Source organism: Crocodylus siamensis, chromosome 4 (genome assembly GCF_052110815.1).
Source record: "Crocodylus siamensis isolate JL-2025a chromosome 4, ASM5211081v1, whole genome shotgun sequence".
Taxonomy (NCBI): Eukaryota; Metazoa; Chordata; order Crocodylia; family Crocodylidae; genus Crocodylus; species Crocodylus siamensis.
Genome location: NC_143398.1, coordinates 81,387,021 through 81,531,199, shown reverse-complemented (window position 1 = coordinate 81,531,199; position 144,179 = coordinate 81,387,021). Strand labels below are relative to the sequence as shown.

The 144,179-nt window shown below is 41.8% G+C and overlaps 1 long non-coding RNA gene across 1 annotated transcript; it reads left to right on the top strand.

Moving 5' to 3' along the window:
* Window positions 1-23,488: 23,488 nt before the first annotated feature.
* On the top strand, window positions 23,489-143,417 carry LOC149865904 (uncharacterized). The gene is made up of 4 exons (XR_016441795.1): window positions 23,489-23,551; window positions 106,825-106,880; window positions 141,276-141,400; window positions 143,327-143,417. It is a non-coding gene; the product is annotated as an uncharacterized LOC149865904 (long non-coding RNA).
* Window positions 143,418-144,179: the final 762 nt, after the last annotated feature.

Below are 144,179 nucleotides of genomic sequence, written 5' to 3'. Positions count from 1 at the left end.
TGCTGCTTTTCTTCCCTTTAGGAGCTGCACGTGTCATCTGTTCCTTCTTAACACCTGTTCCTGTCTTAACACCTGGGAGCTACTTGATGGGAAACTAATGCTTTTAGGTTTCCATGTTCCTTCTTCTGAAATAAGCACTACATCTTTGTTGTGCAGATGTGGTAACTCCTGAGAACCCCTGTCAAGATCCAATCTCAAGGATCCATCATTTTTTTTTTTCTATTATGGCCAGTGAATGAACCCAAGCAGTTGGTTGCTCTGCTTTTTCTATTATGTCCATGTTAACTAACCTATCTAATTCCTTTTTCAGTTTCTCCTGTAGTACAACGAGAACATTTCTTGGAGCATGTATGGTTGGAATATTTGGTTCTCTTAATTGTATCTTGTACTCAGTTGACAGTCCCTATACCTTGAAACGCATCATAAAATTTTTCTTCTATGTTCTTGTTTTCTAGTCCCTCAGTGGCATCTAGTCTCTTAATCAAACCTGGAGTTTTACAACCCAATAATTGGCACTAGCTTTCCTGGGACTGCTACAAACTGAATTTTTACTATAATAGCCTTGTATCTAATGTGCAGTGCACAAACACCCTTGGTTGCAATCAGTTCCCATTAAATGCTCTAAAAAGTCTCACTTCCTTATTTTCATAGTATGCAGGTTTAGTTTTCAGTCTTTGAATAATGTATTCTTGTATTACATTGACCTCTGCCCCTGTATCTAATTTAAATTTCCATTGGTGTCCAGGCTGATTGTCCAGTCCTCAGAAGAATGAACTTCTTGCATTGTGCCATTGAGGTATTCTTCATTTTCCTCATTGCATAGAACATGCACCCTATTGTATTGTATTGGGCTATTTCTTGTGCAGTACATTGTGGGAGTGTTATCCCTGACTGAGATTAAGTACTCAGCAACCTGGAGCCTTCTTGGCCCAATCCATTCATCCCACTATTACTTGCCTGTAATTTGCTGCTGTGAGATCCAACTCTCGCCTTCCACATTTTGATTTTTTCTTGATGTTACTAGTTGGGAGGTGTTTGTTCTCTACTGCAGTTGGCTAAAGGCAACCTGCACAGGGATTTCTTCTGGGGCTCCAGCCTCCATTACACCCCATCCTAGTGCCATCCAGATGTTACACTGCCGATTACAACTATACTCTCTCATGAGCTGTATAACTTCTTTAATTTTCTTTCATTCTAGCTTCGATCTTTTTTTTCATTTCAATGACTTGGAAGAAAGCAGGTCACCTGGCTTCCTTTAAATAGTTCAAATAAAAAGGGAAGGGAAAAAAACCCTGTCTGGGACCTCTGTTCCTCTATTCCTCTATTCAGGGTGCTGATTCCCTTTCAGTCTCTCAATCTGTGCCTCTCACACCAGGTTGTCTTGCCCATGGCCAGATTATGGCCACAGCCTGTAGCTCTGGGCAATCCTGTTCTTTCTCAGGTTTTGCTGGGTTTTCTGCCACACTGGCATCCTGTGGACCTGCCCTCGGTTCAAAGAACATAAATATAGTCAAAGTAAATTAAAAGAGAAGAAAAACCCAGCTTCAGCTGGAACCTATCTGGGGTAGCTGCTTCTCTTGCATCATGCTCCCCTCTGGCAGAGCTCTCCCTACACTTGAGCCACTTCTCTCTGAGCACTGCAGCTCAGTGAAGCTGGCCAAGCTCTTCTTTCTGCCTGGAGCCTGCTCTGCTGCTTTTCCCGGCTCTTGCCTGTCATCTCAGGCCTCTGAGTGTACCTCTCTCTTGCTCCTTTCCACCTTGGCTCTCTTTCTTCATCTTTTGCTGCCTTTCCTTTTTTGGCAGCCTCCTTTTTCCCTGCGGGGAGCTTTTTCTCCCTGTTTTCTAGTTCTCTTGCCTATTTCTCTCTACCTGCATCCTCCTCCTTTCTGCAAACTCTTGCAAAGTGATTAAATCTTTTGCGTTTGTTGCAGTGCTTACCAATACAGGTCATTGCATGGGTTTGTGGTAACCCACACAGCATCTGCAGCTGACCATTGTTTCTTCACATAATTCTCTTTGGCCTCCACTTGCCTGCTTCATAGTGAGGTCCTCCTTTCTGTATTGTTTGTGTGTTGCCTTAGGTTTTTGCAGCCTTGTAATCCTGTGTAGGTAAATCTGTTCTACTTTTCCCTCCAGCTTCTACAGCCTGGCATTTGTTATCTCAGCCACTTGGCAAATTCTAACTGCGTTTTCCAAATTAAGCTCAGGATCATCTAGCAGTCTTTTCCTGAGGCTAGTATCCGTTATACCCAATACTATTTGGTCTCTGATTATGGACTTTTTTAGGTCTCCAAAGTTGCATATCTGGCTCAGCAGTCTGAGGTATTTGAAAACTCATCTATAGTCTTACATTCTGTCTACTGTGTCATGTGGAAAATATAACATTCAAAGGTTTCATTTTGTTTGGGTATACAGTATTCCTCAAGATTTTTTATTACTGTGCCATAGCTTTTCTGTTCTGATTTTGACAGCTGTAGGCTATTATGAAGAAACAGAGCTTCTAGGCCTGCTATATTTTAAAAAATATCTACCTTAAGTGGATTTTCCTTCTCTGTAGCTCCACTGGGCATCATATATATGGTGAAGCTCTGCTTGAATTTCTTCCAGTTTTCTGTTGCATTGCTAGACAGCTTTAGTGCCTGTGGAATTCTGAGATGCTCTTCTTTTATGTCTTTCTTTGCACTCCATTCCTGGTACCATGTGTTATTCTCAAAAGACCAAGGAGTTAAACTTATAACATGATAAAGATTTGTTTGTTTATTTAGAGAGTCTATTTAGCCTACTGATCTGCTGTTCCCTCCTGTAATTTCCAGTCAAATGTAACAACTTATATATTACACTCTCAAAGGTATCCAGAAAAGTGTATGGACCAAAACTAAAGACCTACATTTTTCTGCTATTTTAAATCTTGTCTGAATGTTAAGTTTAGGGATTGTTGGACTAGCAAAAGCTGCTTTACATATTCAGAAGAATGAGAAATAAAATCAGATTAAATTTAACTCACATTTCTCCTTAGTCTACAGCAATTTAACAATTATTTGCTTAGTAAATCATTATGTTCAACATCTTCAGCCACATCCCAAGCTGCATAGCATGCATTCCGGTACAGTTGCCCAAAGCAACACAGTGACTTCATGAATTTCCTAGAAACTATGACTGAACTGTGAGGAACAATTTTCCAAGGTCCCAAAAGTAGTAAACCTATGTAGTTGTTCATGGACAGTAGGTAGATTGTTTAGATGGCATCATTGAACACTTTGTCAGATGCTGCGCTGCACTGCACTGCACTATGAGGACCTTTCAAATTCAGATTTAAATAAGGAGTATGTGAGCATATTTTCACAAGCATCCCAAAGCAGCCACAAGAGGAGCATAATGGCTTCAGTTACCACAGTCTTTAAAAATGCTCGTATTTAGCAACCCATGTGGTAATAAGGCAAACATCAGTTTCTAACCTGTAATGCTGACTTAAAGCTATGACTTATTCAATTTATTATAAGAAGGAAAGAGAGTGAAGGAGAAACTCCACTGCTTGAAACTGTTGCTATTATTTTCTGTTAATATATTTACATTCAAGTAAGATATGTATAAGATTCAGTCATGTATTTTTTTTATATAGATAGTTAGATAATTGTATAATTCCTGTGCCTGCTGCTACTCAAGTGAATGTTGTACCTTTCTATCCTCTTTTTGTCTTATTTATTTCTCTTTAGCATATTCATTTTGTTCTTTTTAATGCTTGGGCAACCTGACTCCTTTGGTTTAATCTTGAACTAATTCTTTTGCACTGTTGCTAATCAATAAGATATAGATATAATCTACAGGTTCTAAGACAGATCTTTGCAAAACAGGGTTCCTATTGAGCCTTTTCTAGGTTTTACACTGTGATAGGACTTTCAGGTTATGGTCAGCAGAATATAAAACTCGGATATATCTTGCTAGTGAGACTTAGACCTTGTCTCAGGTGGTTTTAATATATCAATACTTGGTAAAATATGCTAACTGACCAGTTAAAATCGATTGTAGTCAACGCAGTTTACGGCAGTTTATGTTTTAATATAGAATCTTATGAAGTTAGGGTTGGAAGGGACCTCAGGAGGCCATCTAGTCCAACACCTTGCTCAAAGCAGGATCATCCCCAGCTAGGTCATCCCAGCCAGGGCTTTGTCTAGCCAGATTTTGAAACCATCTAAGGATGGAGTTTCTACCACCTCTCTGGGTAACCTGTTCCAGTGTTTTACTGCCCTTCTAGTGAGAAAATGCTTCCTAATATCTAACCTAAACTTCCCTTGCTGAAACTTGAGATCATTACTCCTTGTTCTGTCATCTGCCACCACTGAGAACAGGGCTAACGTCACCTTCTTTCAAACCCCACTACAGGTAGTTGAAAGCTGATGTTAAGTCCCCTCTTAGTTTCCTCTTCTCTAGACTAAATAAGACCAGTTCCCTCACTTTTTCCTCATAAGTCATTTCCCCCAGACCCCTCACCATTTTTGTTTTCCTCTGCTGGACTCTCCAATTTGTCCACAACCTTTCCATAGTGTGTGTGTGTGTTGGGGGGAGGGGGGAGGGCGCAACACTGGACACAGTACTCCAGATGTGGTCTCACCAGTGCTGAATAGAGGGGAAGAATTATTTCCCTTGACTTGCTGGCAGCACACCTACCAATCTAGCCCAGTATGCTGTTAGCCTTCTTGGCAACAAAGGCACACTGGTACTGGTTTTTTGCTGCCACATTAGAGGGATGAATGGTCTTATGAACTGTGATGATGATCCAGATGGAATTAAATAAAATTAATCATGAGTCCAAAAATTAATCACAATACCATTCATTGTCAACTTAGTTGACTTCTCAGTCCTCTTACAGTGTTCTGAAGAGATTGACTAACTTACAAGGAAATAGTACAATGAACACAGGAAAATAAGAAGAGAATGAATAGAATTATATATTCTTGCAGTTTCTTAGATGGTAGTGTCAGCAAAATATTTCTTCTCATTCTGTATTACAACACAAGCAAGCAGGATTTTTGACAAGCTGTCAACCTATAAGCTGATGGCCTCTTTATACATACTCTTCCTCTAGATGATGTTTCTTTATGTGGTCAGAAAAAGAAACTAAAATATACAAGTTAACGAAAAGCAATATGATTAAGAACTATTTAATTTTAGCCACTTGACTGAGGCAAGTGAGATCAGGAGATAATGTCAATGCCTTAAATTAATACTTTACTAATGGGGAAGAAAAAGAAGACCATGTAAAGGTTTTGATCTGTGCAGTATATGGGGACATGGGCACCACAAAATAAGAACAAGTACTAGTTTATGATCTCTTGTACTTGCTATCACAGCAGTTGTTAGCATTTGCTAAAAGGGAGCTAGTAGCTATGATATGTATTAGTTTTTTGCTTTGTGTTGGAAAAAAGCTGCTGGCAAACTTACAGCTCTGTCCGTTGTTCCTATAACCCATCTCTTCCCAATGTTGTATACTTGACAAACCCGAGAATACTATGTAGGAAAATGAAAAGCCATCATTCTTGTGAATCCTCAGTCATAGCCTGCGCTCATTACATTTTTAGAACACTAAACTAAAATTGTAATTTACCCTCAACTGTATTGTATAATTCTTTCAACTTTCTTGAAAGGAAATGTCACTTCCCAATTTAGTACTTTCAAACTAAATAAGATTACAAAGAAAATTATTTTCTACCTAGGAAATAACATTAATTTACTTGTCCTTTCTGGCACAGTTATCCAAGGTTTCAAAGAGGTAAAAGGATTTTCATTATAATAATAGAGGTTTAACTAGGCTGTCTGGAAGTGAGGTCAAGAAGTTTCTCTTGGAGAATAAGTGTTGGTGTTTCAGTAGAAAGGAGCAGGAACATAATTGAGGTTTCAAGGACTATGGGATCAGACCTAGGGCAGAGGCTTTCAGACAAGGAACAGCCCCTAGGTGGTTTGTGAAAAATTTACATCCACAGGGAGACAGGATTTTTCTTGAAAACACAGGATGCATTTGACAAAGGAATTCATGGATTTTTCTAAAATCAATAATGTATCTTTTTATTTCAGAACTTGTAAAATTTGCTAGTGCAAATCTTGCAATAACCAGGACTAAATGTATGGGCAGAAGGCAGGACGGTGTGTTATCTTAGGGCACTTTTACATGTGCTTGGGCAGGAGGGAGAGGGGGAGGCACTTTAATTGGAATGGCTCCGAGAGCTGCTCCAATTCAAGTGCCACTGTCTCTCGTGTATCAGCATCCCCGTGCGTCAAAATGGGGATGGGGGTACTAGAATTAAAGCTTGTTCAACTAGCTTTAGTTAGTGTCCCCCCTGCCACTTTGAAGTGTGGGGACACTGATACCTGAGATGTGGGAGGCTGCTGGACTATAGTAATTACCATGCCAGAAGAACTTTGAAACAGAAAGCAGTAATTTAAATAAAAAGTATAAAGGGGGGGGAGGAAAAAAAGGGCAGGCATTGCTGTAAAGGCAAAGGTGGTAAACAAAGCAGTAAAACAACAGGGACATATGGGTTACATCTCTCCAGCAACAGACTACCTAATTCCTATTCTCACCAAAGCACCAGGTATAAATGAAAAATAAAGCTTAGCTATATTTCATCTGCTTATGTTGACAATAGGCTAGCTGAGCAGAACCCTAACACACAGCCATTCCCATCAAATGTAAGAATTTTTTGAGTGTAAACTGTAGAGGAAATGCATGCATACACTTGTATTTAGATGCCTATATGTATGTCCTCCTGGACTTCCTTTACATGACTGTTTATGTCTGGTTTGAAGCTAAATGGATTTTTTTCCTGAGTAATAACTAGAGGATATGACCAGGTATCTATATATTTTCCAGTGCTTGTGCATGTGCGTGTGTGTGGGTAAATCAATGGAGATAATTCAAGAGAAATGTGGAAGAGCAAGTGACAATTAACTGTCGGTCCCTCTGCAAGAAAGCAAGCAAGCAGTTTCAACAACCTGCTGTTAGAATTATTACACAAACCTCCAGGTTATAAAATGAAGGTACAGCCATTCCACATTACTTTGTCAAGTCCTTTTGTGAGGCTGGAGTGTCGCTGAGCTAGACTGATAGCTCCGCTGGGAATCTTTTCAAAGCATAGTGTCCTGATACATGTATATTGCCAGTATTTTTGCAGATGTATGGGAAATTGCAGCACAGCAGCAGTGGCAAATTTATAGTTGAGATCAAGGGAATCTGAGTACCTCAGAGTGTTGAAGAAACACCTGGGTTTCATAGTAACCTGGCAGTTGGTACCTGAATAAGTTAGCTGTACTTCCTTCCAGAATTGAATGGTCTCCATAGTGTGCTTATGAGAGCATTAGTATAGTAAATACATGTAACTATATGCTTCAGCTCTGTTGCTGGTTGAAAAAGATTTAGGACACTTTGAAGCAAGCTTAGAATAAATTACGGGGTTTTGTTTTGATTTTGCTGTCTGCAGAACAAAAATCTATATAATGTCCCCCAATACATTTATATCACTTTACACATATAAACATTTCTGTGCCAAGTAGCCAATGACTAATGTGTAGAGTGCCAAGTGAAATAGAATTACTCCATGAAAAATTTGGTGAAGGATTATATGTAACAGAGGTACAGTACCTATTGAAGTGCAGGAGATTGTCTGTCACATGATTCTTTATAATGATCCAGCTTGCCTTGCACCTTTATTGTTGCATATTGTGAACAAACCCCTGGTGATATAATTGAGTAAGTAGTGCCTTCACTTTTCAACAGAACTTCAACTGAGTCAGGCCCTTACACATTGCACATAAGAAAAGGGAATTCCTTACATACTCTCTTGCTCTTATACACAACCATAAGGGCTGTATCATGAACTGATTGTTCAGCAGTCACAGAAATCCCTTGATTCAGATATTCACAGACAATGTGGCTCATGGCCTCATCCTATTCTTTGTTTGCACGTACAACTTTAGTATGTTATAACATTGTAACATTATAACTTGTACACCAAGGATAAAATGAAATGGCAATGTTTCTTACTGTATAGCTGCAATGGGAAGATAAGTGAGGGGTATTTAAAACTTGGTATTCTTTCTCTGTATCATAAAGTGAATACCATACCTCTTTTAACATGATGAGTTTTGCTCAGTATCTTTTACATGCAACAATAATCTTCACAGATTTCGTAAACATTAGGGCTAGAAGGGACCTCGCAAGATCATTGGGTCTAGCCCCCTGCCCAAGGGGCAGGGAGTCAGCGAGGGTCAAAGGATCCCAACAAGATAAACATCCAAATGTTTCTTCAAAGAGTCCAGAGTAGGTGCTTGCACCACCTCTGGGGGGAGTCTAATCCAGGCCTTGGGGGCTCAGACACTTAATCTTCATTAAGGGTGCCTATATATAAGCAGGGAGGCTGCTCCGACACACTGGAATTCCAGTGCCTCAGAGCAAACTGGATTAATTGAGTCTGCTGAAGTGTGGTAATTAGTGTGCTCTAGCAGTCTCTGGTTTTTCATGTATTGGCATCTCCACATTTCAAAATGGTGGTTGGGATGCTTTATCTAAAGCATCACTTCTCCCTCATTCCCAGAGCATGTATATAAGCACCCTTACATGTTCAAATCATCTCCTACCTAGTGGGCTACAAAATGTTAATGTGGTAGCAAACTCAGATAATGATAGAGCAAATATATGCTGGAGTCATACAAGTTGTCTTTGAAGAGACAACAGATGCATGTTTGAAAAAATAAGGGCATGTTGGCCCAAATATGACAGGTGTCTCTTACAGATAAATGAAAACTCATTTAGAACTGATCAGTATGTATTCAGTTTATGGAGAACTTCCAAAGGAAAAAGTGTTTTTTGAGTGATAGCCCATATACATATTCCATTGGTGGCAAATACATAGTTGCATGCTCAAAATGCTGCTTTCTTACCCTGAAAACCTGCAAAGATCAAAGAATTGTAAAATCAGTTGCTGCAGCTTCTAAATCCTACACCAAGGATTTACCTAGTAAAGCTCCTACTGAAGGAAAACCACAGAAATGACAAACCTAAGGAGAAATGGCATAGGTATCTTCTCTCTGTCCTCATAGGCTAGGTACAGAAATTCAAAAAGTCCAAGGTGGAATTAATTTAAGTTATGCAGTTTTCTTTTGTCAGTGTAGTTTAGATTGGTAGCGTACAGAACACACATTTGCCCTTTGGGAAGTGCAGATCTTACACTGGGTTCCACCATTTTTCAATCAGTTTACTTGTGCCAACCTTCTGTTCTGTTATGGGTCTAGACTGGTGTTTGATCATTTATACTGGTAAAAGTGTAATGTCTCTTCCTGGCCATAGAACCATAGGCTTAGAAGGACTTGCAGTCTTGTGAGCAGCCACTAAGGGCACATTCAGAGTGGCTGCACCATTATATTTTGGGGTTTGTTGGATGCAAGCAGAATTAGGAGGGAAGGGGTTGCTTGGGAGTGTCCCAGATGAGGGATCGCTAACACCAAGTAGAATGAAATAATTATTATATTATTGTGGGAGTACATCCCACAATGAGATTTATTTTTCTTGAAAAAGCATAATATTATTGTCTTGCACTGAGTAGATGATGTATGAAAATCTTCAGATCCTTTTCTGCTCTATTTCTACTTTCCCAGTTTCAATAGAAGCTTGTCCTAACGGGTGCTTGCAGTCCTCAGTTTAATGTCTCTCACAGATTTTTATAAGTATATTTTATCATCCAACTCACTAATGAACATATTGAAGAGGATGGGCCAAGGATAAACTCTTGTAGGATATACTTGAAATATGCATATGGAACCACTGATAACTGCACTTTGAGTGATTTTTTTTTTTCCAGTTAGCTGACTGGTTTCAACCACTGGAGGATGGTTACATTTAGATCATATTTCTTTAACTGCCTTATTAGGACTGTCATGTGGGATAGTCAAAAGTCAAGATGCATAATTTTTGCTGTTTTTGCTCTACACATTTGGGAGGCTACCTGTCAAAGAAAAAAATTAGACTGGTTTGTCAAGAACAGCTCATCAAACCGGGCAACGTTGGCTATTAATTTTATCACTTCTAAGTACCCGCAAATAATTTAATAACTTTCTGGAGAGAGAAATTAGGTTGACTAGTATATAGTCCTGTGCATTACAATCCTTATTCATTTTTAAAAATACATATATACTAAATCTGCGCCTTTTCACTCATCTGGGACCTTCCCTGCCCCACCTGAGGTCTCAAATATAATTTTAATGTTTCAGAAGTTGGGTAATTTCGTATGGTCTGTAGGGTGAATCTTATTGAGTCCTACCACTTTAAGTCAATGTATTCTAAATAGTCATTACCCTGTTTTAGCTATACTCTGGCTTGCACTCCTATATCCCTACATATTTTTTAAGCATCTTGTCATAATTTTCCCTTTTTGTGAAGATTGAAATAAAGAAAGTATCAAATATTTCAGTCTTCCCTGCACCATCCATTTTCTACTTAGTAATGGACCTGTGCTTCCCTTTTACATTGGTTTTTCTTTTACTTCTAATGCATTATAGAGCTTTTGTTTTTCACCTTTTTATATTCTCTGTTAAGTGAAGCTGATTTTTCTCCTTAGCCTTTCTGATGTTTATCCCTGTAACCTTGTTCTATTCATTTATGCCTATACCTAGTTATCAGCCTTTGCTTCCACTTTTGTCCTTGATGATTTGTCCTTGTTGATTGGCAGGTTCTTGAAGAGCTTCTCATGCAACCATGATGGTCTTTTGAGGATGCATCTATATATAATTTATGGTGCTGGCATACACCATGCTCTCTTTGTGCCCACTACCTCCCAAACCAAAAGTGATGTAGTTGCCCTAGTGAGGTGCTTCTGAGGCTAAAGGTATTGGCACTTGTGCAGTGCTACAGAAACTACACTGCCTTTGGCCCAGAAAGTAATATGACTGGACTGGTCATGGCGTTTCTGTACAGCACTACCTGGTGGTCTCATTAAGTAAAACTTCCGGCTTTTTTCCTTCACAGAAAGATAGTTTCTCACTGTGCACTTAATAAATTTTCCCAAAGTTTTCTGTCTCTTAGGTTCTCCTTCCAGAAGACCCTACTTACCAGTTCCTTGACTTTATTGAAGTCTGCTTTCCTGAAATTACATATTATAATTCCATGTTCCATATTCCGGTCCTCGTAAACGTTCATTTTATACTTTGATTTCAGGTTAACATTTTTTACCCAAATTACTTTCACCTCTGGATTTCCAATAAAAGTTGTCATTAGTACAGTCTGGGAAAATGATAGATTTGTGTGGGTCCTATCATATTGTTTTACTTACAGTCACGGTACTGTAACCATTAAGTCTCTATCCTCTGTGTACTTCTGGTAGGTACTCAAAAAAGCTTCCTGACTAGGCCATCTAAAGTAGACCACTTCTGTGATTATCACATCTGTTCTTTTTTTTTTCTTTTCATCTTCACCCAGAGACAGCAAACAAGGCTCTTTCCACTCATTTTGAACATCATAGACAAAATATATATTTTTGATATACCACACATCCCCTGCTTTTCTAAAACAGCTACACCCTATGCCAATGTGCCATGCTTGTGATTTGTCCCACTGAGGGGGAAGCTATGTCCTATCATTGATTACCTACTAAGTTGGAGTTATTTTAATTTTATTCCTATATTCCTAGCATTTGTTTCTATGTATGATGTGGTTGTCAAACATTATTGCTGTAGACATTTGGGAACAAAATTTTTGAAAATCAATGATAAAATATGTTCACAATTGAATTGCATATTCTTTTAGTTTGCTGGAAAAAGTGTACCTAACAGGAAAAAACCCAAATGATGGATTGTAAACATGCAGCACACAGCTGCTTAGGTTGAATAGACTTGTTTTGTGTTTGTTTATTGTACCTTTACCCTTATTTTCTGGCAGTTACCTGATTAACGGACATTTCCAACCCTTCCAAATTGCTCTTGAAAATGAATAGGTCATCAGTACACTGGCAGTCTGCACTATGTAAATTTAGGCCAAAAGGCTGATTTTTCTTAGATCCATATTGATTTTTTTGTATTTAATCCTGTGCAGGCATGATGTTTTTGCTTATACTTCCTTGTGCATATAAACAATCATTTACAGGCAAAAAAGTCACTTTTGTACAAATTCATTACTGTACAGGATATAAAAGTAGAAAATTCAGATGTGTCCTGGACTATGTTTTTTTTTTCCCCCTTCTCTTGGTTGGACTTTGCTATTGCTCATAGGTATGCAAACTAGGGAGAGGAAGGAAGGGGGCAAACCCCTCAAATTTCCTTACATCTTTGTGCAGCCGTAGAGTTCAAATGCCATCGCCATATTCTGTGGATTGTTCTTTCCATGCTGGGCACAGGAAACCCCAAAAAGGATACCCAAAAGGCAGTGAGGCAAAGAAGGATAGGAACCATATTCCTGTTCCTGTTATGCAGCAAAAGTAAGATGCATAGTAAGGAAGAAGGGGATATGATTCTTTTCAGAGCTGTATCAGTTCTTTTCAGGCACTGTATCACTGTATTATACACAATGCAGGGCAGGATCATAAGACACAATTAAGGCCAAAGGTATCTTTATTTGAGTTTACTCTTAGAAATCTGAGTGTTTAGATTCCAAGTACAATCTTAGCTGTGCCTTCAAGCTGTAAACACACATTTTACCTTTAATACAGGATGTTATTAATTTTCATATTTGTAGCTGAGATGCATAAAATTATTTTATTTACCCTCTGAACCTCAGTGGTTTTGTACAGTGCATATGCCACATGTTATGCTGCAGTGTAGAGCACCTCAGAGCTACAACTTAAACTGTGGTTGCCTATTAATAAATTTTAACCGATCTATTTGAGAAACCAAGTTTTCTGACATACCTGCCCCCAAATAAAACATACACCTTTTTTTGGAAGGCAGTATGTTGGGGGAAAAAAGATTTTTTTCCCCCCAGAATTGGAGATGAGTATGTTACATAGAGTAAGTCTTTGTAGAAACACAGAGTGTCCGGAAGTGTGGCATCATAGGAGACAGTGTGCCACACCAGGAAGTTTCTTGTGTCACACTTCCTGGCTGCTCTTTACTACTGTTTCCAAAAGGACTTGCTCTTCGGGTGCTTACACAAGTTACATTGTGCAATCTGGCCCCTGGAAGCACTCTACAGCTATGACATAACACACATTCATGGCTGCAAGTCACTGTTTAAATGACCAATTGCATGAAAAATTAACAAAGGTGCTGTAGAGCAGAGTGCCTAAGGGAACTTCTGTTCAGGTTCCCTTGAGCGTTAATTCTTCACATGTGCTTTTGCCTCCAAGGCTTTCAAAGAGAGGATAGTCTCCTTGCTGTGCAGTAGGGGAGGATGGAGGGCAAAGGATATGGAAAAGTATCCCTCCTGGGGTATCTGGAGGGGGCTTGTGAGTTGGTGGGGTTCCCTTCCCCCAACCCTCAGAGTGTCTTGGCAGTGGCAGCCTGCTGCTGCCAGCTGGGCTTTGTTGTGGCCAGAGCTGGGGTTGGGGGTGTAGGGTGGAATGGGAGCCCCCACATCTCATGAGCCTGGCCCAGCTCCTCCCCAATACCCCACCTGGAAGATGTGGGGGGAGGCTTTCTTCCCCAATTCTCCACCTCAGCCTCTTGATGGGCAGCACACAGGTGCTTGCTTGGCTTTGCTGCAGCTGGAGCTGGCAGGAGGGGTGGGGATAGGGAGAGATGCAGTTTGGTAGCCTCCTGGGAGGCTTCTGGAATTCTCCCTTCTGCTGGCCAGGGACAGTGAAGGCACTCTTGAGCCCCCTAACCCAAGAGGTGAACATCTGTTGGGTTCAATGGTGCTCTAACTCATGGCACTTTAAAGTGTGTAAAGTGCCATGAGCTAGAGTGGCTCCCCTGAACATCTGTAGACACCCTATGTCAAAGTTAGGCTTCAGATCTTTGCAAGACTGATACTTCTTGACTGTAGGTAGGTAATTTATATAATTTTCAGTATCACAAGCTTCACTAAGATACTGCCAGCAGCTCACTTGCTGCTTGGGCTACAATCTACAGTGCCCAGCCAATAGCTACGGTTGTGAGAGGGTTATCACAAGACTCCACTCCTTCAGTTTGTAGAGCTGACACAAGTGGAAGCCATTTTGGCAGCTGCATGGCATGTATGGTGTCTTCAGGAATTTCTTTTCTGGTGAAGAAAACAGTTTCCTTGTTTAAACCACATATCACAGTCTTTTGTGGGGGACGGCTAATTTCCTGGGGGTGGGGGTGGAATACTAACTGACTAACTAACTAATGAGAAAAAAAACCCTAACTAACTAAGATTATGATGAAAAAGGCTTTTGGGCCCCCATTCTCAGGCGTATTATGGGTGCTTTGCACCACTTGACTGATGCTTTATGTTTCCAAAGCTATTCTTTCAGTTGCATAGAATAGCCAGTACAGGATGTGGCTGGGAAAATTGAGGTATTCCCAGGACTTCCTTGTACTCATGTAATTCCTGGCTGCCATGTTGACAGGCTGGGGTTGGGACAAGATCTTGGAAAGCAGCTGGCCTGGCATTGTAAAAATACACATGTAACTGAAATACAAATTTAGAATCTTCTTCACTTGTACTGGTTTCTGCCCAGTAAAACCTCATGTAAGATAAATTTTAATGTTTGGGAGCTTTATCATAAGATTCATCTTCCCCAAATCTAGACAGATTTGAAAGAGGAACCATGTCTAAACTTAGTGACATGTCAGGTGAAAATGTTTTCAATGAAAATTAATTAATTTGGTGATTATTTTCCATCCTGAGACACAGATTGTGCCAAGATATTTTAATTTTTGACACTAATGGATGCAAAAGTCCTCTTTTAATTAAGATATCATCATTTCATACAAGAAGAGTGGAATTGAGTGGACCTGTCTGATACTAATTGAGGGTCCCATCAAACTGACAAACAGCATGTTATTAAATTAAAGGCAGTCAAAACGATCCGACATCTCTGAGAGTATAATAGGCAGGAACTGACATTGGTGACATAACACATTTTATTAATGAGCCTTTGCCTGGTCTGTTGGTAGTTATTCTGTCCCTGAAAATCCCCTCAGTAATGGAATTAGAATCTGTGTCAGTCAAACAAGATAAATCAAATCCATTCTATAATCCTGACTCAAACTATGCTGCATTTTATGGCATGTGCAGCCAAACCTACTTTCAGAAAATCCTTGAGGCATAATTTTATTACATGTAAGCTTACAATAATTACAATCTCTTATCTGTGAAAGCAAAAAATGAAGTTCAGTATTTTGTTCTTTCAGAAACATAATATTTTGAACTTTTACAGTAGTGATGGTCAAACCAATCCTTCAGAACAAAACACTTGCATAAAGCACAGCTCATATGCATGTCCAAACTTTGCATCTGATTTAGATCTTACTAATGAGCCAAACCAACTATATATCTAACTTCCTCAGACCTTGGGAGAATTTGGATGCATACGACTTGGTTTGTATCCTTAAGGAAGACGTTAGAAGGAAGGCATGTTGGGATTTGATGTGCAGTACCAACAGTTGTGCCTCCTGCCATGGCAGGAGGTGTGATTGTGGGATTGAGGACCAGATCCCATTAGATCATATTGCCAGCTGAGGGGGAGCCTGGGATAATGATTCTGGGCTCCCCCTGCACTGGCAGTCTTTCCCAGTGTTCCCAGTGGCTGGGAACACTGTCAGCTGGTGGAGCTCTGACCGGTGGGAACATGTGATGTAGCTAAGGGCTCTGATTACTGTTAGGGCTTCCAGTGCCAGGGGCACATTGGCATTGGGAGCTCCCTGTACTCCTTCAGCTGGGACTGCTGATCAGCTGACTTGTGCTCTTAGCCTCTGGCATTGTACTCCAGAGGCTGGGTGCAATGGCCGCATGTTCAATTAAAGGCACGATGGGAACCGGCAACAAAGCAACAGCAAAAGAAATACAGTGAGATTTAGTGTGAAAGTAGAATCACCTTGTTGAATGTAGATAAACACAGCAATATTACAGCTAGACCACTATCCTTGTCTACAAGAAGGATCTGTCCGTTAATATAAAAATGACTGATTCTATGCTTTGCATCACTGGATTGAGGAGAAATGTATCTTTCCTTCAAGAATTCAGTGGCCTTAGAGGTTGTTCCCAACTGTTGTCAAATCAGAACGGCTTGTTGTGAGGAATCAGCAATCCTCCTCCACCTTCACCACTACTATTCAGCATTCTGGGCCCTAATCTTAGATTTTTCTGTGACTGGCATAGCCAGTATTCAAAGCAGATGATGGTTTAGTTCTTGTCACAGGAGCCAATGAGGAAGCAGAGGCAGAAAAGAGCAAACCAGGAAGACTGTGGGGGTCGTTGATCTCTGCTTTCAATGTGGGAGAAGTAGTGGATGGTTTCTTTACCTCCAGCTCACCATTATTTAGTATTGTCTGCTGTAGGATATCTTGGCTAAAATCTTGTTGGGGTGAATGGCAAATAGTGGTGTTGTCTTGAAAATCTAATGGGAAATTGCTCTGTAGTTGGTACAATGTTTTTTGATGAAACCCCCACTAATATCAAAACATCTAAAACTTTTCTTCTAGGTTGTTCAATAGATATTGTCACAAAAATGCTTTAGATTATGTTTTTAGACCCTATTACCAGCTGGTACATTCTAGGTATGTAGTTGTCAGCACGATGACCTGAAGACAGAAAGCAATATTGATGTTCCAAATATCATTTTAATTTACAATTTTACATGCAAATATTTTTGCTCGAGAACACACCATAAGCTCAAGATAATGCTATTTATTTTTATAGTGCTGTTGCATGGACTGCTACATAGATTAATTCTGCATCTCAGTGTATGTTGGATTAGTATTACCTTGAAAATTCAATAGCAAGTGTCCTTTTGAAGCAATAAGTTGATGTATAGCTTGAAAATGTATTTCTGGTCTTAAGCTCAGTATGCCCACCTAATGACTATTTGTTACATGAGATTTTTTACCCTTGAAGATGAATAGAATGATATACTTGGAAAATATCACAAAGGGAAGTAAACTAATGATGTATGGATCCTGTCTCTCTGTATCTCATGAGCAAGTATTTTAAAAGTCCTAAGAATTTAATTTACAAAGCAAGCATAGACGCTGTTTCAGTAACAGGTCTTAGTTATCTCTCGGGCAATTTCATTCAAAGAATCACCATTATTATTGACAATATTGAAATAACATCAATATTTCAGGAGATGTATGAAATAAAAATTGTTACAAATGACCTTGCTAGAAATACCTGTGGTAGAGGTTGTCTACTATTTCCCATTATAAGTCCCTGTTTTCAGTTGCTTATAATGTTACCAACTTTTAAGCATTTGGGCTGAAATTGTACATGCCATGTAGTTGCCTCTAGCTACTCTTTATTATTATATTTCAGGAAAAAAATATTCAGAGAATCATAGGATCACAGAAAATTAGGTTTGGAAGGGACCTCACAAGGTCATCTAGTCCAATAACCTGCTCAAAGCAGGACCACCCCCAACTAGATCATTCCAGCCAGGGCTTTGTCAAACTGAGTCTCAAAAACCTCCAAGGATGCAATTCCACCGCCTCTCTAGGTAATCTGTTCCAGTCCTTCACCACTCTCCTAGTGAGAGAGTTTATCCTAATATTGAACCTCCTTTGCTGCAACTTAATTCCTTGTTCTGTTTTCAATGGTGACTGATTACAGTCCAGCTTCATCCTTTTTGGAACCACTCTTAGTAGTTAAAGGCTACTATCAAATCCCCCCTCAGTCTTCTTCTCTTCAGACTAAATAAGCCCTGTTGCCTCAGCCTCTCCTCTGAAGTCATGTGCCCCCTAACAATTTTTTTTTGTTGCCCTCTGCTAGACTCTCTCTAACTTGTCCATTTCCTTTCTAGAGTGGGGGGCCCAAAGCTAGGTAGAGTACTTGAGATGTGGCCGCAACAGTGTAGAATAGAGGGGAATAATTACATACCTTGATCTGCTGGCAATTCTTCTACCAATGCAGCCCAGTATGCTGCTAGCCTTCTTGGCAACAAGGGCACACTACTGAGTCCTATCCATCTTATTGTCCACTGTACCCCCCAGGTCCTTTTCTGCAGAGCTGTTGCTTAGCCAGTTGGTCCCAAGCCTGAAGCAGTGCATGGGATTCTTCTGTCTTAAGTGCAGGACTTGGCACTTGTCCTTGTTGAGTCTTGTGAGATTTCAATTTATGGAGGTCACTCTGAGTCCTAGCCCTCCCCTCTACTATAATCCCCAGCTTGGTGTCATCCATGAACTTGCTGAGGGTGCACTCCATCACATCTTCCATATCGTTAATGAAGATATTAAACAAAAGTGTCCCCAGGACTGACTTTTGAGGCACTTCATATGATACCAGCTGCCAACTAGATCCCAAGCCATTGATCGCTGTCTGTTGAGCCTGATGATCCAACCCACTTTTGATCCACCTTATAGTTCATTAATCAAACCCATACTTCCTCAGTTTGCTTGCAAGAATGCTTTTGCGAGACTGTATCAAAAGCCTTGCTAAAGTCCACTGTTTTCCCTCCATCCACAGAGCCAGTTATCTCATCATAGAAGGGAAATCAGGTTGGTCAGGCATCACTTGCCCTTGATGAATCCATGGTGACTGTTCCTGATCATTTTCTTCTCTAAGTGCTTAGAAAGAATTTCTTGAGTATCTTCTCCTTGATTTTTTTCTAAGGGATGAGGTGAGGCTGACTGGTTTGTCTTCCTTGGATCTTCTTTCTTCCCTTTCTTAAATATGGGCACTGTGTTTGTCCTTTTCTAATCATCCAGGACCTCTCCTGATTGCCGTGAATTTTCAGAGATGATGGCTAATATCTCTGCAATCACATCAGCCAACTCACTTAGCACCTTTTGGATGCATTGCATCTGGCCCCATGGACTTGTACATGTGCAGCTTTTTAAAATAGTCCCTAACCTGTTCTTTCACTGAGGGCTGCTCATCTTCTTCCTAAACTTTGCTGCCTGGTGCAGTAGTTGGGGAGCTGACCTTGCTTGTGAAGACTGAGGTGAAAAGGCATTGAGTACTTCAGCCTTTTCTTCCTCATCCGTCACTAGGTTCCTTCGTCCCTTTCAATAAGGGACTTGCACTTTCTGTGACCTTCCTCTTGTTGCTAACATATTTGTAGAAACGCTTCTTGTTACCCATCATGTCCCTTGCTAGCCGCAACTCCAGTTGTACTTTGGCCTTCTTGATTTCATCCTTGCATGTCTGAGCATGTTCTTATGCTCCTTGCTAGTCATCTGTCCAAGCTTCGAGTTCTTGTAAGCTTCCTTTTTATGTTTAAGCTCACCATTGAGTTCTCTGCTAAGCCAGTCTGGTCACCTGCCATGTTTACTATTCTTCCTGCACATTGGGATGGCTTGTTTCTGCTCCCTCAGTAATTTTTGTTTAAAATAGAACCAGCTCTCCTGGACTCTGCCCCTCAGACTGGCCTCCCAGGGGATCCTGCCCATTAGTTCCCTGAGTGAGTGAAAGTCAGTTTACTGAAGTCCAGGTCCATACTCTGCTGCTGTCCATTTTTCCTTTTGTTAGGATCCTGAACTCAATCATCTTGTGGTTGCTGCTGCCCAAGTTGCCATCCATTTCTACATTCCCCACTAATTCTTCAGTTTGTAAACAGCAGGTCAAGAAGAGCATGGCTCCTTGTTGGTCTGTCTAACACTTGCACCAGGAAGTTGTCTCCAGCAGTGTCCAAAAACTTCCAGGATTTCCTGTGCACTTCAGTCACCTTGAGTGGAAGGGCAATACAGAAGTCCACTGGGAGAACCAGAGCCTGTGATCTGGAAACTCCAGCTAGTTGTCTGAAGAAAGTCTCATCTACCTTATCCTTTTGGTCTAGTGATTGATAGCAGACACCCACCACGGCCTCACCTTTGTTGCTATCTCCCCTAACCTTAACCTAGACACTTTTTCAACAGGCCTATCTTCAGTTTCATACCGGAGCTCTGAGCAATCATACATCTTTTATATAAAATGAAACTCCTCCCCTGCCTGTCCTTCCTGAATAGTTTGTACCCATCCCTGACAGTACTCTAGTCATGCAAGCCATCCCACCAAGTCTCTGTTATTCCAATCCTGTTATAGTTCATTGACTGTGTGAGACTTTCAATTATTCCTCCTTGTTTCCCAGGCTCCATGTGTCCATGTAGAGGAACCTGAGGTAAGTATCTGATTGCCCTACTTTCTCAGGAAGAATGAGGAGGCCTCCCCTGTTGACCTCTCCTCCTTGTGCTTTCTCCAGGTCCCCTGCTTTCCTACTTACATCAGGACTTTGGTCTCCACCCCCAGGTAAACCTAGTTTAAAGCCCTCCTTACTAGGTTAGTGAGGGTGTCTGCATAGATGTTCTTCTCTCTCTCCATCAGGTAGAGCCCATTTCTTCATAGCAATCCTTCTTTTTGGAACAACATCCCATGATTGAAGAAGCTGAATCCTTGCTGGAGACACCACCTGTACAGCCATGCGTTGGTCTTCAAAATAAGTCAGCCACTGCCAGGGCCCTTCCCCTTGACTAGAAGGATCAAGGGAATACTACCTGTGCCCCCACCCCTTCCCCCTTACAGCCAGAACCCTGTAGTCACTCTTGATCTGCTCAGAGTCACATTATTCATTTTTCAGAATAAGATCAGAGGAAATATGTTGCTTTTACCCATATGAAAAGAAATTCTGGCAGCCACTTTGTGGAGATTCTACTGCTTTTATGTCTTGTAGAAGGGATGTTACATTTAGATTTAGGTTTTCTGTGTATCAGGGATGTGGCTTCTCCTGAGCCATTGGAAAAAATGACCAAACTGGCAAACAAACTCTGACAATTGAGGTTTGCATTTGTTCAGACCAGCCTCATTCAAGAGTTGAAATGGTCTTTTTCTGAAGATTCCCTCAATGCTAAGCATACTTTTTCAAAGGCTATGGAGACTAGGGAAGACTTTGCTTGTATTTTCTCCTCCCAGTATGAGGGTATGACAACAGGCACAGGAACTAAAACCAGAGGGACTCTCTCTGCTTTGAAAAAGAGTCATTCCAAGAACATTGTATTTATTTTCCACAATAATGTGCAAAAAATTAAAATCAAGATCAATAAGCCAAAGCACTTAATTATTCATAAAGCTACAAAAACAATTTCCATTATTGCTTTCAATTATAAGAATTTCTCTTTTAACTAAGTTTATAATATTATGTACTGATACAGATTATGTTAGCAGACTTCATGCATGGCAGAAAGACTTGTGAAGACAAATTATAGAAAATTAGAATAATTATTTTAAAAAAATTCAAGCAAAATCATAACCAATCGTATTTTTTCATTTATCTTTAAGCACAGATGTTATATATTCTCTACTTAGTTCAATGTTAGCATGTCAGGGTGTCAGTAAAAAAAAAAATCTTTTGGAATTATTCAGGTTAGAAAGATTTTTTAAAAATGAAATTCTCATTCACATACGTTCAACTTGAAAATCTTTTATAAAGTCATTTATAGTTACACGGTTAAATAAAAGGTAACAGTAATGGGGAAAAGAAATCAGCAATATCTACAGAGGTGTAGGCGCACATAAAATCATAGGGCTGGAAGGAACCTCAATGGGCATCTGGTCTAACCCCCATAGAGTTCAAAGAAGAGAACTTCTTTTAAAGGCTAAAATCTGAACTACTTCTTTTTTGTTGCTTTATAGCTGGGTACAATTTTCTGTCTCAGCTTGTGTTATACTGATCATTTTGCAAAGTCCTGTTAACAACAGTTCTTTAGATTTTTTTTTTCGTGTTAAAAACAAATCTACAATTTATTTATGCCACATTTTAATTGTTCTCTTAGATTCCCAAGGTGAAAGCACCTTGCAATCTAGTAACTGTGTTGTGGGTTTGATTTGGAGAGGTGGAAGTGTGCTGTTGCCTAGAGGTTTAATGTAGTTGCTAACAATCAAATTGTGGATTGGAAAAATAATTTTAAATTAATTATTAGATATTTGCAATTACCTATAATAAAAATTAGAAGGAAAATCTCACAAATCTAGTGGAAAATAAGGTAGCAAATGGAAAAAGAAAAGTTTTAACTTACATTTGGAAAACCTCTAAATGCAATCATGCTTGAAGAAGCATCTCATTTTAGTGACTTAATCTAAAAATAGCTTGGAGTAACCTTGCACTATTTGAGATGAGGTCAAGTTGACAATATTGGTTCCTTCCAGTTACTGAAGTGAGATCAACTTCCTTAGAAGATACCTCTAATCACCAAAATTATTGGACACTGAGGCTAGGGACAGACATTCAAAAAGCCTGAGCTTGAATTGATTCAATCTTTGCAGGTTAGTATAACCTGGCTAGGCTGAACTGGTTTGTAACTGTACAGATGTCCCAGAAAAGCAGAAACATGCCTTCAGTGGCTCAGGCTACAATCCAGGGGATGCTAGAGCAGCCCTTCCTTCCCTTCCATGGGGCTGAGCTGAGGGGGTCATTTCCATTGCTCCTATGTCAGCAAACTTCACGACCTGGAGGGAGACCTGTGGCCTAGATAATATGGCCCTGCATGCTAAATCATGCCTGCATGGGCTTAGGCTGGTACATGTGGTTGCTTTATGGCCAGATGTGGGTGTGCAGGGTTGGCCTGGCATGCAGCCAGAGGTCAGACCGTCACGCTGACCCCAAGTTGACCCCGTGTGGGATCTGGCTCCAGTGGCTGGAAATTGGAGCACCACTGCACTAGAGAAAGCTAACTGGGGAAATACGTAGGGTCGGAGTCTTGTAATTCTGATGATCCAACAAATATGAGAAAAGCAAGGGTTTTTTTTGCAGATAACTTTGTTTGGACCAACTGAAAGAGATATTGGATACAATTTGGGCACTGAGTGCTTTTTTACAGTTGCTTTAATAAAAGATATTACCTTGAAGAATCCTTTTTTCCTTGCATAATAAGATTGTTCTGTGGCATTACCCTTCTTCCCTTGGACTGCTCAGCACAATGGAAGGGAAACATAAATGGAGAGAGGTATAGGAAATATTTGGTGGCATAGGAGCAATCTGTATTTAGTGTGAACAATGAGGACAGCTGTCCCAAATAATTTAGGGTTTGGGGTTTTTTTAACCAAAAAAAATCATCAAAAAAGGCTTTTGTGTATAGTAAAGAGGTTGTTAGAGTGTGGGGTGCATTGTATGCTAATCAACTGTGAGTGCATGGAGGAGGAGGAGGAAGTAGGGATATATTTATAGTCACCACAAACACATAAAAACATTTTACAGCAGTAATTTTTGTTATGGGGACCACAAAACATTCACCATGCAGGGATACAAAAAGGGAGTAGAGATGAACAGGTAGGAGGAGTGGTCACAGCCATGACTCTGGCTATCTTCCTACTGACCTGAAAAACTCGCTGGATTTCCTGGAGGGAGTAGGTCACACCTGCACTCTAAGCACTCATTTTTATTTGCTTTTCTAGGTGACATGGATTTTTTTTTTTTGAATGAAGCTGATCATTTCTAAATGCACCAGGGAGCAAGGAAATCCAGCATTGTGTGATCTTCCACAGACTGTAAGTCATCCAGGTTTTATATGCTTCACGTAGAGAGGCATGGAAACAAAGAAAAACTGAGTGATTGATCAATCTCAAAGTTCTAGTGTAATAATGATCCACCTTAGACTAGATGTTTCCAGGCACTCTCTGCTTGGCTTCTGTTCTGAGACCTTTTATAGAGATCCTTTCTTATTTTCACTCTTTTCTTTATTTCTCTTTTTAATTTCCACCTCCTTTAAGTTCCCTAAGTATTTATCTCCATATCTGAAGTATGCATAATATGCAAGTAAATTATCATCTGGTCAATGCTTTACAATACAGAAACCAAGTCACAAAAGTTAGCCAGTCAATCTCATTTAAAATGCAATGTAACTGCTCAAGACTGTGTTACTTTCTGGTCTGTGTCATGCTGCTTCTTGATGCCAGAGTTCTGAGGAATACTTTCATGAAGATGGCTTTGTTTCTCCATGCATATTCAGTTGATTAAATTGTAGGTTGGTTTTACATTACGGAGTTTGATAATACATTTTTATTACATTTCCTTTACATCTGTTTGCAACTGAACCTCACTAATAGATCCGTACATTAACATCTGGTTATCTGAAAGTAATAACCACTTCCTCAGTATATGAAATAAATCATTTGATTGTGTGATATGTATTTAATGAGGATTGGAGTTTTTCAACTAAAATTACTAGCTTGAATGAATCCAGTCCTTAATGGTTGGGTTAACCATGTATTCAGAAGGGGATGAGAAAGGGAGTCCTTATTGTAGTGACATAATCCCAAGAAGAATCTCCAATGCCTTTTAAAAAAATTAAACAAAACATGAAATCAGAAGTAGTACATTCCTTGTAATCTGTTTTGGACCTTGGGAAAGAGTCATTTCTGAAGAAAGCATACTTGTTACTGCAGAGCTGCTTAGTCCTGCATTCATCATGATAACTTAAGACTGGAAGGGATATTTTGGGTCATTGAATCTACACTCCTACTTTCCTAGGCAAACTTATTGTATAATCACCTTCATAATTTGTCAAGTCCTATTGAAAAATTAGGTTGTTTACTTTTCCACATTACCATGTTGATAGGACTTCCTAAAACTCCTCTGATACTTTACAAACCTTACTGTATTTCCCAGTCTGCATCGATATGTGGAAGGTTTAATTATTCGTTCTTGTGCCAGCATGATTCCTTTAAGAGCTCTTTTGTCTCCCTAGTATTTGCCCCTTGGGGTTCAGAAGTGTAAATGTATGCCTGAGGGGTGTAGGTTGTAACATGGAAGATATTGAATTTAGCTGTTTGAAATGGAAACTTATACAACATGAAAAAGAAAGAAGCTAAACTCAACACTAACATTTATTTTCTAAGCCTAGCTAAGAATTTTTTTCTTCAACTATTTAAGTTGGTCTAATAAAAGATATCAGATTCACCCAAAGAACCTCGTCTGCCAATGGATGCTTAAGTTCTCTAGTGCCTCTGCTACGTGTTGCATAAATTATGCAATTAGTTGGTTAATTGCTCAATATATTTAGACCAGCCTCACATGCTAGGTCATTATCACATGATGAAAATAACTATCCAGCTATAAAAAGAGCCAACCAGCTACAAAGTTAGTGCTTGAAAATGTGTAACAACTCCATAGCTGGGTTTTTTTCTGCTTTAATTTGAACATGTGGCAGGGCCCTGGGAGGCACAGGGCACCATCAGGAGTTCCACTACTGGTGGCAGCAGTGAAGCCAGAAGCACAATTGCTACTGTTTTGCATGGGCAACTGGTGCCACCTTAGTCAGATGGGGCATGTGCCCCCCCCCACCGACCAGTTAGCAGCTGGGGGGGGGCGGTCCCCCACGGTCAGTCTCACAGACAGGGGGTCCCCACACAGCCTAAAACATTAACCTAAAACATTAACCTAAAACTGATCAAAACTATCCATCTGAATGAAAATATTATCAGTAAGCCTAGAGTCACCTTTAACTTGATTTGATCCAAGTAGTAAAAATATACCTAGTTATCGTGTAAGATTTATTTTAGGCAACTGGACTTTTATACTGACTTACATCTTCATGGTCTGAGACTTTATCTGAACTTATTGATTCCCTGTCCTCAGTTAATCCCCTCTAGGGGAAAAATCCCAACATTTTTTAAATTTAGACACTTTTGACTGTAGAATAGAAAGGTCCAAACAAAAATGTGTTGAGAGAAAATCATGTTTTCATAACTTGTTCTGCCATAGGCAGTTGCTAGCATTAAAAGTGCATGAAATATAATGTGTGGTAGGGTGATGCTGAGCAACTTTATCAGTGTAAAAGTTGAAGAGCTTTGTCTTTCAGGCCACTTGTTTTCTGAATGCTGTAAGCCTGTTCTTGGTGTGCTCTTGTATAGAGATTTGCCTACAGCATAAAGATTTTCTGTGTTTACACATGGCAACAGCTCAAATTTCATGTATTTGTTTTACAGAATCTATTGGCTATCTAACCATTTAAAAAAAAAATTCCTGTGCTAAAGATTGATTTGTCTGGGCAGATTGAAGGTAAAACAAATGGCAGTTTTGAAAAGATTGATTTGTGACTTTGATTCGTTTTGATCCTGAGAGGATTCAGGGGAGAAAGTAGAATAATATGGTGTTTATTTTCCCACAGCACTTTGCAGTGTGAAACTAGTGAATAAAGGTAAAAAAGTAGCAGATATTTCTCACTAAAATTAGTCTTCAGGAAATATACACCATTTACCTGTGGATCAGAAGCCAGCTGACTCGTAACATTAACGTTATGTGCTATAATGAAATAAGCGTCAGGAGGCTTCCTGAGTCTCTGCTGTTCAGGCTCTCTGATGCATTGGTTTTTAGAAATGAATGAAGATGTTATTGGCACCAGATTGGTCGTATCTCTACATAGGTGGTTGTGGAATAAAATTGCTACCGTGAAGAATATTGTGTATATTCATACTGACGATTATATGAAATGTTCGTGACTGTTGTTGCTGCTAGGAGTGGTAGCAGGTTTTACTACAGGAAAAGCTAAGAGCATAAAAGCATACATCTACCTCTCTGATCCCAAGTGAAAAATATCGAGATTAGTGTGTCCTTCAGAAAATGATTTGTTCACAGGGGTGGATGCACCCTGGGTGCAGCTGCACCACTCCTTTCCAACCCTGCCATTGGAGCAGCAGTCAAGAACTTAAGTCTCAAAAGGCCTTCTTATATCTTGCATTTAGAGCTACTCAAATGTTGAACCTTGTTAGTACTAGCTCAAGGTGATCACTCCTCTCCCTCCCCTTCCCTCCCTTGCCTGCTACTGCCAGTCCCTATGCTGTCCTAGGGCTGGGAGGAGCTTCTGCCCACTCTAGCTGGGCTGCAGGGGGACTATACTGTGTCTGGGTCTGTGGCAGCAGGCAGGCATGTTGCCCTTCTCTGCCTGCTCCCTATCTAGTCTGGGAGCAAATGCAGAGAGGCAGAATGTGCCCACCTGCCACTGATGTCACAAATCCAGATAAGCTCAGCTTCTGCCCAGCACAGCAGGAGTGAGACCAGGGTTCCCCTCATCCTGGTCTCACTCCAGTGCAGACACCAGCAGCAGCAGGCAAGGGAAGAAACAGAGAGGGGAGGGAAGGGGCAGGGACCTGCCTCTGAGCATGGAGTGGAAGGGAGGGAGGGAGTGCTTGGGACCAAAGTCCTCTGCTGCTGCTCTGGTAGCACCATCTAACTGCCCTGGCCAAGGGGAGCAAGGGAAGGAGACTGAGGGAATCAGGAGTGCAGCCATCCCTACAGCACCAGTGACTGTAAGCACACCGCTTTTATAAAACTCTGGATCTGTTTCTGGTTGTTGGACATACTCCATCCTGTCTTTCCAATCTATTCCATTTCCTGTAAATCAGATTTAAAGGGGCTAATCTCTTCTAAGTGCCTCGGTTTTATAAACAAAATTTAAGCTACGTTCATTTAGTAACTTTGTCTATGTCTTCACAGATAGTTATGCTTGAGTTTGAAGGCTACCTTAAGCCCATACCTACTAACTGTTTATATGCTAAACCCCTAAATTAAACCTCCCCATGACAGTTCTGTCATGCCCTAGAAGCTCTGACAGGGGGCCAAATGAAATTGGAGTAGTTGGCCTTTTTTAATGTGATCTAAAATCCCCCTTACCTTCCTAAATGTCTATATGTACCCTAAATAGGCCAAAGTGACTTCTGTGGCTTGGGTTCATTGAGGGTGACTTTTTAAGGTCACACCAAAAGAACAGTGCAAATATAACCTAAATGACTAGTTTAAGAAAAAGGGGGAACTGAGGAAGGATTAGTTTTAGAATCCAAGTGCTAATATATTAGTGCCCTTTTTACCCCCAAAATAATTTTTGTCATATAATACACGGTAGGTCACCAAGATATTGCAAAAAGCAAATCCCAAGTATGTTTCATATGACAGGTAATAAGCTGTGAAGTCTCGATTTGTCCAGTTTATGCTACTACTCACCTAAAACAGCAGTTCCATACACAATCTCTTCATCATAATTGGGAACTGTTGATGTAATATGTGTGGGTATGTGTGCATGGAATAGAGTAGATGAGGAGGGAAGAAACCAAGAGTGATAAAATTTACCCTTACATTTCAAAATCTCTCTCCATTTGAGATTGGTCACTCAAAACCAGTCAGTGCCATATAGGCTATTCCTCTGCAAATTACCATTCAGTTAGTAGAGTGTAGTTATATGACAGGATGTTCTGATAGCAGTGAATTGTCGTAAAGTCAGTGCAAGGGCCAGAGATGGATTTGGCAGATGCAATTTCTTTTTGGAGATGTATGATAATAAGAACATCCTGCACATTAATTGGTATGAGAAAAATGTAGCAACCAAGGGCTTAGTTTGACATAGTGACATGGACAAAAATATATCCTAGATATGTATGTATGTATATAGATAGCAAAAAGAAAATGCTTGCTAGGGATAATTCAGTGAGTAAACTTGCCGAGCAAGTCAAGGTGAATTTGTTTTAATCCTGTGCCTTATAGGTATGTCAGGATTAACGTATCAGAACTGATGAACAAGTCAAAGCTCCTTGACACAAATGTTAGTGATTTACATACTAGTAAAAGATTACTGCAACCTATAGCAATAAAATATGAAACTTGGGACTCTCTTCCCCTAGAATTCTAGAAATATAAGAAAAGAACTGTCCAAAATGAATTACAGTTGAGCCATCTTGCTGATCCTTTCTACTGGAAGGGCAGTACTTATTGCATCCAATACATACGTATTCTTTCAGTTTAAAGGAAACACAAAACTACATACTAATAGGAGAAACAGAGTGGGAACAAATGGCGTGCCCATTGTGCTTACATAGCAGAGTATATGAAAGATGTGAGAAGCTTTCACTATTAGAATATTGCCAATCAAAAGAGAAAAAGACAATCAAAGACACATCTACCTCACTCCTCTCAAATAAAAAAAATATCAAGATGAGTGTGTTCCAAAGACTTGGAAAAGACAATCAAATGAAACAGTAGTGCAGTGAAAGCAAAGAAATCTCATTTGCCTTGTACCTGAATCATGTCAGTGTGTGACAAGGATATAACTGTGTGACAAATCTTCAAAATTTGGCAGATGCTATTTTTTGTGTGCAGAGTTATACAAAGTTTATAGTAACAAATTTAAGTAGCTGTAAAAGTGTGTGTGTGTGTGTGTATTCCCCCTATATATAAAACAACCTTTCTGTTTTAAGGAGCCCTGTGATGGAGGGGTTAAGGTGCCTACATTTAAAAGTGTATTGAACAAAACAATGAGAAAATACTGTAGAGTATCACTGCAAAATTACATAACCTAATACACACATGCTCATGTGCACACGCACACACACATTCTTTAAGTGTTATGATTGTATTATGGGATATCTTGTAATCCCTTGGTAAACAAATGTTTTGTATGGAAACAGCTTCTTTTGTAAGCGTATGCCTCAGAATAAGAGAGCCTTCTTTTGCTAATGTACACCTTGGATGTTGAATATAATACTGTTTAGCAGCTTCTTCCTGATAATTCACAGAATGGCTATAATCACAGCTGGATTACAGAAAAATGCAAGTTGGTTTTTTTCAAGAAGGAGACCCAAGGGAAATGCTCAATTCAGTTAATTTTCTTTTTCTTTGTGAAGAGGACAAAGAAAAATATTATTAATAGAAAATGTGTTAGTTTTAATTCACCATGAAGGGAAGGGTTGAAAAAAATATCCTGACCAAAAAAAGTACCAAATTTTTTTAAATATGAAATTTAAAATGTATGAGATTGTTTCTTGAAGGTGCTTAGGGAAAATAGTTTTAGGTTGTGGATTTTTGCAAAGAAGCCTCAAACTATGTGAAGCTTTGTTGAGAATTAAAATATATATTTTAGTGCAACTACTAAAGTTTAAATTATGTTAGTTTAGAGTAGAGGAAATGTTAACTTAGGTGAAACTGCAGCCTTTTCCAGTGTAAATGCTTATAACCTTGCTGAACTTCAAACAATTAAAAACAGTCTTATAGAGGAAAATGTTGAAGAGTCAATACTGATGACACTTCAGGCCTCTACCTATAATAATGTCTTTGAGAAAGACAGACAGAAAATACCTGGTTTTATGAAAACTGTCTGTTTGTCATGTGGAGCATATTTGAAGCAGGCAAGTGGTTATTTTTTAAATTTTATTTTCCTAATTAATGTTCATTTTGTTTTCTTTGTTCTGCATATGCAGTATAACATTTAATTCAGCATTAGAATTTATTTAAAGTTGATTCCACCTCTGTTTTTTTAAATATTTGCTATCACACAGAGTTAGGGACTGACTAATGTATAATACCTTTAGCACAAAATTGCTGTAATAGCTCTTTCTTATTTTTACATTCTGAATCCAAATAATTGGGTTTTTCTAAAACAAAATATAACAATAGTAACATTGAAAGAAAAGAAATTATGCCTTCACTGCTATAATGTTCTCTCATGTTTTTCTAAAGCAGCTTTCACTTTACAGGCTTTTTTGGGGCCAAATTCTGTTTTCAATGGGTGTACCTACATGTGATATTACTGTGAAGCAATAAACTCAAGAGCTTATTGCTCTGGGGACACCATTTGCATGCGTGCCCAGGACCACAGCACATTAAGCCGGGTCAGAGCAGCCCCACCAGGGATCAGCCTGCCAGCCCAGGGCTACTTCCCCTGGCTCCATGTGCTGTGGAGGGGCTAGCTGGTGCACAAGGGTGCTTCAGTGTGGGGCTAGTACCCTTGTGCCCCAGCCAGGCAGGGAAGTGTCTGTGTGTGCTGCTGAAGAGTAAAATAGTACTTGTATTTACAAATATTATCCTGTATTTACAAGTACTGTCTTGCTGCAGAGTAAATTACTTTACTCCAACGTAATAGTGCACACATGTAAATGGGCAATATTTACTATGCAGCCAATCAGGCTACTGTGCAGTAAATGTCTCATGGAGTTGCATCCAGGGCCTAACAATATTCATCCCAAGATGCTGAAGGAACTGGCTGAAGGAGTCTTGGAGCCATTGAAAACACTATTTCCAAAATCGTGGGAGATAGATGAGGATTGGAAAATGGCTAATATAATGCACATCTTTAAAAAAAAGGAAAAAGGAGGTCTTGGGGAATTATAGGTCAGCTTGTCTTCAATACCTAAGAAACTACTAAAACAATTTATAAAATCTGTTTGTAAACACCGGAAAAAGGAAAGGTCGATCAATAGCAGCCAGTTTGGATTTGTTAAGAACAAATCATGCTGGACTAATTTGATTTCCTTTAGCAAAGTGTGCATTTGTTTGTATATTCATTTATATTACATGCAGCCTGTCCCAACAAAGTCTCAGTGGGTACATCTGCAGGTGTGCTTTACTGAAGAGTTGACTAATTAGCTCCACAGTACAGCATCACAGTCTACATATGCATCCGTACTAGGGCACAGTAAACTAATTAACTCTGCTATAGGACCGTACTGCCTGATACAAGTACTGTCCTTCAGTCAGAGTACTTATGTCCATTCAAATGCACATGTAGACCATGACTAGGGCTGCTGGGGCATGAGGGTGCTACAGTGCAGGGGCTGCCTCATGGCAGGCTCCACACTGTAGCACCCTTGTGCCCCTGCCAGCTCCTATGCTGCCTGACACTGCCACCTGGATCCTGGGGCTGACCCCCCCAGACCCTCTGGTCTGGGTCAGCTGATCTCAGGTACATGTGAAGATGCCCGAGCTCAAATTGCTACAGTCTTGGATGCATGTGAAAATGTACCTGGGAGAAGTTGACTCAGGCACAAACTGAGCTGGAGTTTATTCAGGTGCAATAATATCATATGGAGATGCACCCAGTGTGGCTCAAAATGAGGGAACAAAATAACATATAATATAGTAGAATAACAAGAGAACAAAACAACTTAAGGGAATGGGATGAAGAGAATGCAGGGGACATAGTATACTTGAACTTGAATAAATGTTTTGGAGAAATAGGTGTTAGATAAAGTTGCTACAGGGTGGTTACATAATTATATATGAATGATCACAAGCTAAGGGTACTTATAAATAGGACAACACTGGAATATCAGAAAGGTTCAAAAGGTGGCTGATCATTGTCTTTGAGATGTGGCTTGAGGAGAGTCGGATCTGGCACCACCACTGGCTCCACAAGTTCCATGGGATGTGGCAGGTCATGGAGTGGTCAGACCACAATGCCTATGCAGTGCTCCACACCCTCCTGCAGGGGAGAACCGTGCAGCTCCAGGCGGCAGTGTCCACATTCGGTGCCCCGGTGCCAAAGGAACCATAACTGATTTAATGAGCCATTCGCAGTTTCACTGTACCGGCCGTATGTACTTAGACATGCATGGCTTAATCTTTGAGACAAGCATATGCTACTGGCAGGATCAACCAGGTAGGTTGAGGGAGAGCGGGGCGAGGGGTAGCCTCATGGGCGGGTGCCCACTGGCCCCCGTGGCCACCGACTTTCCCGCCTGCAGCCCCCCGCCCCTCGGCGGCCCCGCAGGACCCCTTCCCCAGGGCCGGGGAAGGCGTGGGGACCGCGGCGCAGTGGCCACGGGGAAGGACAGCGGGGAAGGAAGGGCAGGTGGTGGCCAGGAGAAGTTAGTGGAGGCCCAGCATGACATGGTGCACTGGGTGGCAGCTGCCACTGAGGAAAATCAGCGTATTCTTGATGCAGCGCTGACCCTGGTGATGTCTGTCTTAATGCATCCAGGCCCTGGTCCCAGATGATATCTGGTCACCACCTGCAAGCCTACCTCAGGCCCTTCAGTGGCCATGGCAGCAGGTGTAGCCCCTGATCCAGATCCTGGCTCCCAGTGCCTGCCCCCTCAGCCCCCACTTCACCCACTGTTTGCCACTTATCTCAGATCTTTGTGGCCACTGAGTAGGAGATACCTGTGGAGGGGCCAGCTCCCCACACAGGCCCTGCTGGTCTTGGCCTCATGGAGGAGGAGGGGGAACAGGCTAAGCAGATTGTAGAGTGTCTGCCTTGACCCCTGGACTAGCCCTTGTCCCGCCAGCCTCACCATGGCATCCAGACCCTCTCTCCAGGCTCTGCATCATAGCTATCTTCTCCTTACTTTTCCCCCACAGCACTTATAAATAGACACAGTACTTGGTTTTATCAGGATGAGGGTGGTTTATTGATGATGCACGTTTGGGTTGGGGGGGTTGTTGGGAGGGACTGTGGGGGCCCTGGGTGACTGCCTAGATGCCCTACTGCAGGGGGTGAAGAAGGTAGTCTGTGGGCATCTCATGGACATGGTACCCTGGCTGTTGCTGCTGGGGGGGAAGGTGAGGAGCATCCATGGTGCAATAGGTATAGGCTCTCGGGCCAGCTTCCTGAAGGGCTGTGTCAACAGGCTGCAGATTGCTTAGGGCCAGATAAGTGTGGGGGCAGAAAAAGCACAGGTCAAACTTTTATGGAGTGAGGCTGGGACCCAGGCAGCTGCAGCCAGAGCCTGGGGCTTCTCCTGGCTGGTACAGAGGGGGCAGAGCAGGGCAGGAGCAGCTGTGGCCTAAACTGCTTCCTGGCTCAAATTGCTGCTGTCCTCAGTGCATATGTAGACACTATGCTGAGGAATTGTTTACTCTGGTGCAAATTGCTCCTGAGCTTATTTAGTCACATTGGTCATGTCCAGATGAGCACGGCTGTGCAGTATGTCGCACTGCAGCTGCGTCTGTGGCACCGCATACTGCATGTTCACCTGGTCTCTGCACTGTAAGGGAGCAGCATGAAAGGTTTTTTTTGGGTTTTTTTTTTTTTGACCCCTGGATATTCAGGGGTCAAAAAAACCCATGGAGAAAAACAACAAAGTAGTGTATGCATTGACAGTGTACACTGCCCAAAAGCAGAGCCTGGCCTGGAAGGCCCCCAAGACCCCACATAAGACTGCTGGGGCCAGCCCAGTGCCAGCCCCAGGGACAACTAGTCACAGCTCAAGGTGTGCTGTTGGTAGTTGTCCCTAGGGAACCAAATGTCTACACAATGTGTGGACACGCCTATTGACTGTATGTGTAGAGGCACCCATTTATACCAATACTCGTATTTTATTTTTTATTTCAGTGGTTTTACATATGACCAATTTAGGAATTATTTTCTGGCCTCAAAATTTAGGGGGGGAAATAAGTGGTTTCTCATAAAAAAATATTCACACAGCAGAAAGGATTGTTTTTGCTATTCCTTGAATTCTTTGAAAAATCCTTTAATCTGCTAGTCTCCTGCAGTCTCATTCAACTACAAAATGTGTTTCTTTTTTAAAAATTTTAATCACAGTCCTAATAATAAGCCTTAACCACAGCTGGGTACTTTCTGTATGAACAGTAATTTGGACATTCATGACTGGGAATCTTGCCCTCAAAAAGCCATGTTGGTGCACATAGATTGTCAAAAGGCTGGCTACAATCATGCCATCTGTTAGGCTAGCACATTGCCTGTTAATAGGCTGGTGAGACCTTTGCTCAAAGGCATAGGTGCCAGATAATAATAGACTTCCTGTAAATGGACAGTGAACAAGATAATCAAAGTGACATCTTTTAATCAGTAATGTCTTTCTCTGTGCCACTACAGATGCATTGACACCACAGGCCTCTTTTCCGTACATGACACCTGTTGAAAATGATATGCCAAAAATAAATATTTGAACACACATTGGTACTTCTGACTGCCAATAACACAGGTTGTATTGCAGCAGCTGGCTGAGAAACCAATGACCTGAAGACTATTTGGAGAGTTGAAATGCACAGGCAGTATGCAAGCAGAAAAAAGAAATGAACCACATAGTCCTGTCAGAAGTTATGCACTGGAAGTTGTGAACAGTCTTTAAAAAAATCCAGTATTCCCTTCTGGTAACTTAAAAGGTTTAAAATGCATTTTAACTTCAATTCAAGGCAAAGTAGAAGGAGAAAGAGTTACTTTGATATTCAAACACTCAAAGTTCAGGGACATAGCCTGTGTTTTTGGACTATTCAGAGTTTGCATCAGGGAGACAAAAAATAAACAAGTTCTGCCCTAAATGCACCAGATATTGGACCTAAATATTTAATAAAACAAAGAGCTATATTTGGCTAATTCAGGAATAGAAAAGAAAATTCATTCTTGGAAAAACTCAAATTTGACTCCCTTTTCTGTAATCTATGTTCATCTATCTACAGTTGGAAACCTACAACCATTCCAAATGCATTGCAGATACTTTCAGTTTTGTCCAAGGAGATATGAGCACCAATGTGGGATGCTTCCATTAACTAAATACCAAATTACGTGTTTTTAGGAACTTTGAAGATAAAGCCATTTTGATTGTTAAGAACATGTAGGATTTTTCTCTTCCCTCCTGTTGGCTGGACTGTAAGGTTTTTCTGAGAGTCGCATACAGTGAAAAATTATAAGCTAGTGGCCTTTGACAGAAGTAATATTTGTAGTGTTACAAAGTTGTAGTGCAACAAAATAAAGCCCTATTCAAGGGCACATGTGCATAAGACCTGGCTGGAAGACAGCAAAGTTGCCACAAAGGCATGCTCACTAGCCAGGAGCAGATAAAGGGTTGCTGCTCCATAACTCCCTCCTATCCCCAGGGGAGTCTGTTATTGAGACTGAAGGATGTTGCTCTGGCTACATTCTCATCCTGAACTGCCTAGAGGCCCTTTAAAGTCCCTGTCTGGCAGGTGGCTAGAGCCCAAAGGCAACATTAGATACCTGCTGCCTCTCAGCCCTTTAAACCTTCAAGCTGCCTCTGCATCTTTTAAATGTTTCATTTAGTGGTATTCTTTGGCAGTTCTGTAGCAACAAAGTTTGGCACCCAGGGCAAAGCTCTCAGTGTACAGATCTCACCCTGTGCACAGATTTGGGGGGCACATGGCCCCCCCATGCTTGCCCAGGAGTGCACACAGTGGTGGAAGCAGCCCTTCCCCTGTCCCCACTCCCCACAAATGAGCTGCTCTTGGCTCTGTCCTGTGCCCCACCCCGGCTGGGCAGTTCCTGTTGGTGTCCCTTCACTTTGGCACCCAGGGCAGTTGCCCCACTCACCCCTCCCTCGCTATGGCACTGTTCTTTGGTCCTGGGCTGCCTGGGAATCGGGGATTTAGAAGGGCTGGTAGACAGCCTGAGCAAACCACTCTCTTCCCCTCTCCCTCCCTCTTGGAGAGGGGAAGGAAGAGCGGGGAATTGTTCAATAATAGTGGAAAGGAATATCTGATCATGCACTGAATTTGTTTTGGAAAACCCTCCTGTGACAAAGTAGTTGGTGATTTAAACAGCGATTTTCTTTGTTGTGGATCTGGCATTTTTGGGTAGGATGGGCCATTTTTTTAAATGGGAGAAAAAGCCTGTGGCCATAGGCTTTTTATCGTGTTAAAATAGTCAACAAAGCATGACAAGATTTTTTGTCAGAGACAAGTAATATCATAGATGAAGTGTATTGGAAACAGTAAGAAATATTGTTAGGAGGCTGTTTTCTTCCAGGATCCAATTTGAATGACACAACATCATCACACTTAATATAGATACCTGTAGCTGTTTCAAAGAATATCAGCTCTGACTCCTAATCTAGCCTCAAGCATTATGGGAAGTTCAGATGTTTTATGAAAGATGCATGGTGCCTGAGTTGCCTACATTCTGCTCCATTGTACCCTTTTTAAGAAGTCCAGTCTTGCATTACAGATGGGGAACAGAATGAGGCTTGTTACATAGTCCACTTTCCTTTCTATTTGGCTGCTCAGCCTGCCTTCTACAGTGCTTTCTTTTGGACTTTTTAGTGGTGTGGATTATGTGACTTGAATAAAACTTGGAAAAGAATGGAAATAAAATATTTTTGGAAACATGTCTGAGAGTGAAAGAAGAATGGAAGTCCAGTTGAGGGTGGGCAGAAAGTAGAATTTCTTCCTGAAAGCTATTTGCTCCTGAGGGAAGAAAACAAGCTATCAGACTAGTTGTGAACATTTTAGCAGATAAAAAGCCTTAACTGTTTCAAATAATCTAGCTGGATTACAGAATCTTGTGAGGGTTTTTTTTTTTTCATTGTGAGTCATTACTATAAGATTGCCTGACAAGTCATTATCCATTTTTCCTTTTGCATGAAAGTCCTCAGGAAACTACGCTGTAGATTTAGGAATATAGGACTAGAAGGGAGTTCCTGGTTGGCTAAAAGCAATCTACTGCCATCATTGGTAACCACGTATTATGTTTGGTTTCATAAACTGATCAAGTGCCAACTTAATAGTAGTTGCAAATTTTGTCCCACTTGCTCCTGGTCGGACCAGAAGCTGTATGTAGTTGGGGGTGGTAATAGTTGACTGAAAAATAACAAATGAAGTATTTATATTTATAAAAACAGAAAAGTGATCCATGTAACTACAGATTTTTTAGCTTCCTAGCGGTGCAGTCTGCCCTCCCCCATCCAGCCCATGGCTGTCCCCATGGTGCTCCACATGGGGCTGAGACCTGCCTATTCCCACCCACGTATACTAATGGCATCTCCCTGGTCCTGCTCAGTGCATGCAGCTTCCTGGCAGGGCTGCTCCTGCTGTTGCAGGCACCCGGGTACTGCTCAGCTACTCCCGCCTCCAGTGGTTCATCTCCTTCTGCCTCTGCTGCACCAGTTCAGGTGCAGGGAAGCTGTAGCCAGGTGGTTCCTGCCAAGCATATGGGGTTCCATCTCCATCTTCCAGTAGCCTTCCACCCACTCTGCCCACCTGTGAAAAGCAGCTACTTGCAGGCAGATGAATGGGTAGCTGGGAGCTGGAGCCCTGCATGCTGGGGCAGCAGCCACCTGGCTGGAGCTTCAACGTGGCCTGGAGCAGTGCAGCAGGGGCAGGAGAAAGAGGAACTGCTGGAGGTGGGGGGAGCCAAGCAGTACTGAGGCAGCTGCAGCAGCTGAAGCAGCCCTGGGAAGCTGCATGCACTGGCCCTGGCTGGAGCAGTGCCATTGGCGGATGCGGGCAGGAGTGTGACATGGGCTGCCTCAGGTGGAAGCAAGTGGCATGCAGAGTGCTGTGGAGGCAGCCACAGGTCAGATGGGGGAGGACAGACTATACTTGCACTACACTGGGCAAGCTCTGCTGCATGCGCCCCTGGCCTCCCTTCCCCTACCCCCAGCCAGCTTCTGGGACCAAGCATGCAGGTAGCTGCCTCCCACACATGTGCACACACCCACCCCACACAAACACCCACCTCCCACTCTCCCACACCTCCCCACATGCAATATAAATGAGTAAGACTTTATTTTGATCTATTATGCAATTGCTTCTGTATACAGTACTCAAAAATATATATCAGGATAAAAATATTTTTAAAAATAAAATAAGTTATAGAAGATGTTTGACTTTTAGTATATGATTTGGTTTTTATCTATAATTTGTTAAAATGATATCTTCTGAAAGATTTTGTATATCATCCTTGAAAGCTCACCAAAACTAATTAAGTATCCCACCAGCCAAGGTAATTGCCCTTCACTGAGGTAGTGAGTATCCTTGTCACTTAACCTATGTTTTCAACTTTTTTTCAGAATTTTTCAGGATGGGCATTTTCTGGTATACATTTTCCCTTTCCCTTCCTTCCAGTTTCTGCCCATTTAGCTCTTTGAGCTTTGCTTCCATCTCAGATGTGGTAATTTCCACTTCTACATCCTCATTCTCATTAACCATCCTGGCATCACCCCTATGTTCAACATCCTTGTCCTTACTGAAAACCGAGGGACATGTTCATTTTTAGTTTTTGGGCTATATTTAGATTATCTTTAATCTCTATCCCATGCTCCCTGCACAGGAGGATCACTTCTTTCCTTGTGCTCTTTTTATTTGTACAGTTGAAGAACCATTTTCTATTTAATACCTTTGCAAGGTCAAACTCAGTTTGACTTTTGTCAATTCTCATTTTATCTCCCCTGCACTCTGACCTCTCAGATGTAGCTTTTTTGATCCATCTGTTTCTTAAAGAATATCACATCTTAAAGCATGTCAGATATACTAAAGTGAATTTATTTAATGAACCACTGTATCAGTATTAAATTTAAGAAAAGACACTATTGAATAGACTTAGAATGATATCAACACTGGTTGAGGAAACATATGTTGCATATTTTTTATTCCATCTCTAAGTTTCAGAGTTTCAGAGTTTCTAGGGTCGCAAGGAACCTGAGCAGATCATCTAGTCCAACCCCCCGCCGTGGCAGGAAATAATACTGGGGTCAAACGACCCCAGCAAGATGTTCATCCAACCTCCTCTTAAAAACCCCCAGGGTAGGAGTCAGCACCACTTCTCTTGGAAGTTGGTTCCAGATCCTAGCCACCCTGACCATGAAGTAGCGCTTTCTGATACCTAGCCTATACCTACCCTCTGCCAGCTTGTGACCGTTATTCCTGGTCACTCCTGGCAGTGCACGGGGGAATTGTGATTCCCCCAATGCCTGCTGATCCCCCCTGACTAATTTATAACAGGCCACTAGATCCCCCCTCAGCCTTCTCTTTTGGAGGCTGAACAGGTTCAGGTCCCATAGCCTCTCCTCATAGGGCCTGCCCTGCTGTCCCCTGATTATGTGAGTGGCCTCCTCTGGACCCTCTCGATGCTGTCCACATCCCTCTTGAAGTGTGGCGCCCAGAACTGGATGCAGTACTCTATGCGGCACTGGTCAGGCCACAGCTGGAGGGGGAGGGTCTCCTTTTTGGACCTGCTTGAGATGCATCTGTGGATGCATGCCAAGGTGCAGTTGGCCTTCCTAACTGCCTCCCCACGCTGCCAGCCCATGTTCATCTTGGAGCCAATGATGACCCCAAGATCCTTTTCTGCCTCCGTGCTGACAAGAGGGGAGTTCCCCAACCGGTAGGTATGGTGCCAGTTGTTCCTCCCCAGGTGCATCACTTTGCACTTGTCTGTGTTGAATCCCATCCTATACACATCCGCCCACCCTTGTAGCCTGTCTAGGTCTGATTGAAGTCTGATGCTTCCTTCTAGTGTGCCAACATCCCCCCACATCTTAGTGTCATCAGCAAATTTGGACAGGGTGCTTTTTACCTCCTCATCCAAATCACTGATGAAGCTGTTAAACAGTGCGGGCCCGAGGACCGAGCCCTGGGGAACCCCACTGCCCGCGTCCTTCCAGGTTGAGAAGGACCCATCCACTACCACCCTCTGGGTGCAGCCCTCCAGCCAGTTGGCGACCCAGTTGACTGTGTGGGTGTTGACACCACAGTCCCCCAGTTTCTTTATGAGAACAGGGTGAGAGACAGTGTCAAATGCCCTCCGGAAATCCAGGAAGACTATGTCCACTGCTACCCCTGCATCTAATGATCTGGTAATCTGACCATAGAAAGCCACCAGGTTGGTCTGACAGGACCTGCCACTGATGAACCCGTGTTGGTTGCCCCTAAGCATGCAGTCCCCTGTTATTCATCTAAATATAACAACAGGAATGTAATGATTCCTGCTGTGGTGTGAGGGAGACAGAGATGCATGTAATCATTTTGTGGGTTGGAATATGCTATAGTCTCCTCCAGAGACTGTCGAACCTTTATTAAAATCCCCCTAGTACAGCTTGTCTAGTTGGTGTGGAGGATTGGGACTGTGATCACTCCACATCTCCCTTTCTTTACAAAAAAACAAGATTAGATTACAACATACTGGGCACATCTACATGAGATGTTAAGTCACTGTAGCAATGAGCTACAGTGACATAGCTCATTCTTATGATGATATATCATTGGTGGTGTTAGGCTGACAGTATTTGATCTTGGGGAGCATTACATTTGCAGCTGAATAAAAAGGCTATAACCTGTGGCCCAGCAAACTGCTAACCACAAGGCAGAATAGTATGTTAAAAGTAACATTGCAAGATGCTTAGGCAATCATTTTCCTAATGATATAGTAGTGTTGTAAGATATATAACTCATTATGTAAAAGAAACAGTATGCAGACCATCGGCTATCATTAGGAAATAAAGCAGTTTTTGTTTATGACTGCTTATACTGCTACCCATTTGCTTATGCTAAGTAGCCATCCAAGCTGTGTCAACCATTTTCTGTAAAAAGCAGCAAGTGAGTCTGTGTAAGTCTGTGTGCTGTGAATGAGTTAAAGTCTTAGGAACGTGAAGATGGTACAAAATGGGACTGAAAAAGACTGGGATGTGAAAGATAACACATAACTGGTAACAGAATCTGAGACAAACATATGAGAAAAGGTGAATGGTGATTGGTAAAGAAGCCTCCAGAAGCTTTCAGGTTTTGGTCAAAGCCTGCCCAAATGACTGAAAGAAGTGGGGTCAAGGTCTTAGGCATGCTCTCATAGCAAAAAGACATGTAAATAAGTAAAATACATAGGTAATTCCATGCTAATGAAACAAACAGTAAACAGATGGAGCTTAAGATAGGGGATATGGGTGGAACAAAGGAGGGACAAAGGTGGGGTTAATGTTAATGAGCATAAACCAAGGTGTATAAATATGGAAAAAACTAATGATCATGGTAGTTCCCCGGTTTGTTGGAGCATTGCCTGAAGCTGTCTCCATTTTGAATAAAGCTGTTGACAAGCAATGTGTGCTGGGTATGTGTGATGGCATCAATCCGTTGTCTCCCTAGTCATTGGGCATCACATGGAGTCAGGGTCTAACAGGTGGGCGTAAACCATGATGCCGATGCTATGTCACCATAGTGATGAGCTATGTCACTGTAGCTTGCCACTATGGCAACATAGCATCTAAAAATACCTGTGTACCACCAGAACTGCATAGTAATGAATATACAGTTGGGGACACATGTAGATGCATCCATTACAAATTATTAACAACTAATGATATAGTTGATTAAATGATTAACAGCTAACTATAACCCTTAAAACTATTCTCACTGTGCTAACAGTGAAAAATGCAGGCTCAGGGGTGACCTAGTGGCTGCCTGTAAGTATATAAGGGATGTACATCAGGATCAGGGGGAACACCTGGTCACCAGAGCACCCCAAGGGATGACAAGGTCAAATGGTCACAAACTCCTCCAAGACCGTTTTAGGCTGGACATAAGGAAAAACTTTACTTTCCATGTCCCCAAGAACTTGAATAGACTCCCTCCAGAGGTGGTGCAAGCACATACTCTGGACTCTTTTAAGAAACATTTAGACACCTATCTTGCTGGCATCCTTTGACTCTAGCTGACTTCCTGCTCCTGGGGTAGAGGGCTGGGCTGGATGATCTTCTGAGGTCCCTTCCAGCCCCAATGTGAGTGAAATCTATGAAATCCATAAAACCTATGTAATACCTAAAACTATAAATGAATGTTTAAAGGTCAAGTCTTTACAGAGGTTTGCTTAGTTTTCCAGAACTTGTTATAATCTCTCTAAGGCTCCCAACTGAGCCTTCCTGCTGACTTCCTTGAAGAGAAGATTCATTTTCCTGCTCTGACCCAGACCCTTTCAGTAGCTGATCTTCTTTATGTTGAAGTGGAATATATTGAAGGTGAATCTCATTTCTCTGGAGAAAACCTTTTGGAACACCGCTTGGTAGGATCATGGGGTGTTTGCCACATTTTGAAGTCATACATATTTGGGAGCTTCTGAGACAAACTGTCTCATGGCAGCAGGCCTGCTAGTGGTTTTTCTCTCTGTCAAATACTGAAATCTCCTAGCTGCTGAAATTTTACTTCAGTATCTGATTTCTTAAATTTCTGTAGGTTGGGCCATCTAGGGTTAAGCTGTATGGATGCCATAGCTAATGACATTCTAAGTTGTCAGCCCAGAAGCAGTTAAGCCAGAGAGCGTCCTGATGCCAGTGGCATAGATCTATATGTCAGGAGTCCCAGATATGGATCTCTGTATTTTCATAGCAACTATTTCAGAATCTTACTGCTCTCTCACTTTCTCCACTGCTCTGAAGATAGTGAGGACTGCTAGTGTGATGCTGAAAATCAAAGTGCTCTGCAAACTATATAGGAGTAATTCAGAGTTAAACTGAGGTCCGCTGTTTGATATGAAGACCTCAAGAATGCCATGCCTTGCAAACATAGACTTCAGTTTTTGGATGGCCTGTGCTGATGAGATATATGTAAATAAAGCCAAGTCAATATATCTGGAAAAATAATTGGCTACAATAATATATGCAAGTCCTTTCCACAAAAATAAATCCATTGCTACCTGTTGCCAAAGTCAATTATCTTTGTAGAAGGCAATGGTTCTGAAGAGTCTTTTTTTTTTTTTAATTTGTTCCATTCCTCACAACCTTCTAAAATTTGAATTTGCTTGCTCCACTATATAGATTGTTGTGCTCTTGCCCTGCATCTGTTTATGCCTTCCTGGATCCTTCCTGGATCCTCAAAAGCATTTCTTCCCAAAGCACCTGAGGGATTGCAATGCATTTTTCTTTTAAGGAGAAGACCATCGGCTATGTCGAGGTCCATTTTGGTCCTACCAATATGGTTACATCTTTTGGAAGCTGAGTCCTGTGGCACCATTCATTTGAACAGAAATGAACTAGTTTCTGACAAGTGTCTTTGAGTAGTTTCCCTGGTAAATGTGCAGTAGTGAAAGAAAATTGCATTACTTATAATAAAAATCTCTGGATTCTGGGTGGAAGATAATCCACAGCTTTGGATCCCAGTAATTCCACAAAGAGGTTGTGATCTATTTCTGTTTTAAAATTCAGGCCAAGCAAGTAAGAGCTGAACTGTTCACAAGGCCAACGGACTACCAAGGCTTCTTTTTCTACTTGAGCATAGCATTGCTCAATATCTCTAAGATATCTCGATATAAATACAACAGGTCTCTGGTGTCTTTCTGTTTATGTTTGAATGAGTATTGGTCCTAAACCATATGAAGATGGTTTGGCAAAATATTTCCAAACTGGATAGCAATACCTAGCAATTGTCTTATGGCAGGAACATCTTGAGGTTCAGGTAAAGCACACAATGCCTTTGGTTTGTTTGGGTCAGGCTGAATTCCATTTTTGCTCATACATCCAACAAATTTGGTTTGTTCCTTATCAAATTTATGGGTCTAATTCAAAGTGAGGCCAGATTATTGGGAGTATCACAAAACAACATGTAGACATTTATTGTGTTCCTGCTTACTTTTGCCATATACTAACATGTTGTCTACATGACAAACAATGCTGGGCAGCCCCGTTTCAATCTGAGAAATTTGTTTTTCTGTCACAAAGCACCTTGGTGCTCTGCTTCCTATAAAGAGGGGAGGTGTGTAGCAGGGCACTGAGGTGCTTGCTACCTATGGAGCAGTAAGTAAAGAGCCCAGCTGCAGGTTGCCAGGCAGGCAGTTCCCTGCTAGTAGCTGTAGAGGAAGGAGCTTTGCCAGGCTGACCAAAGAGGAGAGGCTAGACTGCAGGTATAGCTGTGAGATGCGGGGAAGGATTAACCCCTGATGTGGTGGGATTAATATTATAGCCAAGTAGCTCGAATTTATGTTGTAGCCAAGAGGCTTGAGTTTCTGTTTGCTGTTTACAACTGGTGGTTTGGGTGATGCTGTAAGGGGTGGAGGAGGCCTCACTGGAGACCCATGGTAGCACAGAGACCCTGGCACCAGAGAGGGCGCAGCATTTTGGGTGCACTGACCCTAGTGCCAGAGAGGGTGCAGCATTTTGGGGTATACTGACCCCAGCCCCAGAGAAGGGCAGTGAAAAGTTGGAGGCCAGGTAGGGCCAAGGCCGCCTGAGCCCTGCAAGGGGGTTTGAGTTGGGGCCAGGCACAGCTATGGCCACCTCAGCCCACCTGAGACTGACAAGCCCCAGAGTCAAGGGGCCAGTGAGACAAGGGTGCCTATGGGGCGCACTTGCGAGAGACAAGGCGGCGTAAAGTTGGAGCACCTGTGGGGCACAGTTGTGAGACAAGGGCTGTGGAGGGCCTGAGTGCCAGAGAGAGGGCACAGAGAGCGAGACAGACTGAATGATGTCTGGTACATCAGCGAGGCTTGGGGCATGATACAAGGGTGGTTGGAGCCACGCATTTCTCATAAGGCTGGGGTACACGGAAACCCCATTATAAAAATAGAACATGTGACAGCAGGAGAAAACCGTATCAAAGAAGACGAAAGGCAGCCTTCCTATAATACTTAAGATCAAGATGTGGCGGCCGAGAATGAGGGTGCTTTCAGAAGAACTTGGCATGGTAGGGGGCACTAGGGGAGATCACCACCACCCCTAGGACCCCACTCCGTGACATTCAAAATGGTCTGATTCTGATGATATGCTAAAAGGAAGACAGATGAAACAATATCTCCCAAATGGAGTAATTACTGTAGTTAACAGTCTAGATTCTTTAGCAAGAGGGATTTGCCAAAACTCTGTTGTAGCATCTAATTTTGAGAATGCTTTACCCTTTGAGCCAAGGTCTGCTTGATATCAATAAGCATGTGTCTTTCTCTGAATGTGTTTTTGCTGAGCTGAGTAAGATCCACACACATGCAGATTTTTCCCCATTGTTTTTTATTACTACAACTATTCCTAATCATCAGTCTGTGGGTTCATGTAGTTGGGAAATATACCCCCATTGCTTCCATCCTTTTTAATTCTTCCTTAAATTTCTGTTGCAAAGGAATGGGGATGTGCAAAGCTGGAAGAGCAAATGGAGTTGGTGATGGTACCGATTTAATTTTATATTCCTTTAACAGCTTCCCCAACCCTGTGAAGACCTGAGCATTCATTTCTTGTCTGGTTTTCATTTTGCTATTAATTGAGTCCAGATTTTGTATTAGGTATATTCCTTGTATTGCTGGCAATCCCAGTAAGGGAACTGTTAACCCTTGTACCACATAAATAAGTTGTGATAATTTTTTTCTTTCTTCTCCATTTTCCCTATGAACTGGCAATACCCATTTAATGCAGTATTACTTGCTTCTCTGAGAATTTTGTATGACCTTTGCAGATCTCTGTCCCAGGATAGATTATGATCTTCTGCATAATCAGTGGCTGCCCAGTCTGGGTCCATGTCCCAGGTTTTTGAAAAAAAAGTCCCTACTCACCAGCTGCTGCCAGGTTGGGGGGAGGGCCATCCCTGTTGTCCCATGCCTCATGGGGGGGGGGCTCTACAACAATCTCTCCAACCTCCATCTACTCTTTCAGCACCCCCCATCATGGCCAGAAGCCCCGAGGTTGCTGCAGCAGCTTGTGAGTTTGCAGCTTTTTTTTTAATGGCTGGGAGCTGCGGCGGGCAGGCAGCCATGGCGGAGCTGGGAGATTGGGCAGGGTCAGGGGGCACTCAAGGAGGGCTGGGGGAGCAGGCAAGGGATGGGACCTGATGGGGGTCCTCTCATGGTTCCCTCCCCCACCCTCTCCAGCCTCCCCTCCCTGCCCCCTACTTACCAGCATGGCCCAGCTCCCTGCGGCAGTGAGTGGGGACTGCCCAAATCTCTGAAGTTCTCCTAATCTTTTCTAAATCAAATTGGAGAGCTTCAGATTAATTCTGACCTTTGAATTGGTCTCCTGATTTGATTTGGATTTGTAGATTTGGCTGCTGAATCTCCTCCAAAATGAATCGGCACCCAAAGCTTCACACAGCCCTAATCTCCAACATTCTCTGTTTCTTGCTGGACATTGTTGCCAGTGGTTCCTTGGGGTTTTGCCACATCTGCTACACCTTTCACTGTTTGAAGTTTCTTGATTGTTTTTGCCTCCTTTTTGCTCTATTTTTACATTTAATCTTAGAAATGAGGGTCCCTTCCCATCTTAGATCTTGTTTCTTTATTATAGCAGTGCTATCTAATGAAATTTTAGCTATATTATTAGCCTGTAAGTCTCACTGTTGTTCCTTTATTGTTTCTTCCATCTTAACTTTTGTTATAGCTTTTGATAGTTTGAGTTCTGGATCTAACTGCAATTGTCCTGATAAATTGGCATCTCTTATGCCTACAACAATCCAAACCAATCTTTCAGACCAATATAATGGCAGTGTTCAGCAAGAGTATGAACTGAGGTAATAAAAGATTCATCTGTTTACCCTGGTTCCTGATATCTCATATTAAATTTGGCCTTTTTTATATAAAATATTTCTTTTCCCTATGAAATGGGTGTCAAAAGCCTCTTTCACTTGTTTATAGTTTTTCTTTTCCTTTTCAGTAAGGGGAAAGGCATATAGAATGTCATCTACGGCCTCTTCTATGGCAAAAATTAGGGCATTTATGTATTATTTTTGTGGGTTATTTCTGAAAACCCTGAAAACAACTGGAAATGCTCACATCTTCAGACTCAGCAAAGCCATATAACTGCATTTCTACAGTGAAACTTCTCTATCAGAGCCATCTGTTTTATAGCCTCTATAGCTCCACTGGGCTTTCAGCATCTCTTCTTCCTGCTGTAGTGTACAGTCTCTCCCTCATTCTGTCTGCACTCTACAGGTTTGAGGCTCCTCTTTCTCTCTCTTTCTTCTTTTTCTTTTTTGTTTGGAGAGAGGGATCAGATGCACTTTTCACACTGTGGTGTGAAGGAGACAGAGACACATGCAGCCATATTGTGAGTTGTAGTCTGGCTCCCCTTTGTGACTGTTCAACCGTCATTATGGTCCTCCTAATAGAGCCTATCTAGAAGGTGTGAAGGACCAGGACTCTGATCATTCCACAACTATCACAATATAATATGCAACACTAATGAACCCATTAGAAATCTTTAGCATCTAATCACTAAGGCTCATTAAATCCAGGGCATTCTCCTATTTGCATAGTATATTACAGAAAAAATATTACAGTTGTGGGAAAATATTTTCCTACTACCTGTTTCAATAGAACGTAAGTATACAGAACACCAGGAGATTTGCATACTAAGTAACATAAACCCTCCTCTTGTTCAGAATTCTCTCTCTAAAATCATTCTGTCAGGAACAACTGATTATGCTAAGGGCTTAAAACATTCTTAGTACAAGTCCCTTGGTGGTATCTTTTATTTCTAGAGGACTGTTCTCTGGGATGAGAGTATAGGTAGACTGCATGATTTCTACTGCATTACTCTCAGTACTAACAGTAGACTTGAATTCACAGACAGCAAAAAGGCAGAGTGCGGAGTTAACTTCCCGCATCACCCTTGTACTACTGAACAGCATTGTACTACTGAGGTTTTATTCCTGGACCAAAGTAAGGTGATAAAAGGGAAAAGTTAATTTGCCAACATTTTTTTGAAAACTATGTATTTTAGTTGAATGCTCTTTTAATTTATCAGCAATATATTACTTTATTGTTCGTTCAGATTGTAAGAGTTTTCACCCGTTCCTTTCTCTTGATAATGTACTCTTCTTAACTCTCCCTCCACTAATCATGGGAGCCTGCCTAGGAATGCTCTCCTTAGTATTCCCTGCTGTAAAATCTGAAATCTGTAGACACTAACAAGATGGAAAGGAAGCCAAAGAGGTTCTTGTTTCAACTATAACTGGATAACAAATCAGAATTCTTAAAATAATCTTATTCATTGTAAGAGAAGAAAGGCTAGTACACTGATAATTATGCACCAGCCACAAAGGGGATCAGCCTGTTAAACATATCACTTTGCAATGTTTGCTGATATGAGTAAAATATTTGCTAAAATTGGACACAATGGCCAGGTCTGCATGAAACACTGACTGCAACATCATTACTGTGTTATTACTGTATTTAGTACTTGATTAAATAACTATGCAGTAACTGGCGTTACTGTAGTCAAGTCTAAGAATGGCTTTTTCATGATGCTATCAGCACAGTAGATCAAGACAACTGCAGAGTAGTGTCACATCACACTTCCTGCCATGTGACGCTACTGTGCAGTAGTCATGGACTACCATGCAGTCAGCATCTCAGGTAGATGCGGCTAGTCTCTACTGCTATTATATTTTATATATAAAGTCTTGACTCAACACTGACATATGTAATTGCAGCATTTCTCTAAAAGTTCTTACAGGACTATGATACTATGCCAGTACTTGATACACTTACATTTTTTTTAAACTGGATGTAGCACATCAGAATTAACAGTTCCATTGGAAATTAAATGCAGCTTGGCCAGATTTTGTACTACAAAGCTATTTCTTTTCTTGGGGTTTTTTGGACCAGTGATTAAAACTTTACAAAATGCTGAAAACGGCTTGATTCACTTGTTCAATGTCAAAAATATTTGTTAATATATTCTTACATGTTACATGTGAGAATATGACTCAGTTGGTAGCACTCAACCTTAAAACAAACAGGGAAATTAGAGTCTTGAAGATAGGATTTTTCAAGCATCAGTATTTTACTTTGTCATCCAAACACAGGAAATGAGTTAAAGATAAGTGATATGACACTTGAAGGCTAGCCAAGCAATTTTCAAGCTGCTTTACTTTCTTTCTGACACTCGGGTTAACACAAAGGAGTGAATAGAGCAAAGATATTACTGTTAATCAATTGATATGATACTAAAATTACTTGAAATGGTTTCAGTATAAGATGATGATCAATATACTGCTGGAGATTGCTGAGTACTTGCCAACAAGGCTCAGAACTCCTGATAAAATAGGTATGTGTACTATCCTCCACAGAGTAGGAAAATCTTGTTGAACAGTGTATCTTAATATTTCTAAGTGTCCTGGGGGCGGTCAGACAAAAGAGCCCTGACTCACACCCTGGAGACTCTGGGAGCAGGGGCCATGTATAAAACCACAAAACCCAAAAAAACTACTTACCTGCAACAGGACACTTGGCCTTGCAAGAAAGAAGAGGAGAGCCCATCTGGGTTATAAGCTGTGCTTCTATACAGCTGAGACCGGCCGGTGACATCACCGGCAATCACTGGCAGAAACAAAAAGGATCACCGTGGGAGGAGCAGAAAGAGAAGAGCCAGTGGGGGCTCTCTACGCCAGTGGCAGCTGGTGCCCGCATGGGAGAGCTGGATGGAGAGCAGGAGAGCTGGCAGAGGCTCTCTACACTGGTGGTGGCTGGTATTCCCATAGGGAAAGGGGATCCAGACAGGGAGCAGCAACAGAGCTGGCAGAGGCTCCTAGCATGAGTGGCATAGAACTCGATCCCAGAGGACTGCAGGATGTCAGAGGCAGGATGCTGCAGACAACGCTGAGGGAGGATGGCATCACAAGTTGCACTCAGCAACATGAAAGAAGCAAAGTTCAGTAGGAACCATACTAGACCCAGGGGAGACAATGGGTCATCTCCCCAAATGTTCCCAGGTACAAGAAGGGTTGGCAGGGACAGAGGCGAAGAAACTCTCCAGGAGGAGCAATGGTCAAACCCTGACCATAGGGCCAGTGAAACAACCCAATAGGCCATCTAGATCCGTATTTTGTTCCATTCGTTTTTTTTCTTTTCCCCCTTTTGGAGAGGATGTGGTGATGGAGCAAGCAGGTTGCATAAATTAAGTCTCTCAGCCTAGAAAGGTCCTCAGCACAGGGAAGTGAGCGTGGCAGAGGAATGACAGCATTGCAGCTTCCTTCCTTCCTTTTTGTTTTTTCATTTTGCGTATTCTCTCTCTTCATTTCCCCTGGCTTGAGGTGCCCTGAAGGGGGTAGAGACCTGGCTTGGGCAGCTAGTGAATCTGTGGGCCACCGTGGGAGTAAATCACTCAGGACATGAAATCCAAGGGAGATATTGAAGTCAAGGACACAGCTATACCAGAGGTACGGCTGCCTGAACACATAGTGTCCTGCCAAAGGTTGGCATAAGGCTGGGGTGTAGGGGAGGTGGAGCCCCACAGATGGCTGTGGAGTACCCACCACTCAGGGACCTCCAGCAGCTTGCCCTCCCACTGGTATTACATTCAAAGTCGTGGCAGGAGAGTTTGGGGGCAGCCACCGGGGTGATATAGATCTAACTCAGGAGTCACATGAAACACGGGTAGATCCATCATTGACTGCCCAAGCCAAGGCAGCACGTGAACAGCTACTTGAGGCCAGGTGGGCACACTAAGCAACTAATTATCTTCAAGATTTCTTAATATCCCACAGAAAAGTTTTGCAGTATACGTGTAAAATGTATAACCAGCTATAAGTTTATCACTAGGCATGAAGGCTTACAATAAAATATACTCAAGAGAATGAAGTTCATGGCATGGAAATAGACTTAAAGCAGAACAGGTGTTAGGAAAACCTTTTTTCCTCCCAGGTTATATTGGCAACATCTCTCCCCTATCCCCTCCACCTTAGTCCCTTCTCATTCTTCAGGCATTGTTCTCTTCCTGGGATCTTCTCAGCACCTATTAACTAATTACTTCTCTGCCAGTGCAGAAGCTGGGCTATGGAGATATTCTTTCTTTTCTGCCCCTTACTTGACCAATACAGTAGAGATTTTCTGGTTTTATAATGTGCTCTGTAGTTCTGGTGTGTAAGGCTAGGGACAGACATTACACATAAAACAGTTTAAGTGACCAGAAACTGGTTTAAACCTATAACAGAACAAAGATTCAGTACGCATAAACCTGTTTCAAAATGGTCGAAACTGGTTTGAGACAAACCTGGTTGAATGTAGTATCAGACTTAACTGAGTTTATGCAATGTCTGTCCCAGACCCCTTCCTCGTTTAAGTTAAACCAGACTCCTCCAGTATTCTGGCATGCTTTCTGCTCCAGCCACAGGGCTGACCCCGCCCCTCTGCTCTCCAGCCTGAGCAGAGACCAGCCCTAGAGGAGACACTGGCCAGCATGGCCCTGTTAAGGCAAAGTGGATCAAGGAGAGGGTTAATTCTTCCTTCCTTCCTTCCCCTTTTCTCCCACTGCAGCTGGAGTCATCCTGTCTGCTGTGGAGCAGAGCAGAGGGGGCTGTAGTGGTAGCCCCTGGATCTGGCAGATGCTGGCTGCAGCAAAGGGATGGAGGGAGGAATTCATCCTTCTCCCTTCCCTCTTCATCTTAATGAGGCCATGCTGGGTTGATTGTTCTGCAGGGTGGGGAGTGGGGCTCTTTTCCATGCGGGGGGGGGGAGACTCTTCTTCTTCTCCCAAGGTGGAGAGGGGGACTCTGTATGGTGCTGAATGGGGACTCTTCCTTCTCCTCCCCTTCTCCCCCTGCCACTGCAGAGCTGAGAGGTGTGTGTGTGTGTGGTGGTGGTGGGGGACTCCATGCAATACTGCCTGGCCCCAGAGCAGTGGGGGGGGGGGGGGGGGACAGGGGGAGGCTCTGTTGCATGCTGGGGGGAAATCTTCCCCCTTCTCCTTCCCCCAGAGGGGCAGTGGAAGCATGGAGCTCAGCTGCATTAGGTGTGGGTGCATCAGGGTGGAGGTGTAAGGACCCTGACACACTCCCCCCATGGTCTGAAGTCCCCACACAGCAGCAGGCAGGGAGATCAAGGTGTGGCTCTGGCCAGTGCTGCATGGGGGGAGGGAGCAGAGCCTGCCCTATCACCAGGGCTCTGCTCCCTGTACCTGCAGCTCCAGCACTTGTAGTGGGGGAAGCCCCACACTGGAGCCTGCTGCCTCCCCTGCTCCCTGCTGTTCAGGTCACACACTTTGCTGGGAGTGGAGGGAGCCCCACCCCCTGCTTCTGTGTGAAGTCCATTGCGGGGCTTCCTCTCTGTGAGTGTGGAGCTGCAATTAAGAATGTGCTGAGGTGCAGAACTTCTGTTGTACTATATTAGCCATACTTCAGTATTGCAGGATTGGAGTTAAGGTCTCTCTCCATTATTCTTTAGAAGAAACCTGGCTAAATTTAAGTCTGCCTTTTTATTTTATTGTATTGATTGCATCCTATTTTCTTTTAGAAGTGAAACTACCTGATTGTGTTGGCTTTAATGCCTTTCAGATTGATCCAGCTGTTACAGTTTGAATTCTGTTCACAATGCTGTCATTTAAGCTTTTTATTCTGAATTACCGTAGCAAACTGATCAGTTACTTTTCAGTTCAATCAAAAAGTCTTTAGGGCTGATAATCACAATATAATATTCACATTTTTTTGCATTTCTTTACCATACCATTATTCAACCAAAAAATAACTTGTGCTTGAATTTCATGATGAAGGTAATGTTGAAAAATACTCAAATATCTATATGAGTAAAGATCTTTTAGTTCATATTTTAGTTCACATTTTCTTAGCCTTTTTCAATTATTTTCACATAAATATAACTTTATGCATCTGTTGTTCTTCATTTTATAATTATTTGGTTTACAATTGTAAATCACTGTTTTTAAAGAACATAAAAATATTTCAGATCAATAGCACTGTAGTTATTTTTAAGCAGTAATATTCTGATTTAAATATATATTTCAGTTCATATGATGTTTGTGAGGTACTGAGTGTTAGATTTCAACAATGCTGAAAAATTTATAACTGTGGCATTCAAGAAGTCCAATTTCTAACATTTGATTTTGCATATTTCACAAGCCCTAGGTAGATATTTTCAATGACATTGCAGTAAGGAGGTAATGTTACAGAATTTCCTTTGTACAAGCAGTATTATTTAAACCATGGAATCCTAACTTGTAAAACAGATTTTGCTAACTCATAGCATTTGAGTTTTTTTAACCCTTTTGAATGATGAAGGCTGGACTTTTCTCTCACTTATATCAATGCAAAGTGTGAACAACTCCATTAAACTCAGGCCCAGTCCTAGCCCATTTTGGGCAAAATAAATTTGTTGTCTCTTCCACTACATTCATATAGCTAATTCCACCAGCCACTCAAAAGCCATGGATTGCTTATCACCTCTAAAACACCCATAGGAAAGGCTAATCAATTAAGTTATATTACTATGAGATCCTCATGTGGGTGGACCTGATATAAGCCCAATGAATTTCCTTAGTTTTAATTATCAGTAGAGGTTTCCTGTAATGTTCAGGCATTAAATTAAGGTTGTGTATGTCTGTGTATGGTATTTGTGTGTGCGTGCATTTTATATACACCTATACTTTGCAATTTAGACACTACGGTAGCATTATGAAGTCCTCACAAATGACTGCATATCAAAATGGTACTGCCTCCCATTGATGCTAAAGTGGCTGTTGTGAAACATATTGCTCCTCCCCCTCCCCCCCTCCCAGGCTTCTGGCAGGTCTGAAATTAAAGGTACAACGAGATCTGATGTGTGATGCCCACAGCCACACTTCCTGACACGCCACACATACTTGGCAGGAGGTGTGATTATGGGATCGAACATCAGATCCCATCATGCTTTATTGCCACTGCAGGAGGAGCTTAGAATCCTGATCTCATCTTTCCCTATGCTGACAAGTAGCAAGCTCAATCAGCTGGCAGCCCCATCAGCTGGTGGGACTCCCAGCTCCAGGGATATACCATGTGCCCCTGTTACTGGGAACTGTCAGCTGATCCAGGCAGCCAGCTGGGTGCACCATGCATTCCTAAACCTAGGAGCCATGTCAGCTAATCCTGGCTCTCACCTATGGAGGTGTACCATGCCACCCTGGAGATGGAGTGGAAAGCCAATCTGGGTTCCCAGTCTCGGGGACATGTCATGTGCTCCTGTGGCTGGGAGCAGCATCAGTTGATGGGGCTCCCAGCTTTGGGAACACATGATGTGCTTGTGCAGCTGGGAGCTCAGATCAACTGGTGAGGCTGCCAGCTATGCCTCCACAGCTGGAAGCCCCTGCCTGGCCACACATTCAATTAATGGTGTCATAGGAATCAGACACAAAATTACTGCACACATACTGGACATGAGATGCTTAATGCCCAGTAGACTGATTGACTGTTCATTACAGTGCCACAGCAAAAACTGTGCTATTAGGCTAATGAGCAGTAGTAGTCTACTGCGCATTAACCATCATTAAAAAACTGTGTGATTTCACTAATATGCAGTAGAACAGCTTACTGCGCATTTATTTAGGCACTGCACATTAATGAACATGTAAATGTGCCCACTGTGTGTAATAACTTTATGGCTTATTTCTTGTTTTATCACACCATTAATTACAGCAATGTGTTTTGAGGTGGCTAGTTAAGATGTGATTAACACATTAAGACCTGAGTAATCAAGTCTTAAGTGTAATGTGTGTGAGGGGCCTCCATGGCTTTGCTGAATGGTAACATGTAGCTGCTATCGTGTTTTTCATTAAGAGACCATAAAGTGAGGTGACTATTGTTTATAAATTATGTATGTACCATTATCCCCATTTTTCAGAGAGGGAAACAGGCACAGATGTGTTCAGTGATTTGCCTAATGCCACCCAGCAGAACAGTGGCAAACAATAGAACTCATTATTGCTAGAGTTCCAGTCCAGTACTCTGTCCAGCAACCTAAACTGGCTCCTATTCTCTGCTTTCTGCCTTCAGAGATTGTAGACACTTGTAATTAGATACAGAAATAATGGAATATTGGGGAATTGTAATGTAGGATATTAACGCTGTGACAGAACAGTATGAAGAACTGTACACTCGTACTATCATATGGTTGCTTTACACTATTCCTGTTGTATAATTATATCAAGTTCACAAATAGCATATATATTTAAATAATTAATGGTAAAATCATCACAAACTTTTAAGAGTTTCTAGGTACCTTGAAAAAAATGAAAATATGCTTCTTCAATAAAAGAGATAAGAATCTTAACCAAGCACTTAGATGGCATCAAGAAGCTTCATGGGCATTAACTGAGTTATGCACAATCATGTCAGACTGGAATTTAGCCCAGGATTTACAATCTCAAACCTTTAGTTGAATAAAACTATATTTTGTCACTGACTTATTATTTCCAATTTTAATAATGTAATTGAATTTTTAAGTCTAAAATATCTGGTATATAGAGACTATAAGCTGGTATAATATGATATAAAAATGTTAGTCAATCATTTTAAATGTATACCATTGTAAAATAATTTTGTTATTACAGTATTGTTATATTAAACCACATGGCAACATACCATCACTTTTTCCCATGATTGAAAGATCCAGCTAGGACTTTTAATTTTGTTCTGTGCCCCCTGCTTCCCCCATCCCTGAACAAATAGGGATTGGAACTCCTAGTCTTGAGTTGAATTGATGATGTTATTTTGTTTTGTGTTCGAAAGCTATATTTTGATTCGCCAAAATATTTTTAGTGTGGCAAGAACTTTGAACCTAAGTTAAGAATCTCCAGTACTGGGAGATGGGAGAGAGACAGGGAGTGGGGGGTTGTGTAAATTTTCAACAAAAATGATGTAGTATTTGGAATTGTAAGGTGTAGCTTATTAAAAACTCCTGGAGTTATCTGTAACTGAAATGGTAAGGGTATACCCATATTATGGGTGTCTCAGTAGGATCTAGCATTATATTCTAATATTATAAAAGCCTAAGTCTGTCTGTCTGTCTGTCTGTCTGTAATACTTTATTCATGCTCTGATTGGCTGATGGAAACAGCCCGACCTGCTCCCTGCAAGAGGCAGAACAGCAGCAGTATAGGGCATTAGGTGGTGGCACTCCATCCCAGACCCTTCACCCCCATCTTTTTTGATAGGCAATTGGCTAGTTTCTTCATACTGCTTTAGGATGGAACCTCCTTTCCAGAAGGACACTGAGGCCCTATTGGAACACATAGTTTGTTGTGTTTAAGGTGTTAATTACAACATAGATAGTAATAGTGCTACATGTGAAGCCAATTTATGGCACCATAACATAACATGGCAAACCAAGATAGTTCACAAAACATATGGAACATCGTTGTGGCTCATTTGTATAGAGCCAGAAATTGAACATGTAGCACTGCCAAACTCAGGACTGTCCCAAGGCTGAGACTAACAATCAGCTGATTGTCCGTCCTGGCCCCAGGACAGCCCAATATGTCCAACCAGACCTGTGGCTGTCCAGGGCCAGGGCAACAATCTGATTGTCAGTTCTGGCCATTGATACCCCAGGTCTGGAAACAACTGGGGCTGAGAGAAACCCCAGGTCTAGGACAGACCCCCCCTCTGTCCCAGATAATTTTACCATAAAGTTGTTTAGAAAGTCTGTACCTTTACTGTGTTTCCAACAAGTGAACTTTGGTGTGTGTTTCTTTTCAAAACAAATTTCATGTTCAAGGCTTAATTTTTATTATACTCAACATATGATTTTAGTGATTTACTTAAAAAGTTTTTCTTATACTGCAGCTTTCTTTTGCACAAAAGATCAGCTATCTTTCTCAACATTCAGATCAATTTGAATACTCAGATATAAACTGCTTCCTTTATTTCATGCCTTGGCATCTTTACAACACTCTCTTAATCATTTACCATTGTAATTGCTAAGTGAGATAAAACAGTTTACAGGATTTGCTCTTAAATTGAACAATAGTAAAATATTCTGTCAAGAGGTAACAAGACATATCTGTCAGTGATCTGCTGCCAATTAATGTTAACCAGTTAGTTTAATGAAACTTCAGTAAGGCTTAGTTTTATGTAGAGCTATAAGAATTATCCTGTGCAGTTCCCAATGATCAGTGGAGCTATAACAGCATGAATCCACAATATAAAGGCTAGATTTACATGGGGGAGTTTGGCAAGCAAGTCAAAAGTTTAAATCCATAGAAGAACTTGCCGAACTGGAGGCATTTTTATTTTATGGTGCTTTTTTATTTCAGTTCACGTGATTTCTCTCTCTTACACACCCACACCCACCACCACCACCACCACCACCACCCAACAACAAAAATGGACTTGTCAAAATTGTGTTTAAAAAAATGTATCTAAAATATTTTCCAACCAGCTCTACCCCTAGAGAGATGTGTGATAGTACATCAAATAATTGTGGAGCACTGATGTCTTGCTGTTGATATCTTCAGTCCACATCAAAATTCTCTGTAGCTTAATTTTTGAGAGAGGAGGGAAGTTTACTCATTATTTTAGTTGTTTGATTTTTACATTTTAACAAGCTGAAAACTCCATAATGATAACATCATAACCTGCTTATATCAGTTGTCATCTTCCACTTCCCAAGGATCATGAAACCTTTGAAAACATTAGAGTAAAGAAAGCAATGGCCTCATATTTGTGTGTTGCACCAGTACATCAGGACTGGCCATTTTTGGGCCATGTCTTCTACACTGTCACTTTCTACTAAGTTTAGGACCAAAAAAAAACAAACAAAAGAGAAGGGGAAAAAAAGAAAAAAGAAAAAAAAAAAAACCAGCCTTCCTCCCACTTCACCTGCATCTGAATTCATGATTTAGCATAGTAGATGACAGAGGTATCCTAGGCATATTCCTCACCATCATTTTCACTCTTTTCATCTCAGGAAAATGTTATACTAGTCTCCGTAATGACTTGGGCTGTATGTACACAAACTAGAGGTGTGTGTGCATGACATTTTTTAAAGCAGGCTAAATGCTTTTGCACTGCTTTAATGGTGTCAGTGTTTGCATGCCTCGGCAATGTATTGCACATTAATTCCAGCCGCTGTAGGAAATTCAGTGGCATAATGCACCTTAAATGACTTGGGGCACTGCAAACTAAAACTCCTTCAAGGGGTTTGTTTGCAGTCCTTACAGCCATGGGGCAAAGCCCCAGGATCCATGTAGCTGAAGGCAACTGGCAGCAACCCATGGAAGCAGGCTTTAGTAGATGGAGTTAGGAATAGCTGATAAAGAACAGTCATGACAACAGTTGGTTTCTTTACCTTTCTCCCACTCCAGCTAGGAGTGTTTGAAAGAGAACAGGATTCAACAAATGTTACTTCTCTTTATATACTTATATAGATTCTCTGGGGAAAAAACTAGGTAACTTGAAAGTGTAGGGCAAGATTTTTAAACATACATATGCCAGACAGCTACTTACTTTGGAATCAGAGTTGGGTACTAAACTGCCATTTGTGCCTTGAAAGTTTCCACCTTCAATTCAAATGAGGGGCAAAAGAAAACCAGGATGGCCTTAGGGCCTCTATACTTATAAACTACAGTGATATATCTTTACTTTTATTTTATTGCAGTGAAATATAATTAAAATATCAGTTCAATGTGTGATAGCTTTAACCTCTCCCTGGTGAGTCATGGCAGAAATATAGATCAAACCTGGCAGATCAGTGTTTTGAATTAACAAGGGTTATGTGACTTGGAGTGACCCATGTCTCTGCTGTCTGACTCCTGTAACTCGGGTAACCTAAATGGATAAATTATTGCTGAATATATGTTTATTTTGCTTTAACACTTTCAGGAGCAAATACTGTGGGTCCCCAAAAGGGCAATTGATTATGAAAGAAAATTCTGAATTATTTTTTTAATCTTCCCCAATGAGAGAAATCTCTCTGTGTATGTGACCCTGCTGGACACTAACAGCTAGGTAACAGGATAACAGTATAACAAAATCAACACCATGAAAAGAAAATCATCCACAATCTGTTGCTCAGAGTCATTAGTGCCTCCATGAAAATGAAAAATTAACAGTGCTAAAAACTCTTTGGGCAGTATTTTCCCTTGTGGAATCAAATAGATTAACTCTGTTTTCAAAACTTAATTGGGTATAGCTGAAAACATGCTTCCATACATATAATGAAACATTTAAAACTTCTTTGTATTAGCAGAAATCCAAGTCCTGAAGTTTTTTCCTAGGCTAAACTTTCTCTTGGTTCAATAAAAAAAAAAAAAAAGCATAAGGATTGAGGGAGAAGTCAAATGGTAATTTCAAGATTTGGGACAGAAAATTCTGAATCCAGCTTTGACCTAGATCCTGTTCCACATCCCCATTCTACTTGCATTGATTTTAGCCATATAGGTCACTTACCCCAAATCCTGAACTGGAAAGGAAGAATAAGTAATATGTTCAAATGTGTTGCATGGCTTCATCTTAGTCTGGATGGATCACACTGCTTCCTACTCAACAATTTTGCTTATGGTGATCTATTACTCTTCCTAAATGTTGAGCTCCTGTCTAAGTTTCATTGTGAACCTATTATGTGTCTGCCTACAGTAAATTGCTGCACTGAGAGCCACACTATTGGGATTAATTGTAGCACACAGGGCACATCTGCATGAGACGTTAAATGTGCAGGAGATTAATTCTACTGTGCATTATCGCGTCATGGCAAAAGCCATGCTAATGTGCAGTAGAATTAGTCTACTGTGCATTAGCATCACAAAAACCTTTGTGCCAGTACTGTTGTTCAGTAGCACTGGTTACTGCTTGTTCAGTTAGTACCTGTTATTAAAGGCAGGCATTTAAATTTGGTGGGTCATTCCTCCCTCTCTTCTGTTCAGCCTATAGGTGCCACTAGTGAAAGTATTCCAGTCTCTAGTGAATGAAGGGAAAGTGAAATACACAAAGAAAATGAAATGACTGTACTGGCATATTCCAGGCCTGAACTACTTCCTTGGTCAAATGGCATTTGGATTTTCTCAGACAAAAAAACCTCATAATACGTTAAGATTGGGTGATAGTTCATGAGATCGTAAAATGAAAAGATAGCATTTTTAGCATTTCCCTTTGTGAATGAAACGGTTGACAACTAAATAATGCCCCCAACCCCCACCCCCAAGCCTCCCTATTAGCTATCATTAACTTAACAAAAAAAGGTTTGGTTAATTATTCAATTTAAATGGCCAAATTAAATATGTCAAAATAAAGGCCTATTGATTCTCTTCAGTTTAGAACCACATGCAGTAGTTCCCTAATTCAGGAAACTGAAGCAGGGAGTATTATTACATATTTAAACTTGTTTAAAAATGTAAATAGTTTTAAAATGCATGACATTTTCTATGTAATTGCACTTTTTTTAAAACTTTAAACAGAATTTCAGGATCTTTGTAACCAGTTTTTGTTACTGAGTTAAAGAGATGTGTTTAAACCTTATAAGCTTACTCAGTATCTTCAGCTGTATTTTTCAAATTGGTTTCTGCTTCATATCTTCAGTTGTATTGCTCAGATTGGTTTCTGCTTCCTTGACCAAGTCCAGATTCCACAAATACCTGAAAAATGGGTTCCATTTAAACTATTAAGTCTTGCAAGGTTCCTTTGCTTCTGTAACTTGCTTTGTGACAGGAAATAACATACTTAAATCTTTAATATAACATTGCTCAGTTTGAGACAATTCTGCTTACCACTAGATAGGATTCTGAATTTTGCCTTCAGCACCAGGTAAAGATTAAACCAGTCTTCACAGAAACCTAAGGTGATACCTTTCCCAATTAGTAGTACTTCCCTTCTGAAAGTTGTGCTGTTCCTTTTGAAGGCATCCGTCTCAGAACACTAAAGGGTGCAGAGGGTCAGAACAAAGCCTATGCCTTACTTAAATGTATTTTAAATGAGAGGTAAGACTTAATTGGTGCAGAGGGGTTTTTCTGGCCCTGGTGTGCACAAGAACAAGTATCACCCAGAATTCATATGCACATTCCAGTAAACAGTTGGCACTGAGTATAAGTTTACATTGCATTTGAGTAGGTTATCATGTCCCTGAGAGGTGAATCCTTGACTCTTTTTTTTTCTGTAGCTGCACCTTTGATTATCATGATGGATATTTAGCATTTGCTACTTGGAACACAACTGCAATATAAAAATTCTTCTGGCAGGCACAATACATTTAAAAAGAACTGGTCCTTTGTCTTTTTTCCACTTTTTGTGGAAACAGTTCAAGTTGCAGTTTTCCTCTGCCTTTTTCTAGGACAGACACATAATATGATGGGGTCTTGCTTTCTTTTTTCTTGCTTCCAAAATAATAGATGGAAGCAACTCAGCTGATCAGGCTGGACACTGCAAATTTATGGCCTTCATCAAACAAAAAAAATGCTCATGTTTAACTTTTCCAATGAGCATTAGCTTAGCAATCAATACAGGCACTCATGGCTGAAAAATGCTTCCTTAAATGCTTAGCTGGATCAAGGTTAGTCTGATCAACACACCTTGAGCCCACAGTTGGCTGCACAAAGTACTTGCCAGTTTCTCTTTGAATCAAAATGGAAATTATGCATTAAATCCGGGTGACATATAAAATGATAAGCTGAATTACTGAACATGTTAAAGTAAAGGTTATGGTTAGGAACAATGGTTTATTATGTAAAATTATGTGGAAAAAAGCAGTTTTATTGCTTATCAAAGTAGTCTTATGAGTGTATAATATACGCATTCTATGCTAGGATAGTCTTCATTCTCCCCAGAATGGTATCTGCTGATTGCATGGAATTGTGTATTCTACTTTTGCAATGTGGACTAGTATTCACTGGGGGGTTATTGCTTAGAATGTGGGCTGAGAAAGGTCAGCACTTTATCCATTAAGCCATCAAGCTTTTTCTTCTTATAATAGTAGATGAAAGGCTTTAACTTGAATCACAAATGTAAAGTTCAGCAGACTGATCATATCTCAAATTGAAAGAACAGTGGAGAAATAGCTTTGTCATAGTACATATTGGTATTCAGTGCTCTAAATGTCAGTACACAATGACAGAGTATCAAATATGTTGAATCATATCACTGAAAACCAGGAGACAGAGCAATTTTCAGCTTTCTAAGTCCAATTTATGTTTATAAATGGAAAGCTCAGTTTGAGCCCTACTTATCTGAACAGACAATGCTAGCATGAGGTTAGATTTTATATGAGCCTGCTTGTTTATCTCTAATTATATGCTAATCAATTTGATTTCTCATTTAAACTCAGACTAAGCTATTGCCATGTAATAATCAACCTAACGTTGAAGCAACAAAGCAGCTGTTATGCTTACCATATAAGCAAGGTTTAATTGCACATTTGGTATGATGAAAATGAAGATGGATTTTGTTTCATTGTCCTTACAATGTAGCATTGTACAATGCACTTTTAGTTTGAGCTGACACATTTATAGCTACATTATTAAACTGTAACATCCAAATATTTACTAAAGCATTGCCAAGCTATTTTGTTCATGTTATTTTTCTGAATGAGGCACATTGGCTATTCTTAGTTGTATTTCTCACTATTTTTTAAAATCTTCCTACTGAATGTGGTACACTTATTCAATAAAAATCAAAAGAATAAAACCATGAATACGTCTACTCTCCCCAAAAAAGAGAGAGGTATTCCTAATTAAATACAAAGAACACAGATTTGCTTGTTGTTGTAATTCCCCAAACAAACTGTGCCATAAAAGATATACCATATGGCTGAACAAAGCAAACCTACTTGCAGATGGTTTCTAAAAATGTTCCATTTTGTGGAAATAAGGAGTACCTTTTTTCCCCTTCCTTGTATAGCTGTACAATTATCCTGGTAGCTGAAAACACACTTGAATAAAAGTGTAGTTAAAAGATCTCTTTCTTAATTAAGTCCTTGAGTTAAGCAAAGGATTTAAGCATCTGTATTAAACAAGTAAATAGTCCCTAAATTCACTGAACCAGTTACATGTGCTTACTGAATAGGGCTCTAAAAAAGATCAATGTTCAGCATTTTTGTTTAAAAAAAATACATTGATAAAATTGAAAACTCAAGCTCTATCTTCCATGTTTGGTCCTAGGTAATCAGCTAATTCAAGCAATTCATTGTGTCTTGTTGCTTACCACATAGTAAATGTGATTGGGCTGCATTGTCCATATATACTCCCTGATTTTCTCTTCTTTTTGTACAGTGGAGTTTGGACACATATGGATCCTTTATTGGTGAAGAAACTGGCGAGTTAACCTTCTTTTATGTTTTTGGTTTGTGGCACAAAAGAGTTGGGACATGGGCTACTGCTAGACAAAGTACTTTGAACTCAAGTATATTACACTTCCCCACAGTGGAATAAATACAGACAATGCATACACAGTTACTGTAAGGTAAGTAAACATTTTTAGTGTACTAAGAGTAAGTAGCTGTTGAGATTGATTAGATACCAAAGAGGCATTTAGTCTCAGGTATGACTCTAATAGCAGTATTTAGAAGAAAATGCTATTACATTAAAACTCATAGCTTGAATAAGTACAAAAAATAGCATTTTTCCTATGTGTGGGTGTGAAGTTCTGAAAGCTCTGTGGTGACTTCCTCTGATTTTTTTCCAGTGATATATTCCTTGGAGATGTGTTTGTGATGAATAACTGAAGGCAGGTAGATTATATCATATAGGAGCAGGCCTTGGTTGAATAATTCATCAAAAGATTGGTTCATACAATTGGACACACAATTGATCTATATTTCAGACTCGATGCAGATAAATAATAAGACTTAATCATGTTTTCACTTCATGGACTCATTTTAGTGGACAATTTTAATTATTATTATTAGGGTTATCAAATTAGTTTATATCCAATAGCATTTTTGCTTCAAAGTTCCATAATATTTTACAGCGTGTATTTAGAAGGCTGGATACAAACACTGAATCTCCATATGCTGCACAGTATATAAAGCTTTCAACTGGAAACCAGTAATGCCACTTTAACGTTCTCATACATCCCACAGAAGTAGAAGAATGGAATATATTGGATGAAACCTTTTTCTCTCAGTGGTCATAAAAGTCAATATAAACTATGTCCCATAATAAAATTAGGTGTATGCTGTATCCTTTAACCTTCCATTTAAACATAGCAGGGCTTTAGTCACAGGAAGGGGTATTATAATTGTAAAAATAGTAATTACATTTAATAAGCCAATCATTGATGCTTATTGACTGGGTCAGTAGCACTGCCTATTGAGGTTTGCCCAATACTTCCATTTAGAAGACCCTATTCTGAGTTGATAGTCAAATTTTGGTCAGCTCACAAACTTGATATGGGGAGATTTTCTTTGACATGCAGTAGCAACCCCATACTTTGTGTTAGGGATGTGCCTTTTTGAAATGCACCCAAATTGGCCAAGCTATAATCCTTTGAAAAATTATCCTTTGGAAAAAGATTGTACGTGCTCAGTATGTGTGAGCTAAGGTCTCTGAACTGAACATGCTCTGGCCAAGGGATGAATAGATCTTTTTTCTTGCAGATCTGGGCTGCTGTTGGTTATGTGAGGCTCAGGTCTAAGAGCTTTTTATGCAGTTTCTTTGCCTCCTTAGATAGCATGGCAGGGGAAGCTGGAAGATTTAAAATTTAAGATGGTGACAGAATGAATTGGAATGTAACTAGAGTCTAGGAGCAGAAAAGGACAAGGACTGGAGTCTGGTAGAATGAAGATGGAAAACTGAGACTGATTTAGGCCTATGACCTGGACTGACTGAGCAAAGAAACTGGAGCTAGCAGCCAAGTCAGCAAAGTGCAGAAACCAGGGTTTGGCTGTGCAAGAAATATAGATATATATGGGTTTCAAGAGGCAGAAAAAATTGATATTGAGTGAGCTCATCTACATGTGTGTTTTTAATGCACATAAGCCTATTTTAATGTGCATTAAAGTGACACAAAATAACTGTGCTCTTTAGCTAGTGCACTTTAAAATAGGCTAATGAGCATTTTTTAGAACATCAAAACATAAGGCACTTTTACATGTGCTCCAAGGGTGAGGGGTACTTTAATTGCTGCCATTAATTGTAATTTAATTGCTATCCTCCAGCAGACTTGAGTCTGCTCCAATGTGCTGGAATTCCAGCATGTTGGAGTGGCCTCCACACTTGTGTATAGGCACTCGGAAGTACTAGATTTAATGTGAATTACGTAAAGTGCATTAATGAATGTGTAGAAGCACCCAGTGAGACAGGACTTTTAGACTGGGTACTAGGTAGAATTGGCTGGACAATGGAACGGGGACTGGAGGAAGATTTTGGGAGCAAGTAGAATGCCACTGGATGAGGGAGCAGTATGCATAGACTGAAACTAACTGCCAAGAGATAGGAATTTGGAACTAATGAGGATGAAATGAGGAAGCATGAGGAAAAAAGACAGATCTGACAATTAACTACTATATCATTAGAGAGCTGGTAATGGCTACAAAAAAAGCCTGGGACTAAATCCTAGATATTCGTCTGCATGGGGGGAAAATGAGACTGAATGAGGATGGAGACTGTGACTGAAGTAGGAATAACAGCTATAGGGACCAGATGTAATAAAGGGAGAGTAGGAGTCAGGAAGGAGAAAATAGGGATGGCAGAGAAAAGAGAGAGAGGCTGAGGACAGGGGTGAAGACTGAAAGCAAAGGGAGAAAGGAATTTGGTTGGGGAGTTCATATGTAGACAATAGCTGAGTAAATAAACTGGGACTGGTCTGAAAAAGGTGAGGAATGAAGATCTAGGGGTGAGGAAGAGAGTACTGAGACAGACTGGAAATGATGAGGTGGATGGTATCAAGTTTGCATGAAAGACCTGAAGAACACACTCACCTTCAAGTCTTGAATGGAACTCAAGCTTCCTACATCTCACCACTCTTTTTTTTTCTGTCTGCATGTTGTTGTGAGACTCACTGATGAAGTGTATCTCTTATCCTTTTATGGTATTGCTCCATGTAAAATCTATTAACTGTCTAATACTGTTACCATTTATTTCATTACATTAAGAAGCAGAGATCTGTGTGGTGGATCTAAATGTTCCAATCCTATGAACCCTGCTGCTGACTCATGTAAGTGTTAATAAAATGCCACCTAATCAAATTTCTCTTTTTTCAGTTTGATTGAAACAAATCTTAAAGTAGGCAGGAAAAAAAAACCATGCAGAAAGAGAATTATTAAAATTGCAAAGTCAACCACTCAGAAATTAGGAAATAACAGAATTGGGGCTACCTATGATTTAATTTGGTCCCCAGTGTAATATCAGTTTTAGTTTTGTAAGCATATACAGTTTTTTCTGCAGGTCTTCTGCCTCATTCTGTAGATAGAATAGACCCAATCTTTAAGGGTTTTAAAGTAATTAAGGAACAGACCATCATCTATAGGATCATTACTTCATTTGTTGTGGAAGTTGAAGATGTGGTAAGAATAAGACTATCTCTACACTAAGCTTTAACCATAGTATCAGCACTAAGGCAGCTGGGCCTCCTGATATGGACACTGCTCTGTGGACAGAAGGAGTCTTTTTGTTGCCAGAACTACACAAGCTCTTCTCAACAGCAGACATCTTACCAGCTAGAGCCATTTGCTTTCTGCAGACCTGTGTCCACACTGGGTTTTTGGCAGCAGGGATACATCAGCTGTGTGCTGTCATTTTTACTTCTCTAGACGAGGGGTTTTCAACTGGCGGTACATGTACCCCTAGGGGTACCTAGAAAGGTCATAGGGGGTGGGGAAGGAGCACGTCCTAGGGCATGGCAGCAGCATCTCCTCCAGTGCATTCCCACACGTTGCCTCTTCCCTGGGGAGGGACGCATCAGGCCCAATGGCCCCACATGGCACACCGCAGCACATCCTCACCCCCCTACCTGAGATCACTCTCCTGATTAGCCCCCAGGCTGCTGCCTTTGCCAATAGCCAATGGTGAGGAGGGATCCCTCTGTGGATGGATGTGGGGTGGGGGGCTCGCACACAGCAGCCACCACTGCCTCCTAGGAGCAGGGTCGGGACGGGGAGGGCAGTGGTGCCTGCCCAGCTGGCTGGACACAGGGGAGAGAGGGGCTCAGATGCAGCAGTTGCGACCACCTTGCACTACTGCAGCACACCACTTTCCCATGGTTGGTCACACATACAGCTCTGTGGGCTGCTGACAGGCGGCACACAATTGTCTGGGTACAAGGCTCATCAGCAGCTCCTGGAACTGCACATGCAACAAGCTGTAGAAAAGTGGGATGTGGTAGTGTGGGCTGGTGGGTGGCAAGTACCACCCTCCCTCCCAGCTGGCTGCCGTGCAAGTGCCACCCCCTATCCCTCCCTGGTTGCCCAGCCACCACGACCAGAAGGAGTACACTAGTTAAAAAAGGTTGAAAACCCCTGCTCTAGTCAATGTAGCTCAGCCAGCAGGACTTTGTGATGTAAACAATGGATAAGGAAATAGTTGTATAGTTAGGAAGCCAATAAGCAACCATCATTCATTATATGTGCTGGTATCCTGTGGGGAAAAAAGTACTATCTGATCATATAATTAGACTATATCAGAATGGATATTGACAAGGGGACTAAATTAATGTTGTACTAGCATACTTAATTCTGACATTTATGAACTTCAGAATGCTTGATTTGGCAACCTTAATAATGTTCTTTTAATGTTGTTTTTTGTATGTAATTAAAGTTATAAGGTGTAAGGGATTAAGAATTATATTTATAAAAATACCTAAGTGATCTAGGGTCATTAATTCCTTTTGAAGTTAATATTGTTCCTAAATTACATTAAAAACCTTGGATAAATAGGTGTCAGGATCATAACATTTGGCTTCTATTTTTTAAAACCTTTTGCATAACTATATGCATTTTGCCATGTTTATGGTACAATATATTAGTGGACACCTAATTTTACTGTGGTGCTGAGTGAGTCTGTTTTCAGTCATCCTTGATTTGGATTAAGTAGGCTACTTTCACTTACGATGAGCATATCTTCTAAGTGTTATTAAAATGCCAAAGAAGTCTTCTGCTTGTTTCTCCTAAACATTTGATTGTAATAGTTCTCCATCATATGCTGGAAATGAGAAGGTAGGACATACAAGTCTCTTGTTATGTGCTTGATTCATTATAGCTCCTTGGATATAGTACAGAAATATTTTTATTCTGATTTTAAATCAGGCAGAAAGCCTTTAATTCTGTAAACTCTAACCCCTTAACCTTAGCTTTACACTGCATCTTTAATAATTTCAGTGCTCTGGTCTGTTCAAGTTGATCCAAAGCCATTTGGTGCTACTTCAAGCTTGAATTAATCTACTGCAGTTTATCCATCCCTAGTTGTCTGAACTCATTCTTCATCTTCTCTATTAGTTCTGTCAGCATCAGAACCTTCCCTTTTGGACTCTACTTTGCATTATGCTATGACCTAGCACAGCAGTGACTGGTTCAGCTCCTATCGCTCTCTGAGTGAAAGAGAAAGAGACCATGTAAAAGTCTAAGTGAGAGACAAAATCATCCATGCAGAACTCATTCACAGAGAAAAAGCACAAAATAGAAGCAGATATAAGGGAAAAAATCAAATGAACACAGTAAAGGAAAGCTGACCAGAGAAGACTGGACCCAGTGAGCCTGTTTATTAAAAGTGAAAGATTGCTATGTGTATTGATTTGTAAGAACATAAAGGAAAGGAATAAATAACATGTTAGCCTCAAAGGACTCTAATTGCTATTTGGACTGTGTGGCAGGGCACTGTTTGTACCTGCCACTTTAAGAGCCTGGAGCTAGCAGCTGCCAGGTGCCTGATGAGGGCAGCCATTTTGAACCTAGGGCTGCCCATATAAAAAGGGCAGTTTTGCTGCTGGAGCCCAGGCAACAACATTGCCTGGGCTGCAGGGCTGCTGGTATCAACTGGAGGTAAGGGCAGGAGCTGTAGGGGATAGTCAGGAGGCTCCTGGTCCTGAGCATGACCTAAAACTGCACCCTGCTGGGAGTAGGTGGCTTTGTGGGGCTCTCAGAGGTGTGGGAGCCCCCTGGAAATACCAGGCCAGTTACCACACTGGTGAAGGTTGGGTCAGGACACCTTAACACCTAGCCCCTACAACCAGGTGGGTTACCCCTTTGTACAGTCTGGAGAGTGGACCCACAGAGAAAGTGGGTGAGGCCATAGACTCACACCTGGCTGGAATTCCCCTGACTGGCCAATGCTGGGGCCAGGATCGGAAGGGTCAAAGGGCCAGGGGCCCACCATGAGGAACATCCAAGAGCTGAGGGCCTGGGGTTCTGACTGGTCTGGAGGTGGGCCAGGGCTAGTGAACCGAAGGTCCCAGGGGGACCAGACCTGGAAGGGGAAGCAGTTCAGGGAGCTATGCTGCCCAGGATGAAGTTGGATTAGGCTGCCGGAATGGAGGGATCATAAAGGGGTTCAACACTAGGATTATGGGGCCCAAGTGGGGCCAGTGATTGTGAGAACATCTGGAGCCATCTGTGAGGCTTGGGCTGCAGTGTAGGGGAGGAATGGAACTGCAGATGGCGCCTCCTGGCATTGGGGCAAGAAATGGACAGCCTCCCACTTATTAAGATCAATTAAACTATTAATTACCAGCAGGCCATGGTGGACGAGAAGGCAGGCGGTTAGCCCAGAAATGGGTGGGCGGGCCACTGGGAATTCAGCCCCAAGAAGGCCCTCTGTTACAGAACCTAAAATGCTGGATGCCATACAAGCATAGGCGACATGTAGGGGGAGCATGGGGGGCTAGTGCCCTCCCTAAAATAGGCTCCTCCAGTGGCACTTCTGCCGCTGCTGTGTCACACTGGGAAGTGCTGGCACTTCTGCCTCTGCTGTGCCACTGGTGTGCTCAGTGGCCAGCCACTGGGGGACCTCCCACCTGCCCCTGGTCTCGCCTCACTGCTGCCCCCCCAGACTCTGGAGGCATCAGTTACCCATGCATACAAGCATGGAAAAGGAACAATTCCCTCCATGAATGGCTTCCACTCTAAAAGTAAAAGCTATGAAGGGCCCCTGGCAGATGTTACATTTGAGACCTTATTAACCTGTTAATCGTATCTTAAATAGTAACACAACCACCTGTTTAAGCACTTAATGGCATCACAAAATGTAGGGAATATTTTGTGGCTGGTTTCCATTTCACCTTAAATTGAATGTTTGGTGGGGTTCCCCACCATGAAGCCTGATGCTGGCAGCATGGCTGGGCTTGGTTGACAGCTGCCCCAGCCCTGGGACCACACTGGAGTCTCCAGCTGGCTCAGTGATATCTGGAAGCTGGCATCCACAATTCACTGGATTATTGGTCTCAGTCCTGGGGAGTCTGGAACTGGTTTTAGTGCACTCCTGGTGCTGAGAGAGACAATTTGCAGAGGGGAGAAATGAAACTTCTGGGAAGCAACTGAAAAAGTTTACTTGGGTAGAACCAGGGATATGCATAAGTATTTAGCAAAAAAAAAAATGTAAACATGTGAATACTATTATAAGATAGTAGCAAAGAAGTACAAGTAGCATAGAAGACTAGATGAACTGGGAATCATAACACTATTTCTTTTACCAAGATTATTGAACCCAAGATTAAAGTGTGAATTTAGGGTTATCAAAGAGACCCATAGTTTTACCTTCTAAAAGTATAATGTCAAAATTCAGTGAAAAGATGTCATAGTTCAACTCTTCTCATCTACAAATGTGGGAGCACATAAAAGAAATGAATTTTCCAAAAGAATATTGTAATGAAAAAGCTGCTTTATTCTTTACTTAATAATGAAGAGAGAAAGAAATGAACAGGTAAGTGGGGTGAAAAAAAGAAGCAAGCACATTCTCTACATTATAAAGTGCAATCAAATATTTTGAAATTAGTAAATATTTATGTGACTGTAAACAAAGGAAGAATTTTACAGACAGTGCAAGTGTGTGTGTGTAGGGGGGAAGAGGGCTTGAAGAGAAAGACATGTATTTTAAATACTACTTCTCTGTGTAGCTTAGGTGCCTTCTTTCACTTTTTATCAAAAGTCACTGGAGAAAATATATAAACTGTCTCAAGAGCGCAGACCAAAATTCTAGGCAAGATCATTGGGCTTCCAGAGTCATGATTCTTTATTGAGCTTTTCACTCACTCACTGGTTCCTAGTTGTTGCACAGCTTCAACAGGAAATGGTAGTGAGGTCTGAGTCTTGGTAGTGAGCCTGAGAGCAATGTGGTTTTGAGTGTCAGGCATGTCTTCTGTGTTTTGTGCTGAACTCAATCCTATCAATAAACATTAGACATACTCGGAGCACATCAAACATATGGGGGTCACAGGTACATGGACACCTAGTTTCTGAATCTGAAAGAGCCTGAGGAAACAGCATAGAAAAAACAGCATTCAATCAAGATGGCAGCATGCCCAGCAGCAGAAGCTCTCAGATAACTTCAGTAGTAAAATCCTAGGCACTTTTAGACTCGGGTGGCTAAGCAGTGAATCAAGGATTTTGTGGATCACTCATTCAGACTTCACTCATTCAGTTCACCTACATTTTAATTTAGAGACTTAACTGGGGGATTTTAACTTTTCTGATATCCGACGGAAGTCTTACAGGGTGCGTCTACACAAGATACTTAACTGCACAGTAAGTGTGTGTGTCTATATGTGCTCATGCTTACCACAGAGTAAATTTGATACCTGCAAATGCAGAAGAATCTAAAAACAGATTATTTACTGCTCAGTAATACACAGGTAGACATTTACTCCTAGGTCAGCTCCGTTATTAGGGGGCAAGCCCTAGGGCTCTAGGCTGGGAACCTCTCCTACCCCAAGGCAGGGCTGCCTCATGCCTTTTTAAGCCAGTGGAGCACATCAGCAGTGAGCCTGAGGCCACTCCAAGTCTCTATGTGCCCCGGGCAGGCCACAGGCCAGCTGCCCCAGCCTGCCTGCACTTCAGCACTGCTGCCTTGCATTGCAGTGCTATGTACCTGCCAGGCCAGCACACTGTCCAGGCCTACAGGCTGCTGCAGGCTCCAGCCAGGCCTGCCTGCCCCCAGTCTCAGCTGCAGGCAGCTTTTGGCTGCCAGGGCCAGCTCCTCCTGCCTGTTGACCACACCCAGCAGCCTTTCTGGAACCTGCAGGTGTTGCAGGGCATTGCCTCAGGCATACAGTTGCTGGTCCCATGCTGGGCCCCTGTGCTGAGTGCTGCAGGCAGCTGCCCAGGTCTGGCTGCTTAGGCACAGCTGTGCAGAGGCCTAGAAAGCCAGCACAGGACCCACAAAGATGATATCCTCGCCAACACCCATGCCCACCACCCATGGCCTCACTTGGTCACAGGAGGAGATGGGTAAACTCATGGTGCTGTGGGGTGAGGTAGAGTTTAAGCAGAGCAGGTGCTCCAATACCCATGTCTATGAGGGGGTTGTCAGCGTGGATGCGGGAGTGCAGGGAATTATGTCAGCCTGACTTCAATACCTAAGAAGATACTATAACAAATGATAAAGTCAGTTTATAAACATCTGAAAGAAGAAAGGGTGATCAATAGCAGCCAGCTAGGATTTGTTAAAATTTGTAAATCATGCCAGACTAACTTGATTTTCTTTAGCAAAGTGTTTGTTTATTCGTTTGTTTGTTCTGTTCATTCATTCATATGTATATGCAGCTTGTCCCAATGAAGTCTTGTTTAAAAACAAGAGAACAAAATAACTTATGAAGTAATAGAATGGCAAAAGAATGAGCAACTTAAAAGGAAACTGGATGAAGGGAATGCAAAGGACATAGTATACTTGAACTTTAATAAGTATTTTGGAGAAACATGGGCTAGATAAAGTTAGTATAGTGTGGTTACATAATTGGCTCAATAATCACAAGCAAAAGGGTAATTATAAATAGATCAATGTTGGAATATCAGAAACTTTCAAAAAGGGTTCCACCTGGATCTGGTGCTGTTGAAATAAGAGTGTTTCTGACCAAGTTTGCAGATGACACAAAACAGTGAAGGACTGCCAGCAATCTAGAGAGTAGGAGTAAAATTCAAATGCATCCTGATAAATTAGCTGGGCTAGAGCCAACAGAATCAAGTTCAATTAAAAAATAAAAAGTAAGGTGCTATGTCTAGGAAAGAATAACCAAATGAACGAATACAGAATAAGAAGGATCTAGGGTAGTGTTTCCAACCTTTTCCAGCCCAAGGCACACTTCCATTAATAAACATTTTCTGCAGCATACTGGTTAAGGCATTCACCATCCTCGTATCTATTATAGCTCATTGCCATGGCAAAATTCCACAGCACACCTGTTCATTTCTGATGGCACACTTTTGCACCATGGCACACTGGGTGGGAAACACTGATCTAGGGGATTTGGTGGATCATAGTTTAATATGTGATTCAATTGCCCAAAAAAATGCAACTATAACTTTGGCTGCATCAAAAGATAGGTTAGTTATAAGACATGGGATACTACTCAACTTGGTGCTGGATAGGTCTCATCTTGAGTATTGGGTGTGGTTGTGGATTTCACATTTTAAGAAAGATACAGACAAGTTGAGGAAGGTCCAGACGTAAGAGACAAAACTGTTAAAGGGCTGGGGAGGAAAGCCCTAGAAGGAAAAGTTGAGAAAGCAAGGTAGTTTAGCTTAGAGAAAAGGAGATTAAGGGGAGGCATGAAAATAATTTTTAAAAAAAAGAAAGACTGCTGTAAAGAAGAAAAAGAACTACTGCCACAGAAGGCAGGACACAAAGCAGTGTCTTTGAATTGCAGAAAAGCAGTTATAGATTAGATTTTAGGAAAAACTTTCCTTACTTTTAGGACAGTAAGGAAGTGAAAAAGATTGGCCAAGGAAGTTGTGGAAGTTCCTTCTTTTGTTTTTTTTAAAGAGGAGGCTGAGTAGGCATTTGTTAGGCAGGACTGCTTTAAAAATAACATTCATGCATGGGTTGGGTCCAGATGACTCTTGTGCACTCTTCCAACTCTATGATTCTGTAAATTGCATGTTTGCTACCTAACCCTTTCTTTGGATCTTGTCCATATGGGGGTTCTAAGGTCAAGTGCTTAATATTACCATCGTAAGAAGTTTCACTGAAAGCAATAGAAATTGCACGCATAGAACATGTCGGGAGAGGGACAGAGAAATGGGGGCAGCAAAGGTTGAAGATATTAGCCTTTTGGGTGTTTAATTCATGTATATAATTGAAAAGTTAAATATATTTCCTATCTGACTTTTGAGTAATTTAATGGTACCCAGACAAGGTTTTTTGGGTAAATGTAATATCTTTTATTAGACCAACTAAATAGTTGGACAAAATGTTCTTTACAAGCTTTCGGGCACAAATACCCTTTTTCAGGCTTAGGGAGGGTGTGCTGCTGTTTGTGTTCTCCTGGATGGAATAGAAGCCAATATGCAAAATGCAGGTCTGGGAAAATGCAAATGCATGGCAGTAAAATATCAGAGGCCATGGGAGACCATAGGTGTCAGACAGGTGGGAGGGGGACTGTTGACCTGGTGATAGAACGCAGCTGGTAAAATGCAGACAGGTTACCTGGGGTTATCAGATGGCAGGAAAGTTATAATATGCCATAAATCAATGTCTACATTTAGTCCATGATTTCTTTGTATCCAGTAGCTTTATGAAGTGAGGTTCATAGGCTCATCTACAAAAGAGTTTCGTAAGCTCTCTTTGTTGATAAAACTGAGAGACTGGAGAGACTATGGTTGTCTTGTGAGAAGTGGGCACCAACCGGTAATTGGGTATTTTTGTCTTTGATACATTTCCGGTATTCGTTCATTCTGGTAGGCAGTTGTTGTTTGGTTTCTCCTACATACTTTCTATCGGGGCATTTAGTGCACTGGATGAGATGTATTACATTTCCGGTGGTACAAGTTTAAGATCCAAGAATTTGGTTGTCTTCTGGTATGGGTTGCAATTGTTTAAGGATTTTCCATATAAGTTCTGTGGAAGGATAGTATGCCATAATTAATAAGGCTGTGCAAAATTTTCCTGGGTGCTTCATTTTCAAGCTGTTTTGATGCATTTTGAGCTTCAAAAAGTGAAATCAAAATGAAACAAAAAACTTTGAAACAGCTTCAAAATGAAACAATGGTACTCAAAATATTTCAAAAGTTTCGAAACATTTTGAGTTTTGAAGTTGGGCTTACTTGGCTTCAGTACCAGTCCCAAGTGGCAGCAGCAGCCTCCTCTCTTCTGGCACACAGAACTGGGGGCTGATACTCCCAGGAGGAGTCTGGCACAGCCTGGCAGTCCTCCTGGTAGTGTGAGACTCCAGATATGCACACCAGGTGAGAGGAGGCTGCCTCTACTCTATCAGTGCTGGGCACAGGCTGCACCCAGCACCAGAGAAAATTGCTGCTGCCGCATGTCCCAGGCAGCAGTGTGACATGCAGATCCAGGGGCCCTGGGAGGACTCTGGCACAGTCTGGCAGTGCTACTGAGGTGCAAGCACATGGATCTGCACCCCCAGATGAGGAGGCTGCCCTGTTGCCTGGGACCCGTGCTGGGCACGGGCTGTGTCCAGCAGTATTAAAAGAAATTACTGCCTTCTATCATCTGGTGCACAGATCTGGGGGATTGCACCCCTAGGAGGGGTTCTGGGCTGTGCTGGACTCTTTTTTGGGGTGTGGACTCCCAGTTTTGCATGCCTGATGAGGGGATCCTGCCACTGTTGCCTGAGACAGGCAGCAGCAGCAATTTTCTCCAGTGCTGGGTGCAGCCCATGACCATATACAGTCCCAGGTGACAGGGCAGCCTCCTCTCATCCAGGGTGTAGATCCAGGGACTTGCACCCCCAGGAGGGCTGCCAGGCAATGCCGGACTCCTTCCACAGGTGCAAGTTCCCAGATCTGTCTGCCGGATGAGAGGAGGCAGCAATTTTTTCTGGTGCTGGCTGCAGCCCTCACCCAGCACCAGTCCCAGGTGACAAGGCAGCCTTCTCTCATCTGGTGTGCAGATCCAAGTACTCACACCCCTGGGAGGGCTTCCAGGCTGTGCCAGACTCCTCCCAGGGATGTCGACCCCTGGATCCGTGCGCTGGATGACAGGAGTCTGCCGCTGCCAGCAAGTGTCAGGAGTTGTGTTTTGAAGAGTTTGAGGTACAGTTTCTCAGAGACTACTGTACCTATCTTCTTAAAATTTGGCAGCCTTCATACCCTCAAAAGGGTCTACCATCCTCACAATTTTCATCAAAATCAGGAATGAAATGACAAAGTTTTAGGCATCTTCATGATTCCCCATTATAGCCTATGGTGGAAATGTCAAAACAGCAAAAGTTTTAATGAAATTAAATGGGACAGTGTTTCAAAATGAAACACAACAATGAAACAAAACACTGTCCCTTTCAAACGGTGAAACTGACATCAAAACAAATGGTGGTGTTTCATACAGCCCTAATAGCTAATGGTGTGTGATTTATGGGGATTTTCTTTTTGTACTGCAGCAACTCTGGTATCGTGGTGGCTCTTTCTAAAGTATGATCTCTCTCTCTCTGTCTCTGGATGAGTCTCCTTGTTGAGTGAAAACCCTGTTGAGATTCATGAGGTGACAATAAAGGCACCCATATATTTTTGGCAACAAAGCTCTGTGTGTGTGTGTGTGTGTGTGTGTGTGTGTGTATTATACATATATATGTTGCCCTGAGGGGTCAGGCCAACGTTAAGGATCTCAGTATTGTGCTGTTAGACAGGAGGGTGTGGTGTACAATTGCACATATATAAACACACAAATCAATTAAGTGCATACACATGCACACTTCTAGCTCAGGCACATACACATCCAAACCAGCCTAGGCACATGCATACCTATCACCAATTCAAGCACATACACTATACACCCCAGAAGTTAGACACGGATCACTAATTCATATATCGTGCACGTGTATACATGCACGCACGCTTGCTCGCTCGCTCGCTCTAACACTAGCAACTCAGATACACACACATTCAAAATAACAGTTTAGGTTCATGCACATCTATCACCAGTTTAAGCCTATATACGCTACGCACACCAAATTTAGAAGGAATCAGTTACCAACACCTGCACATCCAATACATGTACGTGGATTACTAATTCATATACCACACACACACAATGATGTGTATATATATGTGTATTCACTTATTTACACACATACCTCCCACCTACACATACACACAGGTGAGTTCCTAAGTTGGGTGTATGTATGTATGTATGTGCTTGGTGTACTTTGGATACCTGGGGAAAGGTTATGGTAAGACAGTAGAAGTGTAGGGACTGAAAGTTGCTGTGAAAGTCACCAAGACTGGGATTAGAACCGGTAGACTAGAGGGGCCTGGGCTGAAGAACTGAGGCTAGGGGGTAATTTTAGGGTAATTGATTTTGATTGATTGAAAGACAATGCCCAAAGCCTGTAGAACAGGGAAGTGATGCCGGTGCACAGGCTGAGGCTGGGACTGGAGCCAGATCTATGGGGGGAGCTGAAAAGGTAGGTGGGGAGAGGGGAAAATGGGACTAAAGGAAAGTGTGGGTGTTAAAGAGGGGCTCTGGATGTGGGAAGCCAGAGGATGGCTCTGGGGTATCTAGAGAAGTTGCAGGGAGCAGCAGTAGGTGCTGGGAGCTGGAGATAACTGCAGGAAAGTCACGAGGAGCTGGGAAGTTGCGGGGGGGCGGGGATTACCACAGAATGTGCAGGGAAAGCCTGAAAACAGAGACAGACAGCAGGAAATTGCAGGAAAAGCAGCAGGAGAGACTGAAAGGTGGCAGAGACAACAGAAAAGCAAGGAGAGGCTGAGAGGTGGAAGAAAAGGGGAGATGGAAACTAGCAGGGGTGGGGCTGGAGCTGAGAGAGAGAGAGAGAGCATGAGGCTGGAATTTAAGATAGGGAGGGGACTGAGATTCAGTAAAACATGACCCAACTCAGGGTTGCAAATGACAGTGGTTTTATTGAACAGGGGAGATGGTGACATAATGCCAAATTGGTTCCCTTGTGTGCATGCATGCACACATACTGGCAGCAGGGGTTAGAGAGGTTTGGTGTAGAGGTTGAAGTCCACTGAAGTCCAGATGGGGAGGGAGAGAGAGTGTCCAAATTGTAGGAGGATGTGTGCAGGTAATATCTACCTATCCCAGGCTGGAAAGGGGTTCTTGTCCAGTAGATGTTGTCCAGAGGGGGGTTGCTGACAGGGCCTTTGGGTGGATAGGTGGTGTGGCATGATGCTGGTCAAGATGGAGAGGGTGTCCCAGTGGGTCTATCTTCACTGCCCCTTTTTATAGGGGCAGCACTTGTGCGACCCTAGTGACAGGAGGCATGCCCAGGCAAGGGTCAGCCCCTGGCATACTGAGCATGTGCGCTCCATGCACGGATATGCAGTTTTGGGTGTCTGTAATGGTGAGAGTTGCTGGTTCTGCAGCATCTTGTCTTTCAAATGCTGGGTTCTTGTCTCTGTTCTTGGGTGAGGTCCGTGGTTCCTGGATGAATCAATGTGAGGTGATGGCCCAGTCGTGACAGGCCATTCAGTAGAGGCCTACCACCATTGCATTACAATCATTCCCAATCATTCTTATTCATCTGGGAACCAATTTACATGGGAGGGGTACAATGAATCATATTGTTGCAACATGGGATGCCCAGGCAGAGGACACAAGATGGAGGTTTGACATATAAAATGGAAACTTGACATGACTTTGGTTCACTTACAAACACAGGCCTAAACCATACAATATCCATATGAAACGATAAAAATCAATACAAAAATGATAATACAATATACAACAGTAAGAATCAATACAAACCTAACAATAATACAACATAAAACAGTGGATATCCAAAACCAAAAATTTGCTACCAAAAAAAAAAAAGTTTAAAGCTTATCCTAAGTCTGAGCTCATTTATATTTATCTATAGGGAATAAAGAGGGAGAGAAAGTCAGAAATGGTTGGGGAAGGGGAGCAAATGTATTTTAAAATAAATAAGTAAAAAGAAAGTGGGTGTTTTGCTACATATGTAGGATACTAAAGATTCACAAGAACACTCACCCTGTTATAGACATAATTCCAGGGCCTACATCTATAATCAATATTAGTACTGAACTGCTAAACATTATGTTTGTAGAATAGCTTTAGGATTCGGCCCCCACATTTTTCTTTTTATGTTTTGTTTTTCACTCTTATCCTTTTGATAATAGCTATGAGCTTGCAGACACATCCTGATTTGCCACTACTTTGTCTGAGTCTGGCAAGTAATTCTACTCCTTCATCTATATGAGCAATCAAACAAAAGGCATTTCTATGCTCCAAGATGTGGTGCAATGTAGAGGACCTGAGCTGGCTCTCCCTGCTGAGCAAATTAGTCTATTCAGAGCTCTGTGTTAACACAGCCATCCTGCTTTGGTACCAGAACTAGTTCACTTATAATGTACTCAGGTTTCTTGGTATTGTGCTGCATTGTGTAGTGTAAACATGCTGTCAAGCTCCAAGTTCAGGAAAATCATGTCTTGAATTCTTCAGCGATGGAAAGTATTTTTGGTGTTGAATAGAAGGGAGTCATTTGTCTTTCTGTGTAGGGAATACAGTAAGCTTTGGACATCCAGCCTCCCACATTTAGAAGGTCACTTGTCACAGTCACAGTCTGGAACTTAAAAGGGAGGAGAGAGATTCTTAGAGTTTCAAAGGAAACCCTAGAGAGGAAAATTAAATTTCACAGAAGATCTGTTTTGATGTTGAATTCAATTTCCTCCATCAACCTTTGATCCCCAGCAGATTAGTGACTGACCGGAGATTTCGCTCCATTAAATAACAGAAGTTAAAAGCAATGCTCTGGCACAAACCAGCAAAATCTGGAAAGTTAAAGTTGATACCATCCTTAACCAATGCTATTGGGAGAAAGAAGGCAATGAAAAGTCAGGGGAAAGTCTATTCATCCCTACAATTCTTTTCTTTGTGTCTTATCATCATGTTTGAGTAAACTTATTTTGTATTTTTAACATAAGAAAACATGCCTTGATAGACTGTTTCAAATGTACAATAAATAGTTTTACAAGATGAAGCACCCATATTACCTGCTGGTAAGGATCTTGCATGTCACTTATAGAACTCTATTTATCAGGAAAAATCCCCATCACTTTGCAAAGGTTTGTTTGTTTGTTTGCTTTTTAATAAAAATCTTTTGTGTACTCCTGAAATGATACCTTGTCGGGGCAAAACGCATCAGGCTTTTAAACAGTAGAAAGAAACAGTCTATTACAGTTTAGGAATGGAGAAGAGTAACTCAGAATATTTTAGCGGGAACAATGTAGTTAATTATCCAAAATGGATTTCAACCAAAACACTGGGACTAATTACTTTTACTCATGCGAAAACAAAATACCCAAAGAAAACCACCATGGAATCATTAATGACAAGGTGTCAGGACTTTGTATTTAAATTGATTCTCAATGATAGTGGTCATTGTTTAAAATGTTAGACCCTGCTGTTAATTGCTCCTCTAAATATAAAGAGAACCTGTCACTGTGCTCATTTTCAAAGACTACATAAGAAACTCTCAATCACCAGGGTTGCTATGTTCCAATCCCAGAGTATCATTATTTCAAATATGGTGGGAGAGATTTTAGAAGGTCAGAGATGTGGGCTAAATAAAGGCACAGAAGAAGGTCATTTCCAACTGTCTCTGTTTCTATCTCAACTCTGCAGCAACTAGCAACTTTGCAAGCTGTCTCATTGCCTTTTTAACTTCCTCTCCAAAGCTCCTGTAGCTTTCTCTTCTGTTCACAAACACTGCTTACTGAGAAACTTGTTGTCATCTTAGCCACAGGCAATTAGCATGAAACTCAGTATTAACAAAAGCCTTTGCTGTACATAGAACCAATTTTTTATGTTCAGATTGTACAAACTCGGGGGCTTTCCTACCTCTAAGTACATTGTTTGCTTCTGTCAGGCAAAAAACAGATTATCTGAGACTTGAATAGGGCAAACGAGGTTCCATGGGGGTGGTGATAAACCCTCCAGCAACAGAGGACATAGTCCAGGGGGGAAAGGTCTTGAAGAATCCACTAAACTCTGGGAAAGGGGGAGAGAGCTATAGGACTGCAACAAGTGATACAGAAAGGAAGTGAGTAGGCCAAAATGCAAAATACATCTGATGAATGTATACAAGTGTAAGAAGCTTGAAGAATAAATGAGATGAACCTGAAGCTGCAGCCTGCAAAAGGACTTATGATTTGATTGGCATTAGTAGGCATGTTTACACATGTCCCTATGGCACTGTTGTTACTGTACCATCATTTAGTACTTCCTTTTGGAAGTATTAAGTGATGGTGCAGAAACATCCTGTACTGTGCCATCTGCAAGGTGCATGGTTATTTTTAGCCACTATGTCACCATAGTGACCAAGGAAGTGTATCACTATAGCGACATAGCTGCAGCATCACAGTTTTTACCAAACAATGCTACATCACCATAGCACATTACTATGGCAATGTAGCGTCATGTGTAGACACACCCACTGAGACCTAGTGGAACAACTTGTTCCCTGGTTCAGGAGGAAGAATACAGCATAGCGGAATGCATTTGGGTGAGGATGAAAGGTGAAAGATGCAACACTGATATAATGGTGGGGATTTATAATAGGCCACCCAATCAGATAACGGAGGTGGATAAGGCACTCTTAAAGCAGCTGGCAATTCTCTCCAGAAGCTGTGGGATGGGAGTCTTCAATTTTCTGGACATCTACTGGAAGAATAATGCAGCCAAACATAAATTGTCAAGCCAGGTCTTAACTTGTGTGGAGGATACACCTAGAAGATCATCTAACTTGGATCCGGTCCTGATTAACAGGGAAGAACTGGTGGAGGATGTGAAGATAAGTAACTTGGAAGCACAAGATGAAAGGCAAAAGACCCATATGGCTGTGCAAGGAGCATCTAAAATGCCTCAAATCCAAAAGGAAGTCATAGAGATGATGGAAGAATGGTAAGGCACCAAGGAAGCATACCAGTAAAGAGCAAAGGACAAAATCAGGAAGGAAAAGATAAAGAACAAGCTGAACCTGGCAAAGGAGGTCAAAGACAACAAGAAGAGGTTCTATAAGTGTTCCAGAAAAGAAGGGCCAAAGAAGCTGTGGTTCCTCTGTTAACAATCCAGGAGGACCTCCTAACCAAAGATGTAAAGAACGTGGACCTACTGAACAGCTATTGTGCTGTAGTCTTGACAAAAAAAGTAAGCTGCAGCCAAACACATAATAAGGAGCATCTGGATAAGGAGGGGAGGGGAAGCGGAGGGAGAAAATAATAAAAGAGAGTCGGAGAGCTTTTGTTGGGTCTGATTGAATTCAGGTCAGGAAGGCTGGATGAGCTTCATCCCAGGGCTATGAAGGAACTGACAGAAATCTCGGAGCCCTTGACAATGATCTTCGTGAAGTTGTAGGAGACAGACCAGGTACCAGAGGACTTGAAAAGGGCCAATGTAGTGCCCCTGTCTAAAAATTAGGAAAGAAGAAGGACCCAGGGAACTATAGACTTGTTAGCCTCATCTTGATACCTGGCATGTTACTGGAGCATATGCTGAGGATACATCTGCAAACATGTGGAGGTGAAAAGGCTGATTACAAGGAGCCAGCATGGATTTATGAAAAATAAATCATGTAGACAAACTTGATCTTCTTCTTTGACAAAACACTTGGGTGGATGAACAAAATGCTGTGGATATAGTACATCTGGACTATAGCAGGGCTTTTGAAAAGGTCCCACACAACCTTTTCCTAAACAAATATGTGCTGGATAAAACTACTACATGTTGGATAGATAATTTCCTCAATAGCCACAAGCAAAGGGTAATTAATGGGTCCATGTCAGAATGGCAGCAGATTTTGACTGGAGTCCCACAGGGGTCTGTCTTGGGCCCAGTGCTGTTCAACATGTTCATTAATGACTTCAGTGCTGCCATAGAAAGCTTCATGGGCAAGTTTGCAGATGATATGAAAGTGGGAAGGATTGTGAACACACTGGAGGATGTGAGCATATTTCAGAAAAATGTCAACAGATTGAAAAGTTGGGCTAGATCTGACTGGATGCATTTTAGCCTAAACAAATACAAAGTGCTACACACTTTTGGAGGAATAGTAAAAAAACCCCACAAATATCATATGAGTGACACCTGGCAGTACTATGGAAAAGGACTTGGGAGTCTTGGTAGATCACAGATTCAGTACGAGTCTTCAGTGTGATGCAACCACAGAAAAGGCAAATATAGTTTTGGGATGCATCAATAGAAACATTAGGTGCAAGACACAGGAAGTGATAGTTGATGGCTATATTTTGAGCTTAGACTTGTCATTTACTTTTCAGTACATATTGTAGCAGGCTCACACCCAACTCACCATGGCATCAGCATCCAGGTGGCTGATCTGCAGGCAAGTCAACTGGCACTATGCTTGGAGACTCTGGGCATTAAAAGGAGTCCAGGATGGCTCCTGAGCTGAGGGAGAGAGACAAGGGAGTACCGGCATCAGAGCTGGCTGATTTCCCTGCAGTCAACAAAGAGCTGGTGAATCCTTGTAGAGGGAGCACACTCGGAGGCAGTCCTCCTGCTGCTGAAGCATCTGGGAGGACCTGGGTGCACAGCAGACTGCCAGCAGGAAACTGGAGGCTCTCTCCAGGGCACAGCACCCTGGAAAGTGTGAGGACACCCAGATCATCTGCCGGGAAATGATCTAGGCAGCAATTTGAGTTCTAGGCAGTCAACTTGGCAATTGATGGGCCAAGAGGCCCAGACTCAACACTGATCACTAGCACCTACAGTGACTCCCACGGGAGCACACAGATCAGCTATGACTGGGAGAGGGCAGCCCAGTAGGCACTGCTGGAACTCACAGAGGGGATGGCTTCATCTGGAAACCCTCCAATTTCTGTCATTCTGATGGAGTGTCTGTGGACCCAAAGCTTCCCAGAAGGGAGTTGGAAGAATTGTAAGCATCTTGTAGCATGGAGAAATGCTGGGCAGGACATTATAATATGTGGCCAGGTGGTAGCTGAACCACAGGTTCAACATGGGTACAACCATGATATGAGACTATGTGGGGATAGAGTACACCCCATCTCAGGAGGTCCTATGCACTGTTAAATCTGTTTTTAGTTAATGTATTGTTCTGCTACCATATTCTTAGTCTGCAAGGCTGCAGCCATACCCCTGTGGTGGCTGTAAGACCCGGCCTCAGCGTGGGAGGAAATTAAATCATCATCACACCAGAACATCATTGAAGCCAATCCAAGTGGAAAGGGATGAGGTGTAGGGGAGGAGGAGCCCGATAGAATAAGTGTTTACGGAGTCACCCAGGATCTTAGGGAGACCACTGAACAACACCTCCAGGTAAAATCACATACAATAACAAGTAATGGTGGGATGGAGGACGGGATTCACCTCCAAGGAGGATTACTCCGCGCTGGTCCGGTCCTGCAGGGAGCAAACCAGGAAAGCCAAGCCTGCAACTGAACTCCAACTAGCTTCAGGCATCAAGGACAACAAAAAGTCCTTTTTCAGGTATGTGGGAAGCCGGAGGAAAAGCAAGGGCAATGTTGGACCCCTGCTAAACCAGATGGGGCAACTGACAACTGACGCCCAGGAAAAAGCCAACCTGTTAAATAGGTACTTTGCGTCAGTCTTTCATCAGTCACACGGGATGCCCATGCCTGCTATGGGACAGGGAAATCTGGGTGAGGGGGATCCCCTACCCTCCATCAATGCTGACCTCGTGAAGGAACACCTTGAGAAGCTGGATACCTTCAAGTCAGCTGGCCCTGACAACCTGTACCCCAGGGTACTCAAGGAGCTGGCAAGCGTCATAGCCCAGCCCCTTGGCACGGATCTTTGAAAACTCCTGGCGCTCTGGTGTAGTGCCTGAAGACTGGAAGAAGGCCAATGTGGTGCCGATCTTCAAGAAAGGGAGGAGAGTGGATCCGGCTAACTACAGGCCCATTAGCCTGACTTCTATCCTGGGGAAGATCTTAGAAAAGTTTATTAAGGAGGCCATCCTTGAGGGACTGGCCCAGGCTAACATTCTAAGGGACAGCCAGCATGGGTTTGTTGCGGGTAGGTCTTGTTTGACCAATCTCATTTCCTTCTATAACCAGGTGACCTATCACCTCGACGAGGGAGAAGAGATTGATGTCATATATCTTGACTTCAAAAAAGCTTTTGATCTGGTATCCCATGATCACCTCTTGGCCAAACTGCCCAGTTGTGGCCTTGGCTCCACCACGATCCGCTGGCTGGGAAATTGGCTTCGTGGTCGGACCCAGAGGGTTGTGATTGATGGCAGTCACTCATCATGGTGCCCTGTAACCAGTGGGGTCCCTCAAGGCTCTGTCCTGGGACCCATACTGTTCAACATCTTCATTAATGATGTGGACATTGGAGTCAGGAGTGGACTGGCCAAGTTCGCTGATGACACCAAACTTTGGGGCAAAGCATCCACGCCAGAAGATAGGCGGATGATCCAGGCTGACCTGGACAAGCTCAGCAAATGGGCTCCACAATTCAAAAAGGATGTGGAGAAGCTTGAGAGAGTCCAGAGGAGAGCCACACGCATGATCAGAGGTCAGGAAAACAGATCTTACGATGACAGGCTGAGAGCCACGGGACTCTTTAGCCTGGAAAAGCGCAGGCTCAGGGGTGATCTGATGGCCACCTATAAGTTTATCAGGGGTGACCACCAGTATCTGGGGGAACATCTGTTCACCGGAGCACCCCAAGGGATGACGAGGTCGAACGGTCACAAACTCCTGCAAGACCGTTTCAGGCTGGACATAAGGAAGAATTTCTTTACTGTCCAAGCCCCCAAGGTCTGGAACAGTCTGCCATTGGAGGTGGTTCAAGCACCTACACTGAACACCTTCAAGAGTAAATTGGATGCTTATCTTGCTGGGATGCTATGACCCCAGCTGACTTCCTGCCCTTTGGGCAGGGGGCTGGACTCGATGATCTCCCGAGGTCCCTTCCAGCCCTAATGTCTATGAAATCTATGAAAGTAGACTCCAGTGTAGGATACTCAAAAAGGCAGGGCATGCCATCAGCAACGCAGTGATTGTGAGCCTGTAGCAACATATATGCAGTTAACATGCACTGCTCAGTGCAAAAAATTATGATGTCATTGGGATAACGGAGACCTGGTGGGACTCCACCCATGACTGGACCACGGGTATAGAGGCCTATACCCTGTACAGGAGGGATCGTGTTGACAAAAGGGGAGGGGGTGTAGCTCTCTATGTGAAGGAAAGCTACATGTCCCTGCAAGCTGATGTTGGCCACCAGCATGGACAGCTAGAGACTCTCTGGGTAAAAATTCGTGGGGAGTACGGCACAGGGGACACAACAGTGGGAGTCTACTACAGACCTCCCACTCAAAATCCTGAGCTTGACCAGGAGTTCTCCCGGGAACTGACTGAGGCCGCTTGCTCCAGGACCTTGGTTGTCATGGGTGACTTCAATTACCCGGACATCTCGTGGGAAGATCACTCAGCAAAATCTGAGCGGTCGCAAAGCTTTCTCTCATGCGTGGATGACCTCTACCTGACTCAAGAAGTCTATGGGCCAACGAGAGGCAAAGCACTGCTTGACCTGGTACTGGCTACGGGGGATGACCTAATCGGTGACCTAGTGATTGATGGGAAGCTGGGTGACAGCGACCACAAGCTGATCACCTTCACCATCCGCCGTAAAACTAGCAAGTCAGTCAGCAACACAGAAGTCCTTGACTTCAGAAAAGCCGACTTGGACAAGCTCAAGAGGCTTGTCGGTCAGGCCCTTAGGGACCATGACCCCAGGGAGATGGGAGTTCAAGAAGAGTGGTTGCTTCTCAAGGAAGTGATCCTCAGTGCACAAGCTAAATGTATTCCAACACGGAGGAAAGGCAGCAAGAAGGCACAGCAGCCCTCCTGGCTCTCCAGGGAGCTAGCGGACCTCCTGCGGCTAAAAAGGAAAGCCTACAAAAAATGGAGGACGGGATTCACCTCCAAGGAGGATTACTCCGCGCTGGTCCGGTCCTGCAGGGAGCAAACCAGGAAAGCCAAGGCTGCAACTAAACTCCAACTAGCTTCAAGCATCAAGGACAACAAAAAGTCCTTTTTCAGATATGTAGGGAGCCGGAGGAAAAGCAAGGGCAACGTTGGACCCCTGCTAAACCAGATGGGGCAACTGACAACTGACGCCCAGGAAAAAGCCAACCTATTAAATAGGTACTTTGCGTCAGTCTTTCATCAGTCCCATGGGACGCCCATGCCTGCTATGGGAAAGGGAGATCCAGGTGATAGGGATCCCCTACCCTCCATAAATGCTGACTTCATGAAGGAATATCTTGAGAAGCTGGATACCTTCAAGTCAGCTGGCCCTGACAATCTGCACCCCAGGGTCCTCAAGGAGCTGGCGAGTGTCATAGCTCAGCCCCTGGCACGGATCTTTGAAAACTCCTGGCGCTCTGGTGTAGTGCCCGAAGACTGGAAGAAGGCCAATGTGGTGCCGATCTTCAAGAAAGGGAGGAGAGTGGATCCGGCTAACTACAGGCCCATTAGCCTGACTTCTATCCTGGGGAAGATCTTAGAAAAGTTTATTAAGGAGGCCATCCTAAGGGATAGCCAGCATGGGTTTGTTGCGGGTAGGTCTTGTTTGACCAATCTCATTTCCTTCTATGACCAGGTGACCTATCACCTGGACAAGGGAGAAGAGATGGATGTCATATATCTTGACTTCAAAAAAGCTTTTGATCTGGTATCCCATGATCACCTCTTGGCCAAACTGCCCAGTTGTGGCCTTGGCTCCACCACGATCTGCTTGCTGGTCAATTGGCTCCATGGTCAGACCCAGAGAGTTGTAATTGATGGCAGTCACTCACTGTGATGCCCTGTGACCAGTGGGGTCCCTCAAGGCTCTGTCCTTGGACCCATACTATTCAACATCTTCATTAATGATGTAGACATTGGAGTCAGGAGTGGACTGGCCAAGTTTGCTGATGACACCAAACTTCGGGGTGAAGCATCCACTAGGCGGGTGATCCAGGCTGACCTGGACAAGCTCAGCAAATGGGCAGACAAGAACCTGATGGTGTTTAACACCGAAAAATGCAAGGTTCTCCACCTTGGGAGGAAAAACCTCCAGCACCCTTATAGGCTCGGCAGTGCTACGTTGGATAGCACTACAGAAGAAAGAGACTTGGGGGTCATCATTGACCACAAGATGAACATGAGCCTGCAATGCGATGCTGCGGCTAATAAAGCGACCAAAACACTGGCCTGCATCCATAGATGCTTCTCGAGCAAATCCCGGGATGTCATTCTCCCCTTGTACTCGGCCTTGGTGAGGCCGCAACTGGAGTACTGCGTCCAGTTTTGGGCTCCACAATTCAAAAAGGATGTGGAGAAGCTTGAGAGAGTCCGGAGGAGAGCCACGCGCATGATCACAGGTCAGAAAAACAGATCTTACAATGATAGGCTGAGAGACATGGGACTCTTTAGCCTGGATAAGCCTAGGCTCAGGGGTGATCTGATGGCCACCTATAAGTTTATCAGGGGTGACCACCAGGATCTGAGGGAACGTTTGTTCACTAGAGCACCCCAAGGGATGACTAGGTTGAACGGTCACAAACTCCTGCAAGACCATTTCAGGCTGGACATAAGGAAGAATTTCTGTACTGTCTGAGCCCCCAAGGTCTGGAACAGTCTGCCATTGGAGGTGGTTCAAGCACCTACATTGAACACCTTCAAGAGTAAATTGGATGCTTATCTTGCTGGGATCCTATGACCCTAGCTGACTTCCTGCCCTTTGGGCAGGGGGCTGGACTCGATGATCTCCTGAGGTCCCTTCCTGCCCTAATGTCTATGAAATCTATGAAACATTACAGTATATTACATTTCATTACATAACAGTTAGTTATTGGACTGCATACTGCTTAATGCAACTTAAGTATAACTAAGTGCCACTGTGCAAGTGTAGTAGCAAGGCCACAGAAGGGTGAGACCTGACAGGATAAGATCTCCCATAGAAACCTGACAGGAATGGCTTACACACACTCTGAAAAGCTATGGGTGTAAATGGAAGGAGTCTTTCTCTCAGGCTGTAACAGACTTCACGTATATTTCTTGTGGATTGCTTCTGAGATGAAGGTGTAGCTGGGAATGCCAGAACAAGTCCAACTCCAGCTACTGTGTTATGGTTACTGCATCTTAGTAACAAGTTCAGCCCGTGAAGCATGTGTGAACAGTGCTCTTATTGGCATGGTAAGGCAGTGGAAAAGAGTGCCCATGGAAGTTGTAGACTTTTCATTACTGGAGGAGTTCAAGAAGGGCTTGGATAGACATTCGTCAGGGATGATCTAGGTGTAGCTATGCCTATGTTCTCACGTTTTTCCACGCTCATGGCCTTTGCTAGTTGTCCTTGCCCCATCTCTCCCTGTCCCCCCTTCTGCCATGTGTGTCTGGGTGTTTTTAAGTTTTCTTCAGAAGCACTGGGTGTTGGCTACAGCTGAGGCTGGGGACTTGGACTGGGGCGTGCTGGTGCCTTGCTGGGAAAAAAGCTGGCTCAAGGGTGTTTCCCCTCCATTTAGGGTCAGACTGATTGCCATATTTGGGGTCAGGAAGGAATTTATTACCATGTTCAGATCGGTATGACTGTGGGGGCTTTTGCCTTCCTCTATAGTGGGGGGCATAGCCCTCTACCTGGTATCTCTTGAGCATATACTGACAGCATTTTGTAGTCGCAGGACATTGGCTGCTATAGTTCCCCTTCTTTAATTGTGGCAGACTGGGGTGTTAGATCTTTGTTGTGTTAGGGTTGACAGTAAATGTATGCAGAATTTAGATTATAGATTGTATAGGATGGTTTGGAATGGAATGATACTGCCTCAGGCAGGGGTTAGACTAGATGACCTCTGGAGGTCCTTTCCAGGCCTACTTCTCTATGGTTCTATAATTCTATTCTCCTTAGTTTGTCCATTGCACAGATGCCATTTGGTCTGAAAGCTGAAATTGAATCTTTGAGGACTAGATAATATGATCTCATAAATGTTTGGCTGCTAATTTTCAGAGTCAGCCTGGTATTTTCTGATCTTTCACTGATTTCAAAAAGATGGAAAAGGAAGATAAGGATGGAGAAGTCCAAAGAATTAATCGCCTTAATCTAGAGTCATTGTCAACCTGTGAATAGCAGTGATAAACTGGAATTCAGGTGATGTGTCCTATTACTGGTTCTTTCACTGGGATTCTGAAACCATAGGCAAATTATTTCACCCCTCTTTTCCGCAATTTTCTGGTCTGTTAGGGGGTTTTAGATCTACAAATGAAAATGCACAAAGTAATCAGTAAGCATTTCATTCATTAGCAGTACACCATGGACAATAGCCATTACTTTATCTTGACAGATCTTTTTTGGACTTGCACACTGTCATGGGATGGAGTCCCCAGAGAATGAGAATATATATTAACATGGAATTCATGGGTTTATGTTTGAATGATAATTAGATGTTTTAAATACAGAGAAAAAGGCCACATGCAGACATTCTGTGGACCCAATCTACAATCATGAGGCATTAAGTGCCATGATTTTGTGCTGGACCCTGATTGTACAGAGCTTTGCCAGTGCCAGGAACCCAATCTAAGTATGTTTGAGTGGGGGGAGGTGCAGGTGGGATCATTGGGGATAGCAGGTCTGTGGTGGGGGTGTAGGTCCAGGCAGGGGAGGTTTGGGAGGGCTACTGGCTCTGTGGGGCTGGAGAGGGCGGGATCAGAGGGGCTAACAGATCTACTTAGGAGGGGAGGAATCAGAGGGGCTAGCAGGTCTTCTGGATGGGGGTTGTCTATCTGGGGATGGAGGGGTTGGAGGGCTAAAGATAGCTGGGTGGGGAGAGGTAGGAAAAGCACAGCCCCAGGCCTGGGGTGAGTGGCTGGGTTTTCCCAGCCCTAGGGCTGTATTCTAAATGTGCACAGATATTGCAGTCTACAACCATACGGCTTACTTTAAGTTGCATTATTGTAAATTGGGTCCCAGTTGTGTACACATTCACAGGTGCCAGGACCTGTGCCAGGAACTTGGTATATGTAACTTGAGATGAGGACTAATGAGTTCATGGGTGGGTGTTAGAGGTCTACAGAAGGGATGTCTGTCAGGGAGTTGTGGGGGGGTTGGATTGGAAGCTAAAAATAGTCAGGGTTGGTGGGGAGTGGGTAGGAAAAGTACTGTGGTCCAAAATGTGTACAAATATTTGGGTTACATCCAGCATGGTTTAGCCCTATCTAGTTAGCTCACCTCCTAGGTGAATTAGAGTTAGTTGATTGGGCCAGCCATTTTTTGCCCAAACTAACCTTCCTGAACAAATGCACAAATTGGCACTTAAATCAACTCAAAGTCTTCACATGGGTGATAAATTAAATCAGGCCAGCCATTTTTTGCTCGATTATAACTTCCCAGAATATACGTACGGTTCTGCACTTAGGTTGACCTAACCCTAGTTAGGTTGATCTAGGTGTAACATTGGTACATACCTGAAGATACAACAAATTCCAGAAAAATAAGCACCAGTCTAGAAAAGGAAAGTATGTACTCATTTTGCTGATGAAATGGGATAGACTTACGTAATAAGAAAATACAGGAGGAATGCGCAAGCACTTTTTTCCAATTACTCCCCAAAGGATTAGTACTCTAGTTTAGCTGTAATGTATGTACTGTGTATTTAAGTACTCTGAGTCTTTAGGCCTCAGACTACTCCCCTCTCTTTAGTATAGAATGGACAGGTATTGGTGGATTCTTGATGCCAAGAAGTTACTGGGTAGCATCTTGAGAGAAGGTTAGGATTTACAGTCATGGTAGGTGGGGGACCAAACAGATTCTTCCCTATGTCTGGTACTTGCTGTTTCTTTTCCTGCTGGAGACTGTCTGCAGGTTTAAACCAATATCATTGCATTAGTTACATTTCATTCAATTTTCCAAGCTTTTTTTTTGTTTGTTTTTCATTTCTTTTCTTTTCTTTTTTTAACCATAGCAGCAGGAGCTACGAATCAGACCTGAAATCCCGAGTCATTACATGATTCTGAGAGCCAGATTCCTCAGTCCTATTGAATCTATGCCACCTTCTGGTTCTGGACATACCTCATTAAAGTATCTTTCCAGTCTTGAACCTTCTGAACTTCATACTATATTTCATAGATTTCATAGACATTAGGGCAGGAAGGGACCCTGGGAGATCATCGAGTCCAGCCCCCTGCCCAAAGGGCAGGAAGTCAGCTGGGGTCATAGGATCCCAGCAAGATAAGCATCCAATTTACTCTTGAAGGTGTTCAATGTAGGTGCTTGAACCACCTCCAATGGCAGACTGTTCCAGACCTTGGGGGCTTGGACAGTAAAGAAATTCTTCCTTATGTCCAGCCTGAAACGGTCTTGCAGGAGTTTGTGACCATTCGACCTCGTCATCCCTTGGGGCGCTCTGGTAAACAGACGTTCCCCCAGATCCTGGTGGTCACCCCTGATAAACTTATAGGTGGCCATCAGATCACCCCTGAGCCTGCGCTTTTCCAGGCTAAAGAGTCCCATGGCTCTCAGCCTGTCATCGTAAGATCTGTTTTTCTGACCTGTGATCATGCGAGTGGCTCTCCTCTGGACTCTCTCAAGCTTCTCCACATCCTTTTTGAATTGTGGAACCCAAAACTGGACACAGTACTCCAGCTGCGGCCTCACCAAGGCCGAGTACAAGGGGAGAATGACATCCCGGGATTTGCTCGAGAAGCATCTATGGATGCACGCCAGCATTTTGGTCGCTTTACTAGCCGCAGCATCGCATTGGAGGCTCATGTTCATCTTGTGGTCAATGATGACCCCCAAGTCTTTTTCTTCTGTGGTGCTAAGCAACGTAGCACTGCCGAGCCTATAAGAGTGCTGCAGGTTTTTCCTCCCAAGGTGGAGAACCTTGCATTTTTCGGTGTTAAACACCATGAGGTTCTCATCTGCCCATTTGCTGAGCTTGTCCAGGTCAGCCTGGATCACCCGCCTATCTTCTGGCGTGGATGCTTTGCCCCAAAGTTTGGTGTCATCGGCAAACTTGGCCAGTCCACTCCTGACTCCAATGTCCACATTGTTAATGAAGATGTTGAACAGTATGGGTCCCAGGACAGAGCCTTGAGGGACCCCACTGGTTACAGGGCACCATGATGAGTGACTGCCATCAATCACAACCCTCTGGGTCCGACCACGAAGCCAATTTCCCAGCCAGCGGATCGTGGTGGAGCCAAGGCCACAACTGGGCAGTTTGGCCAAGAGGTGATCATGGGATACCAGATCAAAAGCTTTTTTGAAGTCAAGATATATGACATCAATCTCTTCTCCCTCGTCGAGGTGATAGGTCACCTGGTTATAGAAGGAAATGAGATTGGTCAAACAAGACCTACCCGCAACAAACCCATGCTGGCTGTCCCTTAGAATGTTAGCCTGGGCCAGTCCCTCAAGGATGGCCTCCTTAATAAACTTTTCTAAGATCTTCCCCAGGATAGAAGTCAGGCTAATGGGCCTGTAGTTAGCCGGATCCACTCTTCTCCCTTTCTTGAAGATCGGCACCACATTGGCCTTCTTCCAGTCTTCGGGCACTACACCAGAGCGCCAGGAGTTTTCAAAGATCCGTGCCAGGGGCTGGGCTATGACGCTCGCCAGCTCCTTGAGTACCCTGGGGTGCAGGTTGTCAGGGCCAGCTGACTTGAAGGTATCCAGCTTCTCAAGGTGTTCCTTCACGAGGTCAGCATTGATGGAGGGTAGGGGATCCCCCTCACCCAGATTTCCCTGTCCCATAGCAGGCATGGGCATCCCGTGTGACTGATGAAAGACTGACGCAAAGTACCTATTTAATAGGTTGGCTTTTTCCTGGGTGTCAGTTGTCAGTTGCCCCATCTGGTTTAGCAGGGGTCCAACATTGCCCTTGCTTTTCCTCCGGCTCCCCACATATCTGAAAAAGGACTTTTTGTTGTCCTTGATGCCTGAAGCTAGTTGGAGTTCAGTTGCAGCCTTGGCTTTCCTGGTTTGCTCCCTGCAGGACCGGACCAGCGCGGAGTAATCCTCCTTGGAGGTGAATCCCGTTCTCCATCCTTTGTAGGCTTTCCTTTTTAACCACAGTAGGTCCGCTAGGTCTCTGGAGAGCCAGGAGGGCTGCTGTGCCTTCTTGCTGCCTTTCCTCCGTGTTGGAATACATTTAGCTTGTGCACTGAGGATCGCTTCCTTGAGAAGCAACCACTCTTCTTGAACTCCCATCTCCCTGGGGTCATGGTCCCTGAGGGCCTGACCGACTAGCCTCTTGAGCTTGTCCAAGTCGGCTTTTCTGAAGTCAAGGACTTCTGTGTTGCTGACTGACTTGCTAGTTTTACGGCGGATGGTGAAGGTGATCAGCTTGTGGTCGCTGTCACCCAGCTTCCCATCAATCACAGGGTCGCCGATTAGGTCATCCCCCGTAGCCAGTACCAGGTCAAGCAGTGCTTTGCCTCTTGTTGGCCCATAGACTTCTTGAGTCAGGTAGAGGTCATCCACGCATGAGAGAGAGCTTTGCGACCACTCAGATTTAGCTGAGTGATCTTCCCACGAGATGTCCGGGTAATTGAAGTCACCCATGACAACCAAGGTCCTGGAGCAAGCGGCCTCAGTCAGTTCCCGGGCAAACTCCTGGTCAAGCTCGGGACTTTGAGTGGGAGGTCTGTAGTAGACTCCCACTGTTGTGTCCCCTGTGCTGTATTCCCCACAAATTTTTACCCAGAGAGTCTCTAGCTGTCCATGCCGGTCGTCAACATCAGCTTGCAGGGACATGTAGCTTTCCTTCACATAGAGAGCTACACCCCCGCCCCTTTTGTCAACACAATCCCTCCCTCTATACCCGTGGTCCAGTCATGGGTGGAGTCCCACCAGGTCTCCGTTATCCCAATGACATCATATTTCTTTGCACTGAGCAGGAGGACGAGCTCATCCTGCTTGTTGCCCAGGCTCCTGGCATTAGTGTACAGGCAGGCAAGTGTGCCCTTGGGGGCTCTTGCCTTGCCCACAGATTGTGCCAGGGCTGGGGCAGGGGTGAGCTCCCTTAAGTGCCCCCTTAAGTGCCTTGGTCCGCTGGCTTTGCAAGGGCCGTTCAGCAGGCCAGCATGGGCAGTAGTCCCCCCATCCCCCAGCGGGCTTAGTTTAAAGCCCGGTGGAGCCTGGCTGAGAAGAGCCTCCTCCCCAGGGGAGAGAGGTGGAGGCCATCTCTTCCCAGCAGCTCGCTGCCTCTCTCTCCAAAGAGCGGGCTGTGGTCATGGAAGCCAAAGCCTTCCCGATAACACCAGCGCCGTAGTCTTTGGTTCACCGTGTGGATCCTCCTCTCCCTCCTCAGCCCATAGCCCGAGAGTGGGAGGATCGAGGAAAACACCACCTGAGCTCCCAGACCCCTAAGCCCCGCTCCCAACTCCCTGTAGCACCTCATGACCTGGCTGGGGGTGCTCCGAGCCATGTCATTGGTGCCCACATGAATAAGGAGCATGGGGTAGTGGTCTGTGGGCCGGAGGAGCTGCGGGATCCTCTCCGCAATGTCTCAGATGCAGGCCCCCGGGAAGCAGCAGACTTCCCGGGCTAAGGGGTCGGGGCGGCAGATTGCCCCCTCAGTGCCCCGCAGGATGAAGTCTCCCACAACAAACACCTTAAGCTTTGTCTTGGGGAGAGCGGGGCCAGTAGCTGCGGTCGAGCCTGGGTTGCCTGCGGGAGCTGGCAACTGCGTGGGCTCTGCTGGGGCTGCAAGAGGTGCAAACCTGTTGCTAAGCTCCGGCGGGGCAGGGGCCTTGGTGCGGCGGGCCTTGGGGCCCTTGAACACCTTGGTCCATGCCCCTGACTGGGCAGAGTGGGAGGTCCCAGAGTCCTCCTTAGTCACGGAGGGAGACGGCGCTCTCCCCTGCGGCTCCCGGGGGAGAAGGGGCCTGGCAGTAGGAGTCTATCTCCTGCTCACAGTCCCTGATGGCACGCAGTCTCTGGACTGTGGCCTGGAGCTCCTCCAGCTGGTGCGCCAGAGACCCCAGTAGGGAGCAGACCCCGCAAGGGGAGGGGGCCATGCTCCCGGGCCCCAGAGCCTGAAAAAGGGACAGGCACCCCCGCAGCCAAGAGCCAGGGGCTCCGTCTGCATGGAGCCCGGAACCATGGGCTCCGTCTGGGCGGCCGTCTCTGAGGTGCCCAGTGGAGGGGCCGCAGCGCGTGCCCATCCGTGTCATGCCTCTGGTAGGCTGGCTACGGCTGGGGCCGGCTATGGCTGGGGGGCGTCGCAGGCAGGGTCTCGTGCCCTCCCACGCCCTCTCCTTCGCGAACTCCGTGCTAACTCAAGCGCCTGTTTACGCAGCCTGTTCGCGCGGCTCTGGTGGCGGGGCTTCCTGGGGGGCTGGGCCAAGTAGGGGCCTGGGCGGGGGCTTGACCTGGCCCGGCTTCACGCAGCAGCCTCCTCCCAGTAAGCGAGGAGTTAACCCCTTCCCACCACGAGCCCGCTTACCTCCGGCTGTGCTGGGGGTCGGCAGGGGGCTCAGCGGCTGCTGAGGGGGTGTCTGGGGGGCTTCGGGGGAGTGGGGGTGTAGCGGGGCTTCACCCGCGCATCTCTCACCGCTCCAGAGCCTACCTGAGTGTGATTTTCTTCTGTTCCTGTACATCTTTTTCTGCTTCTTTTTCCATCAGCTTGACAGTTTGAGATCTAAAATATTCAGAGTTCATAAGATCCATAACATTTTCATTACATATTTTTCAAATGTCAGGTTCACTATGATTTGAAATACTGAACAACTATAAGGATGTAAACTGTCTTTTCTCCCCATAGACATTAGATCATTCTGCTTCTGTGTACCAATACAAATATGATGATGGTGTTAAACAGGAGCCTTGAACCAAAACCTAGTGAGGTCATTAGATATCCTTCCAAAGGCTTTAATAGTCCTTGAATTATGCTGTAAGAGAAACTATTCATAATAAACAGAACTTCAAATCAATACAGCTAAGGAATGAAATTTTGACATTTATTCTGACATTTATGCATATATTCATGTGACTGGTATTTTTCACACATTGAAGAAACAATACCTGTGAAAACTGATTATGAGATTCACAGTGATGTAAAATATATCAGCCAAGGTGCATCTTGAAGTTGTGGTCAAGTTATTTGATTTTACCTTCACCCATATGTATTCATTCTATCCATCTATTTAATCTAGAAAAATTATTTGCAAGTTTTTAGCTGGATGTTTGATTAGCTTTCACCTCTAAAGGTGTTTAGATATGGGTTTTTGATTCATGTCATCTTTGGTTTTAGGCCCTGATCTTGCCATGGACTCCATATTTGTATAAAGATTGGCCTGAAGAATCTGGGTCTGAGTAGAAATACAAATGCCAGAAAAGCATTTCTGATTCCAAATACTTAGACTGTTATCATTCTTTTCATATTTTCCAGACTGCTCAGATTATTCTCCACATATCTAGGGGTCACTCATAGCAACTTCAAGGAAAATCCTGTGGAATTTAGCAGGAAAGAAATTGTTAATTTTCTGAAGATACATCATTAAATCAGATGCTGTTATCCACAGAACAGAGAAATGTTGGTGTCAGGAAACATAGATTTTAGTCTTGATGCTGTGACTAATCTGGTATTAGATCAAGCCAACTATGAAGGAGGTTAAGCACTGGAACAGATTATCTAGAGAGGATATGGGATCCCTATCATTGGAATTTTAAGTGAATGTTAGACAAACATTTGGTTAGTGTGATTTGGACAGAGGGTTGCTTTGAGCAGAGGTTGTATTATATGGTTTTTTCAGGTTCCTTCTAGTTTTGTTTCTCTATGATACCTGTGTGAGAAGTCATAACAGGAAATCATCCTGTAGAATGAAGTAGCTAATTATAACCCATTTAGGATTTTTACAGGATGGAAAAAAATCTCTTTAAAATGGATCTCATTACCTTCTAAATTCTCTTAAAATATTGTTTGTAGTCATGTGGGCTTTATAACCATTTAAGTGCCTCAGGGCTTTTTTACTTTTTGCATTCATTTTACCGATTTCTCCCCTTTCCCCACCCAACTCAGTTCATATTTCTTTTCTCTTTAGACTCTTTATAATAGCCATAATTGTAATACTTGCATGACTGTTCATGATTATATTTTATTAGTCTCTGTCAAATATTTTTGCTTTAACCGTCTGGATTCATTGAGCCTGTCTGTGTAATTATCCATATATCATACATATAATTTGCTGAAGTTAAAGTTTTGCTTTTGATTCTCAGTTTCATACAGAAAACTTTTTAAATTGCAAAATGATACTGTAACAACTTACTGAGACTACAGATAACCTGAAAAACTGGCTGTAAGTGGTGTGAACTCTCCAATTTACTTTAAAATGTCAAAATGTATACACCTCCCCTGGCATAAGGTATGACAATTTGCTCTTTCCATTAGATTTTGCCTTGCAACTGAGATGTATTGAAGCCAGCTGTGTTGATTTTTGGTCAAAACAAGAATCTTTTGGAAGACTTAGAGCTAAAGGAAGTATATTTTCTGTCTTGATAGGTATAATGCTGGCACCAGAACTGGAGTCCAACACAGTGGAAACAGGATTATTTTGCAGTTTGAGTCCATCAAAAGAATTTTTATATACTTCTTTTTTGTATAAATTTTTTTTTCATATATGTATTTTTATTTTTGAACAGTACAGGATATGACTACTAAAACACTTGAAAAGCCTAGGTTTATAATCCCTTGATTTGTGCGAGGAGGGCTTTTATCAGTCAGTGTGGAGTCAGCCATTTTCCAGTGAGACCAGGTGGTACGTTAGATCACCAGCTTAGATTTTTCTGGCATAGCTATTGTAAACTATTATTATAAAACAAGATTAACCCTGACTATTCAATTTAGAAATAGAAAGGGCTTAGAAGATCATTAAATCCACCCAGAGAGACTGGTGCAGAGTATTTCTTTGAAGTATTCTTTCCTACCCATTTTAAATATCTGTATGATGTATTTTTTATCATGAGTTATTCAGCCAAAGTGTTAAATGATTATGTACAAATGAGTATTTGATTATCAGTAAAGCTAAGGATTTTAGTTTCACCTATCTTAATAACTAAATATATATGGTTTTTTTAACACCAGCTAATATTTTGGCTACTTACTGTCATTTGCTAATATTATAAATATTGTGCCAGATTATAAAAGGTACTTAAATATCCTTTGTAAAATGTCCCATATTTTTTATTCCCTCATCATAGTTGTTAATAAAAATATTGAATGTAACTGAACCCAAAACAGACCCTTGTTAAACCTCACTTAAAACTCTCTCAGTTTGAGCAAGGACCCTTGATAACTGTTGTGTGAGCAAAGTTTTTCAACCCACAGTGCCTTATGGTAATTTAATCTAGGCTGTATGTCCTTACTTTGTTGATGGAAATGTCATGTAGGACAGTGTCAAAAACCATAATAAAGTGAAGCAATATTATATCTGCTCTGATGGCTGTGAAAGCTTGGCCGGACCTACACACAATATCTAAGTGAGTCAATTTAAAACAGTAGTGCATCTTGCACAGGAATGAAGGATTGTGGCTGGGACCATGCAAATGTACCCAAATCATCATGATTTTTGTAATCACCTGAAAGTTTTTTAATTGCTAGGAAACAAACCCTCCTGCACAAAAGACAGTGATTGGGGCAAAACTGGATTATGGCAACAAGACTGCCCCAAAGATCAGTCTCCGCAAATGGTGGCAATCCATTAGGTATAGAGAAAGTGGAGCTTGTGGCATCCAGTACCAGACCCATGCCATAAGATGATAACAGTCATTAGTGCAGGCTACTGCAAATTTGCCCAAATTTAAACAAGTACCCAAAGATGGGTCCTGTAACTACAAAAACAAGTTTCACACCTGGACAATCCAAAAACAGGATCCTAGCAGCCTACAATTGTAATGTAATGGTCTCCCTTCCTCCTGGTTTTAACTTGAATTGACCAACCATTAATAAAAAATGCTTTGAAGCTATACAGCTAAACAGTATAAGAGCAAAACAGATTTGCCAGGAAGGTGCATGTGCTTCAGGTGAAACAAGCAGAAATCACTACACCATTGCATCCAGCTTGTCATGGAAAAGGATCCTATGCTGTGAAAGCTGTAAGGAAACTGCTTCCTGGCCTGCACTGGTGAGAAAACACTCTTGCAGCTAACTATATACTCGGACTTTGGCGATGGCTCATTCATTGAATACTGAATTAGAGTCTTTTTTCATTTAGTTTTATAACTTGTTTGTGGCGTTGTTATTAAACCCCTTCTGCTATTAAAAGAATGAGGTGTTGTGTCAATCCTTAACTGCACTGTGTTTAAAATCCTGCTTTTAACTGCAACAGTCTCTTTCTCTGTTATCCCAGGCTAGTTATCCTGCTAGAGGAGGAAATTAAATTAATTTGATATGATTAGTTATTGATACAAGTATGTTGGCTCTTTTTATCATTAACTTGTTATTCTTTAAGTGTTTATATATTAATAGTTTAGGTATTCTTTTATTTTTTCAGGTATAAGTTGAGTGGCCTATCTTATATGACTCTGATCCCTCCTTTTCCCTTTTTTTAAATAAAGGTAGCATGTGTCTCTTTAGTCCTTTTTCTGTAGGAAGTTAGTAGAATTAATACTGTAGGACAAAGCTTTAAATGTCATAGCACTCTATCTTAAATTTTAATTTCAGCTGAAACTAATCTTATTTTCCTGTTGGAATTGAATAAACTATCCAATTAGTTCTTAGTTAGAACTAAGCCTGTTGCAGACCCTCTAATACAACCTAGGTCTGGGAAAAGCTTCTAGGGATTATACATCTAGTTATAATTATTGTCACTCTTAAGAAGGTAAGTATTTGAGAAGATAGGTGCATTTGCACAGGTAAATTTCAGAGGGGTCTATTTAATCTTCCAGAGATAGAGGGAGAAAGAGCTGGCTACCACATTTAAAGACTGAAGCCAGTGAAAGAGATGAGATCAGTTGTTCTGTTTCTTACAAATTTCTAATTTTTTTATGTAGTTAGTTTTATGAACACTTTGAAAAAACTGGATTAAAGAAAAAATATTTTTCTTTAGCTGATGGTTACTGAATAATTACCATTCTCAGACACTATGCTAAGTTTTTTTTTAATTACTTCTTTATTAAAATATATGCATAAACAAAACTGTGTGATTGTACATCCTCAGAGTTCAGTGGCTAATCTAATTCAGGTAGCAAATTATTCCGTTTGTCTTGGTTTTCTTATTTTGGACAGCCACCTCCTTATTAGTGCTATTTGTTTTTCCAGCCATTGTGATAAAGGGTATTTATTGGCTTCAGTTACATGAATTCTAAACATGTATCTGCATTTGTCTCATTTACACATTATGACTACAATATGGTTTTAATTTTTTATCCCATTGTATTCCTTTGCTATACAACCAGCTCCTGCCAGGTGCTATGTGTCCTCACCAGTCATTGATTCAGCCCAAAGTTTCTAGTAGTAGAGTCCAGACATAAAATCTTAGTCTGCATCCAGACAAGCGCAACTGTGTGATATGTGGTACTGCAAAACACACATTCTGTGGCGCTACATACCACACCATTCAGATGAGCCCATGGATATCTGGGGGTCAAAAAAACTCATGGGGAAAAAAGTAACAGAGTAGCACATGCACAGGCAGTGCATGCTGCTCAAATGTGGAGCTGGGCTGCCCGGTGCCATGCTGCAGCTGCTCGCCAGGCTCCATGTGGCAGAATCACCACTGCTGCAGCCCTGGGAGGCCCCTAGGACCGCAGGTAAGGTCAACCCAGTGCTGGCCCCAGCCTCCCCTATGCCACTCAGGGTAACTTGCCATGCGCCATAGTGCACGTGGCATGGGCATTCCCTGGGAACAAATAGTGGCAGCGCAAGGTCCACGCTTATGTCGACGTGGCCTTAGAGGGAGGTTCAGCAAGTGTTTTTCTGTCACTTTTCTTTTTCTGTTTTTTTCCCCCTCTGCTAATGTAGTGCTTTGTTTGCTTCTGTAGCTGTACTCGTTTTCTGGTTCAGTTATTTTTCTGCCATAAATACTAGAGCACTTTTTGTTTTCAGTATGCTTGTGGGACTATTCCAATGTCTACACGTTCTATGGCTTGTTTGCTATTTGGAAAATCTCTCTAAAATTATGGATTAAATTTTAAACCTTATAAATATCCAGAACTTCATTTATAAATTTCATGGCTCTTTCCCATGATTAATCATGGTGCTCCCCAAGCAATGTTGAACTCCAGTTTTATTGATATCATACTCCTTTCTGTAGCTGCTTTTTTTTTTTTTTTTTTTTGCTTCATTCACTTTTTGAAAACTCAAACTGCCTTTCCTACTAAGTGATATTGTCACCTCTAAGACATGAGCTCCTTTCTATTTCTAGTCATTTTTTTAAATATTTGGCTTATTTCCAATCATTAGTTCTCAGAACTGAAACACAGCTAGTAACAGGTGAACAAATCGGCTAAAAAAAAAAATCCTGTTTTGCTGCCCTGATTGTGCCTCTTTCTGAGGGCCATCACAATGAGATATTCTTCAAATTCTATAGTAAAATATGGGCTTCAATTTTCATCAGTCTCAGTATATTTGTATTTACTCATTAATACTGTCTGCATTAATATCTTAATAGAAACACACATACTGTATTAACTAAACTGGACTTCTTTGTGTGTGTGAATAATTTTCTTGTTTTTTTTCTCCTTCTCATCTGCTGTGTAGCAACATTAACAAAAACCAAAACCAAACAAAAACCCCTCTTTTCTCTTTCTACCTCAATCCAAACAGACTTTTCATGTCATCTGTAAAATAAACATTTCCTTCTACTGGTACAATACTTTCCCCTTAAGTTGCTATCCATGATCCTGCTTTAGGACTTACTTTCATAACTCTACACCCTGGTATTAGAGGCTTACTCAACATATCTGTTTTCCCATTAGCTCTACAATTACCACTCAGTTGTCCTAATACAAATTACTTATTTCAAGAGACAACAGGACTGAACGAAAAGTTCAAAAGGCCTGAGTTCTTCAGTCATTTATGCTTATGGTGTATTTTGTGTTCTGTGCTTTCAATTCCTAATCTCTGAAATGGGAAGTTATACTTAACTTACTTTTTTTTAAAGGAACCTAGAAATTCATTATTAATTATTTTTATTAAAGCAGCCTCTACAAACTTAGCATCCCAAACAAGTCTGACTAGATGAAAGGTTAAAGGGGAGACAAAGTGATAAAGGAGTGAGCCAAATTATCATGCAACAGAACCAGAATTTTGTCTCCTGTGTCGCAGATCAGAGATGATTTGCTCCACTGGACTGCACTGCTTCTTTGCAGATAATGTGCTGCAAAGTAATGTAAGTTTTGCTGGTTCTGCCATGCTGGTAGGCATATTTGCATTTTTTTGGTTAATTTTTTTTTCTTCAATTTTGCTTCTTTCCATAACATGTACATTAGTGATGAGAATATTCTTGTGGTATCCAGTTTGGCATCCCTTCTTACCAAGATCCCACACCCCACATAACAAGTTTCTACAAATATATTGTTACATCAGAAAAATGGCTGGCATAACTGTTAGACCCCCGTCTCCATGTGGTGCCCAACGACTAGGGAGACAACAGTTCAATTGCTCATGGATCCTGGTGCTCATTAGTCAGAGCAAGCAGGGAGCAAACACCAGCACACATTGCTTGCAACAGCTTTATTGAAAAAGGAGACGGCTTCAGACAAGGATCCCACACTGCCACAGCCCATGAACCAGGGGACCTGCATTGAATATTAGTTCTTTCCACATTTTATACACCTTGGTTCATACATATTAACATTCACTCCAACCTTGTCCCTCCTTTGGTTCCACCCATTTCTCCTCTCATCTCAAGCTCCACTTCTGTTTATTGTTTGCTTCCTTAGCATGGTATTACTTATGCATTTCATTTATTTACATGTCTCTGCTAAGAGTGCATGTGTAAGACTTTGACCCCCATCTTCTTTCAGTCACTTGCGGTTTCCTGCTAGTTTTTTCTGGTTTTCTTGCTGACCTTCAGCATCATTTCCAAGGCCATAGTTCTGCTTTTGTCTCCTGACACTAGTTGGTGGGCTATTTTATTTTTATTCAACACATTATGTACCTTGCACCCTATCCTTTTGTTAAGAATCTGCTTATTTAAGTATTAGCTAAGTTAGTTGCTTTTAATATATCATCCAGCCTTGTGACCAGCAGCTTTTGCTGAGACACAAGAAAAAGCCTTCATTCAGCTGCATACACAGCACTCCCCAGATTTCATATTCTTACCACAACACCCAAAATCCGTATTCTTACCTTAACAATATCTGCTGGTGTAATGTTGTAACATTATACAATACATTGTATGGTGCACCATGGCAGAGCTAATACACTGCTATTAAAACCATACTTTTGCAATTTTTGGTTGATTATGATGTTTAACTGTGCAGTTTTAGTGTAGCATATGATTATTGTATTCGTATAGTTGTTTTATACTCTATTCATTATTAACTGAGCAAATTAAATTTATTTGAGGATATGAATTTTAAAAAAAAGCAGGACAGATGAGACTCAGATCTTTATAAGCAGAATATATTTTTGAGACTTCTTTACCTTTTATAGCAGTTTGATAAAAATGCATCTGAATCTTGGAACAGTGCTCAAGATTTTGAGAGTGATAACTGGAAATTGGGTCTGAAATGCTATTCTATCCTCTAGACTGTTTTCTTTCCAGGGATGAGTAATTGGTTTCTATATGAGGATAATGCTTTCGATAGGCTGGATTCACCCATTGTGGTTTATAACTTCTTGCAAAAACTGATTCTGAAGATTAAAGAATCCCTGCCTGTGATTTTAAGTTGGATTTATTGGTACAGTGGCTCCCCAGAAAGTGTAAAAAATAGATTGATGGACAACGTGCTTTTAAACTCACAAGGGTACACATTAATATTTTTGAGCAGCAGATTTATAGAAGATTATTGTACGTGTAATTGTCTTCCAAGCAGCTGTCGTATCCAGGGAGCATATCTCTGATAATGACTAATTATGGGTAACATGATCATCTTTCCTATTTTTACTTGACATAGACCCCATGTCTGAAGGAAACTGAGTAGTAACTAGTTTTGAAACACTCTAGATCAAACTGTCATAGAAACAAAATGCTTTAATATTGTTTTGTCTGCTGTCTTCCACTGAATCAAGAAGAGTATTTAATCTTTGGTGCCATAACAAAGAGCCCTAAGTTTCCCCCCCTCCTCTATACATGTACAGTTCAAAACCCACCTGACTGAGGGCCCAAAACATAGGTGGGATAGAACAGCAACTCGTTAATTAATTAATTTTATCTTGGCACCTATGGCTCCATATACATGTTGCATTGAAGGTGTGATTAACCGGTTAATCAGGTCTTAAGATGCGACCCAGCCATGCATTTAATCAATTAATGACATGATAAAACAAGGAATAAGCCACAAAGTTATTCCACAAAAAATGTGTAATAACTTTATGGCTCGTTTTTATCAGACCGTTAGTTGAACGTATGTTTGGGAGCCTCATCTGCTGACAGGGCTCTTAGCCATAGGGGTGCACCGCTTATTATTAGGGCCCAAGAACCCACAACCAAGGAGGCTTGTTTCTGGGAACAGTGTTTCATACTCTGCTCCAGCTGTGAGCCTCATTGGGTTCAGGACTCACAGCTTGCAATTCCCGGTGACTTTTAATGGGATCTGCATCCCACAATCACACTTCATACTATGCATGTGCAGCATGGTAGGGGCATGATTGTATAGATCACACATCAGACTTTATCACTCCTTTACTTAACATCTAGAGGGACCCTAAGACTGTTGGTCATAGAATAGGACCCCAAAGTATTAGATGGGGCCCTAGTGTTCTGCAAATCCAGAACAATCTCTGTTGTAAATAGCTTCTGTAGCATGCTCGTAACACCGTGTACTTTTACCTCTTGGACAAACATTCAGTAGAAATACTAGGGAACACTGATCATGGGGCTCTGCAGGCTGGGTAAGGCTCAGTGTAACTGTCCTTCTGTCATCACCAATACGTTCTGGAAAACATAGAATAATACACAATTTCCCTGCCTATTGCTGTTGCTTTCTCTAGTGCTTGGGTGTGGGGGAGAGCCAGCTGGGCAGAGTGAGGGCTTGACTCATCTAGGGAGGGGATAGAAGCAACAGTGTGGCAGAAGAGTAGTGTCCCCCCCCCCCCGCCTGGAGCAGGTGTGGGTAAAAGGTATCCCTCTGTCTATCCCTGCTGTCATTGTCCCAGCTGTGCCCATCCCCTGTGCAGCATGTAGGAATAGCTCTGGTACTTTCCTGCTCCCAGGACAGGGGGAAATACAGGTGGGGTGGAGGGGGCAGAGAAGGAGAATGGCTTTGAGCTGGAACAGAAGGGGGGAAGGAGTGTTTTTCACCTGTTTTAGGAACTTTAAAAAGGCCCTTGAAAGTCCTGTGGTGAGGTGTAATCCAAAACATCAGTGTAGCCATATCACTGCACCTCTTCTGAATCTGCCCCCAGGTCTAGAAACATGAGGGTCTATAGTCATCATTTTTTGTCTCTCTTGTTCCTTATTTGTCCCTCTCCCTCACACCCCTTCAGAGAAATGTCACTGCAAGATGCAATGCTGACCATTTAATTTGAAACATTTTTCTCTTTCTAGTGTTGGTGCTATCTGTGCTCTGCATGATCAAAACTGACCTCCTGCAAGCTACCAAGGTATGTTACTGATGGTCCAACAATAACATCCAAAACATAGCTATTTCTGTTTTATCATTTCAGAAGTGGCAGCCTAGTGCACAAATATGTGCTTTCGGTGAGAACAAGCTTTCTAACTGATGCCTCGTGTGGTAATAGTTGGTGGCAGTCATGTTTGAAGTGTTATGCAGGAATGTATTTTTTTAGTATTATAATCAGAAATTACATGTAGGAGAGAACTGAGAAAGAAGGGAAGGACAGTAATTGGTAAGGAATTTGTTTCCAGCCTTTAGAGGATCATGTCCAGTTTGGAGGCAAACTTTGGGTCAGCATTGATTTTATCATAAACAATTTGCCCACCTCAAGTTGTCTCTTGTGCTTTGATCTTCATGATGGTTCTAGTCTTATCCACTGGTTTCCAAGGGCCTTTTTGTATGTGCTTGGAGGGGCTCTGTAATTAGAGCGACTCTGTATAGAACAACTGTAATTAAAGCTCCCACAGCATCTTGTCTATTCAGCGTCCTGTGCTTCAAAATGGTGGTGGGGGCACTTTTTAACTAAAGCTTGTTCAATGAGCTTTAGTTAAAGTGCCTCCACCTCCATTTAGAAAGGTAGGGACACTGAATATATGTGATGTCGAGGCTGTTGGAGTGTGATAATTAGCACCCTCCAGCAGATTCAATTAATCAAATACAGTCTTGATTAAACAAAGGCATGCAGATACAGCCAGGAGGGAGAAGACAAGAGGCTGCACCCCACTGGCCTACCCGAGGACACAGAAATCCTCAAGCCCCACTTCCCATCAGAACCAGAGAGTGAAAGGGAACCACTGGAAGAGACAGAGGGTAAAGGGGACGACACCTCAGAAGAGGGAGACCTATCTCTTTCCCAGGATTACAAGGAAAATATCAAACAGCTCCAGCAGCTGATGAATAATTTGGCCAATCCCTTTCCAGACCCCATGAAAAAGCAAGGGGGCTGGGGAACAGATTAATTGAGTCTGCTCCATTGCATTCTAATTAGAACACATCAGAGCAGGCAGCTGGCATGTGTATACGTGCCCTTAGTTTTCATATTCTTTTTTTTTCTCTAGAGTGTTTCCTTTCACCTAAATTAAAACAATAACCCTCACATAGTGTCTGTATACGGATGCAACAGTCATTTAAGTAGTGTATATTTTGTATTTAAGTGGGTTTTTTTGTTCTTCCCAAGAATATAAATAAATATGCTTCAATGTAACCCTCAAAGCCTGATTTACTTTTCAGAAGTGCTAAGTACACACAGTTCCAAATGATGTTGGTATCAGCAGCAGGGGCTCAGCAGTTCTAAAAGTCTTGTCATTGTTAAAATACATGTGTACATGTAACTTGAAAATCTTGGATTAGTTGTATATGTATATATATTTTATTTTTTCCTCTAGGTTTTGAAAGGGGTCTGAAGAATTTAGAGAAGTAGATAAAGGGGAAAAATAAATAATAACCTATAAACTAACAAGGAAATCAAAATTGGGTGATTGGTGTCATACTGTAAAGAAAATGTATTCAATCCCTGGATAATAACAATGCACTTATTTTGTGTCCTTTGTGCACTCTCACGCTGAGCTTGTTATCACAAGCCAGTATTCATGTCCTATGCCAGGGTTAACTCATGGTGAGATGTATTGGCAGTACCTTTGAATTAGCAGCTGATAATTGCATCATTAGTACAACTCATCAGTATTTTGAAGACTGTAACATTATTAGAAGTATGTTTATCTTGGCAGACCCATTAAGTCTTTGACTTCTGATTTATTTTTTTTAAGTGTTTCCTGCTGGTCATCTGAACAGTTTCCCAATAGGGAGAGGCATTCTATAACTTCTGATCATAGATATCTCTAGCCATAGAGACTTTGTACAGGCCATTGCTCCAACCTATGAAAATAGAGTAGAAAGGCACCTAAAAGAGTGTAATATAGCGCTGCCCTATGCATATTGCTATGGTGAAGCAAGCCAGAGGCCTCTAGGACATACTTAAAGCCACACAGTAAGGTTTTGTAGAAGTTCAAGTGGGGAAGGAACAGGACAAACTCAAATAGGGAAATACAGGGGTTGTGAGTGGGAAGGAAGGAAAATAATTTGAAGCACTTCGGGGTATGGAAAAATACAAATGAGGCAACTAGAAAAAAGGAATAGATAAGAAAAAAAAGGAACCAGAGAGAAAGTGGGAGATTTAAGAGAACTTTGAGCTAGACTGGAGCCAAACTAAAATGGATAGGAGTTGATTTGGGATTTAACAGAATCTGTGCAGATTTGGGAGTGAATGGGAACAGTTGGAAGACTCAGAGAAGAAAATATAGGCAAATAAGGTGATATATATTCATTGCTATGCAAATCTTTATGGGAGCTGGGACTGGAATGCAGGTGTCCTATCTCTTAGATGAGAGGCCTGCCCACTGTTTATAGAGTCACTCTCTTACTCTCTGACTTAGTGAATATTTAGTTCGTTTATAGAAAGTGGAGTATTTCCAGCAGGAGACATTGAGATAGTCCTGTTCCACAATGGTCTAGGCGTCGGCAACCTATGGTCATTTTATTTGTCCTACAGAGCCCAGAGGGCTTCAGACGTGTTTAGATGTGTGGTGTCTTCAGCAGTGGGGGAGGTGGGGCTTTACCTATGTAGTGACTGTCTAGTGTGGGGAAACAGCAGTGGCAACACTATGGGGGGGGGTGGGACGGAGTGGTGGCTTTGACTGCAGCTGTGGCAGGGGCCAAGTTGGAAGCAGCCCATACTCCACTGAAATGACCCCCTGCTATAAAATATTGCCAAACCCTGGTCCACTAGCTGTGAAAGTTGAAAGATCTGTATTAGAGATCTTCCTGCTCTGAAGAGGCAAAACAAGGGGTTGTATCCAGGTCTCCTACATTTCAACTGAGTGTCCTAACTGCTGGGCTATAGTAGACCAGCTCCTTTCCAGTTTTATGGAAGTTCTGGGGAAAAAAACAAGTTTTGACATTACTATTATATTTCTTAGTTTTTTTATTTTTAATCTTTTACTTGACTGAAAATTTATTTCATCAAATTGTCCAGCTGTATTTCTTATCAGGGATATCTTGGAAATATTTTCATAAGGTCTTTTATTCAGGTTCACATAGTTCCTTTTAATTAAATGCCTACTGTAAACCAGGGGTGGCCAACCCCTGTCACACAAGCCCATTCTGCTATCCTGTGGGTGGGGATGAGAGTGGCACTTGGGGAGGTTGAGGGCTTAACTTGAAGCACACCTGCCAAAAAGTTTGGCAACAACTGCTGTAAACTACCAGATAGTGAAGTTTTCTGGATAGGTAAGAAAGATGAGGTTCATGTACAAACCTCACATTGCAAAAACGAAAGACCTTGTCATGAAGTTAAAATTCGCATTATAATCAGAAAGAGTTTTGCTCCTACAAGACTGAAAAACTGGGCTGAATTTAGTAGGGGTGGACTCTCTTTTTTTTTTTTTCCAAGAGAGCACGAACAGTGAGGAGACTCTTTTTAAATATGTGATGCGGGAAAGTTTATTTTGTTCTCTTGGTTCAGGTGTACAAGATATAGTACAAGGTGTCTTCCTTTCTTGATGCCCCCTTTAAAATGACTGTATGTAGTAATGTAATAATGTAATCCTGCTGCCTGTGTTGAAAGTATTATTGTTGTTGGCTCCAGCCTCTTCAGTGTTGGTGGGGAGAGATTAAAGATGGCGGTAAGCCTTGCTTCTCACCAGCTTGACTGTGTGACTTTCCCTTTGTAATCCTAGTGTTTTCTACACTGCACAAGGCAATGCTTTGCAGAGGTACCACTTATTAGCTCTGTTTGCTTCTTAGCTGAAAGGATAACAAGACTCCATTAGTGTAGCACTGCAGTTGGCTTAGTAACTCTGCCTCTCCACAGAACTTATAAACCTGCATGTGGGAGCCTACCATAATGCGTACACATCTAACGGTGTTCCTCCTGCTGTATAGTACCTCCATAACATCCTCTTTAGGCAACCTCATAATGCCTTAGCACATCTTCCCTATCTCAATCTCTGCCCATGCCTAAACAGTTCAATGATGTCCTGCAGAATTGGTGAAATCTTTTGCATCTTACAGACTCCATTTCTGACTCTGAAATACTTTACAAGACTGTAAGGTATCCCTGTGCTATCTCAAATATACTTTCACAAAAATGCCCTTGTAAAATTTCCCATTTAAGGCAACCATATTGAGTTGTACAGAACAAACAACTCTAAAATGAAAGCTTGTTACAAATGAATTGCATATTTATCCAATTAGTACAACAACAATTGGGAAGAGTTAATGTAGTTGCTGATATTGTCATTTATAAATAAAGTACATATTACTATATTACAGGCATTAACAATTGCTAAAACAGTGGGACAGATATCAGTTAGTACCTTTTCTTATTAACATATGTGTGGTTTTCTTTAAATCTTGCAACTCCTGCTGGGACAGAGATAATGCGGTGTGAGCTTTTTAATCACAGCTGTTCCCTTCCTTTCTTGAAAATAATTGAAAAATAAATAGTGAATGTGAAATGTGTATTATTTATACAAAGATGATTTTTAAAAAGTCTCCTACTTGATCTTTCATGTTGTACTTTCAGCTCTCATTTACAGCCATAATTGGTTTAGGCTTGGCCATTTCAGATGATTTATGCTTACTTGGATGGATAAATGTCATTTGTCTAGCCAGAAAAAGAAAATAATAAGGCGCACACAGTTCTCCAAAAAATAAGGACCTGAGACATTTCTACCAACTTCTAACTCGGGCAGAAATATGTGGAAAAAGCTGCTTATGACTATTAGAGATCATGTGCAGATGCTCACTGCATCCAGTCTATGATCACGCAGCTTAATTGAAGCTTCATGATCATAGATCGGAAGCAGTGTGTGCAAATGTTTACTGGTGCTGGAAGCCACACCAGGAACCTGATGTAAGTCGCATGGGATGGGGCAAGGGAAAAGCAGGATTGGAAAGGCCTACTAGGTTCATAGCAGGGTTGGAGTAGGGGTTGGTATTTGAGGGGCTAAAAATAGCAAGGTCAGGGTCAGCGGCATAGGGAGAGTTCAGCCCCAGAGTTGGGATGAGCGGCTGTGCTTCAAATATGTGCAGATATTTGATAGATTGGGTTAACTCATTTGTGATCTAACTTGGTTCACCTGTTCAGGTGAGCTAAGTTAGATCGGGCCCACTATTTTTGCCCTGATTTAGCATCCTCCAAGTATCTACACACATGGGCATTTAGTTTGACCTAAGCATAGTTAGGTGGATCTAAATGCAACATCTGTAAGTACCCTAAGTGAAAATATATTTTGTTGCCTGTATTCCATATGTGATCTTACAGTACATAACTAAGTTAAATACCTAAAACATAAATGAAATAACTAACATCGTATATAATAGTAATTTCATCCTCTATTAAATATATTCAACCTTCTATATTTAATTGCACACATTTATATGTATGTGTGTATATATTTTTATATATAAAATGAGAGAGAGGCAAGCACACATTTGTACATTTTTGTTGCACCCCTGTCTTAGTTGAAAAACTATTATACAGGCTACCACTAATTCTATAATAAAACCTAGACCCAGTATTTGATTAGTAAGTAATGATTAATTAATTAATTTCAAGGCAGAGCTCTCTTGGTTCTTATTCAAGTTATTTTTCCATTATTTATACTGAGAATTGATATAATCCTACAGTGGGAATTATTACATAATCCTCTTGATAGGATCCAAAATAAATTTCCAGAGCTTAATCATTACTTAGACTGAATTTAGGTATCTAATTTACTACCAGCAAGCCACATCAACCTAGCTCCAGCAGCCACAAAACCATTTAAGTGTCTGTGGGTACTTGTACACATGATGGGAGTTTATTCCTCAGGGTCTTATTGAAACCAACCATTTCAATTTTTCTATCACATTATGGCAAGGAGCCTGATTCTTCTTTTTGTTTTTGAACCAGAGCCTGCCCGAGGCTGGGTGGCAAGCTGCCAGTGGGTCAAGTGGCCCCTGAGCTGTGGAGGGTCCCTGTACTTCCCTCCACAACAGCAATCATGTTTTATATGATTGTGAGGGAGAATTTGTAGTGAAAAAATATTCCTGTGGAAGAGTCTTAGATTCAAACCATCTTAGATGCATGTGAAATATGATGTGTACTCAGAAGTTACATACATCATACTTCAGCAGTCCATTGTTAGTAATAAAAACAAAATAAGGTGGTCACTTCTGTATAATTTTCAAAGCAGCTGGGGGCATTTTGTGCAGGCAGGATGTAAAATTTAGACTCTAAGAACTATACTACTAAAATGTATTAGCTAAAGAAGTGTTACCTCCACCTAGAACACTCTTTATGGTTGCGGCTAAAATGGCAAGAGTGCTGCCTCCATCTCCCTCATCATTGGTCCTTCAGGGTATTCATTAGAATAATCCCTACCTGGAATTTTTTAATTTGTTAGAATAATCCCTACCTGGTATGGTTTGTTATTCCAGGGCATGTCTACACAAGATGCTTTACTGCACAGCAGACTAATTTTCTGCCCAGAAAAAGTCACCACCTACACATGCACAGAAATTAGATTGTGGTAAACTAATTTACTGCACTGCTGGATAGTCCCATCAGATTCAAGTAGGTGTCCAGTAGTACAGTAAATGACTGCTAAAGTGCACATGTAGATGGTGATGTCAGGATTAGTTTATTCTGGTTCTTATGGAGCTGGAGTATATTCAATCATATTAATTGCGCATGTAGACACGCTCCCAGATAGTGAAAAATAATCCTGAAAAATGCAGCATAACATCTGTATCTCCCCTTTACTTAAAAGTAGTTTTTTCAGTTCAGTTACTTAGAAGTTGCAAGGTAGCAGAAATATATATTTTGTAACATCTACTAAAGGTTCTTGTTAGTCTTTTTTTTCACACAGTCATCTAGCCTTTCCTGCTTGAGTCCCTCATTGTTTCCAGCAGAGGCTCCTCAGGCTTTCTAACTGGGAGATGACTCTTGTGTATTCTCTATTATCTTGTGTATTCTCTGGGACTTTTCCTAGTTCTCCCAGCCTTTCTGGTTCCAATTTAAAAACTCTGCAGATAAGGCTCTCTACTGATTCCATTTTGCTAGTGACAAACTGGTTTACGTGACCAGAAACTGGTTTAAACCTGGAACAAAACAGACATTCAGTGCACAGAAACCAGTTTGAAAATGGCTGAAACTGGTTTTAGATAAAACTGGTTGAATGTAGTTATCAGACTTAACTGATTTAGGTCAAACCAGCTTATGCAATGTCTGTCCCATACCTCTTCCTGGTTTAACTTAAACCAGAGTGCCCAAGCATCCCAGATACTTTGTAGTCCTGGGCAGGGCTCTCTGCTCCACAGCAGATCTGGCCAGTCCCCTCTTCTCCCTAGTTGGAGCTCTGGCAGAGACGGCAGGCACAGTAGCATCTGACTGGCTTCTTCCTGCCCTTCCCCCAACTCCTCTCCCATCCCTCTTCAAGCGGGGATTCCCTCCTCCCCTCTCCCACAACATGGACCATAACCAGCATGTGGTATGCTAGCTAATGATGTACACCTTGCTGGGGTCGTTTGACCCCAGTACTCTTTCCTGCCATGGCAGAGGGTTGGACTAGATGATCTACTCAGGTCCTTTCCAACCCTAGAAACTGTGAAACTACTATAATACTGAGAGGTGTCTGTGTAAGGCAGACAGGACAAAAGCAGACAGGATAGTGTCCACTTAGGGCTGTTTGGAGATTAAATAAGAGCTTGAATTAATGAGAGGCTTATATTTTCTTGATGGTCTGATAAATGCTACGTTACTTCCTATGTAACTCCCTGTTGTATAAGTAAATGATTTGTAACTCCCTGCTGGATCCATTGCTGGTCAGGAGCAGTGAGGGTGGGGGGGGAACCCCTTGCTAATCAGACCATTCTGCCAGGGCCTGGTCATGTGCCCCCCTCAGCTCAGCATTGTGGAAGGGAAGGGAGGGCTGTACTAGCACCCCTGGCTTCTAGCCTGAGCCACTGCAGGCATGTGCCTGCATTTCTTCACTCCAGAGGGGTTGTCTGTGAGGTTCAAAACACGTTTAGCCTAGCCTAGCCAGATTAGACTAGTCTTCAAAGAGTGAAGCAATTCAGGCTCAAGCTTTTTGAATGTTTGTCCCTAGCCTTGTTGTCAACCCTCTTTGGCCTTCTTGCTTCAGTTTTCAAGCCTAGAAAAGGCCAGCAAACACATTCTTCTGTTGATTTTCTGCCCTGGCCTTCTCCAGTCCTCCAATTCTGCTTTTTTTCATGGGGTGAGGTTGTCAGGAAGTCAGTCCCTATATTTTCCTCCCTCAGTCTTCTGTGGCCCTGGACCTCCAGCAGAGGAAGATATGTCTCTGTTATACTTTTACCCCTGAACCTTCTTTCAAAAATCTTGCAGCTTTCTCCAGGGACAAGTCACCAGATCTTATATATCTGCATCCTTCAGAGATTTCCTGCAGACATGTGACTCCTTTCCTGCTCCCTCTTTATTAATCATAGGTGCCATGCCCCTGTCCTATCTGGTTCAGAAGGTAGATGAAGTACTGTAACCTTGTATAGCTGTGGCAGCACAGACCTCAAATTTAGGTTCATTTATCATGTTGAGAGAGAAGAATGTGCATGTTCAATGAATAAAAATTGGTGACCACCTGAATAAATGGAGGGATCATTTTGGAAGAAGTCAAGAGCAATCCAATATTCAAAATGTAGGATGTCTTCTAACAAAATAAAATCAAATTACATCTATAACCCAGTCAGCATAGTGTCTGCCTAGTTTTTCACATTATGCAGCTGGATCAATAAAATATTCAATTGGATCAGCAAAGTGTGCAGCTCAATCAGTTAAAAACATAAGTCCTTGAGTATTAAAATAGGCAACTCAATCAAGAAAGTATACAGGCTGATTAGTAAAATATGCAGCTTGATCAGTAAATCATATAAAATAATTTGATGACTAAAATATGTCACAAAATTAGGGGAGGAAAAAACCCCATGCAACTTCATTTGTGAAGTGTCCTTGATGTTTGATGAACTATGAGCACAAAGCCACCAAATAAACAAGGTTGAGATGTTGACCATGGCATAAGAAGCCAACTATAAGGGATCTCCTGTGGTGCAGATGCCAGGATTGTATGGGGAAGAGAGAGCCTCCATCAGATTAACATGTAGGATGTAAGAGTCATGAGATAGTAATTAAAAGGAGAGTCCATTTCAATTATAATTAGTCAAGCTGTTTTGAACATGTGGTGTTAGAAAAGAGTTAGTGTCCAGTGAAAACAGTTGTAATAGAGGCAGGAAATATTTTTACAAAAATTGTGAAAGTTGTCTTTTTCTTTTGCAAGGAAATTCATCTAAAGTTCAACCACTAATTTAACTCCCCTTTGTTTTAAAGTGCTTACTTCTACATTGGTTTTTAACTGAAGTGAAGTTATGTTTTTCAGACGCAAGTACTTTGGGTGATCGGTTGTTTTAATAGCTGTTTTCTGTTGAATTAAGTTGCCCTTAATGTAATTAGTAAAACGTGTGTGTATAGTTACTGTAAAAGTGATAAAACTGAGACAGAAAATGCTTGCTAGAATGAAACATAGTAATAGTAAATTGTGTACCATTTATGTAGGCCACAGCGCAGATGTATGCGTGTATGTAGGTTGCAGCATAAACATATATGTAGATTTATATGGAGGTTACCCTTGAGGAGTTACCCTCATTGCGGACAATCAACATTTATCCCTTTCCTTAATTTTACCTGAAATTACACCTCTCCCCCCCCCCAAACAGAAAAAACACTAGAAATATGGGTATGTGTTTTCTTCTAAGTTGATCTTCATGAAGTTATTTTGCTCAAAAAATGAACATTCAGATTGACTGAAATAATTTGTAAATTTGTGGCAAGTTTATAGACTTGTTTCAGTCTAAAAAAAGAAATAAGAAGAAAAAGTCAAAATATTTAAAGTTGACATTTTCATTTGATATTATTGGATCTTACAATTTCAAGATGATCATTTTTCTGAAATTTTCCTAAATGTAATCCCCTCTCCCTCACAACTCCTCAAATACAAACTGAAACTTCTTATTTCTGATTTCAGGTTAAACAAAATATTTTTTTCTTCCTGAAATGTTTTAAAGGAGGGACACGTATTCATTTCAATAGGAAAACTGATTTTGTTGTTGTTGTTGAGTGATTCAAACCATTTTTTCTCCTATTTTTAAGTTCAGCAGCTCATGAACTTGCCTTTGTTTTCTCATAGTGGAAGATTTCTGTCCCTTTCTCTGTATTCTTCAGAGAGACATTTCAACTTCTTTTGTATCCTGGGTCTTCAAAACTGTAACAGTATTTTAAGCAAAGCAATTTCATTCAGGGCTGCTAATATTTACAGCATCCAAATACTGGCAATTAGTGCTGCACTCACAATGGCTCTTCAATGAGGAAAGCTGCATGAGGCTGATGATCTACATTTGTGCATTTTGGAAAGTTGCCGGTCATCATTAGCAGTCCCTCACAATTGGGGATGATTATCTTCCACAATCACCCTATCTGTAGGTCTGAACATGGTTGACAAGGCCAATCTGGGAATCAACAGGTTCTGTTGCAACTTGCACATGTGTTTCTGGTGGGGTTGGTAGCTCTGAATTTTTGGGTCAGTCCACAACACAGTTTTTTTCTCTCCTGCTTTTCCATCTCCTGTTGTTATTGTGAGGCTTCAAAGTACAGAGATCCTTGCAGCAGACTCTTCCTCAATTTGGGGTGGTCCGGGGAGATGCGTCTGGCCCAGCAAAATTGATATTGCTTGATCATCATCTTGATGCTCATGGCGTTTGCTTGCAAGAGGATGCTAATGTTGGTGTGTCTGTCTTCCCTCTGGATTCAAAAGCTCTTCCACAGGCAGCACTGATGGTACTTCTCTAACAACTTAAGGTGTCTCCTGTACATTGTCTGTGTCTCAGCTCTGTACAGTGGGGTAGGAATCATGACTGATTGATACCCATACACTTGGTTTTGAATCTGATGTTGCAATCTTCAAACACCTATTTCCTTAGACAACTGAAGGCTGCACATTTCAGGCAGTGTTGGATTTCTTCAACATTGTCAGCCTTCTGTGAGAGAGAACTTCTGAGGTATGGGGAATACTCAGTGTTCTCCAGTTTTACCATAAATCTGAATTGTTAGAGCTGGGGACTACTCATTAAGAGCTTGTTGATGGAGGACATTAGTCTTCTGAGTGTTGAGTGTTAGTCTCATTTTCTTGTATGCCTAGGTAAAGACACTGACATTTGCCCAAAGATCTGCTTCCAAGTGAGCACACACTACAAGAATCATCAGCATACTGGAGCTCTATGAAGAAGGTCAGGGTAGTCTTGTTTTTTGGCTCATTGTGAGAACCCCCCTGAATTGTCTTTTTCCACTTGCTGTAGAGCCCCTCTCAGAATCTCAGTGTGGGTTCAGGGCATCAAGGGCACAACCGGCATGATCTTCACTGCCAGCTGCAGGGAAAATTCCAGGAGCAACATAAAATCTCTCTATGTTGACTTTGACATCACAAAAGCCTTCAACTCTATCAATGAAAAAGCACTGTGGATGATCCTTCTGAGATATGAATGCCCACCAAAATTCATCACCATTCTTTGGTATGCAAGTGGTGGTTCTCAGTAATGGATCTATCACAGATCCCTTTAAGACTGGAGTTAAGCAAAGCAGTATCATTGCTTTAACGTTCTTCTCAATATTCCTTGCCGTGGTGCCACATTTGACCACCAGGTTTCCAGTTGGATTGGAGCTAAACTACTGAATGGAGGTTAAGCTGCTCAATCTCAAAGTTGCCAATACAGTTAAGCTTGCCAAAAAATTGGGCACATGATTTGTCATGTGTATTATTTTGTAGATAAGTGACAGGACATACAAAGTGCAATCTCTGGACTGGATTTATTTTTGCCTGTATGATGCTGTGGTTCCTAGTGGGTGGGGCAAAGCAGTAGGGCTATGCAAAGCTTCAGTCACTGATTTGATTCAGAGGAGATTCAGCCAAATCTCCGAATTCAAATTGAATCAGACTCATTAATTTCTCCAAATCAAATCAGAAACTGCTGATTCAATTCGGAGAGATTTAACAATTTGGACATAGACACAGCTTTATATGTTTTTTCAACATACCTCAAGGTACCAGGCAGTTTGTGAACACTGAGATGGTGGGGCAGATGAAGCGTCCCATGGGAGCATGGAGGGTGGGGTCCCCAGCGTGTTTGGTGGCAGACCCTCCCCCCTATCCCCTGGCTTGGTGACTGGTGCCGCCTGGGTCTGGGGGAGGGCACCCAGGGTCCCCCTGTGAATAATCACCCAGCTGGTGGGATGCAGGGGGTCCACTGCTGAGCATGCAGGGCCCCCCCACCATGCTTCTGTGGGATGCTCCATCCGCCCCACCATCTTAGCATTCATGAGATGCACCTGGTACCTTGAGGTATGTAGAAAAACCACATAAAGCTGTGTCTATGTCCGAATAGCTGATTCTCCAAATCGGAATCAAATCTTCAGATTCAGCCAAATTGAATTGGAACAGTGATCTGAATCAGTGAATCAAATCACTGTCCCCCACATCAGTCGGAATCCAAATATGAATTGAATATGGCCCACTTCACACACCCCTACAAAGCAGTATCAATTTCAAAAGTAAAAGACTTGTGTGAAAGGGAGTCTGGTAAGGGATGCTGGATTCTGATCTGGTCTGTCAGAATCTGAATTTATTGTTGTGTTTGTTAATTTTTGTTAGAATACTGGCTGAGACGTACCTTAGGACTACCTTCATCTTCTTCCCTGAATTTTTTTTTCTTTCTTCATTGCAGAATTGGGGCCCTTGTTCTGTATTCCTGCTACCACAAGATTTTTCCCCTTTAGTATACTAGAGATGGTGGATACCATCTTTCTTAAAATGTCATTACCACATGGAAAGTTTAATATCAGATAAAAACTTTTGGAAAAGATTGTCAGAACATATCTGTTTGGAAAACACTTTCAAAAGAAAGAGCATTCAAGACTCTTGCAACACAGGCTATATGCTTTGTACACAACATATAAATATTTTATATCTTCCTCTGAAATTATAAGCCAGGCAAACTTCTTTTAATAATGTGAATGTGTTTATAGCTCTGTAATGGCATATGTATTTCTTACTGAAGGACAGCTTTACAGCTTGATTTGCTTGTTGTCAAATTTGCTTAAATAATAGAGGCATTTTTCTAGGTTGGAATGCTGACTGTCACCCTGCAGAAACCTGCTTTGGCAGTCTGCCATCTACATCTTCCCCCATGCTGTGGTGACACACACTTTCTTTCAAGTAAACAGGCCTCATGCCGTTAGGTTTCAATATCACTAGCTCTAATTATTTGTCTTTTTAAAATCTACTCCCATGCAACACTAAATTGCTGTCCTGGCTTTAAGCAGGGATTTATTAGATGTAACCTTTACAATGCTTCTGGTAAACAGGAAAAAGATCTAAGAGTAATTCAATGCACTCCTTACAGAAGCTCTATGGATAGCTAGCTTGAAATATCTTCCTGTTAAAATAAATTAAAAATACAACTAAATCATGCCCTTTGGATTTTCTATTACATTTTTTACTGCATAGTTGAGCAAGGCCCCCAGTAGATGAAAAAAAGAAAAATACTACCAGTGTTTTAGAAAGAAAGAAAAAATACCAGTCCCTTCTCTTATTTCATGCTACTATAAAATGGTGGTGATGGGTATATTATGTTTATCACCATATAGGAACCACAATGAAAAAATGGGTTTATAAATTCATGTCTAAATGACAAGAAAGTAATAGACTTGCAAAAAACCTGGAGAAAAGCTGGCATCATTGCTACCCTGAAACTCAGTAAACCATCAGAGTATCCAAAGAGCTACTGACCCATCTCACTACTCTGTGTTACATACAGACTCATGGAGTACACAATCCTGAATAGAATAGAGAACATCATTGAACCCCCAGCCCCCAAAAGAACAAGCCGACTTTTGGAAAAAGCAGTGTTCAATTGACCAAGTAACATTACTTACATCTGACATACAAAATGGTTTTGAAACGAGGCACAAAGCCTGTGCAGCCTATATTGACCTAACAGTCACCTATAACACTATGACATCAAGGCCTCAAATATAAACTGCACTGTGTGATACCTGACTGCAAGCTATGTCCTTTCATCATGAATGTGATTTCCAGCAGATCGTTCAAACTCACTCTGAGCCAAGGAAAAAAAAAGCAGAGTATGAACTCTGAAGAATGGAGACCCCCAAGGGTCAGGGCTAGCACCAGTACTTTTCAATGTATATACCTCAGATTTCCCACATATACCATCTAAGTGGTACATGTACACTGGCAGTGTTGCCATAGTAACTCATGGAATAGACATGCCAGAACTGGAAAAGACACTAGGTGCATCTAAACATGCATTTGATCCATCAGTTTATTCATGGATAAACACTCCCAGGTGGGGGTCTACATATGCAAGGAAGTGGGAAAAAATTTGCTACTAATGTCATCAAACTGCTTCTGCTTCCTGGGGCCCTACAATGGGCCCCTGCCACCACCAGCCCAGGGGCTGGCAGGGAGCACTGGGCCTGGAAACAGCCAGGATCCTGACCAGATATAGGACATTACACCCTGCATTGGGGGCTGCCTGCTGCTGCAATATCCCCCTGGTGGGGAGCCTCCTGGTCCCAGGTACCTGATCAGGGGCAAGGGACTTGGAAAGAGCTACAGGGGATGGGCAGGTCCAAGTCCCCTGGCCTGATAGGCTGGTGCGGCAGCTAGCAGCTAGCTCATTGCTAAATGTCCCACTGGCAGATTTGGACAGGGGGGTGGGACTTACCCCACCCTTGCAGCTCTTTCCTAGTTCTGTGCCTCAATCACCCAACCAGGACAGTTCCAAGCCCCTTCTCCATGATTGTGGAGTGGAGGTTGGGAGCTTGTTACCCACTCAGCTTCACAATCATGGAACAGGGTCCCCAGCCCCTACTAGCAGAAGATCCTAGCACCAGCTGGGGGTAGCTGGAGGCAGCAGGGGAAGGTGATGGGGCATCACGTGCTCTGTGTGCAGGCCCTGGCAGCTGCAGGAAGGGGAGAGAGAGAGAGATGGCACTGGGGCTGCCGTAGGGCAAGGAGGCAGGGGAATGCAGTGGGATAGTTCTTCATGGGTAGCAGGGTTCTTCATGGGCAGCAGGGGTCTAGGGGGCAGGAGGGGGCAGGTCATGAGTATCAGTAGGGACAGGGAGGATATGGCTTGGGAGTAAGGGGCACCAGCATGGTCTGGGGGGCAGGGTACTGTGGATTGGGAGTGTGGGGTAGCAGCAGAGATGGAGGCAGTGGTTTAGGACTGAGGGGCAGGAGGAGGGACTGGGCATATCACTGCTCCCCCCTACAATCATATACTTTCTTCTGCCCCCCATTTCCCCTGTAACAAGTGAGTGTCTTGTGGCTGGTCTAAATGTAAGCCCACCCACTTCTCTTGGGGCCAGCCACCTGCCTACTCACCTGCTACACCTTGATGTTACAATTATCCAATTGTTAATCAGATGGGAGGCTGCCCATTTATCTGCCTTGATGATAAGGGTCTATGTATATGACTCTGACCCCACTTTATCATATCCATGCCTTGCAGATGTTTCCTCCATCTAGTTAGCATTGGGACCCAAGCTCTGGAGTCTCACGTGGGACCCTCACAGTCCCAGCATGCTCACTCTGGGTTGTCTATACACCCTCTCTCTCTGTCTTGAGGCTCCAAGCCCACCTCCGGGCTCAGGGCTCCAAGCCCTCCCTGGGCTATCCCCTTATCCCTGACCCTAGGAGCTTCCTTAATAATTCCCTAAGGTTCAGAGCCCCATCCGCCTGTAGCATCATGCTGGCTCCTATATGCAGCCTCAGACCTTCACCAAGAGTCTGGGCACTTGTCACAGGTCCCTCCACCGAGCTGGGCCCTGCCTCTGTACTCTATGAGTCTGGGATTCCCTTGTTTAATCCCACCTGCCAGAGATGTGGAGCATGGCACTGGCTGTCCAGACTCTGGCTTTGGGTGGCACACACTGCTGCCATGTATGCCACTCCACTGGTTTTTGTGGGGTTTTTTTATCTTTCTTCCTTATCTTTTTTTTCACTGAGCAAGTCAAAAAACCTCCACTCTACTCTGTTGCAGCATGAAAAACAACTGAACCTGCAGTATGTGGCACCACAGATGTGGTCTATGGTGATTTCTTGAATACTCTTTTGCTCAAACGTCTTTCTGTCTGAATTTAAATTATCCCTTTTCATAACTTGCTTTACATCATTAAACTCTGAGGGTTTTTAAAAATATTTTGTTATGTCCTCAGCTCATTTTCAGTAACCTAAGTAACTATGCTGACTTCATAAGATTTTCTCTTGTTAAGTAGCGTGGAGAAAGTATTGCATCTCATGGATGAAAAATAGTTCCACATCTGTGGAATACGCTCATATAACTTAAATAACTTTTAAATATTAATTAACTTAGCTAACTAACACTCACTAACACTCACTCTGTCATGTATTGTAGGTCAATAGTTTTTTCACTTTACAGATGAGAAACCAAAGGTACCATTATACTGAGAGATTTGATTTTTCAAGCTCTGGGCAACTCAGTTGCATGTGAATTTAGAAATATATCCAGAAATATATATGAACTTGTGATTTCTTTGTTTGTTTGTTGTTTGTTTGTTTTTAAATTCTAGGTTTATGTTTTCAGTCATAAAGCATCTTTAGTTCTTTGGCAAAAAATCCTGTCCTATAGAAACTTAAAGGTTGTTAGCTATAGCTAGGTAATATGCAAGATTTTTTCAGACGTTACAGAGAACTGGAGAACATAGTTGACCTGAAGAACTCCCATTGATTTTGGAGGGTATGTTTGCTGTTTTAATTAAATCAAAACAAACTTCTCTTGAATCAACTGAGCAATCTTGTTAACCAAACAAGAACTGTGATTTGTACATATTACTAGCACTGATGAAAATAGCAATCTAATGAGGTTTCTTATTGTTCGTGAGGAAAAATGGCATCTAATTTTATTAAAACTTTCAATTGTATAAGGAAACCTGAACTTCAGGAAGCAAATTCTAAAACATACAAATAGAGCAGTGCATTTAATTAGTATGAATTTTTCAAACAACTGTCATTTTAAGGCACACCTTTTCTATCCGAATTTTGCCAAATTACAGCCATTTTTGAAAGTTTTTCTAAAATACATAAAAGTAAAGATATTTAGAACAGTGTTTGTTAACCTGCAGTAGATGGATCCTGATGGATCCTGATTTAAAATCTTATGATATAATCCTAGAGGAAATAGGATGATTTGAAAAGATGTATCTAACAATAATCTTGTATAATGCATTTTCTTACAATTCTGAGAATTCGATTTACCCTTTTGAGTGAATTAAATTCTAGGATACTGTGGCTGCTTTATTAAATATATTCTTATCATCTGTTTTCATTTTGGGTTGACCACCTAGTCCATGATACATTTAAAGTTATGGGAATAACTTTCACTACAGAAGTGGCAGTGCTATTTTTTACCCCTATATGTCAGAATTAGAGAGTTTAGAGACATGTAATAAAAAAGTTAGTGGTCTGGGAAAATTCTTACATGAAGAAAGATTGAACAGGAAGGAAAATGTTCACCTTAAAAAAGCAAACTGAAATGAAACAGTATATAAAATAATGAGTAAAATCACTTCGAACAGTCTGAAAAATTCAAATAGTTTGTCACAGTATTCTGTGACTGTTGGAGAAATATGGATGTCAGGGAACCAATAGGGAATTATATTTATTTTTTTTGTCCATCTACAACAAGACCTTTTATTCTTTTTTTCCCCCAGTATATTTTTTTAATGGGAGACATTAGCTCAGGGGTGGGCAAAATGGCCAAGCTGGCCAGCAGCTGGACTTCATTTCCCAGCAGCCCCTGCCTGCATAGCTGGGGCATGTCAAAATTCAAGGCTGGGATTGCCATGGATACCATCCCCAGCCACACTGGCAGGGCAGACCAAGGCAGGGGGCTGCTCCAGAGCTGCTGGGATATTGCAATGGGGGCAGCTTGCTTTGGCGCCAGGGCATAGCTGTGATCTGAAACCTGAATGCTCCAGGTAAGGGATCGCAGCTCTGCCCCTTCTCCAGACCAGGCTGTCACTGTTGCAAGGACCTGGGGCAGAGCTGCAATCCCCTGCCTCCATGTCCCTGCCCAGAGCATGCAGACTACAGATCACAGCTCTTCCCTGACTCTGGAGCAAGCTGTCCCCATTGCAAAATCCCAGCAGTTCCAGAGCTGCCCCTACCCTGCTCTGCCACTGCTTTGCCAGTGAATCCCAGGCTGGTCTCCATGGCAACCCCAAGCTTACACTTCCGTGCAGCTGTGGCTGGGGTCTCCATGGAGACTGGCCCCAGCCATGCACAGGGGAGGCCAAAAAATGGAGTCCCCTGTCAACTGGATCTGGCCTGCAGGCTGGATTTTGCCCATCCCTACATTAGCTATTTTTTTTTATTTTTATCACTGATTTCTAGGTCACACTTTTTCTTTTTTTCACTTTATACACTTGAGTTTAGTAATGAAGTAATTGTTAAGTCATGGTTGAAGTTTTATGCTACTGAAATGTCATCATGTAGAATATCCAACAAGTTACGGTATTTGTGTGAGAATTATCAATGTTATGAAAATATAAAAGTCAAATCTTAGATTTGTGTGGGAAATCCCATATCTATTCAGAATTTACATGAAACTTAAGCTTTTTGTATTAAACTCCCATTAAATGTCTTGCTGCTGCTTTGTTTGCTTTACTTTGGGCAAGGAACTTGAATGCCAAATGAGACTTGCCCTTTGTTGTGATCTAAATCGTATATAATGTGGTCTGGAAGTACATAATTATCCGGACCACTTAACTTCTGCTAATATGTACCAGTTAGAATTTCTATAAATTTCTATATCTGTTGCCTAAGATATAGAAATTTAGCTTCACCTTGGATGTAAGGGACTTAACTTTGAGAACCTTGAGGATATGAAAATGTTCCCTTCCAGCAATACACACACTCCTGATTTTTCTAGCAGTGAAAAAGAAAAATTCCAAATTTGGGAATGTGGAGTTTTAGTACTCTGAACAGCGCAGAGTTGCACAGAGAGTAAAAAATGGAGGCAGAACTGCTGTATATGGTTCCCAATAAAATAATATGTAGAAAGGCTCATCTCATACAGCAACAGTCTACAGAGTTGCAGCAGCACAGCTTTGCACCTGGAGCAGCTAAGCTATGCCTAGGGCAGTGCTGGCTGCTCTGATAATGGCAATAGCAGCAGTACGATCATCTGTCACTGTTGTTGTGGCTATTTCTGCCCATCCCCTGAGGTGGTGCTTGGGGCTGCTGCCTTCATTGCCCCCTCAGTAACATTACTTCATCTGCTTTTAGGAGCAAACTGTTCTTGACCTTTTTTTCTAAGCAGTTGACAAGCAGATGAATGTATGCTATCTAGACCACTTAAATGACAGAAAATGTCCCTATTTCATTATATTTTTAATTATTTAAACAAGCAAGCTAATGATACTAAGGGCTTCTGTGAAAGATTTTGATTTATATTTCAGTTTATTTGATTCATATTTATAAATCTGCACCTGTTTTATAGGTTTAAAGGGTTTGGGACATTCTGTTGGAAAGTATCTTTGTACCTTTAATACTGAGGAATATTAACATGGACTAAAATATGGCCATACAAAAGAATGTCATAATATTCAAGACATAGAAGACTGATGTTTGTAGAAAATTATGATAATTATTAAATAAGAAAGCCTGTTGTTAAGTATATTAGTAGTCTCACTGCAAGATCCCAATGAATTATATTGATCTTCTTTCCAAAATACTGCAACATTATTTTCCTTTCCATGATATGAGGATACATATGTGGCATACTGAGAATGTGAGGGCAACACGCATTACTCTTATTCAAAATCTTTTATGATGCAATTTTCAGTGCATAAGAATAACAATAATAATAACATCTTCATCCATTTTGTTTGGATACACAATAGAATAAAGTAGTAGGAATTTTTAAAGAGCTAGTTTTATCATACAATTTGTACACCATTTCTCTTGCTTAGAAGCGATGTAAGAAAGGGATGAGTTTCAGTTTCTTAAAGTAACATGATTAGATAACTAATTTTAAAGGAAACTTACTGCTTTTCAAATATTATTTGGTTAGATGTCAAAAGCTCCTGAGGATAGATTGAATCAGATGTAAAAGTGTTTTGCAAAAACTTTCAGGTTACACAAATATATTCCTCCCTCCTAAAGCTTTCTGGAACAAGCAGCAACTGTAAAATAAAATGATGGATAGAGGGCAGTTCATGTCCGGGGGTTCATAGTCCTTAATAAAAGCTGTCTGACAAAACTTGGGAAGGCCACAAGCAATTTTAGAAACAAATACTTTTCAGAAGAAGTAAATTGCCTCCCAGTGACCATGTTTGTTTGTTACAAAGCCTATTAACATATTTGACCAGAATCAAGGAGTATTTATCTTTGGTTATCCTTTTCCTGCAGTGCACAATCACACTGATTAAATTTGGAACAGAAAAGATATTAAATATTAAAATTAGCAGATCAGATGAAAATGTTTAAACTTGGCTAGAAATGGTGGTGGAAGGTTATATGAAACTGGTGTTAAAAGGTGCAGTGCATCCTCTGTTTCCATCCTTTCTCACAAGATTGCAATATGTCCCTTAGTTCAGGGTACAGATATGTGACTTATTTAAACTAATGTAATGTGTCTTGTATATAAGCAGAGACAAAACGTACATCCCTACATTGGGATAAGTCACTGTGAGTGCCTATACATGTGCTTCACTGTGTTCTAATTATCTCGTGTTGGAGCAGACTCGATTCAAATGCTCTGTTTAGAATGCTCTGGCATGCCTCACCATCATGTGTGTTAAGCAGCCTGCATTTCAAAATGACCATGGGGTGCTTTAACTTAAACTCATCAAATTAACTTTAGTTAAAGCACCCCCATGGCCATTTTGAAATGTGGGATGCTTAATGGATGGGACTCTGTTGGGTTTAAATTAGAGCCGCTGTCTGGTAGCCACTCTAATTAAAATGCCTCCTCTGCATCCCAAAGCATGTGCATAGACACCTTGTGTGCTGGTGTAAAGCCGTGTCTTATGAAAGAAGTATAGTAATTATATGCTTCGGTAAGTTATATCAGCATACATACAAAGCTCAAGTCAATTTAATTTGGCTCCCTTCCCCATCTAGAGGTGAAACACTGTAATATCAAGCTATGGTCTGTTACTCCAGGCTAAGGTGGTCATTGATCTGCAATAGAGCCTACTGTAGTTTAAGCTGGTGTATGTAACTGTTGTAAATGTCCCAGGAGTGTGATTCAGAATGACTCCATTATTTCTTTAGGAAGGTCTGGGACAGGGGTGGCCAACTGGAGGATCATGTGTCACTCCCTTCCTCCATTCTGATGACCCAAGACAAAAAATCTGTAGAATATACCTCTGGGGGTGGAGATCAGAATAGCACTCATGGAGGAGAGATGGATTAACTTGTGTATGCCTGCCAAAAAGCTGGTCACCACTACTCTAAGAGGATATCAAGGAGGTATTAGGTGGAATCTCCACTGGTCTGTTTTAGGTCTGGTATTGTTTAATATCCTCATTTAGAGCATGGGTTTGAGCTTATGATTAGGATATTTGCAGTTGGATGTAGCTGTAGATACTGAGGACAGTAAGACTAGGATCTAGAATGACCTGGATGGACTGGAAAAATGGCTAATTAACCAAATACAATTCAACAAGGACAAATCCTGCACTTGGGACAAGATAATTGCATGCACAAATATAGACTGGATTAGAAAAAGACTTTGAATTATAGTGGACCAAAAGCTAAATATGAGCCATCAGTGTGCTTTCATTCCTAAAAGAAAGCAAATAGGATACTGGTTTGTATTTACAGGGGTGTCACTTGCAAATCAAGGGAAGCAATTCTTCAGCTTTTCAGAACTGGTGTGACCTTACCTGGAGTATTGTGCTAATGCTGCGGCCCCAAACTTCAAGTAATGTGTGGACAAATTGGAAAGAGTTTAGCAGAGAACAACAACAACAAAAAAACTAGAGACCTGGGAAGCATGACTTACAAAGAAGGGCTGAAAGAACTGGAGAATGTTTAGTCTAGAGAAGAGAAGACTGAGGGAGAACTTAATAACAGTCTTCAAATATCTGAAGAGCTATTATAAAAAGGTTGGAGACTGACCACAGAGAAGATTCTAAGGGGACAAGATTAGGAGCAGCAGTCTCAGATTGCAGTAGGGGAATTTTAGGTGAGATATTAGGAAGAACTTTTTCACTTTGAGCTTTGTTAAGCATTGGAACAACCACCTAGAAAGACTGTAGAATCACCATTTTTGGAAGTTTTTAAGATCAGGTTAAACACACTTGACTGAGATGGTTTTATCAGGGGTGATCCTGCTTCTGAGCTCCCTCTCGGGCCTTTCAGTCCCTTTTCCAATCATGCTATAAGAGTCAATGGTAGAACTTCAGAGATGCCTAAGAGCAATCCAGATTTAGCCATGTAGGTATCCTACAAAGAAAAAGGGGACCAGTAGGTGTTTCTAGATACCACTAGGAATGGCTAACACAGAGGTGTGTCTGAATTTCCCTCTGTCTTAGGAGCCTAAGCTTCTGACTCAAACAATCCTTAAGTGTTTCCTTTTAATTTTGTTATGATATCATATTCCATTTCTGAGGGAGATTCATAATAGATTTAAGAACATAGGCAAGCAAGTGGTCAAATATACATATATAATTCTAAAACTGTTGAGCAATTTCCATTTATTTCACCCTTTCACTATGTATAACTATTTACAGCAGAGATCTATGGGAGATGTAGTAAGAAGGAAAGTAACAAACCAGTGGTGGAGAAGTGGAGCTTGCATTATCAATATAAGCCTGCTTTTGCCTCTGATTTACCTTAGGCTGTATGGTAATTTTTCCAGTCTTATTAATCTTGTCTCTTCTGTAAGACTGAGCTTTTATGTACCCTGATGAGGAAGTCATGTAAGCATCTAGGATTAGAGATTCCTAAGGGTAGTGATGAAGATTTTAAGAAGACATCATGGTGAGGGAAGGGAAACAACATGAATTGATGCTAACGAGTAGTGCTGTCTTCCATGGTAAACAACCCAGATACAGACCAACTTCCCCAGTTTCCACTAGCATGGCCTTCATGGTCTACTTTCCTACTTCATGATCCACAGAATTTAAGGGGGCAGTAGAAACCCTACAAAAGGTTGATGGAACTAAGGACTAAGTATCACAGTTCCAAGAGCAAGCATATGAAAGGGACAAGGGCTTTAAATGGAGAGACTTGTGGACCAGCTCTGCTCTCATCTTGTCAGTCTCCCACACATCCCTTTCATTTTACCATTGTCAGTGCAGCCCTCAGTTCATCACCCTTGCATTAAAACACACAACCTTATTTTTAATTTTGCACCTTTTGTATGCTTGTGTCTGTAGGGATTACACTTTAATCTAACTGAAATCAGAGGTAATACTGTACATCTTAGTGTTATTACGAGAAACTGAGATTCTGGTTTAGAAGTTAAACTGATGTAAAAGAGGAACAAGGCAATGATGACTCATAGCCTGCACATATGGATTTGTCATGGTTTTATGTTGGAATGGAAAAGAGGTCTATAGTAGAAATTATTTTCTGTTATCCTAGATTTAGGTAGCAAGACTCAGAGGCCAGGTACAGACATTGCACTTTTATTGGCATAAGTGATCGAAAAATGGTTTATACCCATAACAGAACAGAAGTTTGGTGCATTTAAACTGGTTTAAAAATGACAGAACCTTGTCTAAGATAGACCTGGATCAATGTGCACTCAAACTTGATTGATTTGACTGGTGCATTGAATTTCTGTACTAGATTCTCTGTTGATTCACATTAGGTCATTGTCTGCCGACATTCCTGATCCTTCCTTCTGCAGAGCACCAACCCCCTCCCTGCCTTCTGCAGAGCACCAACCCCCTCCCTGCCTCACCAGGCTGCCAGGTTTGCCGTACTGTCCCTCTCTGGGGCTTTCTGGAAGCCTAGAGCTGGATGTGGGGGATGGTCTGAGGTGACATGGCAGAAAGTTGGGGGTATGCTGGCCCATGCTCAGCAGGCAATCAGAGGTGGACCAGGTGCTCTGCTGTGCTCAGAAGTCTCTGGTAGCCCAGGGAGCCTGCAGGGCGCACTGAGAGGCATGCAGGAGCATCCCCAACCTGCTGGCCTACATGACCCCCCCCACCAAAGGGTGAATGTCTGTTCTGTTCACTCCTGATGTAACCTACACCACTTACAGAAACCTGTGTAGATTAGATTGATTCCTTCCTCCAATGGCTTTTTGAATGTCTGTACTTAGTCCAAGAACACAGTTTCCATACAATACTGGTGGATCTGGCTAGGGGAAGTTCTCCTTGCATAAGGGTATCTTGCATAAGATTCCCTTTGCATAGGGGAATCCTGTCATCACAGCTCATACTCTTCCATCCTTCCTTCCTGGTTGCTGATGTAGCTGTTGTATCTGGGAAAAAATGCAGAACTAGGGATTCTGAAATAATGTTGAAACTGCTCTAATTTGTTCTGGGGGATCCCAGTATTCAGTTGTCTGTGAGGCTTCTGAAATAAGAGCATACTGGGGCTTGAGGCCACCTTTATACCTTTCATCTCAGCTCTACATCCTTCAGGTTTGTGTGGAGAGCTACTCAGGCATATTGGTGAATAAATGCTGAAATGGATATGAGTGTATTAGGGACATAATGTGTTTGAAAAAATGGAATATAGACTACTGTGAAGATTAACTCTGACTTATCCTTGGCTTTCCTTTATTGTCTCTCTTGAAATGAAATGAAGTTAACATTTTTATCATGGGAATGTTAACATTTTTTAAAGTGTGTGTATTTGTGTGAATATTCTGTCACAATGTATATATTACATGGTGTGTCATTTAAAAATATATAATATATATGTGTATATATAGTTAGCCTAAAACACTTAATATTTTGACTATAATCATGCAAATAAAAAAAAGAATTCTATTTTCTATATATTGTATAAACAGTATTTTCTGAACTTCATCATTTGGTTTAGAGGTTCATTTGTAGAAAAATACGAGACACTGTGCTTGCTTAAAAAGTATTGCTTTAATTAATACTCATTACTTTCCAATGCTTATTGTTGTCAATACTAATATTTCTAAGTCAATTGCTTTAACTTTATTTTTCATTTCTCTGGCAGCATGTGTGGGAAAGATGGTGAGTAATCCATCTGTTTCTTGGCAAGCTTAATGTACCTATGTTTTCAAAATGCAGATTATAGGGAAAAGGCATCCTTCAAGAGAAAACTATAGTCTTTAACTAAACAAAGTATCTTAATTATGATGAAATGCATAATTATTTTCCTTTACTAGGTTGTTTTTAATTATAAGTCTGTCAAACATGTATAATGGAAAAAGCTAGTGGTGGCATGATGACTTGATTAATGTTCTATTAAAATGGGCTTGAGAGTATATTTAAAATCTAAACCTCACCCAAAAGGACATGCCTGGTTATGTCCTGAAGTTTATATGGTCATTCCTTTGGGACAAATTCAAATGATACTCTTTCAGATGTATTAAACTATCAAAACCAGTTACTTGGTCCAGCATGTGTTGTGAAAAAAGGCATATTTTGAGGCTATAAAGAAACATGAAACTTTTCAAGTGACTATAAAATTATAAACGCTTAAAAAATCATTGTTGAGCTTAGTCACTTGTTTGTTTCCCTAGAATTATTTTTAATTTCAGCTCTTAAGAATTATGTGGTTTTGACTATGATGTCTTTGCGTTTATAGTGCCTGTGAATTCTATCACAATCCATGTTTACCTCGGCAATAGTCAGGACCCTGAATTCTTTAAATTCCCAGCGCAGAATCCTTTGTTTTGTCCAGAGTTCTGAATTATAGTGGAATACAGGACAACCATTTCTTAAAATATTTATGTCTTTACTTATGGAAGACATCAGCATTATCACTCTCTACCTGGGCAATCATCAAGCCAAGAACACACTGAATATCAGAGTATGCAACCGCATCCTTCCCCACAAGCATACCCCAACCTACCTATGAGTTGCATTAGACAGTTCCCTCACTTATAAACATCACATTGAGAAGGTCCTCAGTAAAGCCTGTGCATGGGTAGCTGCCTTATGATGTTTAGCCAGCATGACTTCTGGTGCTAACTTCAAAGTACTTCAGAGCTACCACACTTGTAATAATATATGACCCACCAGAATTTTGTGCTCCTATATGGTTCAGAAGTTGTCATAAAAATCTTCATAGTGTAATTAGTGTTCTGAGACTCATAACTGGCTTCACAACTTATATACATACAGATGTACTTCCTGTACTCTTGGGCATTAGACCAAGTGATATAAGACAGACCCTAACGCCGTTACTGGCGATAGAGGCAGAGATGAAAATCACCTGCTCCATCAACTGCTAACTGAAGACCCAAACAGATGGAGGCTTAAGAGGCATAAAAGTCATTAACTGTTTATATATGAAGCCCACAAGCTCCTGGAAGAGATTGGGGATGCTGAACCAAATGTAAGGGCAGCAACAGAGTGGGCCAACCATTGGGAAAGGTCAGATCTATTCTTTCAGAGTTTTATACCAGCACCAAAAGAGTCCCCCATTGGGCATGACCTGGGCAAAGAAGTGTGAAAAAAGCTGAACGGACTGAGATCTGAATATGCACACTTCAAAACAACACTTCACAAGATGTGAAGTGGATATAGCCCCCTGTGTGAATGCAGAGTCCAACAAATAGCACAGCACATAATAAAAAATGCAATCTTTACAAATGCCCAGACAGGGTAGATAGAGTCCACACGTTGAGTGAATATACCAGACAGTGGCTCATAGATTTGGAGGCTGATATCTGACGCCATACAAAAGAAGAAAAAGTGAAACCCATGCATGGGACAAGATTTTTATAGGTTAGCTGCAGTCCCAATACAGTAAAGATTCATGAAAGGCAAATTCATAATATTAAAAAAACAGTCATATCTACAACTCTTCCAGGTATTTTAAGCTTTGTGATTTACAATTGTAATATTTTTTACTATTTATCAACTTATTTCTGGTGAACTTTTCAATTCTGCCTTTAGGTATGTATGTATGTTTTAGATAAACAATGTTTATTACATTTTCTATTTCTTACCTTTATGTACAAAAAAAAATCATACCCTGATTGCAGTAATATTAGATTTAGTTCATTTCGGCTTCTGTGTGACCTTGTTGTTCTGTGCTGCATGTATATCCTATAAACCTGATTTCATATCTATACTGCCAGCAAGGAAAAAATATACATTTTCTAATGTGTTTAGTTGCATGAAGATATATTCTTATCACCCATCATATATACAGAATTTCTTTGAGAGTAAGTAGGAAGAACAGTTCACTATTCTGTCTGAAATATTAAATTTGTAGAACATGATTGGGGCTCAATTTCTGTGCATCAGAGCTACTTTGTGCAGCAATGTGCTATAATCATGATTTTCCATGAAGAAGGATCCTAGTAGAGATCCTGTTCCAGTTAATGTAATGACCATGTAAGGACTGTGATGAATTTCAAATCATGGAGAGAAACAAATATGACACCTTTTTGAAAAAAAGGTGTAATTAGGATTTTCAGACACTAGACAACTGTTAAACCCCAGGAGGTGTACACATTAGATGTCAAGTCAGGTGCCTGATGAATCTGCTTGGGTGGGCAAGCCCAATATGAGTGTGATGCACCTTGTTACAAGTTTCACAGATCCACTTGTTGTCTGAGTTGAAGTCCAAGTTTACAGCACATTGCTTTCTTCTTTCTAACTTTGCTTCCATCTCCTGGATCAAAGTTGCACCATGTTGAGCTGCATCAACTGTCAGATGTTCCCTCCAGATTGGATGGGATTCTGTGCACTCTTCTCAACTTTCTACATTGATGTTGAATGACTTCAAGTAATTTTTGCACATCATGGTACTGTCATAAAAGGCCTCCCCACTTTCTGAAGCCACCTTGAATCTCACTGTACAAAAGATTCTTGGGGATATGGTCTGTTTGCATTCTTCTGACATGACCAAGACATCCCAACCTCTTCCTCTTGACAGTCATTTCTAAGTGTCAGTCCTGCTCACTCCAGCACCTCTGGAGTGTTTGGAATTTTTTTCTTCCCACTTTATTTTCAGGATCTTATTCAGACCATCTCATGGGGAAGCTGTTCAGTCTCCTGATGTACATATGTAATATATGTCATCCATGTTTCTGAACAATAAAGCAGGGCTGACAGCACACAAGTCTTGTAGATTCATGTTTTTACCTTGGTTTATAGTTTGTTGTTATTCCATGCACATTTCTGTAATATCCCAAAATTCTTAGCTGCTTTTCCAATTCAGTTAATCGGTTCAGACTGAGAGTCAAGATTCCGAATTTACTCTCCGGAGTGATGTCAAGTACTGGTTCTTTCATCTCCTTGGTACATGATCACAATCTTCTTAAGACTAGTTGTCAATGAATGATGCAGAAAATCTGTCCAAGAGATTTTTTGCGAGGAAGATTCACAGTGGACAACCAAGGCTGCATCATCCACAAATAAGAAATCTGTCAGAATCAGCTCTTTCACCTCCATTTAGTGTGGTTCAAAGATAAATGCCATCATTGCTGTCCTTGAATGTATGAAGAAGTGGGGATGAAAAATAGATGTTAAAGAGCATGGGGGCCCCGTTTCACCCCATTGCTGATGTCAAAGACATTTGATTTTTTGTTTTGTTTTCATACACTACAGTTGCCTCCAAATGTTCAACCGTTTGGGGGGACAACCCAGTTTCTTCAGAACAGTAAGAGGCCCTGCCTGTTGATCAGATCAAAGGCCTTTGCCATATTGATGAAGGCTATGTTCAGTTATATTCATTTTTCTTTACACTTCTCTTGCAGTTGTTTAATTGAATATATCATATCAATGATGGAGTATCCTGAGCGAAAACTGCATTTATTTTGAGGATAGATTCTTTCACCTAGATGTTGCAGCCTAGGGTGTGTGTAGATGAAATGAGGACCCTAAATTGAAGCGGTGGGTTCTTAAACCCACCACTTCAGTTTAGGGCCCTTTAAACCCCTGTGTCGTGCACACACCCGTGCACTTACCTGCCTGTCTGGCGGGTTGGGGGGTGAGCTGCCAGTGGGTGGAGCAGTTCCTGGGCTGCAGGGGGAGAGGGGACTGGTGCTTCCCTCCACAGCAGCGGCACACCCCCTACCCCCCAAAGTGGCACCCACCCACAGGCACCTAGCTCACGTGGTCCCAAGGGGCACCGCAGCCACAGAGGGAATCACCAGGCCCCCCCATGCAGCTCATGCGTGCAGGCAGGATGCAGGGTGAAAAAAATATATATATATCAGTTTTGCCACCTTTCATGAGCGGAGTCTGCCTTCCCGGGCTGCTGCCAGGCTGCCTGCAGGGCTTCCTGCAGAGCCTCTGAGCTGCATGGAATCTGGTGACAGCAAACTAAAACTCCTCAGAGGAGACTTGCTGCACCCCAAGTCATTTAAGGTGCATTATGCCACCAAATTTCCTACAGTGACTGTAATTAATATGCTGCCAATATATGCAAACAGTGACACCATTAAAGTCTTGCAAAAGCATTTAGACCACTTTAAAGTGTCATGTACACATGTCCCTCATTTTGTCTACACATGGCCAAGCAAGCATAATACGAGTGACAACTTTTCCAAAGATATTCAACAAGGAGATACCTCTATAGTTGTCACAGTCACTTTTATCATCCTCGGTTTTTTTTATAATTGTACAGACCAAGCATCTTTGAAATCTAGTGGTATCTATTCCTCTTTCCAACAGAGTAGTATAACTTTATGGAATTTTCAAAGTAAATCATTGTTGACACATTTGTAGATTTCGGCAACCAAGTAGTCATTGCTGGATGCCTTGTACCCAGGAATCAATTTAATGGCTTTCTGCAAATCTTCTAGGCTCCTCGTCCAAATCTGTCATAACTTCAAATTGTGCTAATCCATCAACATTTTTGTGTTTGATTTCAGTCTCACAGGAGTATAGTATTCCATAGTGTTCAGTCCAATGCTCAAGTTGTTTTTGTTTATCGGTGATGACATTTTTGTTTAAGTCTTTCATCAGAGCTATTTTCTTCTTCACTGGACCAACTGTTCATTTGATGCTTTCATACATTCCACAGCTGTCATCTGCGCCAGCTGCTTTCTGAATATCATCACAGAGTTCCAATATGAAGAGTGAAGTAAAGAAGATGAAGAGGATGAACTCTTGCAGAAAGTGGACAATATGTTTGTTGCGTATTGTGTGAAGGAGCTTCAGAGTAAAGCCTCATTGCCATACTGTATCACAGGCTGCAGATAAGTCTACAAAGACTGGTCTGCACTTCTATGCTTCTTCAAATCTGCTTTGATGCCTGCAGTGAGGCAGGAGACCTGGTCAGTAGTTAAGCAGCCCCAACAGCACCAACTTCTGAAGAATGGTGTGCCTCAGGGATCTGTCCTAGCACCTCTTCTCTCCAATATCTACACCTCAGAGTTACCCCCACAAAACATCCAAAAATACATATACACAGATGACATCACCCTAATGATTACAGGAAAAAAATTCAAGAACCTGGAACAAGGTCTGACAAAGGACCTCACTACAATGAGCACTTACTTTCAGAATTGGAGACTCAAATTAAACAACACAAAGATTGTCAGTGGCGACTTCCACCTCACCAACAAACTTGCCAAAAAACAACATTCAGTGTCAAGTGTGGAACAAACTCCATCCCTTTTGAAAACCACCCAAAGTATCTTGGAGTTGCCTTGGACCACACCCTCACCTACAAGACACATCTTACCCAACTGGTAGCAAAAGAGTAAGCTTGCAACAACCTGCTCTGTCAACTAGCTGGCCTCAGATGGGGAGTTAACCCCACTGTATTTTGGACATTCACATTGGCACTGGCATACTCAACAGCTGAATACTGTGTTCCAGTGTGGTACAGAAGTGCCCACACTCACAGAGTTGACAAGGCATTCAACAATAGCATGCAAGTCATATCTGGCTTCATCCACTCTACCCCTACATCACAGCTCCCATTTGTGAGTGGTATTGCTCCCCCTGACATCTGCCATGAGCAGCATAATCACTACCTAGACCATAATCACTACCTACATCAGCACATCTGCTCAGACCCTCCAGTCAGGCAGAGCCTCCAATCTAGGAAACCCCTCATTACCCACCTGCACCACCTGTGCTCTATTTCCAAAGGTTCTTCCCCAGAAAACTGAGCTGCACACCTATGGGAAGAACAATGGGCCTCTGAGAACTGCAGACTTAAAATATTCATCCCAAACCCCTCTATAAGGCCTCCCAGCTTTGATTTGGACAGACTTTCCTGGGTCCGCCTCAGTAGACTCCAAATTGGCTGTGGCTGCTTCCTCCATAACATGCATCAAATGGGCTTGATAGCAAGTGCCAACTTGTGAATGCAGTTCCCCATCTCAGACTGCAAACCACCTTGTTACAGAATGCTTTATTTTCCATTGCCCTGGAAATCTTGATGCCCTCGACAACCCATCTGGATCCTGGCTCAGCTCTGTTCAGTGTGAAATATGATTCCAGAGCACCATTTTTGTCAACCCCCACCAACACAAAAAGCAAACAAATAACATCACAGAGCTCCAGCCAAAAAATTTGGGCACATCTCTTAGTCTCCTTTTGCATTTCTCTTCAAGCCACCTTCAATTTTTCCGGGGTTGTGGTGTTGGGAGATTTCTTGTAGAGGGTTAACACTGTTTTGTTGTTCTCAACCAGTGGTATAAAGGTTTCAGAATGCTCTTCAAACCAGCCTGCATTTTTCTTGCATTGTTTTCCAAATGTTGTTACACCAGCTTTGTACATTTTAATTTTTAATTTTTTTTCCAAGCCTCGGTAGCTGACTTGTTAGATAAACTTGCTTTCACAATTTCTTCATTCAACTGTCTACATCTTTCTACACCTTTAGTTTGGCTGATGTCAGTCTGAGGACTACTGCTAGTTTTGCTGATGTAGATCTTTTTGACAGTGATTCTGACTTTTTAGCATTCTAAGGCATGGTTAGTGTAATAGTGATAAGATCTCATGTGCAGGATTTCTTTCAGGTGGTTGTGCCTGGTCAGTACTAGATCTAATTGGTGTCAGTGTTTTCAGATGCATGCACCTATAAATCCAATGAAGATCAATGATGACACAGAGGAATGATCACAAGCACTAGAAGATGCATCTAATCTTTACCCATTTTGAACCTAGCAAATATATTGTACTTTACAAATACTCGTGCTTTGTTGGTTCCAGATACTTACAATTTCAGCAGCAGAGAAAGAGAAACAAGACTGAGGGAGAGAGAAATGAATTGTCATAGCCTCTGGCCAGTCAGGCCTGGCAAGGCTCAACTCTTGAGATTCCACACCTGACCTTGCTCCCTGACTAATGCAACTGGTCCAGTTCTTTGTAATTGGATTGGCTGCTGGGAGCACCACTCAGCCCTTTTAAGCACACCAACTTGATGTATTTCTTGTCAAATATTGTTGAATATCATGACCACTTTCAAACAATCTGTATCAAAAGATTTGGTCAATGTGACTTTTAGACCATCTGATTGTTATTAAATTGACCTAAAGACTTTCAGAGCTGAAGCAAAGAATTAAGGCAGGCACACTCAGTATAGTAGATCAAAGATAGATTGATTCATTTGGCTACAAATCTAATTAAAGCTAAGCAAAGCCATTACAAACAGTTCTGAAACATTGCATAATACACAACCAGCTAAAACATGGACAGCTGTTGTAACTAGAGAAAAACTGGCTAGGCTTCTTCCAGTGTCATCTGGAGTTGATTAAGATGCAAGTTAGTTCTAAGGTAATGATTCTAGTATTGAATCAATAATGTAAATCTGTGCTGGTGCTTTGTTTTGCTTTTCACATGTACACATTTACAAACAACATGTATAACTAACTATAAAAGATAATGACTTAAAAACAATGCTTAGCAACAGTGGTGACAAATTGAGGAAAACCATTAAGAATTCAAAAAAAATAAAAGAAAGGAAAAATCAACAGATTTTATCTACAAAGATGAATCGTTGCTCAGTCACAAAGCATAAATAGGATTGAGCAATACATCTCTATACTATGAGTCTTGATGCCCATTCTAGACATGTCGATTAAGATTAGCTTATGGCTTCTGATTTATTTTTTTATTATGAGACATTGGATGGTTCTCCTAAGGCCCTAACAACTTTCTACAGAACTTTTAGGAGGAAGTGAATTAAAGGAAAAGAATAATGGGTAAGGTCACCTTACCAGAATTAAGAGGATTCTTTGCCAGAACACATTAAATAATAGCTGAAGGACTATGACTAAAAGCAGACATTAGGTTTCTTCTAAGACAAAACCTTTTATCCTGAAATTGTACAAATGGCCTGCCCTACTGTCTTGTGTTAAGTACCTGTTAAGTATCTGAAGCATCATATAGACATTCATTTTCTCCTAGGAGAGATGCTGCTCTCCCAGGATAAATCACAAGTTTACAGATGTTCAGGCTTTTTCTCCCAGAGTAAAAATGGCTGCTTCAGGAGAAAAATAACCTAGGAATAACCAGGGTTAAATGATTCCTAGGATAGTTTTTCCTGGAAGAGTGAATGTTAGTACGTGCTGCAACTTTCTCAGAAGGGACTATTGTCCTTTTAGCATCCCTCTCCCCAGCTCCTCCAGGAGACACTGCTGCTCCAGTAAGAAGCAGAACTTACCCTCTTTACAATACCCACATGGTGCTGCAAGGAAATACAGGCTGACAATGGGTGGTCTGTGTCAGCCAATCAGGGCTTCCTTATGCACTGCTGCCATCTGTTGCCAGGGAGACTAAGTAAGCCTGCAGAGCAGACTGAGCTATGTGCACTCCCCCGCACTCTATTCCCCCTTCAGATTCACAGTATCATCAGCGCAAGCTCTTCACTCTTCAGGTTTTCAGCATGCAGATGTCTGTACATGGAACGCTAAGTAAATTTTTCTACCAGAAGAACAAACCTGGAAGAATTGTCTTAGATTAATTGAATATGTGTATGCACCTTGAATGAACACTTTCCCTGAGAACAATGGTGGCTAGTTAGAGTTAATTGCCATTCAAACTGCATGTGTAAATGACTGTTCTACATGTTTTTAATGAGAGTCAAAACCCAGGACAGTCAGCCCTGGATTCAACTTAGCATTCATTCATTTTTAGGTTGTTTCACATTTTCAGTTTGGTGGCCTAACTGAAAAAGAAAAAAAAAAAGAACAGATTTGTCAGCTTTAACTTTTCATGCTTCATTTATGGAATTGTTGCCCAAAATAGCTGAACAAATAAATGTAAGTTTTTTTCTTTTTGTGTCTAGAAAAAGTCTGTTTAATGACAGTTATTTCTCTGCATTAGTGACAAAAAGATTTGAATTAATCTTTTCAGTTTTTTTAAACAAACCTTGTAATTTTAATTTACTATTATTAATGTATTCATTTTATTTATTTATTATTCATTTAAATGAATAATTTCATGTTGAAAGGTAAGCCAAACTCTTTCTTTCAAAAAGTTGGAAGTTAAAATATTTTTACCCAAAAAGCCATTTAATTGGAAATATTCAAAATGTTTTCTCATTTTTTTTGCCTAAATTTTGTTGCCTTTCTGCCTAAAACTACACATCAATTTCAACCTCAATTCAAGGGCTTTGGTCACCCCTCGATTAATTTTTTTCAGCTCTTTTAATAATCATTGAAAACATTTAGTCCAGTGGAGGGTAAAATACGGCAGGGCATATCCATCCCACTAATTGATTCTATCCAGCCCACAGGCAGGTGGCTTGGGGGGTGGCTCCAGCTCTGGCCTCTACTGGTGCCACAGGGGATGCTGGATGGAAGCAATCCTACCTGCCTTCCCATCCATCACTACATGGTACACCCTGGGTGACCCTGCCCGAGCCCCATGGCTCTGGCTCTGGCCCCTTTGGCACTGTGGGGGACACTGGGTGGAGGAAGTCTCTAAGCTCTACACAGAAGAACCCTGGACAAATCACACTTGAGCCCCAATGCTCCTGCTCAGGTGCCCCACCTGCCTGTTATTTAGGAGCCTGTGGTGGTGTTGAGGACACTTGTGGGGAGGCCACCCCAAACTCCCAGAGCCTGAGTTGGAAATGAGTTCATCATTTTTCCTATTGAGTGAGTTTCTTTGCTTTTTTAATCTACTTTTCAATATACAAGAGTAAGACTTTATTTTGAGCTATTATGCAATTCCCTCTATATACACTACTCAAAAAAAGGACAGAAATGATTTTTTGAAGTAAAATTAAAATATTTTATAGTAGGTGTTTGATTTTTAGCATATGATTTGTTTTTCATGTATAATTTGTTAAAATTATATCTTTGCCATTAGTTTTATGTTTGTGGCCCTCAACAGTTCACTAAAGCTCATTAAGTGGCCCTCCAGCCAAAATAATTGCCCACCCCTAATTTGTTACATTAGTTTTGACATAAAAAGCCTGGATTTCATTATTATTGATGTTGGACAGTGATCTGCTACATGACACATAAATCTGAGCAGCACTGAGAAAATCACTGTCTGCAAACTATCCACCCAGAGTTAATGCACTTCATGTATAGAGCAGATGTTCCTGTTAAGATGCTTTGTGTGTCTTAAGAGTTCAAAGGGGTACCCCTTAATAATTCATATAGAAGAGCAGACTTTTGTAGACATCTTTGAATTAGAGATTTGTTGAAGGTAGATCTCAGGGAACTCACATTACCTTGCACTTTCTTTTTTGCTGATAAAGTGAATTCAGGTCCTCTTTGTTCTTTGAGGCAGATTATCTTCAGAGTTGTTCAGCTGAACCATAAGCTCTTTGAGTTGCTCTTCATGATTCACCAGAGCCCATAGTATTGTATGCAATGTATTCCATGACATCTCCCTGTGCCTATTAAACATCTCCTAAGATTTTCCTTAAATTGAAGAGTCTTGTTCAAATCTATTTTTCAGTGACAAAGAGGAATAACTTGAATAAAGTTGTTGACACAAATATAACAACTTATGTTTTGCATTCCTTGAATTCCAGCAGTAGTTCCCCAGAAATCAAGGATGTAAAGCTACAACTGATGCATCTATATTCTTGCCACTATAGCAATTTCCCAACAAAGATATTATTACTTGTAATTTATACAGAGATGATGGAATCTGTGTAGTTATTTTTAAGTACTTTGGACAGAATCAGTTATGAATCTGAGTGACTCTTCCTTCTGTGGTTCATCCAGGTACTCAGTGCATTTTTGGATGAAAGAACCCTCAGTCCCATTTACCACATGGAAACAATCTGAGGATAAAGTCACTGTATTGAGATTAAAGGTATGTGGGTTCAATTTTAATTTATACTGCAGACTTCTTATGGGACCTTAGGTAACTTAGGGTTAGATTCAATCATTCTTGTGGGTACCTAAAGAGGATTTAGGGGTCTATGTTTATCTAAATTAATGCCAAATCTAGTAGCTGTGAAACCACTTAGTCGTTCCCATGTTGGCCTGAAAAGTTTGTTAGCCATCTATACTTAAGTCTTTTAAGCATCCTTGGAAGTTGTCCAGTTCAAGCAGATAAGCTTCTAAGTCCTGCCTTAAGTTTTCTTCTATGCAATTAAAGGAGATATTTACTTGGAAATTGGGGGAAAATTGGGTTCCAGAACCTGTTTTCAGGGTTTTTTTTATGAACCTTATATTTCTTAGTCATTGTATTAATAACAAACAAAAAAACCTGGGAATAGAGCCAGAAACCCAGGATTTTTCCTTCCTCAGGAACAGAGGGCTTCAGAATCATACTTTTTTTCTCGTTCTTTCTGCTATTAGAGCCCCAGCTTCAACAGGAGGAGACAGTGTCCCTACCCAGACTATTCCATAGTCTGCTGGTTAATGCTATCTTCCACTACTCAGAAGAGAAGCGTATATGTTCCCTCAGTCTGAAGCAGGCTAGGAACCAGGTCTTACTTTTTGTGTATAAAGCATTCAAGCAAGAAGTGGGCACCACATCTGTTTGAGCATAATTATGGGGTACCACACTTCTTAGGATCGATGGTACGCTTGCTGTGCATTTTAGGTTACACCCTTCTGGGTACACTGG